Source organism: Nannobrachium achirus, assembly GCF_963921795.1.
Source record: "Nannobrachium achirus genome assembly, chromosome: 6".
Taxonomy (NCBI): Eukaryota; Metazoa; Chordata; class Actinopteri; order Myctophiformes; family Myctophidae; genus Nannobrachium; species Nannobrachium achirus.
Genome location: NC_137815.1, coordinates 23,223,380 through 23,367,558, shown reverse-complemented (window position 1 = coordinate 23,367,558; position 144,179 = coordinate 23,223,380). Strand labels below are relative to the sequence as shown.

General features: G+C 43.2%; 7 protein-coding genes and 1 long non-coding RNA gene across 9 annotated transcripts in view; 3 read left to right on the top strand and 5 right to left on the bottom strand.

Annotated features, from left to right (window-relative positions):
• edem1 (ER degradation enhancer, mannosidase alpha-like 1) overlaps positions 1–19,769 on the bottom strand; it is a 22,716-nt gene extending 2,947 nt beyond the window's left edge. For both annotated transcript variants that reach the window (XM_080728961.1, XM_080728962.1), the window contains exons 1-11: positions 19,337–19,769; positions 18,472–18,737; positions 14,007–14,079; positions 12,867–12,970; positions 10,114–10,285; positions 8,663–8,846; positions 7,384–7,558; positions 5,969–6,089; positions 3,594–3,764; positions 1,921–1,994; positions 1,110–1,206 (exon numbers count right to left, since the gene is read on the bottom strand). In XM_080728961.1, the coding sequence (XP_080585087.1) occupies positions 1,110–1,206; positions 1,921–1,994; positions 3,594–3,764; positions 5,969–6,089; positions 7,384–7,558; positions 8,663–8,846; positions 10,114–10,285; positions 12,867–12,970; positions 14,007–14,079; positions 18,472–18,737; positions 19,337–19,582 (1,683 nt within the window). In that variant the 5' untranslated portion in view covers positions 19,583–19,769. The remainder of the gene's footprint in view (positions 1–1,109; positions 1,207–1,920; positions 1,995–3,593; positions 3,765–5,968; positions 6,090–7,383; positions 7,559–8,662; positions 8,847–10,113; positions 10,286–12,866; positions 12,971–14,006; positions 14,080–18,471; positions 18,738–19,336) is intronic.
• A 3,657-nt stretch (positions 19,770–23,426) lies between these two features.
• arl8ba (ADP-ribosylation factor-like 8Ba) lies at positions 23,427–32,353 on the bottom strand. The gene is made up of 7 exons (XM_080728974.1): positions 32,164–32,353; positions 29,513–29,593; positions 28,681–28,754; positions 28,440–28,533; positions 28,231–28,298; positions 27,525–27,595; positions 23,427–24,364 (listed from the first exon to the last, which is right to left on the bottom strand). Exons 1-7 carry the CDS (start codon positions 32,284–32,286, stop codon positions 24,315–24,317), a joined length of 561 nt encoding a protein of 186 aa, XP_080585100.1. The 5' UTR covers positions 32,287–32,353; the 3' UTR covers positions 23,427–24,314.
• Positions 26,359–27,837, top strand: LOC308287731. Its single transcript, XR_013962155.1, has 3 exons — positions 26,359–26,665; positions 27,548–27,603; positions 27,724–27,837. It is a non-coding gene; the product is annotated as an uncharacterized lncRNA (long non-coding RNA).
• A 28,358-nt stretch (positions 32,354–60,711) lies between the features above and the next one.
• ddi2 (DNA-damage inducible protein 2) lies at positions 60,712–89,418 on the top strand. The gene is made up of 10 exons (XM_080728967.1): positions 60,712–61,111; positions 62,467–62,596; positions 74,908–75,246; positions 78,115–78,241; positions 82,881–83,008; positions 84,268–84,396; positions 84,575–84,678; positions 85,907–86,099; positions 88,924–88,975; positions 89,324–89,418. Exons 1-9 carry the CDS (start codon positions 60,974–60,976, stop codon positions 88,932–88,934), a joined length of 1,299 nt encoding a protein of 432 aa, XP_080585093.1. The 5' UTR covers positions 60,712–60,973; the 3' UTR covers positions 88,935–88,975; positions 89,324–89,418.
• Positions 89,419–95,604: 6,186 nt separating this feature from the next.
• Positions 95,605–100,647, bottom strand: LOC308287726 (complement C1q-like protein 2). Its single transcript, XM_080728973.1, has 5 exons — positions 100,507–100,647; positions 98,824–99,037; positions 98,310–98,360; positions 97,429–97,566; positions 95,605–96,815 (listed from the first exon to the last, which is right to left on the bottom strand). Exons 2-5 carry the CDS (start codon positions 99,020–99,022, stop codon positions 96,529–96,531), a joined length of 675 nt encoding a protein of 224 aa, XP_080585099.1. The 5' UTR covers positions 99,023–99,037; positions 100,507–100,647; the 3' UTR covers positions 95,605–96,528.
• A 2,797-nt stretch (positions 100,648–103,444) lies between these two features.
• Positions 103,445–104,635, top strand: LOC308286918 (adiponectin receptor protein 1-like; the record flags this gene model as incomplete). Its single annotated transcript, XM_080728040.1, has 1 exon — positions 103,445–104,635. One exon carries the CDS (start codon positions 103,445–103,447, stop codon positions 104,633–104,635), a length of 1,191 nt encoding a protein of 396 aa, XP_080584166.1.
• Positions 104,636–108,340: 3,705 nt separating this feature from the next.
• On the bottom strand, positions 108,341–113,596 carry LOC308286917 (nucleoporin NUP188-like; the record flags this gene model as incomplete). The annotated part of the gene is made up of 1 exon (XM_080728039.1): positions 108,341–113,596. The coding sequence occupies one exon, from the start codon at positions 113,594–113,596 to the stop codon at positions 108,341–108,343; it is 5,256 nt and encodes a 1,751-aa protein (XP_080584165.1).
• Positions 113,597–117,724: 4,128 nt separating this feature from the next.
• blcap (bladder cancer associated protein) lies at positions 117,725–121,810 on the bottom strand. The gene is made up of 4 exons (XM_080728975.1): positions 121,728–121,810; positions 118,865–119,335; positions 118,129–118,260; positions 117,725–117,981 (listed from the first exon to the last, which is right to left on the bottom strand). Exons 2-3 carry the CDS (start codon positions 119,006–119,008, stop codon positions 118,141–118,143), a joined length of 264 nt encoding a protein of 87 aa, XP_080585101.1. The 5' UTR covers positions 119,009–119,335; positions 121,728–121,810; the 3' UTR covers positions 117,725–117,981; positions 118,129–118,140.
• Between the last annotated feature and the right edge of the window lie 22,369 nt (positions 121,811–144,179).

Below are 144,179 nucleotides of genomic sequence, written 5' to 3'. Positions count from 1 at the left end.
AGTGTAATAAAACAGTGGTTAATTAGGCTAATTGATTGGAACTTTTTCTTGTCGATTTGCTGATATAATAAATAAACAAAAATTTAGAAGGCAATGGTAGCCAATCAGGAGGGAATATGGGAAATGGGACAGATATGTACAGTATAATTGTATATGAGAAACTTGCTTTTTGATTATTCTATTAACTTACATGAGCTACTGTATATTAAAGTCAGTTATTTGTTCTAAATGTTGGTTCTGATATTTGGGTAAATTGCCCAGCGCTACAGTGTGGTTTCATCAGCGTCACAGGCAGCATTAGTAATCCCGCTAAGTGGCATGTGGTGGTTGGTTAGTTCATCTTAACCCTGCTGCAAGGCAGCCTTAACAGAATGGCACGTTCTCTCGTCTGTGTGACATCGTCATAATTGCACAGCAAGAAACTGGTAGTCATTTACATCACACTGCAATGTGTGCATACATTGTACAGTACACTAAGTCAAGATACCACCAAGAAAACCTGGGGTGACGGGGCCTTCTCTGTAGCCGGCCCCACCCTCTGGAATGAACTCCCCAAACCCATCAGAGACACCCCCTCCCTCCCTGCCTTCAAAAATGCCTTGAAAACCCACCTGTTCCAAATTGCCTTTCCCAGTTGACATTTTTACCTCTTGTTTTATTGTTCTATGTTTTATCTCTTTTGTACTCTTTTCTTAATTATTTTTCCTAATAAAAATGTTGCTGTTAGCTTTCCCTCCCCCTAGCCCCCGTAGGCCCAAATGTAAAGCATCTTTGAGTACTCAGAAAAGCACTATACAAGTCCCAGATATTATTATTATTATTATTATCTGTCCTACAAAGCCGAAACAAGTTACTTCAAATTGCATGAGTTAGGGACACCACCTGCAACCCCTGCAGACGTGCTGCTATACTGTATTAATACTCTACAGCAGAGAATGGTTAAAATAACATTTTGCTCATTCAAATAAGTCCTGGATTGTAGCTTTCTAACAGTATATTTTTTGTGAAATTTTAATTGTTCTTTTGATTTGATTATTTATCGTTTTATAGGACATGTGTGCGTGATCTTTTTTTTTTCTCGCTCTGGACAAAGCAGGATCTAAACGTACCAGGTAAAGGTATTTGCAGGTCTCGCTGAGGAAGAAGCTCTCCATGCGATCCTCTTTGGACTTGTCCACCACGTGGTGGAGGGTTGCATATCCACATCTGAAAAATGACACCGCTTAGTTCCAAGTAAGCCTGTCACAATTATTACATAAACGTCTAATCGCAATTATTTGACATAATCGTGATTATTTTGTCATAATCGTTTCCATGTTGAAAATGTTTCACACAAAAATAGTGAAAATAACAGATCCACAAGCTCACTTGTAGATCGGTTATTTCCACTATCAATGTTCTTTTATGTGTCATATCTGCCATGTGCAACTTCAAACCAAACAGAAATGTAATTGTCAACGACAAAAACACAATTAAATCGCAGTAGAACTGTTAATCGTAATTATTTGAGTGACAATTAATTGTCATGTGAAATGTCATTATCGTGACAGCCCTTCTTCCAAGTAGAGATGTACCGATACCAATCTTTCCTTCCCGATACCGATTCCACCACCAATTACTTGCGTACGGGTCGATACCAGTACTGATCAGACACCAGTATGTAATTTAAACTAATCTAGGACGGTAGTTCTTTTTAGTGGGGTCCAATAACCCTTAGGGTCTGTAACACTGAGAGTGTACAAATGGAATCAAATGAACCGGTTTTGGACGTTCCATTTGTACACTCTCAGAGTTATGGGGGGTCATTGAAATTAAAAGGCTTGAGAACCATTGATCCAGGAATAAATCAAAAATCCACTAACAACGCTAGTTCTAACAAAAAGATGTCTCCCCCCCCACCCCCTTTCCCCATAGCCATACCTGACTTTGGCATTTTTCTCCAGGCTGATAAGAATATCCATTCCAACATGGAGATAGAAAGGATTCTTGGTGGCCTTGGAGGAAAGAGACAACAACTCACTCACACATAGTCACTGACATTATAAGACAATATTTTCCGATGAGAAAAAAAAAGGCTAAATGAAGACAATAATCATTAACCACTTAAGCCCTATTCAACTATTTTTACATCTTTCCCCCCTTATGACGTGAAAGTGGTTAACACATTTACTGCCACCTTTAAAAATCGACTTACCCATTTCGTTGCCACCATTCTTTTTTTTTTTCTTTCCTAATTCTGTGTTGGTGTGAGAATGTCAAACCTGGCATGCACCATATGAAAGGTGAGAGTCTCTAGTTACACACTTCATCGGCCGCCAGCAACAACGGGTTAATGTTTTCCTCAGTGCCAGTGAGATTGCGCAATCACCGCTGCTGCTTGACTGTGATTGGCTGGGGGAGGCTGGATCTTTCCTGCAGCGAGGGGCCTTGTGTAACCGATCTAGACACACGATTGGTCCAGCGTGGGTCACATGACAGTTCAACATAGCCGCAAGCAGACAGAGAGGGGATTTGTGTTGTAAACATGCATGTTTTGGATTGAAAAGTCTCTTTTTGAGAAAATGAAGGATTCTTTTTGGGCATATAATGGATTCTCTATGGCCGGGCTTCACTTCACATGCACGCCCAACTTGCATTGTAATCGAATCGCAGACTTTTACTGATTCACACGGGACCGGAACGACGTACTGTAAGTAATTAATGTAAAATCATTAATTATGATAAAATTACAACTCGAGCAACTCGGGCAGTGGCAAGAGAAGACACTGGCTCTAGCTCGGGTAACTCGAGGGGTGGCAATAAATGTGTTAATATTCCTACAAAATTTTACAATTACCAGAAATATATTTAGTTTTGTGCTGCAAATCCTGTTAAAAAAGGTATGTCATTTTTGTCTGGGTGTCTCATATTGGCATGTTGCATTTTTTTCTTTTTAGACAAATTAAAATATTCTTAAATTTCCAGTGCAAGCCACAGAGCCGCACCACTTCTTCCTGTGTTGATGCTGGTAGATGTGGTAGGAAGGGTGGGATGACAGAAAAATAATTCAGATCAAAGTTTGATATTAGACTCAAGACCACTTGTCTGAATCGCCCGTTACGTGCACACTGTTCCACATGTGCGTGCGGCATGTTTCGGGTCTCACAGCATATCTCCATACATGGATCTCCACATCGTCGTTGTTGAGTGGAAACCTTGTATGGACATACAAGACCGTTTTGTATTTATCATTTTAAAAATGAACTAAACTATTGAAAATAGCAGATCTACAAGCACACAACGCCTCGCGCTGCGAGGCGTTGTGTGCTTGTAGATCGGCTGTTTTCTCTACTTTTGTGCGAAGGCCTTGTATGATAAAGCAGTGCTTTACTTGGTGAAAAAACGTACAAACTTGAAACTTGGAGATACAAGGTTTCTGCCCGACAGTGAAAATATATGGGTACTAGGAGTCTCCATATATGGGTAACTGGTCCGATATACATCACTGGCCAGACGGCCAAGACATGGCGCAACCTCACCCTTTAGGGCGAGGTCGCTTGTCGCCCTGAGGCGTCTTACTAGTACTTTTACTTAAGTGAGGTGTGGATGGATACCTGATACAGCAGGTAGGTGGACTCCACCAGCTCAGGGCGCAGCGGGTAGAAGAGCACGTCAGGAGCCTGCAGCTGCCAGTTGTACCTCTCCGGCAGAGCCCCGAAACGCTTCCAGATGGCATAATAGAAGGCATGCAGGCAGATGGCATTCTCCACGTCACCATTCAGCACCTAGAGCACAGTGCCATTAGCTTAACAACAATGCACACACAAATGTCCCCAGTTATCATGGCTGAATGTGCTGGAACCAATTTAGAACGGGTACACATTATTGTGTATCATTATTTTATGCTTTAACTATTAAAAAATAGCAGATATACAAGCTCACAGCGCGGAACCGAGTGCCGCGCTGCAAGCTTGTAGATCTGCTATTTTTGAAGAATTTTGACCCGATTCTATAAGTGTCTTTGGAATCCTTCTACGTTTTTTTTTTAACTGTTTCTATGTCTCAATGTTCTCAAACCTTTTCATGTCAAGGACCCCCAAAATGATATTTATTTGGCCACGGACCCCCATCTCAAAACATTTAGTTCCAGGGACCCCCAGAAGCAAAATTTGAGTTACAAACGTTTGCTTTGAAAATGCATATATTCAAAGATTTGCACACATTTTCACAACTTTTTCAAAAATAGCAGATCTACAAGAGTGCAGCGCTGTGATCTTGTAGATCTACTATTTTTCAATTGCTAAAGCATTCAATAATTCTAGGCCTAAATGGGTTAAAGCAAAAATAAAATCTCACGTGTATGGCCATTGGCCAACTAATGTGCGATTTGTGAAACATTGTGAAAGGTGAGCCCAACACTAGCACTGTTTCACAAACAATTACACAATATCTATTGTCATTAATTCCTGCTGTTCTACATACTGCCAACCAGGTGAAGAAATCATAGATTGATGCTTTTATGAAATATCGGAGTCCGTTTTTATGGAAGATGTTTCTGAACAACATATTGCAATTATATTTGACCATTTCAAATTCTCTAATCTTCCAATAATGGCTGAAGCTAAATTTGTCGCGAACTTTAAGCATTTAGCAGTCACTCTTAATCCAGCAGTAAATAGGCTATTTATAGAGCACAACCTCTGAGCGCAACCAAACATAAAATGAATTGTCTCTCCCAAAGGGTTTTGCTTCTTTTTTTCTTTTGTCTGTCAATATTTAGTCATCATAGCTAAGTTTGTGGTGAACCTGTGGTTCTCATACCAGTGGTCCTTGAGGGACTTCCCGGTGGTCCCCAGGTAAGTTATGACCAAATGGACCCTTATTCACCTGTTTCCGCGAGAATTTACTGTAGCATTATTTGCGGGATACTTCCGGTTAACAGCAGACATGCAAGCTCACGTCGCGTCGCAGATGCAACCGTTGTGAGCTTGTAGGTCACTCTCGGCTGCGGCGCTGGAAGCTGCCTGCACATTCTGCGCAATGTGGTTTCATGTTACGCTCTCAAGAGTTAAATTGTTGTTAAACATCTGCATTACTTAATTTACAAGAAGTCTACACAATTAGCCAGTAGCTATGCCCCTCCCTTTAAAAACTTTTGTCCAATGCTAGCTTAGCAACCGGCAGCTTGCCAAGGCTGTTGCCAAGGCAATCCTTGGCAAGCAGGAAGTTATTTTAAGCTAGCATTGGACAAAAGCTTTTTGGGAGGGGCATAGCTACTGGCTAATTAGACATTTTTTATTTTATTTTATATCAACGTTTGCCTGTTATGGACAAAATCTTATCCGACGATAACAAAATATTCTTACGTTTTGGGTCTGAGAGGCTACATCTCATCAAATTGTGGCCCGTGGTTCAAACGCCAGACAAATAATGGACCTTGATATGAAAGAGGTTCAGGGTTCCCCCACACATCTTACCAATTCATTTCCAAAACTTTTCCAGAATATTTAACCCGATTTCCAGGACTATCTAACAATAATTCAGCTCAATAACGAGACGCTTACTCCTATGCGCAATGCCCAAAGACAGGTAGCGTATGCCAGTGGTTCTCAACCTTTTCAGGCCGTGACCCCTGAAATAATCATATTTGAAGAGAGTTGAGGAATTTCGTATAACACGGTTTTATTGTGAAAATAGCCGATCTACATGCTCACAACGCCTCGCAACGCGAGGCGTTGTGAGCATGTAGATCTGCTATTTTCACAATTTCTGCCTCTAATATTTGACAATTTGGCCAATGTTTAATTTGTCATTTCAGTATTAACAAAATCAATTACGAAAGACAATGCATAGCTATTTTTTCCAGGACCTTCCAGGACCCTTGATCAATTCCAAAACTTTTCCAGTACTGGAAAAATATATTTCTAATTTCAAAATATTTCCAGGAATTTCATGACCGTGGGAACCCTGTGAATGCCCACACTCTTACCTGCAGGCCGGGGAAGAAGGCCTGGAGAGAGTCGATCCACGTGTTCATGATCTGACCGTTGAACATGTTGACGTTGACGTAGAGAGGCGGGTCGCCCTCTCCCTCGTTACACGACTCCCTTCTGGAAACGCCCGCAAAAACACAAAACACAAACAGAGGCTTTACAACAACAACATCTGACATGCATACAATCCCTTTTATGCTCATACATGGAGATCCTTGTCTGTAGAACCAGCCAGGGCTGTTTTGGCCATAATAATGGATTTTGTAAGTGTGGTATGTGGCCGATGTGGCCTCCATATTTGGGCATTCCCATACAAAGTCCTGTTAGATATGGGCTTAATATTGATGACATCAGGGATCTCCATATATGGGTATAAAAGGGATTCTGTTAGTGTGGTTCCCCTGACATCACAGCGATGTCAGAGCTTGATGGCAGAGAATCGGGTCAATGTCTACAAGCTCGCAGCGCGGCACTCAGTGCTGCACTGTGAGCTTGTATATCTGCAATTTTTTATAGTTAAAGCATAAAATAAACGGTTAATGACTCAAATCTAGAGTATGTTTCAGGTGTTCATTTCTTAAAATATATTTTAAATAACAATAAAAAAAGGAGAGGTTTTGGACGTACACAGTCTCTACCCAACAGCGGCAATATTCGCTGAGCACGGATACACTCTTTCAGCCAACGCCCTGCCTCACACCCATAGTTTACACCTGGGAGTTGCTCAGTACAATCAAAGTGGGTGGACTCGTTTTAAATTCCCCGGAGCGCCGTTTTGTCATCAGTGCAGAGGGCACTGAAAAGACATATAAAAGCACCTCCCCAAGGGCGGTGCGTCACACACTCCATGACGCACAAACACGTTTCTTTGAGCGTTGATACCACACGAAGATGGGTCAAAGGATTTTGAAAACGCAACTAAAACGCACCAATGTGCAAAAACCTTTCACTTCCCTGTCCCAAACAACAACGCCCTAACACATGTAGCCCTTAGGGATGGGACGATAATTGTCATTATCTTTTATCGTGATTGAAAACACACAATTATCATATCGTGGAGATTTTTAATTTATCGTGAAATTATCCACCGTCATGCACTGGGATCAATTCACCTTTTATCTGCCGAGCTGCATATCTGGTAGCATTTAAACCCTCTAAAACAGACCTGGAAATAACTACTTGATACAGTTATTTTTTTTCCACTCTCTACCAAATGTCTTTGCCAAAAAATGCGTTGCGACGCATTGTGAGCTTGTAGATCTGCTATTATTTATTTGTTAAATGTTCCAACCCCAGGATAATGGAGGGGACATTTTGATTTTCGCGATAATATCATAAATCGCAATATCTTTGGTCACAATAATTGTGACATGAAATATCGTCCCATCCCTAATTGTGTTGAAGGACTGACCCTCTTCTCAGGTGATTCTGGATGCTCTCGTAGGAGGCTTTGAACATGCGGTAGTCCTCCTTCTCCCCGAACAGGATGTAAGACTTCAGCAGGTACTCGTAGAAGGAGTCCATGCCGGCCCCGAGACCACTCTGCTTGCCCACCCACTGGCCTGTCTGGATGTTCACCACGTTGCCTGGAGGGTTTTATGACAGGAAGACCAGAGAGAGAGAGAGAGAGAGAGAGAGAGAGAGAGAGAGAGAGAGAGAGTGAGAGAGAGAGAGAGAGAGAGAGAGAGGTGAAGTGACAGGAATAGAAAGGGGTTGTTTGCAATGATGGAGAGTAACTATTAACAGTTCTACTGCCAGATGTTATTATTTATTTATTGGGGCTGGTGCCAGCAAAAAGCAGCTTACCTTTGCGATGTTATAGAAAATTATCTATTGATAATTTTCAAACTAATTCTTTCTACAATGGACGCTCATATGTGTACTTGAGCCAAGCTGGCGGCAGAGGGCAGCCTTATGCAAAGATTAATGTGAATTGGGCCGCTCCGCTTGCCATCCATTCAGAGCATAGAAATGCATTTTCTAGATCAGATCCAAAGAAAACAGCCAGGAAGTGATTTGGGACTCCATTATTGTTTACGGGCGGTGGATTTTTGAGAGCAGCGTTACGGGAGATGTTTTTACTGTACACGGCGGCGCGACCCATCATCAGCTTACAGTCATCAGACAAGGTAAAAAGAACAAGCCGTATTGGCAACGAGCTGGGTTGAAAATTGGGGCGAACGGGAACGTCCGAAGCAGTAAAAGAGTACATGTGCTTGAGTACAGTACGATTTTCAGGTATTTCTACTTTACTTGCGTATTCCCAATTTCCAACACTTTTACTTCTGCTCTACCACATCTCGGAAACCAAATATTGTACTTTTAACCCGCTACATTTATTTGACAACGTTAGTTACTAGTTACATTGAAGATTTTGATTATTATTACTAAACGTACACAAACCACTTCAGCCCTATATACAGTACATTCCAGCCCAAATTGGTGATCAACAAGCTCACAATGCGTCGTGACGCACTTTGAGCTTGTAGATCTGCTATTTTCAAAAGATTTCTTCACATTTGAAAACTTGAAATGGGACATTCTTCATACTTTTGTACTCAAGTCAATTTTGAATTCCAGACTTTTACTTGTAACAGTATTTCTACATTGCAGTATTGATACAGTTGAGTACTCTTTCCACCACTGAATGGAACAGTGCGTTGGTGACAGAAGTGAGAAGGCGTGCTCACCCAGCAGACCGGTTTGGTTGCTCCTCAGGCTCCACAGGGCCCTCACAGCCCGCCTGGCCACCCACTCGAAGGTGGAATCACCTATCAGACGGCTCAAAATCCCAAACTCCACCAATAGGGAGCCGGCTCCCGCTGTGCACGTCTCATTGATGCTATCGGGTGGGACTCCAGTCTTTAAGTTCACCTGGCAATCAAATGAATGAATGGTTTATTTTGGTCGTACATTATGAAGGACAGCAATTGACAACATTGTGTGAATGTCACATCATTCATTCCCCAAGCCATTTCACACAAAGGATTTGTATAATCAATGAGCAAAAAGGCCGAAGCCCAGGGGTTATTATTGACTATCCTTTAAGTTTTAAAGAATTACATTTTAATCCTTAATTATTTCATATTCTATTGTGTTTTTTTTTTCTTTCTTCTCAACAAAGAGCTACTACACAATGTATCTAGTCACTAAAACCATTCCATAATTTTCACTCCCAAAGCTTAAACGCATGTATATTTTTTTTACATTGGTTTCTCACAAGTTTCAAATATACAATTCAAGGAACAAGGAAGTCTACTGAGTCATAACACTACATGTGATATGACTACTATTAATAATTGGGTGCTCACAATGCGAACTATTTCCGCCAAATGTTTGTTCGTCTATTATGACATGGCCAGAGTAGGGGCAGTAGGGTTCAGGTGGTTATGGCAAAAACATGTACGTTTCCTATTTGCAGCATGTGTCAACTAAATAAAAGTGAAAGGACATTTCCATGAGTTCTGTTTTCCTGATTGATTGCGCAATGAGCTTGTCTAGACCATGCACGCCGTAGGATGCATGGCCTGCCACTACATGTGTCAACTAAATCAACTGTAGATTTTAGGGGTCGACCGATATGGGATTTTCATGTTCGATTCCGATATCGATAAGTCGTGATCAAAGAGGCCAATAACCGATATTATGAACCGATATGCATTTTAAGTAAAAAAAGAAAAAAAGAAAAAAAATTATCCCCCAATTTGAAATAGTGGTTAATTAATTTATATATTTTTCCCATCCTGAATGTGAGGCTCACATCAAGTCGCCACATACTAGAATAGTGTTAAAAACGTATTCCGCAGCAGGAAATCTGTGAAAATCAGTAACCAAGATGCAAAAAAAAATATATATATATATATATATAAAAAAATATATCGACATTTATTTAAACTTTTTTTTCGATATCGATATTTTGCGATATTAATAAATGTTATTAATATCGACTTCGATTATCGCCCGTTTCGATAATCAGTCGATCCCTAGTAGATTTAATCAACTAAAATCTCATGATATTTAGTTGACAAAATATCAAACCATTTCAGATGAAAATGTGACCAAAACCAAATTACATTTTTATTCAAAAGACAGGGGTAAAACTAAAATCTAAATTTGCTGTCAAAATCCAACACCGGCTCACCCTGGGGTAGGGAATGCCCGTGCTGGTGTTCTCGAAGGCTGGCAGCAGACGGACAGCCAGGTCGTGGGCCAAGTGGAGGAGCTCATTGTCGTAGCCCTCCAGGCCTACCTTACCAAAGGGATGTTTAGGGTCAGTCAGCAGAATGTGAGCGGAGATCAGGCTTCCCAAGATCCTAAGAAAATAAAAATAAAAAACAGACAAAGATGCAAACATTGGACTCTAAGCAGAGTAAATGTCAATAAACCATCATCTATAATATTCATAGTGTCACTGGCAGAAGCCTTGTATCTTCAAGTTTCAAATGTGTGCGTTTTTTGTTAAGTAAAGCCCTGCTTCACCATGCAAGACTGTCGCAAAAGACTAGTGAAAATAACAGATCTACAAGCACACAACGCCTCGCGGTTCTATGACAATGCCCTGGAAATATCAGATCTACAACCTAACCCATCACAATGCAACACGTGATCCAGTAGATCTGCCGTTTTCGGCGCACAAGATCATTGTCGTTGACTAGAACTCATCCTTACACTGCATATTCAGATTTACAATTTATACAATTTAGGCATTTAGCAGTCGCTCTTATCCAGACCAGAGCGACTGCAAAATGCCTGAATTGTATATTGTAAAGCGTCATTCCCACTGGGCACGATAACTATAGAGATAACTATAACTATCTTTCACCCTTTTGGGTCCTTATGAACAAATGCTGTCTTGTGACAGAGAAGAGGACAGTGACAGTCGATGTGCAGCAGGGTCAAAGAACAATGCACTTGAAACCTACAGTAGTCATATCATGAAACATTGTCCCACTGTGAGGTAATTACAATGACAGAGAACCTCTTTGCCAACATACTGTAGCACGTCATAGCACAATCAGTGCTTTTATCTCTTCCTGTAAGCACCTGTGGTTTCTAGCCGTGGGCATGGGATGGGATGAACTGACCTGAATATTGTTGTTATAGCAATAGCATATCGTCGTTGTCGGGTGGTAACCGACAACCCGACAACGGCGCTTCGCACCGCGAGGTGTTGTGTGCTTGTAGATCGGCTGTTTTCACTAATTTAGTACATTTTTACGATGATAAATATAAAAAAGAAAGGTTTTGGATATACAAGGTTTCCATCCGACAATGACGATATGTGTTATTGTCTTCTTTTTTTTCTTTTCTTTTTTTCAGTGGATTCATGGATTCAAGGGGTTTATGCAAGATCTAGTGCATGCAAGCAAGAACTCTGCAAGATTTAGTCAATGTACATCATAGATTAGATTTGGCTTTATTGACCATTGATTCCTGGGGGGTTTATTTAACATTGAAACACTTCCATTCTGAAGTACTCATTTTATACATTACCGGTAATAATAGTACAATGTAGTATAATTATAGGACAAACGTGGGAGTTATTACTACTCTGTCACTTTTGAATGGTACATAGAGAACCTTTTCTGGCTCAGGGACCGCATGAAAATCTCAAGTGTTCGCAGCCCACAATGCATGTGACTCATCCATCTGTCCACGTGTTAAGTGGTCAGATGGGTGAGTCGCATGCATTTTCAGAACATGTTTATTTTAATGATTGTTCAAGGTATTAACCCATTCAGGCCTAGACTTATTGAATGCTTTAACCAGTGAAAAATAGCAGATATACAAGCTCACAGCGCGGCACCGAGTGCCACGCGTAAGTCATGAAAATGTCTGCAAATCTTTGAATATATGTATTTTTAAAGCGAACTCAAATTTTGCTTCTGGGTGGTCCCTGGAACTAAATATTTTGAGATGGGGGTCCGTGGCCAAATAAATATCATTTTGGGGGTCCTTCTCATGAAAAGGTTTGAGAACCACTGACATAGTAGTTTCTCAAGAACAGACTAACTGAGCTCCAGTTAAGTGAAAAGGACCTTTTCTTTGACGATGGCTAGCCAGATTGCTGACATAGAAACATGTTTTTTTTTTAAAACCTTAGAAGGATTCAAAAGACACTTATAGAATCGGGTCAAAATTCTAATTTTCACGATTTTTCAAAAATAGCAGATCTACAAGCTCGCAGCGCGGCACTCGGGGGCCGCTCTGCGAGCTTGTACATCTGCTATTTTTCAATAGTTAACTCATTTAATGCCAGCCTATCACCACTAGAGGGCGCCCAGTGACCAGAGAATAATAGAGATATGCTGGTAATGCATGCCCAAGCCCTGGAGCCATGACTTGCCAGAACACTTTCCTTTGTGCATGTACAGGAAGAGGATGAAGTTAGCTTGAAGTTAGCTATTGGCTACCAAGCATTTTAGATTTAGATTTTCGTCAACTTAGCCATGATTAAACCTTGCACACCTCATGCATGGGAGAAAAAACAGAGAAAATGAGCTCTAAAGATCCTGGATTGCATTGGAGTGGATGGTAAATATCAGCAAATATCGTCCTCTGTAAACAGAGGACAAAAAAAAAATTGAAAAAAAAAAAATGTTTTTCAAAAAAAAAATTTTTTTTTAAAAAGCCGAACTAGTTCGGGATTGGCACTCTGGGATGCGATAATAAAGCCGAACTAGTTCGGGATAGGCACTCAATGAGTTAAAGCATAAAATAATGATACACAAAATGTGTACCCGTTCTAAATGGATTAATGTTTAATAATAATGTTATATTATCATTACAATCTATAATTTTGCCAATTATTTCGGGGCCCACTTTTAATATCCTCACTGCCCACATGTTAACATGAACACAAAATACATATTGTAACAGAATTGACAGTTCTACCTGATGTTGGCCTCAAACACCTGCACAGTTGAGTCCTTGTCAAAAGATACAGTATCTATGACCAACTGCACAGCTTTGTGGAATTCTGTCACGTTGCCAAGGACCTGTGAAGAGAAGTCACATTGTAGGCTACCGATATTTCACAAAATAACTATCAATTTATACTGTCTCTACTGTACTCCTTTATCTTTCCAGAATGTTTTTCAAGGATCAAGTCCATCTAATTTTATCATCATCATATAATATGTGCCCCGGCCCCCAAAGGTGAACATGACAATTTAGTGATAAAAGTCACATGCTATAATACTATAGGGAGTCATTACTGACAAAACTAGACTTCTAAAAAAAAAAAAAAGGGGGGGGGGGGGGGGGGGGAATACTTGACAAACACAAAAATCGAATCTCTCTTAGTAAGACTACACTGTCTCCCGGTGTCATCCAGAATCAATTTTAAAGTCCTATTTGTTTATAAAGCTATGAACGTGTTAGTGCTGACCTATATCACACACTCCCTGTTAGAAAAACAAACACCCAGTCCAAAAAAAGGAAATAAATGGTTAACCTAAGCCACTATTTCCACTCATCTGGTGTTTATTTCCACTTTGTATTTCTTGTACGCTTCCTTTTAATCTAGCACTTAGAGCTGCATGTTTTGCACAATTGATATCATTGATTGATATTGATTGATGACTATTGATCACTATTCTATCACATCAATGATGGTTTGACCCGTTTCTATGCTGGGTTCTTTTTTTCCTTTTCTCTTCTGCTCTCGTCTGCCCTCTCTCTTCCCATGAAAACTACATAACGAAGAAGCGTGCATGAGGAAAAAAGGGAATTTCACCATCTTCTTCACACTTGTAAACCTGTAATGTGTCAATAAATATGATTTGGTATCATATTTATTTGATCATATTCAGCATTTCATACTGTACTCATGGTTAAAGCAAAAATTAATAATCTCACAACTGACATTTTTTGCATGAAACCTTATGAACTAGCACAGATTCTTAAACAATTAACACAATATGTAAAATGATGCCGTTCTTCATATTGCCAACCAGGTGGAGAAATCGCAGATTAAGGTGTTAACCTTTGCTGTTATTCTTTCCTAGATAAATGCAGTGTGAGCCAGCTTACCAGTAAGGTGTCTAGGGTATCAATTAGTGTCAAGGAGTAGTTCCCCAAAACGTCATTTATGTTGATGTTTGACCTGAAATGAGAAAGGCAAAACAACAAATTGAACGCAAGTGTTGAGGGTAGAATAGGCACATGAATACAATGAGTACATCTTAAGGGGCTGTGTCTACGGAAAGCTATTTATGAGCTGAGGAGCGCTATGGATATCGTGTCCAGAACGTTCGCACAGATCGTTTATTGACGATCACAACGCGATCCAGTAGGCCAAGACAAGTCGTTTATAAGCTGGGTAGCACAATAGCCCGTGTTGTGAGCTTGTAGATCGTCTACTTTTGGTAGCCGATCTAAAAATCTGGCATTACGACTCAATTAACTCATTGACTGCCAAGGCACGAGTTTCACGAGTTATTACAGTACTCCCAGGCTGCCACAGCCCGAGTTTCCCGAGTTGGAAGCCATTTTGAAAAAAAAAAAAAAAAAAAAAAAAAAAAAAAAATTTTCAAAATTTTTTTTTATAAAAAAATTTCTAAAAATGCCTCAAATGTATTAGGCATGATCGCAATTGCGAAATTGCATGTTTAGCCCCATAACAAACACATCTTTCAAAATGTCAAAAATGGCTGTTTTGTCTGACTTTGAAGGCTTGTATCTCATGAATGCCTGAACGGATTTCCAAGCGGATTTTTTTGTTTGAAAGCTGTTAAAAAGTACTACACATATGGTGCATGATCTAGGCATGGGCGTGCACGATCCGTGCACTAAAAATTGATCCGTGCACTAGAAATTTGGAAGGTGGCAGTGTTTGTTTTGTCTGACTTTGAAGGCTTCTATCTCATGAATGCCTGAACGGATTTCCAAGCGGATTTTTTTGTTTGAAAGCTGTTAAAAAGTACTACACATATGATGCATATATGGTGCATGGGCGTGCACGATCCGTGCACTAAAAATTGATCCGTGCACTAGAAATCTAGGATAGTGGCAGTCTGGTACTTGGGGGCCATCTTGAAATGGCATTCAATGAGTTAAGGCCAAACAAAAAAAAGAGAATAAGCGACAAATTCAATATTTCAGGCAGATTTAGTTGACTGAAATCTTATTTAAAACATTTCAGGTGACTCAAATATGACTAACAAAACAGAAACTTGCTGTCAACATGAACAGTGTCATCTGTGTCACTTACAGTTATAGCAGAAATAGCCTAGTATAGCTGAAACAACGGTAAACATGGACATCTCATGGTTGTGGTAATGATTCAGTGTCAGGGAGTAAATGACAGGCTTGTCAGACACAGCCAGAAGGATCAAACTGATGAGCGGCACTCCTCTCCAAACTACTATTATTTTCAGCAAGTGCCCTGAGCTCTCCGCCTAAAAAAGAAGGCTGGATGCCGAAAACGCGATGCTCGGTGCTGTGAGGAGGAACTTCACCATAGAAATGAATGGCTGAAAGTCACTGGCAGCTAAAAAAAATCACACCCAATGACCCAATGTGAAGTGAGCGGTGGTCAGACTAGGATTTAAGTCTAGGATGTACAGGCTATGCTACACACACACGTTTTGCTATGGCAAAACGCTGAGGAAAAAGGCTACAGACATACGACAGATGACATCACTAGACAAACATGATGCTACATACAAACATTTTACTATGGCAAAACGCTGAGGTAAAAGGCTACAGACACACGCACAGCCACTTATAGGAGCGGTTTGCACCGCTCAAAAAGAAATAAAATCTGGGACACGGGCCCTCAAGGCAGTGGTAACTTGTGGGCCCCCACATGATTTGGGGGTTCCCCAGATGACAGTGAAATGACACTTTAAGGACTTTTAAGACCTTAAAAAAAGTAATCAACAAACTAACTGGTCAAATATTGGCCAAATATGGCCAAAGAGACAACATTGTTGGTGTCGAGAGCAGGGCAGGAATTTCATGGAGGCCATGGCCGCCGTTGCCCCTCAGTTTGGCCTTGTGCCCCTCGAACCAATGGCATGCCCTGAGGCCACAGTGGCCTTAATGCCCCAGCTGACTGGTCGCCTAGTGGCCTTGCCCTTAAAATGACGAAATTCCAGGCCTGGTCGTGAGCTTGTAGATCGGTTATAATTTTGTGGAACTGAGTCAAACCAAATTGAATGTCTAACTCCTACATCCCAAGTGCTTGTCAGGGTCCCAGTATATAATTAACTTGGGGGGTTGCGGCCTGAAAGGTTGAGAACCATTGCCTTATGTTATAGTAACAATATGTTTTACACTGTGTGAAGAATGTTGCTGGATTGCATTGCTACCTAGAGATCTTCAACCATGGAGGCACTGTGTACTGTGTGCAGGTGTGTAATGTAAATAAGATAGAGTCGGGGCGAGTCAACAGTAACTTGTGAACACACCTGTGTCCCTAATTTGCTTACAACTACTGACATGCAAATTGCTAAACCTCAGGGGACAGTTAAGAGGCAAACTAGCCAGTGCTGTGTAGTGTGTACAGTAAAATACTCGCATACCAATTTCTAACTTACGGGTCCATTCGGTTACATTTTGTACACACTGACTCAAGAGTTGAATTAAATAAATGGAGGATTTTACTGTGTGCCCATGATCAAACTGGTCAGTGTGGTTACTGCAGTGTTTCTCAACGTGGGATCCAGGAGGGGCTTCCAGGGGGTTCCCAAGCAGTGTTGCATTTGTCCGGTCATTTTCAGTCAGTTCTAACCAAAATGGCTTTTATCTCAACGTTTTCCTCACAACATAATCACTAAAATATCGTCACTGTCGGGAAGAAACCTCGTATCTCCAAGTTTCAAATGTGTACGTCTTTTGGTAAAGCAAAGCCCTGCTTCATCATACAAGACTGTCGCACAAAACTAGTGAAAACAGCCGATCTACAAGCACATTGTGTGCTTGTAGATCTGCTGTTTTCTCTAGTTTAGTACGTTTTATAGATGATATATACAAAACGAACGGTTTTGGACATACAAGGTTTCCACCCGACAACAACGATATGCTATAAATATAAGGTGCTGGGAGTAAAATTTATAATGTAGGGGTGCCTCGAATTAAAACAATATTTATGGGGTGCCCTGAGACAAAAAGTTTGGAACCCCTGCTCTAATGCGTGGCGAATGCGTGGACATGCATCGATGCCAAACAACCCCCAAGTTCACACCTCGACAACATTTAGTGTCACAGCAAGGTGATTTAACGGGATGAGCCTGTAATGTAGGTGTTAAGTTAGGTGCGCGTGACGTCATTCAAATCGAGTCCCCCCTAACATTGAATCACCGATGCAAAACTGGTCCCAAGGTAAAGTATAGGTAGTTAACCATTAATTACCAGTAAGACTCCCTAATCGGGAGATAAGCGACCGTAGGTCTCGCTAGAAGAGGGCCATGTGAGAAATGAGGGGTGGGGTCTCCGCGTTGCCTTGGCGGACGAATAGGTACCGGCCCCGGCTCTCCCGGACGCTCCTAGGCCGAGTTAGGGCATTTTATGTGAGCTGCAGTGGAGGGGGTCCTCCACTGGGGGCGCCACCACTTTTGCATCCGTTCTGGAGTAGCAGGAGTGGGTGGTCCCCGGGAATTCCCCGTGAGCAGCCCCGTGGGGGTGGTCATTTGGTCATTTTTGCACATTTGGTATTTTTTTTACACCTGGGGGTCCCCCAGGGACCTGGGGGTCCCTGGAACTCCGGGGGTCCTTGGAGGTTGTAGTTTGGCAGGTAAGGAGTGTGTGTGCAAAATCTGGCATGGATCGGGGCAACGGTTGCGGAGATATGAGCAGGGCAAAAGTGTGACGTCTGACGTGTGACGGACGGACTGACTGACTGACGCACGGACACCTGGTGGAGCTTTCTGTAGTAAGTGCGACCTACGGTCGCAACAAGTAAATACAACAAGAGAATGTGCAAGAATGCCTATTTTGATCAGAGTTTTGAGCTTGTAGAGCGGCTATTTTAGGACGATGCCACATGTACAGTTTAAAGTCCCCTTTCACAAAGACAGTCCAAAGGGGTTAAAGAGGTGGTGCCATGATTTCCCCCCCCTCTAAAACATGATTATATTGTATTATGATTATACTAGGAGGAAGATTTTTTCCAAAAAAGTATACAGAAAGAGTTACAATTGAGTTTTTATGTGGCCACACCCCCAGTTCATTAAGTATGCATGGATGGCATGGTGGGTGGTGACCCAGCTGATATAGCCACACCCCACAGTGTTGGGTGAATGGCAATTGGGGAGGAGTTGATACTGTGACACACTTAGTATCTGTGTTTTTTAACTGACACTTTTGGCCACAAGGTGGCAGCCTCCAAGAGAAAACAAACAAATACTAAGAGAATACATCATTTCTCAAAAAGAACACATCAGGGGGTCTAATGAAGTACTTTCAATCTCCTAGACACATGAAAAACAGAAAAAGTACAAAACTATGGCACCACCTCTTTAAGTGGTTAAAAAGCATTGTGAAGAAGACTCACGGGTTGAGCACATCTGGTCCCCTGCCCTCGCAGTCGATGGGGTTCAGCTCGTCCTCTGGGAAGGCATATTTCATGTAATTGTCGTATCCAAAAATGAACATGTCTTTGGCCATGTCCTTCATCTTGGCTTTGAGCGCGTCCGGGAAGGAGCTGTACCTCCGCACGTACTCGTCCTGGTTACCATCGAAGAGGCTCAGGTAGGAGTCCGACCTCTGAGGGGACCCGGCAGGGCCCTGGCAAGAGCTGAGCCATCTCTCTTCTTCTCGCTGGGGAAAAGTGACACATGGACGAAATCCAGGTTTAACAGCTGGGGTGATAAGAATATATGGGAGATGATAATATCTATTCTCTTTGGAATTATTTTTAAATGGCCGATTTAAAAAAAATGTAGCTTATAAAAGAAGAACTACGTGATTAAAAACCAGGGTAAAGGCCCATTGCCGCCACTGAGCCAGATAACAGATAAACAAATCTCTCCAGATATTTAAGATAAAAATAGAAGAAAAAAATATCTATCACAGATTTGTGATAGATATATATATATTTTTTATCTATATCTACCATCCACTTGAATGGAAGAAATCTGGAGAAAGATTTTTTTTATCTGTTATCTGGCCCAGTGGGAATGGGCCTAAAGGCATGCATCATATGCCACACGACACTTATCACGATACACGATACAGGGAATCGCAACAATCATTGAATCTTAGAATCACAATGTGATTAAGAATCCAAATATAAATCGAATCGCCACCCTAGGTATCGAGATCGTATAGAATCGGTAAGTGAATCGTCCCACCCCTAATTATCACGACATGTATATCGATAATAATACCAATTATGCTCAGCAGCAGCCCAGCCCTACTTCATTGCCGTGGCCTCCTCCTCCTTGCATGCGCTGGGACCACGAGTTGGTCTTCAGCGGGACCCCCGCCGCGGACCCCCCACTCTCCTCCCTAAAGAGCGTCAGGTCCAGCTTGTGCAGGTTGAAGTTGAGGGGGAAGTTGAAGCCCCAGCTCACGCCGGGTCCCAGCCCGAAGCAGAGCCACAGCACACAGCTGACGCTCAGCCTCAGCACGACCAGCCCCAGCACTATTGACCTCCATTGCATCTTGTTTGCTGCCCCGGGTCGGTCTTCAAACTCATAGTTTACTCACGCGAACTTGTCGAAGAACAGAGGAAGGAACGTTGAGCGGCAACTTAAACCCCTAGCAGTTTACTTTGAACCCGGAGCAGGTTTTAAGTGTCTATCTTTGCTCTGCTGCTGCTGGTACACTTCCTGTCAACAAAGCGGTCCCCTCCCACCCTCAAGTGCGATTGGCTCCCCGGTCCTCGCGACGTACGTGAAACAGGTATGGGGTCTTCGGTGATTGGCCCGAGTGGCCCGTCACTCACGCAGTGACGCGTACTTGGGTTGGGTATCGTGGCATGCCTGCCGTTTGTCCTGCGCTCCAATAGGATGCAGCCACCAGCATGAGATATGCTAGTGTCGGTGTGTGGGCTCGATATACTCCCTATACTAGTTGTCATGACTTGATTTTGCCCCTGTCCGTCCGTCCCGCCTTGTCCTTCTGTTTGTGGACAGCTAATCTCCGGCACCGTTGGCACGCAAGCAGCGAACAGAGTTTTGGACAGTAGGCTACTTCTACAGATTGTGTCAAAAAATCACGCAAATCGGTACACAGTATCTCTAATAGTCATTAAATGAAACAGGTATTTTCAGAATTGTGTAAAACTTTGTATGCACACTTCCCAGAGTCCAAGGAAAAACCTCTGCCGTGCATTTTTCACATCTGCGCCACCAGGAGGCCGACTTATGTAAAACACATTATTTGATTGCGACCGTCAGGTCGCATTTACTACCAAAACCTCCACCGGCTGTCTGTCAGTCAGTCAGTCAGTCAGTCAGTCTGTCAGTCAGTCTGTCAGTCAGTCTGTCCGTCATGTCACACTTTTCCCCAACTCATATCTCCGCCACCGTTACCCCAATCCATGCCAAACTTTGCACACACACTCCTTGCCTGCCAATCCACAACCTCCACCCCACCAGGGACGCCCGGAGCTCCAGGGACCCCCTTCCACCGCCGCCAAAAAGTGCAAAAATGACCAAATGACCACCCAAACGGGGCTGTTCACGGGGAATTCCTGGGGACCACCGACTCCTGGTGCTCCAGAATGGATGCCCCTAGTGGAGGACCCCCGCCACTGCAGCACACATAAAATGCCGTAACTCGGGCTAGGAACGACCGGGAGAGCCGGGGCCAGTACCCAGTACCACGCGTCCGCCTCGGCGGCGCCAAGAGAGACGTCAACATGAATCTGTCCCATATAGCGCCACCATCAGGCCCATTTTTTCAAACACATTTTTGGACACTGTTTCTACAGATTTTGCCCTAAAATCACGCGAATCGGTACACAGTATGTCTACACTCATGTCATCAACATGGATCTGTCCCATATAGCGCCACCATCAGGCCGATATTTTCAAAAACATTTTTGGACACTGCTCCTACACATTTTGCCCTAAAATCACACTGCGACCTGGCGGTCGCTTATCTCCCGATTAGGGAGTCTTACTGGTATTTATCCTTAAGATCTTATCCAAATATCACACAAATCAGTAGGGCTACACACTACACAGTATCTCTATGGTGATGTAATCACGACGAATTTGTCCGATATGTCGATCATATCTCTATACTAATTGGCCAACATTTGATTCCAAAGTTTGCAGGATTGCTCCTTTTTGAACAAAATGCCTAAAATCATGAACACGGCCTGCGATGTGCGTGAAATTTTACAAGCACATTCCCACAAGGTCATGGAACAAATGCCACCCTTTTCACTTTGGCCAATGGCTATAACACCACCAGCGGGTCAACTGTTGCGGGTCAACACATTTTTTGGAACAAAATGCCTCAAATCACGCATGCAGCCTCCGATTACCAGGAAAGGCCCAAGAACACGTGGCACCCTTTTCACATTGGCCTAATATAGCACCACCAGGAGGCCAAAAAAAACCTACCTGACCTGGCGGAGACCTGTGCTTGCAAGAGCACTGCTTCTACTTAACTGGGTGACACACGCGCTTAACTGGGTGACGCGCGCGCACACACACACACACACACACACACACACACACACACACACACACACACACACACACACACACACACACACACACACACACACACACACACACACACACACACACACACACACACACACACACACACACACACGAAAATAGGGCACAGTGTCAGACTAAAGCGTGAACTGAGTCTGAAATCAGGCTTTGTTTTTCCAAGAGATGGAGCCTTCAGGTTTCTAGACCAAATGCCAGATTGGTAAACCGCTCGATTTGAATGTTGCAGCAGTGCAGCCTGTGCGGGAGGAATGGAACACACACACACACAAAATAGGGCACAGTGTCAGACTAAAGCGTGAGCTGAGGCTATATTTTTCCAGGAGATGGAGCTTTCAGGTTTCTAGACCAAATGCCAGATTGGTAAACTGCTCGATTTGAATGTTCAAGGGCTCCCAGAGGGAGCTGGTGCATTTTGAAAATGAAAGCATTACCATCCCATCCCTTCATAGGAGTGAAAAGCAGAAATACCATATTTGTTTGCTTGCTTGCTTTAAACATTTTGCTTTGTTTGTTGCCAGACCCAGGGGGTCGGCCTACATAAGGCTTTGTCGGTCTGTCGGTCGGTCGGTCGGTCGGTCCCTCTTTTCCTCAGTGTCCCTCTTTTCCTCAGTGTGCCTGTGTTTGCCTCTGACTGCTCATCTGCCCCTCCCTTCCCTTGCTCGGCTGATTGCCTTGAGTGCCGTCACCTGTACGGGACCAGCTGAGTTGAGTTGGCTGACGAGCTGCTGAGACTATAAATTCCTGTGTGTTCATGTGTTAGTTCAGTGCTGCAAAACATTTGCCCCACAGCCATACTAGTGAAAACAGCCCATCTACAAGCTCACAAACATTTCCAGCTGCTCAGCCTATAAAATCCTGTGTGTTCATGTGTTAGTTCAGTGCCATACTAGTCAAAACAGCCGATCTACAAGCTCACTACGCTTTGTTGCTGAGACTATAAAATCCTGTGTGTTCATGTGTTAGTTCAGTGCCATACTAGTGAAAACAGCCGATCTACAAGCTCACTACGCTTTGTTGCTGAGACTATAAAATCCTGTGTGTTCATGTGTTAGTTCAGTGCCATACTAGTGAAAACAGCCGATCTACAAGCTCACTACGCTTTGTTGCTGAGACTATAAAATCCTGTGTGTTCATGTGTTAGTTCAGTGCCATACTAGTTTTCATTGCGGGTCTGGCACAACCAGGTGACCTGGTCTAGTTGTATTACTAGTAAGTAAAAGTACTGATCATTGAAATGACATAATCAAGTAAGTACAAATACCTACAAAAATTACTCAAGTACAGTACTTGAGTAAATGTACTTAGTTACGTTACACCACTGATTCAGAATATTTGAAATTGTGACAATACAAAAACTGCTGCACACCGTAGAAGTGAGCATATAAATGTCCACTGTGAAGGTGGGTATAGCCTACTGTATGCACTGTGCAGTTTTTTAGAGTTTCATCTAAAAAAAAAATAGAATATTGTGTGAAAAAGCATTGCAGATGCCCTAGCATCCCAAATCAATTGAAATCATAACTGACTTCAGAAACTTCCCACTGGACTTCAAGCAACTCTGACTTCAGAAGGTTGACATTTCTCTAAATCCTTGTTTGAGTGTTCTTGTGTAATATTTTGAAATATGGACTTTTGATATTCATGAGTTGTATGCCATCAAAATTTAAAAATGTAACAAAAAAAGTTTTGGAATAATTCACTGAATGGGCAATGTATCTAGAATGAATGTTTCAAGAAATATATGAAAGTTTCAATATATTCTATTTTTTTTAGATAGACCACCGATTACAAAGAACAGTACACCGTCTAAATTAAAAAGCATGCCATTTTATTTCTTGAATATATTTGAGTGCTTTGCTCCGGTAGGCACACCTTACATGCTGCTTTGCTTCCGAGGTGAGAGATATTGCACAAGGCACTTTGAGTCGATCCTGCCACGCTCTCAGCTCAGGGGCAGCACAAAACCACAGCATTCCAACATACTGACCCACTACAGCTTCATCCTTCTGTACATTCAAACTTTAAATAGAATCATTATCCTCATACAAGCATATCTCCCATCAGTAAAAAGTTCACCAACTTGATTCTTGTATATACTGTACCCGCGTATTTCGTGACAATTTCATGGCTGTCTTTTCTAAAATAACAGAAATGTCCTCAGGGAGAAACGCTTTGATATGGCAATAGGTTGACAGCCACCATCAAACGGATACAATCTCACAGAAGGACAAGTCCAAAACAGGGAACATCAACATGTCAACTTCAACTTTCCCCTGGCATGTGTGTGAAGAACATTTTGCGTGACTTCAAGAGGGCAGGTTCGACTACGCCATCCATCCTTTGAGTGACGTACGACACTAGTGTTACAATCTGCTGGGGTTGCCTTTATCAATTAGGTAATGCCGGCGTGGTAAAAAAAAAAAAAGTACATTAAATATTCAAGTCTTCGTCCACAGGGCTGGAGCGGAGGCTTTAACGAGTGGTATAATGCCGATTCTGTGGCTCCCTAAAATTGGTTTCGGGTGCGATGCGTTTTAGTAGTGCATCGTTTGGGTTATGGGGTCAAACTATAGAAAGGGGGGGCAACGTGAGCAGAACGGTTGCAGTGTGTGAGCTGGAGTGACGTCACAGAGTGAAGAGCGTGTGACATGAAGGTAACATGGCAGATGCAGCCGAGGAACGCCTCTCGCCTCTTTCAGCTTCTCCGTGATTTTGAGTGCTGGATGAGCCACTGAAGTGTGATATCTGGAATGAGAAGAAGGTGTGCCGAGTTAGGCCAGTGGTTCTCAAAACCTTTTTTTTTGTAATTATTTCCACGACCCCTCTAACTCTCAGGGAGTACAAATTCAGCCAAATGGACCCGGTTAGCACATATGACTTGGTCTGCAATCCAGACAGAGGCGTTTGTTCAGCATTTTTCTTTACTTTTACTTTCACTCATACTATTTTAGCGTAATTCACAAGAAAAGAGAATTTAGAAAGGAAGTGACTAAAATTACATTGGAAAGGACCTAGTCCCGCCCAGCCACCAGACCGAAAAGCGAAGTGATAAAAATCTCTTCATTTTAATTTTCACTTTACACTTCATACAGTACAAACCACACTATGCTTCAGTTCAAACGTGGTTTACCCTTGGCCCTCGTGTACATTTTCTACTTTTCTCAACTTATAAACCGTTTGGAAGCTGTGACATGCCCTGCAGGTAAATCATTTGTTTATTTCTCACATATTGTATATTGTTAAAACTAGTTAACCACTTAAAATCGTTGATTGCAACGTGTTGTGATCTGCAATTCTTTCCCAAATATTCGCAGAATGTTCAGCTATTTTCACAGAATGGCTGACTATTTTCACTGAATGTTCAATATTTTCACAGAAAGTACACATATTTCTGCTGAATGTTCACCTATTGAGGCTAGGGTTCATTGTTCATTCTAACTTTGATGCTTTCCCTGTGAGACAATGATAAAATTATACGTATAAACATGTTTCCATTGACTGTTAATACATTTAAGGTAAAAGGGTAACTTTGAATGGAGGATGTGAAGACTGCCCTGCTGGCCAGTACCACCCTGGAGGCTATGACTCTCAACGATGCAAACGTTGCACTAAGTGCCAAATTGGTAGGTTTTATAGCATCGAACACTGTTTATCTCTATAAGACTATTACTTGACCTTACATTATGAATTACAGTATATACTAACAATTTGTACTTTGTATGTATGAACTACTACTATCTAATTTATAATTTCAGTTTCAAAATATTGAAATTATACAATGATACTGTTTTTCTATTCTATATCTAAGTAGTTCAAATTTAACAATATGTCTTGTTTCTCTACTCAGGGAGTGAAGAGGTGTCAAGTTGCTCGTCAACAGAAAATACAAAATGCCAGTGTCGTCCAGGATACAGTCCCAGGTTCACTGATCCTAACACCTGCAAATGTGACCCTGGCTCTGGACTGAAAACAACAGGTGCCATTGGATCATCACACCCTACATACCATATGATTTGATTAATCTTTCAATGAGATTTATTTTCCATTAATTGATTTCAAGGAAATAAGGTCCTTATTATTTAATTACCTATTTCGGGGATCTCCACTGAGACCAAGAATTCTTTTTTTCAATGGTGCCCTTACAGAATGAACACCGATTCATAACACAGAAAGAATATACTGTGTATAAATTGTTTAAAATACATTCATTAAAATACATTTTTTAAAGACAATTGTGTATGCCAGGCAGGTCTACTAAGTAATAATCTAAGTATCAGTGGGAATAAATTAATCCAAAACTGCTGACATTTGTTCCATACAGTACAGTAGGTGCACACGTGCTGAAGACAATATTTCCCAGCTTTATACTAAAAATTAATTAATGTGTATTCATTTATTTCCTAGGAGGGCTACCTGTATGTCATGAATGCGAAGATGGATATTTCTCCAAAGACATCAACACCTACTGTGTTAAATGGAGAGAGTATGTTGCATATATTGCTGTCTTTGCTCTGATATACCGTATATTCCCTATTATATAGTGAGTGATATACAGCATACATTGGATTTTCAAGGACATTTTATCCTGTTAACAGCTTTTTACTTATTTCCTTTGGCCTAGATGTAGAAGTGGTGTCAAGGTTAAAGGAAACAAGACAGCTGATCCCATATGTAATGATGAGAATGCTGAACCTGTCATTACACCGCCGCCCACCTCAAGAAGATATATCGCTCCCAGCGTACCCCAGACCCGCAGTCCAGATTTACCTAAGCAAAGGACCACTGTTACACCCCTAGAGGAGCCTGCTGCTGAGACCCCCCACACGTGCAACATTGGTACATGTTCTGAGCTTCTTTTCTCCTATTACTGCATGACACAAACATTTCTTCTAGGTCTTATGATGGTTTCTTAAATGACATTAACTCCCTGACATTTCTTTACTGCAGTGTTAATGCTTTGTGGTTTGGGATTTATCGCACTGCTGGTAGTGACTGTGGCGAGCTGTACGATGATTATCATGCCCCGCATCAAAACCTACAAGCAAGGTAGGCTACTGTACGTATGTACTGTATGTAACACTCATTATAATTGAAGTGATACAACACACCGTTCATATTCTTTGAGATAATTCAGTAGTTCTCATATTTCAAGCGACACCCATACTGTAACTCCGAGGGTGATTTGCACACTCTCAGAGGTCCATTCGGAACCCTGAGGGTCCCTGGACCCCACTTGAGAACCACCGAGTTAGGTTGTATTCAGTCTGGCAGCCCAAATCTGATTTTTAGACTAACCAAAATTGGAATCAGATTATTACTTGCGCCTATATAAAATATGAGGCGCAAGTACTGCGTTCAGTTGAAGGTTTTTGTCTGTGGCACATATTGGAACACTGAAGTATATTAATACTTAAATATAATAGATATATATATATTATATATATAATATATATATATTTATAGAAGCCCGATTTATACTTTGCTGTACTCTCGCCAAAAATAGCACATCTACCAAGCAACAAACTCACTGCATTGCGATGTGACGAAAGCTTGTAGATCTGTTATTTTCATACAACAAAATTGTGACAACAACAGTGGAGGAAGACATACAGTAAAATGGCAATGTTGGTTAATGAGTATCTAATCTGACTATTAAATCAATTATAAGAAAAACATGCTGATTTTAGAGGACTTTGACATAAAAAATAAAAACAGATTTACAAGCACATCTTTTAAGATCCATTCACACTTAGTTGTGTGCACGTCTTGCACACCAAGAATAGCCACTGTAACACAGCTTGGAGATCTGCCATTTTGTGTGGGAGTGCGAAACCAGCGCAAATAGTATAAATCAGGCTTTCGTGTTTCTTCCACTCCTTGGCCAATCACACCACCACCAACTCACCTATGTTGTCTTTCTCTTTGCAGGAAATAGAGTAGCAGCAGATCTCCCTGTCTTGAATAGCTGCCAGGTTCCTTTACAGGTAAGCAAAAGGGGTAAATTAACAAATACATGTGATTGTAAATGTCATTATTATATCATTATTAATATGACTTGTTATTATAGACTCAACTAGAAATCTTATTCCCCTGCATACCAACAGGTTGAATAGAGCAGCCGGCAAACCCATCTACTGCCACCAGAGGGAGCTGGTGCATTTTGAAAATGAAAGTATTAACATCCCATCCCTTCATAGGAGTGAAAAGCAGAAATACCATATTTGTTTGCTTGCTTGCTTTAAACATTTAGCTATGATTGTTATTGTTTGTTTTATTACTGTCAAATGAAGACACCCACTACAACAGAAAGGGGGTTACTAGTTAATTAACATTTCCAATACGTGGTCAATATTGTTTCAAATAGTTTTGGGTGCATATTAAATGTATGACATTATAGAAACAGAGGCTTGTAATGTGGTATGACATAAAACATTATATAACAAGGATCTGGAGTGATTTTTGATCTACACCAGGGATGGTACTGTATGAGACTTTGCTGTATACGTTTCTATATCAAAGCCATAAATCTTATGTTAAAATGTTGCCTGTGGGAAAACATTAAAACAATGCACTACTAATTAGTTGTGCATTGTTTTATATTTCATACTCACATTTTTTCAATGAGCTGTTTCTCGTCTAGAGCGCTTGGGAGATCTCTCTTATTACCAAGTACCAAAACCTGAAAGTCCAGAACAATTTTAACCATACTTTAACTAATACAAACGCTACAAGGAAGGGCTAGGACACGGTAACACAATTAAATATTGCTTTCTACATTGAATAGTACAAATTAAGAAGGTTATTTATAGGTGTTACTTACAGGAATTCCTTGCAACTGAGGTTTTTCTAATAAATTATGAAGCTCATTTCTTGACGCCTCCACCTTTTCTCGATCCGCTGCATCAACCATGTATCTACAAAATGAGCGATGTTACAACAATTAAAAGTCTGGCAGAGTCACTGTCAGTGATTTGTTCAGCAATACTATAATTAAGTAGTTAAGTAATAAGTAAGTAAGCAAAATAAGTAGTAAAGTAGTGATAATTTAATTAAATACTCACACAATTGCATTAACTCCTCGACAGTAGCGTTCCCACATGCTCCGGAATCTTGGTTGCCCTCCTATATCCCAAATCTAATGAATTAAAAGCACAATGTCAGAGGACCAACGTTTCAAAATAACATCAGACTAGTATCCTGTACTTAATCAGGTAAAAGTCTCATTGAGAAAAATCTCTTTTCCAAGAGTCGCCTGGCCAAGAGAGCAGTATGTACACGCTTACAACAATGAAACAAACATAAATGATACAGACAAATATAACTATGATACAGCATAGCCGAATGACACAGCATAGCCGAGAAACACAATATCAGTTTTTCCCCCTTTTTTTAAACCTTAAAGTTTTATATCAATTTTGTGTTATCAATTAAGTCATTGATTGCAAAATAGTCACAGCCCACCTGTGGGCTCCGGCCCGCAGGTTGGGAACCACTGCAGTATCACAGAGACGTCCAACCCTCTGCATAGCGGAGTGCACTGTATCTCGATAACACCTGCTGTTTTATGCTGTGTGTGTATACAATATATATGTAGATCACCATTTCCCAGCCCAGTGGCTGGGTCTGATGTAGATAATATCTTTGCTTTTGAAATGTTTTTTATTTCTCCTCGCTCACCCTCTCTGCCCCCCACCCCCCCACCTGTAAACCTGTGATGTGACAATAAAACTGTTTCTGAGTGCTATTGCTAAACGATGCTTACAAAATAGACGATTTATGTTGTAGGGTTAGCTTGTCAACTTCTCTTCCCCCAACTGATACTTTAAAAGTTTTTTTTTTTTTTTTAAGACCCCTGGGGTTCCCTGAAACCTTGAGAAATGTTCACATATCTACCTTGATGGTGACGTTTCCTTTAGTGACCTTCCTCATATTGAACCCGACTGTGGGGATCATGTCTTCACTGAACTGCCCAGACTGTAAGACAAAGAGAGAAATAAATTAGGGAATAGAAATGCACCTTTTCTGTACGTGTTTTGCTTGGAGAACCATCCATCTTTTGTGGCAATAAAATGCATTATACTTTTATTTATTTTCCTGTACGATTCAGATAATATACATGGAGTTCCCACAGGAATAATTGAGAAATATATACGGATTAGTAAAATATACTGGAAAAACAATCAATTTGGGTGAGATATTTTAAATGTCTTTCTTCTTCTAAATAGGGCTTAAGTGATGAATCAATTTAGTTGCTTGCAATACGTGTGTGTGTGTGTGTGTGTGTGTGTGTGTGTGTGTGTGTGTGCGCGCGCGCGACGCGCGCATGTGTGTGTGATATTTTTTCCCCCAGGTATTTGATTAAATCGAAAAAGTAATCGGTAGAATTATCACCAAGAAAACTATTGATAGATGCAGCCTTTAGCATCTTCCTTCTTTGAGCCACGGTGATGAACCCAAACAGGATGAACAGACTAGTATGACTAGCATGTCTGGCATACACTTTTTTTTTTAAGCACATGACCTGCCTGTAGTCAGCTGACAAAGCTAAGTGGAAGTTACTGCACAAGTCTCATGACTGGGTAGGTAGGGGGAAGAACCACCCCCACTCTGACCATTTCACTCTCTAACAAAATGTATAGGCCAGAACCTACGTCAGTAAATGTTCCCTTTCCTTCGCTTCCGCTTGAAATACTGAGGAAATCGCCTACAGTACAGCCTCCATGCATGTTGCAAATACAGTAACAACAGGTTGGGTCATAAGAGACAATCCCTTGATGAACTAAGTTAGCTGCAGCCTTGCAATCAAACAGGCAAGACATAAGTCGGAAATGCCCACCAGCGAAGAAACTGGGTTTTCTCAGATTACTGAGAAATCCCTGTTAATATATAGATTAAAGAAAAGGCATTTGCACAAGAGCACAAGTGGCTGCTAGATTGAATTGTATTCAAAAGCAGGGTGTTTTCCAGCCTCATAATCACAGTGTGTAAGACCATACAATGTCTACTCACTTCCTTGTTTTGACTAAACACACAACAGACAAGGAATGTGCTGCACAGTAAATCATACAACCATAATAGCTTTAATAGTTGACTGTATATGCATTTTACAGTGCTTTGTTTGGATATAGTTGCACCTTCTACTGGTGTGATTTAGGCTAGTTCATGTTACTACGATTACAATAACAACATTGTCTGATTGGACTAGAAATCACCTGTATTATTTGCTGGTAGAGTGGCATGGCCCTCCAGGAATCAAACAACATGTGCAGTGGTAAGGTAAGGTACATTTATTTATATTTAAGTGCTGCTTTTCATGGAATTCCAAGAATCCCATGTTTCAGGACAGAGTCAATCCTTGCTTGGCATTTGCCAATGAAAAATGTGGCACTGATGACAACAGAGGGAGTCATCGTCACTGCTACTGTTACTGTAACCACTGTGACATCCAATTATGTTTCTGTGTCATAGTGTCTGCGAGCTCAAGTGCAACACTGTCTGTTACCACCCAGATTTAGGCTTGAAATGTATTAAAGTGCTCAACCCAGTGACGTATATGCTTCAAGCTATAAGTGATAGGACAGCGTTTGCACACTGATGAGCTGAAATGATGTATGATCACATACAGGGAGGGAGCCGAGAAGATATTAAGACAGCACAGCTATGCTAAATGTTGGCTTCTGGTGAGTGACATTCCGAGCAACATAACCTATTAGACCATGAAACAAGTCTGGTCACTTAAGGGCAATGAAGTCCTCGCTTATTACCAACCATCGACCGAACCCTATAGCGTTCCTATTCTGGGGCAAACATTTGATGAAAATGGCTCATCTACAAGCTTATAGATTGGCTATTTGGGGTAGAGGGTAAAGGGGGTGCCTAGTATAGATCCCTGGGGGATCCCAGTCAAAAAAGTATAGTACATAGTGGGTTGAAGTCAACTGAAGTGTTGGGGGGGTTCCTTGTCAATGAAGGATTTTTAAGATAGCTGAAAGTGACATATCCATAAGTTGTTAAGAGCCCAACTCAGTACCTGTAACAATGTGAGATGGCCCTCCTGTATGAAATGAGCAGTAGTTGCTTTAAAACGAAACCATAGTTAAATAGTGGGGTAGCTCCTTTCAGAACCCTGGATACCTTTTGGGATACTGTCATCCCAAATATACAGGGTTATGAAAGGGGCTAACTGACTAGTGGGGCTGTAACAGGTGGCCAACGCGATAAGCAATGTGCAGGCTGAATAATGTACGCTGAACTGCTGCTGACAGGCTAGCATTAGCATTCAAAGCTAGCCATGCAATAACAATCACATACAACACTAAGTAAGAGGTTTAGCTCTCGAGATGCAAACTTCAAATAAAGTCTTCAATCAATCAAAGATAAGTCAGTCAACTTGAAAATAACCTAATTAATATAATTCACTGGAGCGACAGGCAGAGGCAACACACCAACGTAGCAGAGGGCTGACGTTGATCCCATACAATGATGATGGAAGTAGCATTAGCACAGCTAGTACAGCTAGCCGGGTGCTAGCATGATGAACTTACAGCGATCACGTTAACAAACGTGGTTTTCCCAGAGTACTGGAGCCCGACCAGCGTCAGCTCCATCTCCTCCTTCCAGAAGAGGGACTTGAACCAGTCCAGGAGCCGGTTTATGAGGGCCAGCATGGTGGTGTGATGTTGATGGTCACACACTCAACCCTGTGTGTGTCTGCTGAGCTGTGCTGCTGTGTGTGATGATCAGTGACAGTGTGACTTGTGTTGTGTTGTTGTTGAGGGGAAGTGCTTTGCGGCCAGCTGTCATATGACCGGTCACCCAGCGGGACAGGAATGTGTCCGCCAGCGCCCCCGTCCGGAACATCACAGAAATGCATCCATAAAGGTAAATACATTATAAATGACACAACCATCAGCATTGATTGATTGATTGATCGATTGATTGATTGAAGACTTTATTAGAAGTTTGCATAGGAAAGCTACATAACAGTTTCATGACAGCACAGTTCATTGGTAGCCTAATAGGCCTAAGGTCAGGTTCAACTAAAAGGATCGACACCTCAGAAAAGCTTTTGGGCTTGTAAATTGTCCTTTTTTAACTCATTTTTTAACTCGTATACATTGTGAATTTGTGACAGACACATAAAACACATTAGGCCTACATTAAGAAAAACTGTCAAAAATATAATGGTATTTACAATTTAAAGGTCAGGGGGGAGGGGGGGGGGGGGGTAAGCAAGGTTTCAGACTCTCCTGGAAGGTGATTCGGAGGTTTGTTTTATCACGCATCACTGGCCAAAGACAATTCAATTAAATTCATTTAAATTCAAAGGAGCTTTGCATGAGAAAACATGTTTTCATTGCCAAAGCAAGTGTCAAAATAATAAAAATTGTTGAAAATAGGGAACATAATACAGTTGGAAGGGGTACAGCATTGTTTGAATGGAGCTATGTCACATTCTCTCCTTATATAGGCTATACACTATACAGGGTGTAAAGCTTTTGGAACAAAGATAATGATGTTGTAACTTTTGTAGAAATGTGCAATCATTTATATACTATCTTTGCTTAAAACCCTGCCTCACTCACCCATCTATTGTAAGAATAGCTATAGTGAGCGGACAGATGAACATGTTCACAATCTGACATTACTGGCCTATGTAATGACTTCCAGTCTGCCAGAATGAGGCCTATGTCATTGGGGTGTCATCTGTCACCCCTGCACTCAGGGGCTGTTCACACAACGCTGTTTTCTAGAGAAAACAGCTAAATGAAATGTCAGAAATGCCATCTGTTTAGATGACAACAGCGTTTTCAGGGGTTGAAAACGCAACAAAGTGAAACCTCCTTCCAGGGTGGAAATCTTTGAAGACGCTCCTCCTTGCGTCACTCGTCTATCTGTGCGTCACGCTGTCACCGCCACCTAGCGACATGGCATGCACATTACCTCATTTTCAATGCCGATGCGTTTCCACATAGACGCACAGTAATAAGTGAGAACGCAACGCAATTTTGAAGTTTTCTCTAGAGACCGTTATTGAGTAAGTAAACGTGGCCTCAGACGAGAGCCTCTCATGACAGCAATTCCATCTGCTCTGCCTTGTAACGTCTTGCCAGTTGCCACGCTCTACAATAAATTTGTTTGGACATCTACAGTACTTGACTGCGTCCCTGAATGGCAGAGGAAGCCAAGCCACACAGAGGTGGCCGGTGGCAACAACTTGCTACGGTCAGTTTAACCACTTAGCAAACTGCAATGTGCTTCAGGGACAGAGGAGTAGCACTGTCATCGTCACTGGACTCAGCCTGGTGGATGAACTGTCCTCCGCTCTCTTCCTTTGACAAGGAACATTGATGTAACTCTGGCGACAGCATAATACCGTCTGCAGCGTGGCTGTTCTCTGAGGTGGAAAGAAAACATGATGTTCGATTTTAACGCAATAACTTTTACTCTGATATGCAAGACGTGGGCCCTGTACGCGATAATGCACAGTGGTGTAAAGTACATTTACTCAAGTACTGTACTTAAGTACACTTTTGAGGTATTGGTGCTTTACTTGAGTATTTCTGATTTCCAATACTTTAACTTTTACTCCACTACAACTTTTTGAAAACTTTAGTTACTAGTTACTTTGCAGATCTAAATTAATTAATTAATTTAATTAATTAATTAATTAATTAATAATATTATAAAACATACATAAACCACTTTAGTCCTATTCTATACCTAGGCTATTTGAAAATAGGCAATCTACAAGCTCACAACACGTCGCGAGTGTGAGCTTATAGATCTGCTATTTTCAAACATTTTGTACTTTTGATGCTTTAGGTAAAATCTAATGCCAACACTTTCAGACTTTTATTCAAGTACATTTTACCTACATTTTACTTTTACTTGTAAAATAGTATTTCTATGTTGCAGTATCCACCACTGTATGCAAATATCTTCACGTACATACCATACATTAGTCGATATTCAGGTATGCTTACTGTTTTTGCGCTTCCTACTGTTCTTTATGTAGGCATGGATCAGGAACGACAGGAAGATGAGGAAGGCGAAGGCAATTGTAACGAAGCCTACTGTAAGAATCACTTTGGTGGGATCTCCGTCACCTCCTTTCACTGAAAATAAAAAATGCTGCACTCAAATGTAATTCAAATGAAATGAAAACATTATCTTTACTGTATTGTTAAATATCTTCATACCCAAAATCTGACAAATTGCATTGTGGGTTTTGTTCCCTGGAAATACTGTCATCATACCATTTGCACTGCACCTGTTGATCAGAGGAAGAAATGATTGATTGATTGATTGATTGATTGATTGATTGATTGATCGATCAAGATTGCAAAACGGCATAAAATTGTCTCAGAACATTATTGGAGTGGTGGTTCTTACTGTGTCAATGTCTTACAGTTGCCATCATTTGTGTCAGAATATGTATTATCTGGGCATGGTTCACATTCATATGAATTTTCAATTTTTCCTGCAAGAAAGCAAATGGTTAATGTTAATGTCTGTCTGTCTGTCTGTCTGTCTGTCTGTCTGTCTGTGTTTGTGGGTCCGTCTGGTTGGAGATCATATCGGAATCAAAGCCATTCTGCCAAAAATCCAATGGACCCCAACTTTGAATAACAAAAGCAATTTCACCTATAGACCCATAAGGGGAGCCACAACTGCAACGTTGACTTACTTAATTTGTGTCAAACAGCTTTTTGATATTCCATAATGCATGTACCTGTAATTGGCTCTACGCACAGCAGCCATATTGGACAGAAAATGAAATTGGGACTCTTCCTTGCTTCCTGTTCCATTCTGGTCAAACAGAGTCAGGGTGCTGATATTGGGCATGTTGGCTCACTGGGCGAAATCAAAACTCTTAAGGGTCTGTAACTCTGATGGAACCATTTGGTTCCATTCGTACGCTCTTTATACGGGTTGTGGTGGTCCTCAAAATCAAAACGTTTGAGAAAACGTTTGAGAATCAAAACGTTTGCAACACTGAATGGAACAGAGCCTTCATTAGAATCATTGGTAACACCTGTGAAGGAAGTAAGGAAGGGGCCCAATTTCTTTACAGTATGGCTGTGCATAGAGCCTGTTGTGCAACATACAAAACCAAATTGGAATCGCATGTTGAGGGGCCCTTCAAAAGCACTTTCACTTATGACCACCATAGGGTCTGCCAAACCCCTCAGCTTCCTTAGGTCCTCCTGACGGCTGCTCCTCCATGACTTGGCCCCTGGGTATAGGCCACCCAGCGGTCCCAGCCTGGCAGAGATATGCACAAAGCATATCTTGCTAGTTGAAGGCATCATGTGATGCAAGACACACTTAAACAGATTTTAACAAAACAAACATGACCATTCTTGGGCGCCCGCTGGCCTGCTGGTCCGGGCGCATGCCATTTGGGCATTGCCGCGTGGGCATGGATGCCTGGCAGCGTCGCCGGTTCGGTTCCCGATCCGGACGGCCTTTGCCGCGTGTCGCTCCCCGTCTCTCCCCCCATTTCCTGTCAGTCTACTGTCCTATCAATAAAGGCATTAACAAAAAACAAAAAACATGACCATTCTTACCATGTCTCTCCACTGCTTGTTCTCCCTTACTGCATTGTTTGAGCAGACATTTTGAACAGACTTTGTCGGAACACAGGAAGCCAGGACGGCAAGAGCATGCTGCGTCTGTGGTTGGTGTACAGTTCCTTACATAGTCTGCAGAGAGACACGAAAATAACCACACACGTCCCATTGTACTTCTGTTTTAAACAGTTTCTGTCACCACTGAGAGTTAATGAACTCTGAGAGAGTTCAAATACATACAGGCCTGTAAATAAATAGTTACAAAAGAGTATATGAAAACTTTAGGTCAAGTCACTATTTGTGCAGTTAACCGTAACGTTCGCCCCAAAACACACTCGCCCCATTCTTTTCGCAGAATTCTCGCCCCCAGCGGGAGACCACTCTCACTCCACTTGGCGTGGAATGCTCGTCTAAGTGAGGTGCGAACAGACTGCAGTCCCTATAAGGAAGTACATTAGTTGGGTAAAAAATAGTTAGCCTGCAATGACGGAGGGGCACCGTCTGAAGCAGACTTGAACCACAACCACCAAGCGACAGGCGAGCGAGTCGCCGTGACGTAAAGCTGACGGCCAGTGAAAGCGGCCTGTTTCCACTCTGAGGAGCGCTGTATGACTCGACGTTTACTGCCTGGCGGAAGAGAGAGGGGCAGGCTCGCACACACGTGTTCTGGAATGTCGGGGAACTTGGTAAGCGAGAGCGAACCAATCATCAAAAAGGTCACACCAACACATTTAGCAGAAAAGGCTTATTTATTTATGTTTTTATTTTTTTTGAATGCCAAACCAATTTTTGTCGGCTAAATAAATAGTGAAAGGCCCTTTTTTTCAAAGAAAAGTACACCTCTAAAAAACTGAATTATTGTTAGACTGCAGGGTCACCACCAGTCAAAAAAAGGTTTATATGCTGTTTTCATAATTGTAGTTTTTACATCAAACATTGCTATGCCATGTGAGTCAGAAATTTCAGTCTTACCATGTTGGCATGTAGTGCACTGGACACAAGGGAGAGGGGTATATCCTTTAGAGTAGTAACCCTTCTCACACTGACCACAGGTGGTTTTCTGAGATTCCGAGCATATCTCCTTCATGTATTTACCTTCAAAGGTTATATGCAATTCAATATAAGCACTATAATCAGAAACATTATATAAACACTCAGAAACAATTATTCGGCTATACTGTAGGCCTACAAAGCCAGAGTGCAGTAACTACGTTTTTGGACACACCGACTTATTTGTGTATCCCAAAAGGTCAAAATAGCTTTTGTGATTTTGGGGGATAAACAATGACCTCAAGAACAGATATACAACTAGTGTAATATCACTTGTACAGTATGCCCCAGGGTTCCCACACATCTTTACCAATTCATTTCCAAAACGTTTCCAGAATATTTAAACCGATTTCCAGGACTATATAACAATAATTCAGCTCAATAACGAGTCGCTTATTCGTGCAATGCCCAAAGACAGGTAGTGTATGCCAGTGGTTCTCAACCTTTTCAGGCCGTGATGGGTGACCCATAATCATTTTTTTAACTGGGGACCCCGGCACCCTGACGAGCACTAAGAGTAGAGGAATTTTGTATAACACGGTTTTATTGTGAAAATAGCAGATCTACATGCTCACAACGCCTCGCGTTGCGAGGCGTTGTGAGCATGTAGATCTGCTATTTTCACAATTTCTGCCTCTAATATTTGACAATTTGGCCAATGTTTAATTTGAGGTATTAACAAAATCAATAACCAAAGACAATGCATAGCTATTTTTTCCAGGACCTTCCAGGACTCTTTTCCAGTACTGGAAAAATATTTTTCTAATTTCAAAATATTTCCAGGAATTTCATGACCGTGGGAACCCTGATGCCCATATCTCGTTTGGCTGACCAGCTCAAACTCTTTTAAACCCATTTTTCAGTTACATTTGTGTTCGTAGTTACTGCACTTTGGCTTTGTAGGGCACTTAAGGATTATTCCTTTCATGATTTTAAACTAAACACAAAACAACCTTGGCTGACAAGCAATTATTATGAAATCTTACCCGGAGGACAGAGATCGCAGCATCCCCCAGCATTATTGGCCAGCTGTTTTTCATTGCAGGATGCAGCGAAACCAGTGGCAACGATGCTGATTATCCATACAACTCCAAGGTGAAGAGTCAAACATGCCATCATAACCGGTGTCAGTGCAATGGCCAGAGTCTTGTTCCAGGGACTTTTATGATCCCCCTCTGCTGACGTAGGACATGTCTGTGTCATTGTGGTTTACAAGCAAAGCAGCCAGTGGCGGCTCGTCTACACTGTATGTGTGATTGTGTGATTACACCACAGAACACCTATCGAACGTCACGATCCGATAGCCCCAGGCAGGCAGCTTTAAGAATTGATAGGTCACATTGAAATTGTATCTGTAAAGAACTATAGAGAAATATATATGTTTTAAACAGTATTTTTTTTAGCAAAACAGTACTCATATAATAACAATAACATAAATAATAACAATAGCCTATAATAACGTAAACTCTTTATTAATGATAATGAATTTATTTATACTAGAACTAGTCGGCGACCTGGCCAACTCGGGAACAATGTAAATAGGGAATGAACGTGCGTGCCGAATCTGAAGCCGGTGGGATGAACGGTTCTCGAGATACGCGGATTACATACAAACAGACCTACACGCACGCACGCAGAGACTTCTCGCATTTATAGATAGATAGCACATTTCCAGACATAGTCACAAAGTGCATTACAGAGCATGGTAAAAGAGCACAGGATAAGCCTGACAAAAGATCAGTGAATAAAATAACACAGTAGGCGCAACATTTTAAAATAGGCATAATCAATGAAACAAAAAAAATAATATTAGAAATAATAAAGAGGTAATGACACTATTTTATAATTCATGATCCCTACAGTTGCACTAATATAACCCCCCTCTGAAGCCAGTTGATTTGTCAGTGTCATGAAAAGGTTCCTGAAACTGTCTCTCTCACGTATGAAACTCATGTGGACAAACCCACCATTGTTTACGTCATCCGGCCACAACTGTGAGGCTTACCCCCCACCTACACTCACACCTCTGCACCAGCAAGCCACTATTGTTGTCAGTGTCAGACAGAAACCTCGTATCTCCAAGTTTCACAAAAGTATATATTTTTTTCGTAAATGGAAGCCCTGCTTCATCATTCAAAAGTGTCACTCAAAAGTAGTGAAAATAACAGAGCTACTGTGAGGCGTTGTGTGCTTGTAGATCGGCTATTTTAACTATAGTTTTAAATCGTTTTTAAAATGATAAATACTAAAGTAACGGTTTTGGACATACAAGGTTTCTACCCGACAGCGACAATGTGCATGATCACTGCCATGCAGGGCCATTGGCATTGGCCAATGGCTCCGGTCATAATTAGCCTACAATTTGTAATGAGATAGAATTGAGAAGGAAAAACATGATTTATTTTGGTGGATTATGTGTGTTGTTTTGGCAAAACTTTGGAAAACAAGATGCATGTTTTTAACCAGATACTGACCAATCTTGAAAGGGCAAGATAAAATTGAAAGGGCAAGATAAAATCAGAAGAAAGGAAACACCTGCAGTTTTATCATAGTGAATGAGATAGATAGACGAGAAGAAATGTGAGTATTTAAATGTGATGTTTGAAGAGAAACATTTTTGATGTCTGTCTGGATGTATTTTGTTCTGCAAGAACAAAATTATATGAAAAAAAGGTAAAAAAAAAAATGAAAATACAATGTGTACTCTCTTGTCAATTATACAGTAGCAGTACTGTTGCTGAAAGTAAGTGTGGCTTTTCATATACAGTAGCCACACTGCAGAGCACAGAATTTCCCCACATAATAGTGCACGTATTTCCGTGGGTATTCACATTGTCTGAAAGTCACATGTTGTGGTTTAACCTTCAAGTAAAGCTTGTTGTAATTTCCAATAGCAAGAACACTGTAAGGTTAAAACTGAACACTGAACTGAAATGCCTTCAGCAAAGCGTGACCAAGTTCATTGCTTAAAATAAGGATGCACTTTAGTGTATTATGTGTATAGGTTATGTTTAAAATGCATATTGTTTGTTATATTTGTCACAATTCAATCAGAAGCAAAATACAGTTTTGTGTAGGAGGAAAGGAGCATTTATTCAGAAGGAGATCTCTGATAGTCACATCAAAGAAAGAGACTTGCACACTGTCTGGAACTTGCACAGTTTTTTGCAAGTTCCTGATAGTGTGTGGCCGGGTCCTTATCACTTCTGAATTTTTAATCTTAAAAGAAAACTAACTTTCTCTCACACTTATGCCAGTGTGCCAGCGATCACCCTTCCCTGTGCCAAGGTTGGCACCTGTGCCTAAGGTTGCCTACCCCTGCTGTGTAGCCTGCCATACAGTATGTTAATGGTATCTTCTGTGTCATGGCACCACTGGGAGAATACTGTTCCCATTAAAAAAACAGAATGATTAGTAGAGCAGAAGTAAGCCATTTACCATGAGAGGGAGTGGGTTGTTTCAGGGTTGTTTGGCACTCGGCTTCGCCTCGTGCCACAACCCTGAAACATTGGTAAATCAGCCAACAACCCACAACCCTTGAATGGTAAATTGCTTTTCTACCACTTTTACCATATAAATGAAAGAAAACACAGTTGTAACTTGCAAGGTTATTTAGTTACATCAAATGCAACACAACAGTGGGCGGGGTCCATGTAGCCTGATACTTCAGTCCGCACATCACCACCCCCTGCTGGTGGGTGGTGTGTAGTGTGGACTGAACCCGGAGATATTTTATTTTATTTCAAGCGCGCCCAAAGAGCGGGCGCATTGAATGGGCCAATCAGGGTTGTATGCTTGGGGCACGTGGTTTGGCTGCTCCGGTCCCAGCCCCTCCAAACAGAGCTCTTCTGCCCACGTCAGAGCAGTGTAGGCCCACGTGAGACTCACTCGTGGACTCTGATTGGTGTCCTCTGCCCACGTGAGAGTCTAGTGGACTCTGATTGGTCCGTGAAAACTGTCATGGCGGAGTCAGACTCGACTCGTATTATTTTAATAAACTATACAATAGTGCCGTTTCATCACGTTTTAATACCATTTTGCACTAACGTAAACATGCAGTCATATAATATGTTATGAGAAATAACATATTTTTGTAATGTCACGCCACGTCGCCGTCGCGTGTGTGTGTGTGTGTATGTGTGTGTGACTGTGTGACGTCAATAGGCTTTAGCCCGCCCCCGCTGAAATAGAATGTCTGCTCGAAATCTCAGACTCTCTCCCCCACGCGTAGTGTGGTGTGTTGAGTCTGACGCTAGCAGTCAGGCTAGGGTCCATGAGCCAACTCAAGGTTGTTGACTGATTTACCACAAGCCAATCAGAATCCAGTATCTGAACATGTGACAACAAAAAGTGATAGAAACCTGATTCTATCTAGCATAAGAAAAGAAAACGTCAGCAAAGCGTGACCAAGTTCATTGCTTAAAATAAGGAAACCCAGGATGCACTTTAGTGTATTATGTGTAGGTTATGTTTAAAATGCATATTGTTTGTTATAGTACATGTCAGTAAGTAGGCCTACTACCTGAATACCTGGCTCAAATCTATGATGAGTATGATTTTATGATGTTTTACCAGAAGTTTTTATTTGTCACTATTCATACAGAAGCAAAATACAGTTTTGTGCAGTCCACAACATGACAATAAGAAAAAAAGAAAAAAGAAAGGACAATTAAGATAAGATAATTATGTTATAAAATGATACTGAGATGGCAAATATGTGTGGCCTTCAGACCTTCATGCTTCACAATATAAATGAATAAAACATGCATACATAATGACAATAATACATTTTCTTTCTTCTTTTTTATGAAAATATAAATGTATACAAATATATCCTTCACAATTGTAGCCTATATGTCGTCACATCAGCAAAACACTTGTTCACCATTGTGGCCAAAAAACTGGCCATGTCTATGAAGTATATATGACACCACAGAATACAGTATTTAGTTGAAACCATGCTTTGAGTTCCTGCTACTAACGCATATTCACACAGTAAACAGTGCTGCCACGTACTGCATAGAGACGATAGATTAGATTAGATTAGATAGACATGAAGTGCTGTGTTTTCATCTTCTTGAAAGTCGGTGTGCCAAGTTAACACGTTCCGTTATGACACCACATTAAAAATAATTATTTCCAACTGATTTTGATTGTCCATATACATAACAACTTTTATGTTTTCTTCTTTATAAACATTGTCTTTCACATCATGATGCACTGTAATGATCATTAGACTCAGAGCAATAACCCACCTATCTCCCTCCCCATTCAGAGTTAGGAGTTTGATTGAACGTACAATTATGAGCAGGATGTAATTTGCATTGAGGGGAGGGGACTTACTTTAAGTGACTATAAACTTTTTGAATATTTAATCTTTTTAGAACAAGGCTGATACACACTTTAAAGGTTTGTGACAAGTGTGTGGGAGGAAAAGAGCATTTATTCAGAAGGAGATCTCTGATAATCACATCAAAGAAAAGGACCTGCACACTGTCTGGAACTTGCACAGATTTTTGCAAGTTCCTGAGAGTGTGTGGCCGGGTCTCACTATCACAGATCTCCTTCTGAATATTTAATCTTAAAAGGAAACTAACATTCTCTCACACTTATGCCAGTGTGCCAGCGATCACCATTCCCTGTGCCAAGGTTGGCCCCTGTGCCTAAGGTTGCCTACCCCTGCTGTGTAGCCTGCCATACAGTATGTTATCTTCTGTGTCATGGCACCACAGGGAGAATACTGGTCCCATTAAAGAACAGAATGATTAGCAGAGCAAAAACCTGATACTAGTGTAAGAACGCTGACGTTTTCTTTGCTGAAGTTGGTTGTTAGGTTGTTGTTTTTTTTTATCATACGAAAAAACTAAACAAATGAAAGGAAAACATTGAAGACTTGTTTTCATGGTTTGACAATGACACCTAGGGATGATTCGTACTGGGAGGAAATGTAACACAAGGAGTGAAACAATGACTTCTTTCACATTTGCATTTGCAGCAAGTTTCCAAGGCTTGAAATGAGAGCAATGAGAGTGAGAACTGAGAGTATCTGTGAGGTATAAATGTGGAGGAAAAGGAGCTTGATTTAAGCAAATAAGAGAATTCCACCCTACCTACCCTCGGAAACCATCTGTTGCTATCAACAGCTTCACGATGAGAAAAACAGTGGAACTTGATCAAATAAAACATTAGAAAAACACAGGAATGGAAACATTTTACTGGAAAATAACTCACTTTCAGAAAAGCACTTGAAAAGCCACTCAAATGCTACACGTGTCCCACGCCATATGGTTTGTTGGGGTTATTATAATGACCCATATGACCCATGTGACCCTTGTGCATAGGGCTAAACTATATATAGCAGAAGAAAATAGCAGACCTAAAAGCTCACTGTGCGTTGCGAATCACGATGCAACACGTTGTGAGCTTGTAGATCAGCAATTTCCGCTATGTATGATGAGGTATATAGGGCTTAAAGGAGTAGTTCACCCCCAAAATGACTTTTTTCTATTGATTACTCATGCCATGGAGAGTAGAGTTCAATAATATTTTTTGGTTTTTGTCACATTCCTAAGACAAAAATTTGATTCGAGTAAATTTACCCCCATTGATTTCGGATGGGGACCCGTTCCGGAAAAAAGTCATTTTGGGGGTGAACTACTCCTTTAATAATGTAGAATTCTGAAAGAAATATATACAGTAGTTATTGCTGTCACAGACAAAACAAAGTCAAATAAGCAGACGGACGGACGGACATAATGACAAGACAGGACAAGACAAGACAAGACAAGACAAGACAAGACAAGACAAGACAAGACAAGACAGACTTATCAGTTAGACTTGTTATGCGAGGCACAGGTTTGACAAAGTGACAAACAAAGCCATATACAGTAGGCTATGTCTTAAGTTGCAATGATTGGTAATATTATGATTCTTTCTGATGTTATTGGATCATACAATGTCTCAGGGGTTCGTCTCATGCCCATACATCTTCATTACAAACGTGTGAAACAAAAATATCTACATTATGTACATGTGCATATCGTTGCTGACGGGTGGAAGCCTTGCATGTTTAAAACCTTTACTTTTAAGGAAATGTGTGTTCACTTCCAATAGATCCAACATAGTTATTATTTTGTCAGATACTTGCATCTGTAATGCAATACATTGTGAGCTTGTTAGATCGCTATTGTCACTACTTTTGCGTAACAGACATACGCCAAGTAGGTCTATATAATAGGGCATTATTTTATCATTTAAAAAAGATGAAATAAGGATATACAACGTTTCTGCTCGACAGGACGATATGCACAAATAGGCCTATACTGTATATGAATTAAGATAAATGGTTGACAATGATCTTTGTGAATTTATGTTCTAGGCCTACATTTAAAGGCTGGTTTTAATGGATACCTTTTCCAAAGTACGTAATAATATTTGGATAATATATATTTTAGATGTTTATAAATCGACGCATTATGCATCAAAGAAGATGACAAGAAAATTCACATGACTAAACTTTAAAGTTTAGATTAAATCAGATACCTAAAAAGTAACGTGTAAGATAACGTTCACCGATAACATACCATTCACAAAATATTGAATTACAACACAATCAAATATTGATCATCTGTTTTACCTGTCTCATATGAGCTACCGTTTACAAACACCTTTCAGTGTTTCAATGTATTTTCAGTTTCAACTGATCGATCACAGACCTTATCGGAAATGAAGTAGCATTAGTGGACTGAAGTGCGTCATTTGACACAGCACAGTATACTGTATCACACGTCCTGTTTGATCAGAGTGGAGTCGCTGTTGTTGTCGTCGCTTTCCTTGTCACCACCGCTTTCCTCAACTGGCCTCCGATACACAGAGTCTGGTCTTGCTGAAAAATAGAAAGTTACGAAGTTAAAACTTTCATATCGTCGTTGTCGGGTGGAAACCTTGTTATGTCCAAAACCGTTCGTTTTGTATTTATCATCTATAAAATGTACTAAACTAGTGAAAACAGCAGATCTACAAGCACACAACGCCTCGCGATGCGAGGCGTTGTGTGCTTGTAGATCGGTTGTTTTCACTAGTTTTGTGTGACAGTCTTGTATGATGAAGCAGGGCTTTGCTTTACCAAAAAACGTAAACATTTGAAACTTGGAGATACAAGGTTTCTGCCCGACAGTGACGATATATTATAGCTCAGTGGTTCTCAAAGTGGGGCCAGGGGACCCTTAGGGTTCCTTGGGGGGGAACCCACAGTTATGGGGGTCCCTTGAAATAAAGTGTTTGAGAACCACTGAATTAACTTTGTCATTCAATGTTATATGAGTTAAAAAAAAAAGAACCTCAATTGAAACAAGTCATAGGCTTTTTTGGGTGTATATAATAGTTGACCTTGTACCATGCAGTGAACTGTACTGTCATGAAACCGCACCTTTTCCTATATGCAAACCTCTAATAAAGTCTACAATCAAAATCAATCAATCAATTAATCAATCAATCAACCAATCAATCAAACTGAAAAGAATATGAATGGTGTGTTGTATCACTTCAACTATATATGAAAAATATATATGTGTTACATACGTTTTTCCATTGGCTGCTTGTAGTTTTTGATGCAGGGCATCATAATCATCTTACAGCTCACCGCAGTCACTATCAGCAGTGTGATGAATCCAAAGCCAAGAAGCATTAAAACTGCAGTAAAGAAATAGAAGGGAGTTATTGTAATTCAAAGGTCTATCATAAAAGGCATATAATAGAAGAAATGTTTGTATCACGCACAGGGGTCATCACCATGCTGGCTTGTGGTGGACATTTTTGTCAAAATATATATATATTTTTTGCCACGGACATACAAAATGAGTGGACAATAATATTACCAGAAACACATTAAGAGCTAGCCCTGAATAACCACAACAGGTCTGTAACTCTAAGAGTGTACAAATGGAACCAAATGGACCCGTAAGCGTCCATAATGGTTCCATTTGTACACTCTCACAGTTATTATGGCGATTACAAATAAAACGTTTGAGAACCACTTGTACCAGTGGACTCTTAATATGCCATAGTGTTGTATTAAATCAGTGTCATATATATTCTGAAGAAAACCATGGAGACTTGGCATTCAGTAATCGGGTCTTATGATCAAAATAAGAACATTATAATGGTGTATAAAGGAAAACAAAATGTCAAACATTTGCCACGGACAAGGACAAGTCTTTGCCACGGACGTGTCCGTGTACAGACATATTGATGACCCCTGATCATGCAGTAATAGGAGAAAAGAAGCTCAGAACATGTACCAATGTTGGACGTCTGGGGGGTCTCAGCAGTAGGCTCCCCTAGGGGTCTAACAGTGGTCCTATGCTTAGGTAAATATGGACTGCGGGTCTGGGGTGCGCTGGGATGGATATATCTTCTTGAGGTGGGCGAAGGTGTAATGACAGGTTCAGCACTCTCATCATTACATATGGCATCGGCTGTCTTGTTTCCTTTAACCTTGACACCACTTCTACATCTAGGCCAAAGGAAAATAAGTAAAAAGCGGTTAACAGGATAAAATGTCCTTGAAAATCCAATGTGTGCTGTATATCACTCACTATATAATAGGGAATATACGGTATATCAGAGCAAAGACAGCAATATATGCCACATACTCTTTCCATTTAACACAGTATTTGTTGATTTCTTTGGAGAAATATCCATCTTCACATTCATGGCATTCAGGTAGCCCTCCTAGGGAAAAGAAAAATGAATACAAAACAATGTCATGTAATATGTATCTTACAACTGGGGAATATTATCTTCAGCACGTGTGCACCTTATGTACTGTATGGAACAAACAGACAGACAGTTTGTAAATGGATTAATGTGTTCCCACTGATACTCAGATTATCAGTAGACCTGCCTGGCATGCAAACTTGTCTATGTATTTTATTTTAATGAATGCATTTTAAACAATTTATACGTTATCAGTTATGAATTGTCTTGTCCTGCGAAGCTTGGCCAATTTTGGGACCCTGGGCATAAAACAAACTTTGGGCCGTTTTTGCCAAGATGTAGGCCAGATTTAGGCCACTCTTCAGTTTACTTTAGGATCCGGACATTTTCCTTTGACGTACAACAGACTTTGAGCCGTTTGTGCCATGATGTAGGCCATATCTAGGCCAGATGTAGCCCACGCTCCAGTTTACTTCAGGGCCCAGACATTTTTTGGGAAACGAACAAAGCCAGATGTTGGAGTAGGCCTATAGCTCCTTCCTGGAGCACAGCTCAAATATCTCATTGATAGATTAATCAAATCATATGGTATGTAGGGTGTGATCCATCTCTGTACCTGTTGTTTTCAGTCCAGAGCCAGGGTCACATTTGCAGGTGTTAGGATCAGTGTACTTGGGACTGTATCCTGGACGACACCGGCATTTTGTATTTTCTGTTGACGAGCAACTTGACACTTGTTCACTCCCTGAGTAGAGAAACAAAACATACTGTTATATTTGAACTACTTACATATAGAATAGAAAAACAGTATCATTATATGATTTCAATATTTGTAAAACTCAAATGATAAATTAAATGGTAATAGTTCATACATACAGCTAGAAGTACAATTTATTATTAGTATAGCGTAATTCATAATGTAAGATCAAGTAATAGTCTATATAGAGATAAACAGTGTTTGATGCTATAAAACCTACCGGTACCAATGCGGCACTTGGTGCAAGGTTTGCATTGTTGAGAGTCATAGCCTCCAGGATGGTACTGGTCAGCAGGGCAGTCTTCACATCCTCCATTCAAAGTTACCCTCTTACCTTGAATTTATTAACAGAGTCAATAGAAACAAGTTACTTATCTTTATGTCTCACACAGCAAAAGCATCAATGTAATCATTTTACCCACATGAACCCTAGCCTCAATAGGTGAGCATTCAACAAAAATAAGTGAATATTCGGTGAAAATATTGAACATTTTGGGCGCCCGCTGCATGGCCTACTTGTCCAGGCGCATACCACTTAGGCATTGCCACATAGGCATGGATGCCTAGCGGCTTTGCCAGTTCGATTCCCAATCCGGACGACCTTTGCCGCATGTCACTCCCCATCTCTCTCCCCATTTCCTGTCAGTCTACTGTCCTATCCAATAACGGCATAAAAGCCCAAAAAGATAATCTTAAAAAAAATATATATATTGAACATTCAGCGAGAATAGTCTGGCATTTTGTGTAAATAGCTGAACATTCTGCCAATATTTGGCAAAAATAGCAGATAAACTAGTTCACAACGCGTTGCAAAGTGATACAATGTAAGCTTCTAGATCTGCTATTTTTGCTATTTGATGTTCAACGATTCAACAATATACGATAACTTATGTGAGAAATAAACAAATTCTTTACCTGCGGGGCATCCAGCTTCCAAAACGTCTAGGAGTTGGGAAATGTAGAAAATGCACACGAGGGCCCAGGGTAAACCACGTTTGAACCGAAGCATAGTGTGGTTTGTATGAAGTGTCAGGTGCCAAATCCTGCCGAGAAACCAAAGTGTGAAGAGACGCGTGACGTGTGTGTGACTCTATATATTTGGGTGCATACGCTAACCGTATCTGAGTCATCATTTCTTAAAAGCTTTCTTATACATTTGTTCCCACACACACCGCCGATGACGACTTGACTCCTTCATTTCGCTTTACACAAAACATCGCGCAATGGAAACACAATAATGAAATTATAAAATGACATTACAGCGGTGTAAAGTTCTTTAGGCATTTGTACTTTACTTGAATATTTCCAATTTTCAGTCATTTTACTTCAACTCCACTACATCTCAGAGGAAATGTTGTACTTTTAATCCACTACGATGTTTTGAAAAGTTACTGGTTAAAGTTACTGGTTACTTAGCCCTATGTTATACCTTGGCTATTTGAGAATAGCCGGTCTACAAGCTCACAACGCGTCGCATTGCGACGCTATGTGAGCTTGTAGACAACAAAGGCAACAGAGTATTTCTACATTGCATTATTGATACTTTCACTTCACAAGTAGCTGTGTTTTAAACCAAAGAAGAGCAGCTGAAGACCTGCAGTTTTCTGGTAGTTTGTTCCAGATACGTCGTGCATAAAAAAACTCAATGCTGCTTCCCCATGTTTATTTGTGGTTTTAGAGACAGTCAAGGTCTGGATGGTTCATGATATCTTTAAGCTTAGACCAACAGTAGTATTTTGAAATAAATTCTATTCTTTGACACGCAGGGAGCCAGTGTGAGGACTTTTAGAAGGACGGTGTCTGAGAAACTTTACTGGTCTGTAACCATTTGTCCACTGTTGCGATGGACTTTGGACATGTTTCAGTTGGAATTATTTTAGCTTGATGGGATAACATAGTGGGTCAGTAGAGGATGCTGTGCGAAAACAGAGGATGCTGAGTTTCTGTGCCTACGTCTGGGGACCCTTGCCAGTGCCACGTATGTACTATAAGGGTTGTATTTATTGATTTTAGTTCAGCGTAGACACCATTATGCCCCTTAACCAGGGATCGTCGTCATGTTGGCTTGTGGTGGACATTTCTGTAAAAATTCCATTTTTGCCACGGACACACACAATGGTAATAATCAATAATATTACCAGAAACACATGAAGAGATGGCCCTGAATGACCATAATAACTGGTCTGTAACTCTGAGAGTGTACACATGGAACCAAATGGACCCGCAAAGGGGTCCATGCAAATGAAACATTTGCTCTGGTACGAATGTTGTCATTGTCATAGTAAATACTGTAAGTGTCATACATATTCTGAAGATCGTCCGTGTACGCACAAATTGGTGACCCCTGCCCTTTCATAAGCCTCAGGTGCTGGGAATGACTTTAAGCAAATGGATTTGAGATTTTCTGTTAAATATGAAGCAGGTGGTTAAGATAGGTAATACATTATATTCTCTCGGTCTATGACTCTCAACTCTGTAGCTTGTGTTCTGTCATTTCTATGCTACTCATCATTCATTACAGTAACATATACCAAGGTGTGTATCCCATTCTGAATGTATGCAGATTTTCAAATACATAGATGACACAACAGTGGTAGGTATGATGAGGAAATATGATGAATCAGCCCTTAGGGGCCAGGGGTGAGGTGGGGGCCCTTGTGGTGTGGTGTAGGCCAAACAAGCTGGTAAATACTGCTAGGGCAAAACAACATGTCAAACTACTCTGTCAAGGTGCCATGTATGGCCTACTTGTGCACCAGCAGAGCACGCCATGAGGTGCGCTCACCGCTGGCATCACCAGGAATGCTGGTCCCTCATTGGCTGTTAATGATGATGTTGCCAGAAATGCTGGTCCCTGATTGGGCTACGGTCTTAACACACACAAACACCTACCGGTACATACATACCTACATACGCAGCCGAACGCAGTATTGCTCTGCTGGTGCAAGTAATGATAATTGACTTCAAGAGGGGTGATGTAGCTATCCTCTCATTTCACCCATCGGTGAAAATAGCAGATCTACAAGTTCACTACGTGACGCGTCACGATACACACAACACAACACGACACGAGACCTTGTAGATCAGCTGTTTTCGGCTATCAAAGAGATTTGATAGTGTAGAAGGAAAAAGGGGGCCAAAAACAGACCCTGTCAACAACTCCTGTCAACAAAGAATGGGTTTAGTGGTTGCCTACATTTCTTGGCACAACCTATTATGCCACACTTGGAAGTGGGAGCCCAGCACCAGCTCACATTCACAAGGCCCACCGGACGCTTCATTTCCTGCATCAGCGTAAAATGTTTTGAGTGACTGGGGAGATGATGCTGCACTTTTACAGAGCTACTGAGGAGAGTGTCCTCCTCGCCAGTGGTGGGAAAAGTACTCACATTCTTTAAAGGGGAAGACCACCCATTTTCAATATTGAACTATGTCATTAATATACCTTAGAGGAGTTGTGTGGAAATAGAAAAAAAGTTCCCCCCCTTCTGTGTTGCCTAGAACTGGAAGATTGATTTTGGGGTTTGTATTGTAAAGTACAACGGTGTGATGTCATCAAGTTGTACTTTACAATACAAACCCCCTTTAAGTATCAAGGTCCAGAATTCAAAATGTACTTGAATAAAAGTATGAAAGTATTGGCATCAAAATGTACTCAAAGCACCAAAAGTAAAAAAAAAAAATGAAAATAGCAGAACTAAGACGCGTTGTGACGTGTTGTGAGCTTGTGATCGACTAGTACTTAAGTAAATGTAATCAGCTACTTTACATCTGAGGAGAGTGTCTTCGCCTTCTGTGTGTGGTATGGACACACAACTTAGTCTGGTAACCAGACAAGTTTGCTCAAAAATCATTGTGGTGAGATTAGTCTGGTGATGCCAGGCTAGACACAACTAACCACCGTTGGGGACCGTTGGAAATAGTTGTATTGTTAAGATCATTGGCTGTGACTTTCCCTCTGTCTCCTCTAGGCAAATATGCCACATCAAAAGCAATACACAGAAGGTGATCACTGACTCCTCTCACCCTGCTAGCTCCCTCTTCAAATCCCTTCCCTCTGGAAAGAGATTCAAGAACATCTCAGGCGCCGTCCAAACATTTGCGACAGCTATCGTGTCTGTGTCGTTTGAGAATGAGGGGAGGCGGGTGGGTCCAATTAATTCTCAATGAAGGTCAGGTGGTTTTTTGTCTCTTGCAAATCTCTTGGCCAAAAGACAGCCTTCGGTTGAGCAAGAGACACGGCAACGACATGAAACCACGTGACTTACATAGAAAATGAATTGGACCGCCCCTCCGCCCCTCATTCTCAAACGATACAGAGAAGATGTCTCACGCATACCGGTATGTGTGATTGCGGCCTCACACCTCAAGGCTGATTATATCCGCCAGGCCAGAACGGCCACAGGAAGTTGAGATTATGTTTTTGCCCCATTCCGTCCCTGTCTGTGTACGGGCATACAGTGAGCGTCAAGCAGCAGAACTCCCATCCACTCCCATGCTAAGGGTAAAAACTGAAGGCGTTGCGACGACCGCAGCGTCATTGGGTCGCTGCTGATGCGCATGCACAAGCGTTGAATACAACGCTTGTGGTTCAGCACTGCTCAACTGTCACCCAGCAGTGATAGGTATTAGGCACTAACCGATGGGACAGACCTAAACACTGTAAGACCGGCACTTTGTTGACACTCCCATCTGCTGTTCAAGTGTCAAAGTTCAAAGGAACGGCAGGACATACTACCGGCATTATTCCGAGCCAACCAACGCTATAGATATGTGACCGTACCCTCTGTGTGTTTGTGACCAACTAATCTCCAGACTATACACGCACGCACACACGCACGCACACACGCATTTGAATAATGGAATAATGCGTCACACCCTTTCACAGAACACATTTCACACTCAGTTGAGCTTTGGCTATCATTCATATCATTATTAATTTGACAAATAATTCCATTGTTCCCTTACAAAGCCATTCTTTATAAAGGTTTCATCTGGGAATCCGTGGACTGATATTTTGTCACGCGATCGCTATATTAGTTCTTCTAAGGCACTTTTATTGTAAGCAATAACAACTACATTTCTCAGTGCAAAGTGCACTTGACTTTATTCACAACAGCCAATTGGGGGTTGTTCGGCAGTCCATTATAAAGCGCCATCTTTCAGCTAAAAAGCTCTGTTAGAAATATTTCACCATTAGAATCTGTTTTCGATTTCTTTTTTTTTAATACTTTATTGTGTCAAAACATGCACATCATAACATTCTTCAAAACCTTTAACATGTTATGTCCTTTTTTTGTTTTTAAGGACATTTTGACACATTTTTATGTATTTTCTTTTTTTTTTTTTTTTTTCCCCACCACCACATAGAGCAAAGAAAAAAAACACACAAAAAACTGTATACAGAAACATTACAAAAAAGAAACTGAAAAAGAAAAAAGAAAAAAGAGGAGACTTTGTTATGTAATTGTTGTCATTTCATTAAAACAGAGAAAAAGCTGCTATTGTTTAAATTAATATTTATATCTAGAATACTTTAGGTTTGAATACAAAAGGGAGAAAAAAAAAAACAAGAACCAAAGGAAAAAAAAAAAATACAACCCTAAAAATTAAAAAGACATGTTTCCCCTATTTAAAACATAAGGGGCCCACCTTTTTTCGAAAGCATTTTCTTTGCCATTAATTTTATAGGTCACCACTGTTTTCGGTAATGTTGGGTTCCATATATTTATGGCTATAATTAATGTTTTTGCTTCTCGTCCAGAAAACAAAGGAAAAATATGTGACGTCTGTGAAGGAAATTATGTAAATGTCATTGTTTTGCCAGAGAAAGATCAGATAGTAACCACATGAGGGGTGGAAACGGCACATCGAAATGTGCAAGGTACAACCACGCAACTAGTGCAAGATGGTTTCTTGGAAAGGATGTTGAAAACCACCTTTTTTGTCGTTTCTCACAGCTATCATTCATTGATGAAGATAAAGACGCTAAATGAGAATGAATGCCAGTGCAAAGGAAATAATTGAATTATAATCTGAAAAAGAACTGCCCTAAAACTATTTCTTTGAGTGAAAAGAAAGACTCATAATTAAAGTTTGAAAATCATGGACTGCAGAAAACATATACTGTACAATAATAATAACATCTGCAAGATAAAAAAAAAACGGTCAATTAAAAAGGTAAAGGCCTACAAGTAAAGCTTATAAAATATACACAAGATATAAACAAATCAACTATGGCTGCAACAAATGGTTATTAAAGTGACCATTTTAGGGTGCTCTGAATTCCAGGTGGTCTAGAAACAAAAAAGATGTAAGTACAGAGTATAAGCACCTAATGTACCTACTTATAAAGTAAAGTACAGAATGAAGTACAGAGTAAATGTAGGCTACCTACGTACAGATTAAACGGTAAATTGGTAAATGTACCAAGAGCAATCATCTGAATTACCTACCATGCAATATGCCTATATAAATATCATTATTTATTGTATTGCCGCATTGTTGGAGTTCCTCTCTTTATGCCTCAATTTCCCCCTCTCTACGAAATCTCATCTACAAGCTCACAATGCATCACATTGTGATGTTATTCCTGACGAAGGTTCTCCTATTATGGCATGACCAGAATAGGGACACTAGGGTTCATGTGGTTTAAGGAACCAGAAGTTCCCTCACATTATTGTAAAACTGTTAATATAATATTTAAACAATCAATCAATCAAAGATTGAGTCAATCTCATATCATTATTTCCAGTGAGAAGGAAATGACACTAATATGACAATAATGACAATGAAACCACTGCACCAGAATGTATCATGACTTATGCCTACTAGTGAGTAAGGATGTTGAAATGCCAACCGACTTAAGCACTACAGTTGACCGGAATCCCAAAGGTATTTATACTAGGCCCCCTGTTTTCCCTCTACACTAAATCTCTTCAATGAATGCTATTTCCGGAGGGCACAGTGGCACAGCCAGTCGGTAACGCGGTCGATTCCCGAGTGAGTCTGCAGTTCTAATTGCAATGGGGAGTTTATTCCACAGTTTGGGGGTCAGGAGGGCAAAGAGTCTATAGGACAAGTGAATGGTTGTCCTGGGGTTTTTAGTGAGGGTTCTGGCAGCTTCTCTGTGTTAGCTGATCTGAGTGAACGGGTGGGGTTGTAGGGGTTGATCAGGCTTTGAAGGTATGGAGGTGCCATACCTTTGGCTGCTTTGAACTAAGGCCAGCATCAGTGTTTTGTTCTCTGTGCGGGCAGGAACCGGGAGCCAGTGGAGGCCAGCAAGAGCCGCTGATGGGGCGCGTCCCCGTCAGCGGCTGTCACTCGTGGAGGGAGTGGAGAAGTGTGAAAAAATGGGTTTCAAAAGTCTTGAAATCATTAAACAGATGGGTTCAGTGAATTACGGTGAAGTCCCCAAAGGAGTTTCAGTTCAGCGGGCCCATTCATTTGGTTCACAAATGACAGCAAACTCCTGCAAATGTAATTACCATCAAGTTTTCTGATGACTCGTTCTTGAATATAAGACAATCTAGAGTGGTCTTAGAGCAGCTGTCAATGACAGGAATCTGTTCTGAGATCTCATAAAAAGAACAAGGCCTACACTTCACTGCATGCATGTGCAATCTTACTAATTTTACTTGCTTCATTGTGCACATACTAAGAGTAACAAATAGATCAATTAAAACTGAGGATTTACTGTGTAGGCAGTTGGACGTGGATAGGGTCATAAAGGCTCTCTTTCAGACAGCTTTCCTAGAGAGCATGGTAGGGTAAATAATGACTGTGTATCTTTCTTTCTTTTCTTTTTTTTTTAAACCTCTGGCAACATGGCAACATATAAATTATATTTATATGTTGCCATGTTGCCAGGGGCCAGGGGCCAGGGGCCAGGCCCCCTGCGGGGGCCTGGCCCCTTTCCTATATGAAAGTCCCCTGTACCCAGAGATGGATACAGTCCAGTGGGCAGCTAATACAAATTTAGGATAGCTCAACGTTAAATATGCAGTTTTTTCCAAAATGCAAAATAGTGTAAATAGTGTAAAATGAAAAAAAGTTGTCCAGGTGCCCACCTCGCCACGTGCCCACATGTCCCTAGTGCCCAGTTGTCTAGGTGGCCACCTCTCCAAGAGCCCACATATCCCTATTGGCCAGTTGTCCAGGTACCCACCTCTACAGGTGCCCACATGTCCCTAGTGGCCAGTTGTCCAGGTGGCCACCACTCCAAGTGCCCACATGTCCCTAGTGCCCAGTTGTCCAGGTGCCCACCTCTCCAAGTGCCTGTGTCCCTAGTGCCCAAGTGTCTGTCTGTCTGTCTGTCTGTCTGTCTGTCTGTCTGTCTGTCTGTCTGCAAGGTACATGCGTTATTGATTTTTGTATTATGTTTTTTAGACAATTGAACAACTGCTGAACGTGGAGTTACAGATGGAAACACACACAAACACACTATTTTTGGGGCAATTCTGATTAAGGTTGTGGGATGTGACACATATATTTCATTTATGGGGAAATTACAATATAAATCTCTCCATAGATCTATTAAAATAGTGACTGACTCATAAAGATGTGTCTTCTGTCCTAGGTTGAAGAGAGAGAGAGGAGGAGAGAGAGAGAGAGAGAGAGAGAGAGAGAGAGAGAGAGCGAGAGAGAGAGAGAGAGAGAGAGAGAGAGAGAGAGAGAGAGAGAGGAACCCAAAGGCAGCACAAAAAAATGAAACACGCCTGCTTGTTTTCGCGGCAGCTCCCGCCCGCCTCCCCTGAGGCACTGACCTTGTCACCTAGGTGACTGTGAGAAAAAATGAATACTGTCTGGAGCGAGCACGCTTAAAAAAGAATAATACAAATAAAATGAATCCTAGTGACTACAATAGAAGCAGCGTGGACACCTGCTATTTCAGTCTGTTGTTATATTTCTTAACAGGTGGGGGACAATGCCTAGTACTGCCACACACAATGGCAGGTTGCCCTGTACTGAGGTGCTCAAAGTGGGGTCAGGAGCCCCACAGGGCCCAAATTAAAGATGTATTTGGCCACAGACCCCCATCTGAAAATATTTTGTGTAGCTAGGGACCCCCATACAGGATTTAACACTTATGTTGCTATGATTTCTTCTCTTCAATGTCCCACGTTGCCATGGTTACCATAGACTTCCATGTAATTGCGCAATTGTGTAAAAAGTGCACGCCCATGCCTAGATGATGCACCACGTGTGTGCACACTGTTCACAGCTTTCAAACAAAAAAATCTGCTTGGAAATCCGTTCAGGCATTCATGATCAGCCATTATGTTTTCTTCAGATGTAAACAAACATGGCTGCCATGTTTGAAAGAATGGGTTGGTATGGGGATTAAACATGCAATTTCGCGATCGCGATCATGCCTAATACATTTCTGGAGGTCCAAAAAACATTTTTTTCAAAAACGGCCCAAACTCGGGAAACTCGGGGTTGGCACAGCGGTAGTACCTTTTCAAACTCGGGAAACTCGGGGTTGGCACCAGATGTGTTGTTAAAATATTCCAAGTTTGTCAAAATCAAGTTTTATTGAAAATTGTTCACAATGCATCGATGCGTTGTGAGCTTGATCGGCCAATTTCGAACAGCCAATGTGGTCAAACTTTCAAAGCTATAGGCTATATTAACTAACGCCCCAAAGGACCCCTGATGGTCCCCTGACCCCACTTTGAGAACCACTGCTGTACAGGGCTAACCCTAACCCTCCTCCACAAGGGTGTCCAAATAATTTACCATTCAAATATGGTGCGTGGAGTTTTTAAAGAGTTGACTCACAAACATGTTTCATGTTTTCTGTTGGGGGGAGTTGCACACATTATTTCTTAGATTTATTCAAGTTGTCAAACATATGGGTCCATTTCGTTTCATTTTATGCTCTCTCAAGAGTTCAATTATTGTTAAAAACCTGCATTACTTAATTTACAAGAAGTCTACACAATTAGAGAATGTAGAAGGATTGTTATTGTGATCGTTTGACTGTTATTGGTACCAAATCAATTTGGTGGAATTGTGGACAGAATCTTTTCCAACGATAACAAAATATTCTTGTGTTGTGGGTCTGAGAGGCTAAATCTCATCAAATGGTGGTCCGTGGCTCAAATGCCCAATAAATAATGGACCTTGATATGAAAAAGGTTGAAAACCACTGTCCTACTCCTAGGTGAACATAGTATACGGTATCTAATGATGATTCATGCCAATTCATCATTAATTTCTCCAACAAAGCAGCATCTCTTAAAAACTATAAGAATGTTTCTTGGGGAAAAAAATATGTATTATATACGTACATATATTACTTGACATAATAATATGTGATGTCAACCACCCACACATTAGACTGAAAGCCTTTGATCTAAGGGGTGTGTTTGTCACAAATCAGACCACAATCACTGTCTTCACTGATATGACACTGATCAAATTACTTTTTCCAGAGAATTACTGGCCCGTTGCTTTTACCGAAATATAGGCCTAGTCATCCCTATCATCATCATCATCATCATCATCATCATCATCATCATCATCATCATCATCATCATCATCATCATAATCTTCCTCCAATCAGTAGTGGACGAAGCACTGAACTGGACCCAGTACTTGAGTCAAAGTATGGTCAAATAGGCTATTAAGCTACTTGACTACTACACAAGTGAGTCAAATTTAAGAACACCACTTTCTTTTTAATATCAAAATGCATTGCTTTTTCAGAAGTTTTAAAAGCAGATCAGGTCTACAAGCGCCACAACGTGATGCTTTGTGAGCTACAAGCCCACAATGTGCCATGCAGCGACACATCGTGAGCTTGTAGATCTGTAAAAAAAAATTAACAATGTTAATGGGAATTTGTGCAACATCTTAATAACTTTGGACGACCTCCAAAAAGACAGCCTAGGTAAGTGGTTTTCAACCAGTGGTCCTTGAGGGGGTTCCAGGTGGTCCCCAGCTAAATGATGGAGGGCATAGATACAAAAATAAATACAACCTTGTATTCCACATTGTTTGATAGCACAATCATAGTGTATTATTGGATTCATAATTTGTGTTTTAAGATATTTAACCACTTGAACCGTCAATACTTAATAAACTTGACCTTTCTCTATGTAGGCTACTCTGCTCTTTTCCCCCTCTACACCAAACCTCTTTGCCGAAAATAGCTGACCTACAAGCTCACAACGTGTGTGAGCTTGTAGATCTGCTATTTTTGGCTACAGTTCTTGAAGAGAATAAACTGATCTACGAGTTCCAGTCTGGCTTCAGAGAGTCCCATTCCACAGATACATGCCTCATCTATTTGAATGATTACATCAAACGTGAAATTCACGATGGCAAATATTGCGGCATGGTCATGCTGGACCTCCAGAAGGCATTTGACACCGTCGATCATTCTATTCTGATTGAAAAACTCAAAGCTATTGGTCTTGATAGCACAGCAGTGAGATGGATGCACTCTTACTTGGTGGGGAGGGAACAGATGGTGGAAGTCAACGGAACCCTGTCCCCCCCCCTCCCAGTAAACTGTGGAGTACCTCAAGGGAGTATACTAGGACCACTGTTGTTCTTAATATACGTAAACGACATGTAATCTGCTTGTGACTGCAATCTGTTTCTGTTCGCGGACGACTCGGCTCTCCTAGTCTCAGGCAGAGACATCGCAGGTTGAAAAGGCCCTTAACTGTGAAATTAACAAGATCTGCACCTGGCTCAATGACAACAGACTCTCAATTCACCTAGGCAAAACTGAATGTATCCTCTTTGGATCTAGTCAGAAACTTAGCCTAGTTGATAACTTCACAATTAAAGTAGGTGACACTGTGATAGAAAGAAAAAACTACATCTGCTACCTGGGTTGCATCCTGGAGGCTAACCTATCCAGTGAAAAAATGACCACCAAGGTAATCAATAAAGTCAACCAACGAATTAGCTTCTTGCAAAGGGTTGCCCCGCTGATCAATATTAAATCCCGAAAGACACTAGGAGGTGCTCTTATTGGGCCCCTCATTGATTACGGAGTCCTTGTCTGGTATCGCGACGCCCCAGCTGCCTTAAAGTTAAAGCTCCAAACAGCCCAAAACAAACTAATTAGGGTTGTGCTTGGTCTCCCTCCTCAGACCCACCTTACCGATCATCACCACGAAAGCGTGGGATGGCTCAAAGTAGCTGACAGAGTACAGCATCTTGCAATGGGCCTGGTGTACAAGATACACTACACCTCCAAGATTCCCATGTACCTGACAAACTACTTCTTAAAGGTCAAGGATGTTCACGATCACAACACCAGAGGCAGCTCCACTAATCATCATCAACGTAGATTTAACACTAAACAAGGCTCTAACTCGTTCTCCTGCTATACCATCAACATGTGGAACGCCCTTCCACAAGCCCTAAAGGAGAGCAAATCCCTAGCCTCCTTCAAAATTGGTATGAAAAGTCACCTTCAGACAGCTGCTACCTGTGACTTGTAAATAGACTAAGCCCCCATGCTCCCCCCCCCCCCATTTTCTCTTTTTCTGCCCTTGTATTTGATGTTATGTTTTTGAAACTGATATTATCCTAGATAAAGTACTATGTTCTATCCGTCTGTCTTTCAATGTTATATGAGATACTTAAAGTGTGGTTCCTGTGGAAATAAGCCTCGGCTTTCTAGGATCTCCTTTTAGTTGACCTTGTACCAGTGATTTGTACTGTCATGAAACTGTACTTTTTTCTATTGCAAACTTCTAATAAATTCTTCAATCAATCAATCAAAACAGTTTTCAGAATATGAACACTAGGCTTCAAGTTGTTAATATAACAAATAGATTTGGAGGACCCCCTGTAGTAACTCGTCTCTGAGGACCCCCTGTTGAAGACCCCTACCCGAGGACCGCTAGGTGGCACTAGAGTACCACACGGCACGTCAGCCCAACGTGAAGAAGACGGTGTCCTCTCACGACATCAAATCCTGTAACCCGACACGTCGAAAACACACGAACCCCAGAATACGGCATTAGCAGCGGCTGCCTGGCAGACAAGACAAGACAGTTTGATGCAAGTTGTTGATAATAAGAGAAAGAAACGCCGTTTAAAACAAGCTTTAGCGTGTCCAGGACTCACACACTGCTTTACCTTTTTACGTGTGGGTTTGTTCTCTCCACTGAAAACACACTGTTTGGTTTGGGAAGCCGAAGAAAACCAGCCAGTTAGTGTGTGTTTGTAGAGGGGGGAAAAGGCACAGCGGGTCGGGCGAGAGATTGAGTCCGGGGAGCAGCGATGCTGGTGACCGTGTTCTGCGCGCCGAGGGACCGGCCAGAAAGCACCTTCGCCCTCGATGTGTCTCCAGAGCTGGAGCTCAGAGACTTCGTAGCGCTGTGTGAGCTGGAGTCTGGGATCCCTGCAGGGGAGATCCAGGTACAAACAAAACAACTAAGAAGAAAATAAACCCAGTGGTGTAAAGTAACTAAGTACATTTACTCAAGTACTGTACTTAAGTACAATTTTGAGGTATTTTTTTGTAGTGTTTTCAATTTCCCAGTAGCCTACTTTTACTTAGATCCACTACATTTATTTGAAAACTTTAGTTACTTTGTAGATTTTTATTATTATTATTACAACACATGCATTAAACTCTTCAGTAGCAGATCTACAAGCTTGAGCTTGTAGATCTGCTATTTTCAAAGGATTTTTATACATTTGAAATCTTGAAATGGGACATTCTGCATAATGAGTACTTTCTACTTTTGTTACTGTTAAGTACATTTCGATGGCCACTACTTTTGTACTTTTACTCAAGTAGATTTTGAATCCATGATTTTTAAATTGTTACAGAGTATTTCTACACTGCAGTACTGATACTTTTACTGAAGTAAAACCACTGCAAAAACCTAAAAACCCTCTCCACAAACACCAAGCATGTTTCTCTGCTCTGCTGGCCATATGCTAATTAGCTCCCGTGCTAGCATGAATCTGGGCTTTAAAGGGTTGCGAAATCTAACGCAAAACACGTCTGGTCTTCGCTGATTTATTGTCACTGAGCGTGTGTACACGAATGGTTGGGTGATTGTGCCCGTATATGGTTGATGTCAACGCTAAGAGACTTCAACATTATTTGGATGATGACATGTCAACAGCCACCATTCAACTATACTACTGTCAGTGTAACCTAAGGTTATGTGTGGGCAACCTATATCCCTTGCTATAATTAGAATCAAGAAGGGCTTATTTGTCACCCAGTCAGTCATACAGGTACAAGCAGCGAAATGTTGGTAGTGTGGCATGTCCCTAAGACTGTACAACGGCAACCCCCAGCAATACAGTTATTACAGTATAACAAGATTAGTGTTTCTATAACTTGAAAACAAATGTAAAGGTGTCCCCTTAACTCTGACAGTGTAACAGGTTCATTTGGTTCCATTTGTACACTGTCAGAGTTACAGACTTGTATTGGTCAATTTAGACCCCCCCCCCCCTAAAGGAAGGCTGAAATCCACTTTGAGAACCACTGCACAAGATAATACTTGGGTTTCAAAAAAACAAAAACAGGACAGTATTGAACGAGGCAAGAAAGTAGAGGCAAGACAACGGAGAGACACGCCAAACCTTCTATAATTTGACCAGCAATAATGAAATGTTAGATTGAATTTGACACGGCAAGATCTGTGTCCATTGTCGATAACGTTTTGCATTAAACAAGTCTTGACATGTCTCTCGTAGCATGTATTAACCAAAATACTCATTATTTTAACGTCTGTTTGAATTCACTTTAGATCTTGTATATAGAGCAGGCCCTGAAAGACCCTACTCGTGCCTTGGGGAACTATGGAGTCAAGGACGGAGACGTGGTGGTTCTCAGACAGGCAGACAGAAGGCCACCGCCAACCCAGCCATCCTTCCCAGGTAAACGCACGTTTTTAGGGGCGAGGCCGGCGGGTAGCGCATGACCCTCCGTTATGCAATAATGCCCGTTGTCAGAGTACCTGTTGTACCAGAAGTGAGAGGACCTACTATGACGATTGTCATATTGATGACATCAGGGATCTCCATATATGGGCATAAAAAGGGACAGAAGGATACAGTGACATAGATATTCATATATGGTCATAAAAGGGACACAGACAAGAAGGATAAAGACATTTCTGGATATTTATTATTTATAAATGTTTGCTTTTTACCCACAATTTAGTTGTTATGCCATTTAATTCCTCGCCACACTCGTGGCATTTCTGTGTTATCACTGCTGTTGCGCCGCCCAGCCTGTATGTACGTGTATGTGCAGTCGTGCACATTTAAATACCATATTCTCAACTCTCAGTTCCTATACCAATTGACTAAAGAAAAGCAGTGCTACGACTAGCGCAAAAATGCTCTCTCTCATTGTTTTGCTTTTGGTCCTTGCTGCCTCTGCTTCCGGATGTTATTACTTGTGCTGTTACTATGTACTGTATGTATGTCGGTGTCTCCTCTTGTTGAAGACCGTAGACCAATCATTAACAGCCAATAAGGGACCAGCATTCCTGGTGATGCCACTGGTGATGTCATCAGAGTTTGGTATATAAGAGCATTCCTGGTAATGACTTCCTTAACAGCCAATGAGGCCAGCAGGGCACACCTCATGGCGCGCTCTGCTGGCACACACGTAGGCCATGTATGGCCTACGTGTGCACAAGCCGCAAGTTGTTCACCTCGACAGAGTGCAGTTCTAGTGGTGGGCTCGCCGAAGGCGAGAACACTGTTATCCTCATTATTTATAGAATGAGTTCCGCTGCATATTTCTGCCGCAGACAGTTGGCATTTTCTGCCAACTGTCTGCGTGCCAATGAGGTGGCATGATTGTATTTGAGTTCCGTCGCAGACAGTATAAAGGCAGGGCCCTTAGCCAATGAGGTGTTATTGAGGTGTGGAACATCTGGGAGTGGTGTTAGCTGGGGTATTGGTTGAGCTTCACATGACAATTATCACGTCACCTTTGGGGTATTTTGATTACACATTTTTATTTTATTTCTTTTTAAAACATTTTATTTTACAAGCGAGCCCACACTGTTTTGTAGGAACACTATCTCTAGTTTCATCTGATTTCCTCTGACACATGCGCACAACAAAGTGCCATCGGATATGCGGTGTGACGACCAGAACCTTTGGATCTGCCATCATCCGACGTAGGACTGACGTAGGACAGTCTGTAATAGTCTGTTTGGCGAAGAGCTACCTATAGACAGTAGACACTCTACAATACAGAAATGCACCACAGTGGTTTGGGACTTTCGAACCCCCAGCCTCCGCCGTGGTGGGCATGCACTTTTACCACTGCACCACCCAAGTCACTTTAGATATTTCTAGGCAACCGCTGATCCAACCAACCTCCCAATCAGAACATCACTCCCGTTGGGTCCTCTGCGATACACACACCAAGTGTGAAGTGAAGTCGATCGGTAGGATCGTTCTCGACACACGCAGTGCACACACACGCAGAGATTCTGTTACGTGCATTTGTAGTATGAAGACTTGTAGCCTTTTATTGGTTTATATCTGTCTAAAGTCTGTGTGCCCAGATCATGCCCATATATAGACATGCCTGATGTTATATGTTATGTCAGACTGGCCCTGAACTACTGCGCAGTAACCAGGGCAATGCTGGAGATTATAATATAAATGGACAGACACACAGTGCTGACATCATAGTGGCCTCCTGTGTTATATAAAATGGAACCTATTTCGCCCATGCAATTTCATACAATGGATACTTAGAGATCCATTAAATAAGAAAAGAGTCTGCACACCAAATTTGCTGCTCCCACAGTTCAAGTTTACTTGGAAACGTTTCGACGGCTCTTCCTCAGAACTACGTACAGATCCATCTCAAAGTAAAAGTGCATACATTTTCTTAATTGTGCATGAAATGAAACATTTAAAACCTTTCTTTGTTTTAGTCTTGATGATTATGGCATTCAGCTCATGAAAAGAAAATCATATCTCGTTGCAGTTAGTATGAAAACGTCAGCTCATGTCCATGAGTCATTCTCATGTCTATGACTAATACACTTGTCTGTGACTGAGTCACGCTAGTATCAGCGGCATGATCTCTGCCGCGTTGCTGATTGGCTCTAACATCACATTGGTCTGTGGCGTGTCGCTGATTGACGCTCACACGGGTCTGTGTGTGTGTGCGCGCCGTATTTAGAAGCTCTATTGTTTGCGACCTGGCAGTCGCTTCTCGCCCGTACAGTGTGTTACTTGTATTAAAATATTACATATTATATTATTATTACATTATAAAAAAAGGATTTATAATACAGAGATGTCGACCATCTGAAAAGTATTGACCACGGTATTACTGTGCTGGCCTGACCTGAACGTGAACGTTGTATATTGTGAATACGTGGGACACCAGACCCAACAACACAGATGAGCTAAAAACTGCTATCAAAGCAAACCTGGGCTTCCAAAACACCGCAACAGTGCCACAGCCTGAATCACCTCCATGCCACGCCCCATTGATGAAGTAATGTGTTCAAAAGTGGCCCATACCAACTTACCAAGTTAGTCAGGGAATTTTAATATAACCCTGGGAATAAATTCCTTACCAAACGATTTCTTCACCAATGTGTTCGTAAAGGTGTCTAGTAACATAATAACAAAGATTGACATTCAACATCCCTAGGAGAATCTTTGACAGCCAGGGTAATTCTGGGTCTCATTCACTTACTATACTATACTAGGGAAAAAATCACTCCCAAAAATATGCTTTAAGTGGGATGTGAGACGCAAAAAAACGATGGTTTAGTGATGAGTCATCACTTTTCACAAGGTGTATGGGGTCCATTTTTGGCCCAAGGAATGTTTTTCGTGCAAAACAAATGCTTGCAATGGATTCAGAATAATTAAAAACACCTAGTTAGACCCCTCACATCCCACTTAAAGCATATTTTTGGGAGTGATTTTTTCCCTTACGGTCGCAATTACTATCAAAACCTGCACAAACTGTGAGTCAGTCCGTCAGTCAGTCAGTCCGTCAGTCAGTCAGTCTGTCTGTCTGTCCGTCTGTCTGTCACACCTCACACGTCACACTATTGCCCTGCTCATATCTCCGCAACCGTTGCCCCGATCCATGCCAAATTTTGCACACACGCTCCTTGGCTGCCAAACTACAACCTCCAAGGACCCCCGGAGCTCCAGGGACCCCCAGGTCCCTGGGGGACCCCCAGATGTAAAAAAAGACCAAATGTGCAAAAATGACCAAATGACCACTCCAACATGGCTGCTCACGGGGAATTCCCGGGGACCACCGACTCCTGGTGCTCCAGAACGGATGCCAAAGTGGTGGCGCCCCCAGTGAAGGACCCCCTCCACTGCAGCTCACATAAAATGCCGTAACTCGGGCTAGGAGCGTCCGGGAGAGCCGGGGCCGGTACCTATTCGTCCGCCAAGGCAACGCGGAGACCCCACCCCTCATTTCTCACATGGCCCTCTTCTAGCGCCACCATGAGGCCGATTCTTGCAAAACACATTTTTGGACACTGCTCCTACAGATTTTGCCCTAAAATCACGCACATCGGTACACAGTATGTCTACACATTGCCCACACAACTAGGAACCAATGGCAGTTACAGCCCTCTTTGTGTGTACATGTGACCTACGGTCGCTTATCTCCCGATTAGGGAGTCTTACTGGTAGTATAGTGTATAGCAGGGGTCTTCAACGTTTTCAGGCCGGGGACCCCCAAACTGATGGGGAGATGGAGCAGGGACCCCCTACCACCTCGTAGGGTGGGGGGGTCGGGGCTACGACATATTTTTTATTTTAAACATGTACAAGTTACAGCGAGCAGGGTGGGCCGTACCACTACCATTTCTAAACATAATACTTATTAACTGAGAACCAATGTCAATAATATCAACAATCTGTCAATTGCATAGTAATCATGTATTCAAGCTATTCAAAATGGATAGAATCATGATTTATTTTTTAACATAAATGTGAAAATTGAAAAAATCAATAATTTCCCGGACCCCCTGCAGTACCGCTGGTGTATAGTAAGTGAATGAGACCCAGAATTACCCTAGCTGTCAAACATTTTGCTAGGGATGTTGAATTTCAATCTTTGTTAGATATGTTACTAGACACCTTTACGAACACATTGGTGAAGAAATTGTTTGGCAAGGAATTTATTCGCAGATTTGACAGTTATTCTGCAAATCTTCCCTGACTAAGTAGTGAGTGAGTGCCTAAATTAACATACTTCTGTATTATATACATCTTTTTTTTAGTGGTCTTATATATAATATTCTAATATTTTGAAATATGGATTTTAGATTTTCATGAGCTCTATGCTGTAACAAAGATTAAAAGATTATTAAAAGATTTAAAAATCACACCATTGTAAAGCAAGCTGTTCTCTGATGATGATGATGATGAAGATAATAGACCCACATGACGTCACAGGATATCAATATTTGATACCATGGGGAAAAAACATATGGACACGCAAAGTCACGTATTGGAGCAGTTGGCACCGCTCAAAAAAAAGGTTTTACAAATATTAAAATAGAAGAAACACAATATCATTTATTTTAGATGGATCTGTCTATACACACTGTGCTCATCGATATGCTGATATCATAGTGACTGACGTCATGGACTGGCCTATTAATACTCTGATGACGCCAGGTCACTGACACAATGCAGCCACGCCTAACGCACAGCCCATGGCATACAGTATGACACCGGGTCCTACTAATTGCACCACAATACCCGAAAGTACACAAAAGTACACAAAAGAACACAAAACTACCCAAAAGTATACCCCAAAGTACCCAAAAGTACCCAAAAGTATACCCCAAAGTACACAAAACTACCCAAAACTACCCCAAACTACCCAAAAGTACACAAAAGTATACCCAAAAGTACACAAAACTACCCCAAAGTACACAAAACTACCCCAAACTACCCAAAAGTATACCCCAAAGTACCCAAAAGTACACAAAACTACCCCAAAGTACACAAAACTACCCCAAACTACCCAAAAGTATACCCAACAGTACACAAATGTACACAAAACTACCGCAAACTACACAAAAATACACAAAAGTAGGCAGGGACCAGCACCCAGGGGGTCCCTGGTGGCCGCCCCACCACGGGGGACCCCCAAGGACCCCCACAGACCTCAGCAGCGCTGGAAAAAGCAAATGAAAAAATAAGCGAATCTAGCAGATCTACAAGCTACATGCTGCTCCACTCCACATGCCGTGGCTTGGCCGGGAAGGGGTCCGCGGACCCCCACTCCTCAGGGGGGGTCCCCGGGGGTCCCTCGCCGGCGACCCTCCACCGGGGCCCCACGGAGCCCCTCGTGGACCCCCACTGCGGTCCCCTGGCAACTAGACCGTCCGGAAGGGTCTCTGGACCCAAAAGTACACAAAACTACACAAAACTACCCAAAAGTATACCCCAAAGTACCCAAAAGTACACAGAACTACCCCAAAGTACCCAAAACTACCCCAAACTACCCAAAAGTATACCCCAAAGTACCCAAAAGTACACAAAACTACCCCAAAGTACACAAAACTACCCCAAACTACCCAAAAGTATACCCAACAGTACACAAATGTACACAAAACTACCGCAAACTACACAAAAATACACAAAAGTAGGCAGGGACCAGCACCCAGGGGTTCCCTGGTGGCCGCCCCACCACGGGGGACCCCCAAGGACCCCCAAGGACCCCCACGGACCTCAGCAGCGCTGGAAAAAGCGAATGAAAAAAAAAAAGCGAATCTAGCAGATCTACAAGCTACATGCTGCTCCACTCCACATGCCGTGGCTTGGCCGGGAAGTGGTCCGCGGACCCCCACTCCTCAGGGGGGGGTCCCCAGGGGGTCCCTCGCCACCGACCCTCCACCGGGGCCCCACGGAGCCCCTCGTGGACCCCCACTGCGGTCCCCTGGCAACTAGACCGTCCGGAAGGGTCTCTGGACCCAAAAGTACACAAAACTACACAAAACTACCCAAAGGTATACCCCAAAGTACCCAAAAGTACACAAAACTACCCCAAAGTACACAAAACTACCCCAAACTACCCAAAAGTATACCCCAAAGTACCCAAAAGTACACAAAACTACCCCAAAGTACACAAAACTACCCCAAACTACCCAAAAGTATACCCAACAGTACACAAATGTACACAAAACTACCGCAAACTACACAAAAATACACAAAAGTAGGCAGGGACCAGCACCCAGGGGGTCCCTGGTGGCCGCCCCACCACGGGGGACCCCCAAGGACCCCCACGGACCTCAGCAGCACTGGAAAAAGCAAATGAAAAAATAAGCGAATCTAGCAGATCTACAAGCTACGTGCTGCTCCACTCCACATGCCGTGGCTTGGCCGGGAAGGGGTCCGCGGACCCCCACTCCTCAGGAAGGGATCAAATTCAGGTTTGTGTGTCTTAGACAGTACATGTGTTTATTATAGATATCTGGCATATGGTTGAAGCATTCCATTTCATTGTGATTATGATATGATTGTGCCATGCTTTCAACAGGTCTGAGCTACAAGCTCACAACGCGTTGCATCGCAATGCGCTTTGAGCTTGCCTTGCCCTTGTAGAACTGCTATTTTCAGAAAGACAGTGTATAAAATAGGGCTAACGTGTATGTTTTATAATATTTTAATTTATATCCGTAAAGTAACTATAGTAACTTCAACTAAGTTTTCAATTAAATGTAGTGGAATAAAAGTTGAATATTTGTATCCCGAGTAGAAGTAAAATTATTGGAAATTGGAATTACTCATGTAAAGTACAAATAACTCAAAATTGGACTTATACCCAACTACCCTAAAGTATACCCAAAACTTCCCAAAGTTGATTGATGGGAAAATATGATCAAATTCAGGTGTGTGTGTCTTAGTATGTGTTTATTAGAGATATCTGGCATATGGTTGAAGCATTCCATTTCATTGTGATCATTATGATATGATTAGTCTATGCCATGCTTTCAACAGGTCTGACTCAAACTCTTTTTTTTCCAAAAAAGAAATGGATAATCAAAATGATGGCAAGCAATAGTGAAGCAAAACAGCATACTTTGAAACACACTTAGAAATGCAAAGCAAAAGTTATGTTACACTGGTTGATCATTTGAAATCATATTGCAGTAAGATTAACAATATTCACTACATTGTAAATGAAAATACAAAACAAGAATTGCTTGTTTTACACTCACACATGACATCTCAGATTAGGACATCTCCGGAAACATGTTCAGTCGTAACATTTTTTTTTGCGTTAATCCATGTAGTCTACAAACACTTCAGTCCCTTAGACAACTTGTAATGTAACTGCTGTACAGTCATACTTGAATGTACATGTAACTTCTGTATTAGCCTTTTTTCAGAAATCAGTGTAAGATACATGTTCTGATAAATTGCCTGAAATGTGACAAACTATTCCAAAATAAACATGACTGCATTTAGCAGACACTTTTAATTTACACTAAGCAGGCAATACATCAATATAAGCAAGATCATGTCAGTAAATCAACAATACAACAAAATACTAAATTATATATAAAAAAATACAACAAATGCATATCAATCTAGAAAACAACATAGACAAAAAAAAAGAACTTAACAGTTTGGCAGCAAGAGTATTTTCAGAGTTCTTGGATTATTAAGGGCTGTCCATACATCATTTTAACCTTTGTGTATCCATAACTCCAGTATATTGTACTTAATTTACTGGGGATCCCTCTGCCTGGGTCTTTACTTGGTCCACTCTTTTTACCCATTGTACAGCAAATGTATTTGTCAAAAATAGATAAGGAAATCTGAAGTCTCAGTTGGAACTCTTAACCCCGTGACCCGATTCCGGGTAAGCGGTTCAAGATGGGTGGATGGATGGATAGCTTATCTAAAAACTCACAATACCATCATGAGCTTGCAGATATGCTATTCATGCGGAATGTTTGCTTTATTACAACATGCCTTGAAAAGGGATAGAGCTCAACTGGTTAAAATTGTTAGGATACCCTTTTCCTTCCATTTGATGTAACATTCTCGGGGGGCCAGGCTCATTGGACATCATTTTACCATGGACATGAGTGGACAATAATATTTCTTACCCCATGGCCATTTCCTCATTTATGTTTATCTCATTAAGATGTTGGTCAAGGCACAGGGTGGGGTGACACAAGGTGGTTTCCCCTTTCTTGATAATATCAAGATATGTTGGACAGTTATAGTCTTGGACCGTGTTCATAAAAAAAGTCATAGGCTATAATTAAAAATGAAAATCTCACTCACAGCACATGTGACATCACATGTATTTGTGTTAATTCTGGGCTCTAGACCAGGGGTCTTCAATGTTTTCAGGCCAAGTACCCCTTAGTCAAGAGAGAGTTGAAGCTGGGACCCCCCCACAACAGATAGTTTTGTTTGACATCACAATCAGCATATTTTGGATTAATGTACATTGTTTGATATTTAACCACTTGAACAGTCTATAAACTTGACCTTTCACTCTGTACTTAAAGGGATATTCCACTTTCAAAAAAACTTTTTGTCATTGTATGGTCTAATCAGGCTTGTATGAACACCCTGAACAGTTTTTAATTTTCTTCATTCAGTATTTAGATATGTGATGTAAATGTTACCAGGCCCTCCAGGCTCAGGGCCTCTCCCCACACACACTCATTGTAACTTCAAACTCAATTTTAACCATGATAGATTCGTTAAAACACCCATTATTTTTTCTGGTGACTCATACTACCCTCCTAATACGTGAGCAGGCCGTGTTTTTTCCATAACGTTTTTCATGTATTTTTTATATATTTTATTGTATTTAATGTTTTCCATTTTCCCAAAGAATTATTATTAGTATTAGGAGGGTAGTATGAGTCACCAGAAAAAATAATGGGTGTTTTTAATGAATCTATCATGGTTAAAATGGAGTTTGAAGTTACAATGAGTGTGTGTGGGGAGAGGCCCTGAGCCTGGAGGGCCAGATAACATTTACATCAAATATCTAAATATTGAATCAAGCTAATTAAAAACTGTTCAGGGTGTTCATACAAGCCTGATTAGAGTTTTTTGTGTACTTTGGGGTAGTTTTGGGTACTTTTGGGTACTTTGGGGTATACTTTTGGGTAGTTTGGGGTAGTTTTGTGTACTTTGGGGTAGTTTTGTGTACTTTTGGGTACTTTGGGGTATACTTTTGGGTAGTTTTGTGTACTTTTGGGTCCAGAGACCCTTCCGGACGGTCTAGTTGCCAGGGGGGGTCCACGAGGGGCTCCGTGGGGACCCCCCCCTGAGGAGTGGGGGTCCGCGGACCCCTTCCCGGCCAAGCCACGGCATGTGGAGTGGAGCAGCATGTAGCTTGTAGATCTGCTAGATTCGCTTTTTTTTTCATTCGCTTTTTCCAGCGCTGCTGAGGTCCGTGGGGGTCCGTGGGGGTCCCCCGTGGTGGGGCGGCCACCAGGGACCCCCTGGGTGCTGGTCCCTACCTACTTTTGTGTATTTTTGTGTAGTTTGCGGTAGTTTTGTGTACATTTGTGTACTGTTGGGTATACTTTTGGGTAGTTTGGGGTAGTTTTGTGTACTTTGGGGTATACTTTTGGGTAGTTTGGGGTAGTTTTGTGTACTTTGGGGTAGTTTTGGGTACTTTTGGGTATACTTTTGTGTACTTTTGGGTAGTTTGGGGTAGTTTTGTGTACTTTTGGGTAGTTTTGTGTACTTTGGGGTATACTTTTGGGTAGTTTGGGGTAGTTTTGTGTACTTTGGGGTAGTTTTGTGTATTTTTGGGTACTTTGGGGTATACTTTTGGGTAGTTTTGTGTACTTTTGGGTCCAGAGACCCTTCCGGACGGTCTAGTTGCCAGGGGACCGCAGTGGGGGTCCACGAGGGGCTCCGTGGGGCCCCGGTGGAGGGTCGGTGGCGAGGGACACCCTGGGGACCCCCCCTGAGGAGTGGGGGTCCACGGACCCCTTCCCGGCCAAGCCACGGCATGTGGAGTGGAGCAGCATGTAGCTTGTAGATCTGCTAGATTCGCTTTTTTTTTTCATTTGCTTTTTCCAGCGCTGCTGAGGTCCGTGGGGGTCCTTGGAGGTCCTTGGGGGTCCCCCGTGGTGGGGCGGCCACCAGGGACCCCCTGGGTGCTGGTCCCTACCTACTTTTGTGTATTTTTGTGTAGTTTGCGGTAGTTTTGTGTACATTTGTGTACTGTTGGGTATACTTTTGGGTAGTTTGGGGTAGTTTTGTGTACTTTGGGGTAGTTTTGTGTACTTTTGGGTACTTTGGGGTATACTTTTGGGTAGTTTGGGGTAGTTTTGTGTACTTTGGGGTAGTTTTGTGTACTTTTGGGTACTTTGGGGTATACTTTTGGGTAGTTTTGTGTAGTTTTGTGTACTTTTGGGTCCAGAGACCCTTCCGGACGGTCTAGTTGCCAGGGGACCGCAGTGGGGGTCCACGAGGGGCTCCGTGGGGCCCCGGTGGAGGGTCGCCGGCGAGGGACCCCCGGGGACCCCCCCTGAGGAGTGGGGGTCCGCGGACCCCTTCCCGGCCAAGCCACGGCATGTGGAGTGGAGCAGCATGTAGCTTGTAGATCTGCTAGATTCGCTTATTTTTTCATTTGCTTTTTCCAGCGCTGCTGAGGTCTGTGGGGGTCCTTGGGGGTCCCCTGTGGTGGGGCGGCCACCAGGGACCCCCTGGGTGCTGGTCCCTGCCTACTTTTGTGTATTTTTGTGTAGTTTGCGGTAGTTTTGTGTACATTTGTGTACTGTTGGGTATACTTTTGGGTAGTTTGGGGTAGTTTTGTGTACTTTGGGGTAGTTTTGTGTACTTTTGGGTACTTTGGGGTATACTTTTGGGTAGTTTGGGGTAGTTTTGTGTACTTTGGGGTAGTTTTGTGTACTTTTGGGTATACTTTTGTGTACTTTTGGGTAGTTTGGGGTAGTTTGGGGTAGTTTTGGGTAGTTTTGTGTACTTTGGGGTATACTTTTGGGTACTTTTGGGTACTTTGGGGTATACTTTTGGGTAGTTTTGTGTTCTTTTGTGTACTTTTGTGTACTTTTGGGTATTGTGGTGCAATTAGTAGGACCCTGACCATGCCCTGCGTCTCAATATTGACGCCTGTGTCTTACGAATCGGTGTCGTTAGGCAGGTGATTGGTAGGTGATTTCTGTTGTGTATGTTGTCACTCAGACCAGAGCTCAGCGAGGGGGCAGGGGATGGAGGGCACACATGGAGAGAGAGTCTATTTCACTTGCATTTTCACCTGGAGAGTAGTGGTGGGCAAAACAGCTAATTTCAGTGAACAAATCATTTTGTTCCTGGTAATGATCCGTTCAAATGATTCGTTCACGTTCACCGTTCAATAGACGCTCAGGGGCGGCAGTGGCTCAGCGGTACAGAAACCATCATTAGAACACGGAGGGTTCCGGAAGGGTTCCCAGTTCGATCCCGGGCTCCCCCAGAGTTGGTGTCGAAGAGAGCAAGACTCTAGTTGCTTCCGGTGAGGGGGTTGGTGCCTTGCATGGTTTCCTCTACCATCGGTGTATGAATGTGTGTGTGAATGGGTGAACATAATGCACACTCTCTGTAAAGCGCCTTGGATAAAGACGCTATATAAAAGCACCATTTACCATTCAGTAGCGTGATCGTCCCATGAAATACACGTTTTATTACGTTGCGCGTACAGCCCGCCCTCCCGTCCTGTGTGCAGAGGGCTATTAGGGTGAGGGGACGTAACAAATTTAAGGAAATTAACGAATCGATCATAATTGTGGTTTTTTCATTATATATCAGTCAAGTTCTCCTCAAAACGTTGTGCCGACAGTACAAAGGCAGGGCCCTTAGCCAATGAGGTGCAGCCAAAGGGTAGATCTTTGTGCCCATACATGGTGTTAAATGCGAGCCCACACTGTTTAGTAGGAACAGTATTTCTAGTTCATTCTTGTGAATGTCACAAACGACACATCACTACTGTAGCGGTAAAGAGAGCCTAAATTACTGAAACCCGAACGCGCTGACACATGTAGCTTTGTGGCATTATTGTCAGCGGCGCAATAACTTACCTTGGCAGCGCTGGTCAAGCTAATTACGTAGCACAGAGTGCCACGCTTTCTACTTGTCAGTAATGTTACTTTGCACTACTCTATATTTAGGCTGCGTGTGTGCAACATGCTGACCTGTCCTCCTGTTGTTTCCACTTTGCTCCTCAGGTCTGCCACACATTGACTTTCGTTCCATCACAGTCCCCGGCTCGTCTTCGAGCAATCAGCGTTCTGCCGCTCTGAGGCAGCACGCTGAGGCAGCACAGCAACAGCAGCAGCAGCAGCGCTCTCCGCAGCAACCCACGCCAATGGCCGTTCGTGCCTCCGCTCCCGGGCCCAGCTCTGGTACTGGGCCCAGCGCCGGCGGCTCGGGCTCGGGCTCGTCCCCGCAGGGACTGGACGATCCGGCCTTGCTCCAGCAGATGCTGCTGGCCAATCCACACGAGCTGTCCCTCCTCAAGGAGCGCAACCCACCGTTGGCCGAGGCCTTGCTAAGTGGAGATCTAGGTGAGAACGAGTGTCCTGAATGTGTCCCGTATTAACTTTTTTGGTGCCATGATTTTTTCTCTTCAATGTCCCACGATGCCATGGTCTCCATAGACTTCCATGTAATTTATAGCGCACGGATCGTGCACGCCCATGCCTAGATGATGCACCACGTGTGTGCACACTGTTCACAGCTTTCAAACAAAAAAATCCGCTTGGAAATCCGTTCAGGCATTCATGATTTATCAGCCATTATGTTTTCTTCAGATGTAAACAAACATGGCTGCCATGTTTGAAAGAATGGGTTGGTATGGGGGTTAAACATGCAATTTCGCGATCGCGATCATGCCTACTTTCTGGAGGTCCAAAAAATATTTTTGAAAAAACAAAATTGAAAAAAAAAAGGGGGTAGTACCTTTTCAAACTCGGGAAACTCAGCGTTGGCACCAGATGTGTCAATGTAATAGATCCCGAGGGTGAAGTGACTGTTAGATTAATAGATTAATTAAAACCTTACTATAGTATACAATTGAATTTCCACAAGGTAGAGTGAATATGAATACAATATATTTATTTAACAACAGAATGAGGGCTCTCGAGGCAACACACATGCATTGTTTCCCTCCCGACTGTCAGTCCAGTCCCTTCTTATAAGACACAGTGTGACAAAAATAGCTGTGTCCAGTGGACAGAGGCTAAAGATACAGCTCTGTTCTTATAGAGGTCTTCCATATATGGACTGATGACGTAGGAGTAAGCATGGGACAGCTGTCCGGATGGACAACTGCTGTCGAGTCAGTCTTTTTGTGGAAAGTAACTTTAACTTAAACATTAGTGAAGAGTGGCAGATACACAATAGCACATATATTGACAGTCGTATACATTTCTACTACACTGTGAGGCTTGTGTAGACATGCGAGTTGTGCAAGCGGCGAGACCAGCAACAGACATGAATAGGGTTGGACACGGTAACCGCCGTACCGCCGTACCGCGGTAAACCGAGGTCTACCGCGGTGTCAGTGTGCTTACCGCGGTAAAAAAAGACAAAAAAAAGTCTATTTTTTATTGGAAAACAAGCGAGTTTTAAAACAGGGGAGAAGCGAGGACCGCATGCGCTCCATGCCGCTCTGCTCTGGGCCGTGTACCACAGTTTGGAAGCCACATACGTCACTCTCACTCTCAGAGACACAGACAGTCACTGCTGCTGCCTGCGTAGAGGAGTACAGAGCAGCGTAAACTTTCTTTGTAATCCACACGACACAAGGATGTTAATACATACCTTGTGTTGTGGCATATCTTTTTTTATTCATACGGATTACTGGCGGAGCGCGGGCCGCGTGGACTAAATCGAAAGTGAAACTATTTTACTTTTTCCATCGCGTCGCACGTTGTGCCCGTTCGGCGGCGCGTCGGAGATTTTATAACCTTTTCTGTCAAGTCTTGTAACTAAAACCTGTATATAGCAGCACTCAATCACTGGGATTTGAGAGTTGAGACGTGACGTGAGTTTACAGAATCACTGTACACGATCTGACTACCCGTCCTCTTCTGGTTTGTTCACACAGCTGTTTGTGTCTGAAAAGCCTACTAGCTAGCCTACGTTACTATGGTAACCCGACAGTGCAGATCTAAAAGCTCAGAACGCGTCGCGGATGCAATGTGTTGTGAGCTTGTAGATCTGCTCCTTTCAAAGCCATACCCGCTGTGCTGTACGGAGAAGTATAACTCGGGCGGTCAGGCTGTGTCGCCTCTCCACTGTGGAGAGGCGACTTTAGGGAAGATGATTGCAATATTTTGGCTTATCGCCGAACCTTAATTAATAGATACGGGGGTGCGGTAATTACCGCAGTACCGTCGGTAAATGGGAAGACTGTAATCGCGGTAACAAAATGTCGATACCGCCCCAGGCCTAGACATGAACCACTTTCCCTATATTTGACACATGCCAGGTGAACAGTGGAACGAGTTTCTAAGCTCTTGTCCCCTTCGGGCCCAGAGTTGGTACTGCTGGTTTTGATGTGACCCACCCAGCTTTGATCTGTGGTCAGAGCTTAACCTGAAAGACCTGAAAAATACCTAAAAATGTCTTCTAAATCATAATGGTTTTCTGTCAAGGACCCCTAGAATTACATGTATTTGACTGCGGACCCCCATCTCAAAATATTTTGTTCCAGGGACCCCCAGAAGGCAAGATTTGAGTTAAAAATGTTTGCTTTAAAAGAATATATTTTGAAAGATTTGCACACATTTTCAAAATAGCTGATCTACACAGCTTGTATACCTGCTATTTTTGAATAGCCAAAGTATAAAAGAATATTGGTTAAATTAGGCCTAGAATTATTGAATGCTTTAACCAGTGAAAAATAGCTGATATACAAGCTCACAGCTTGTAGATCTGCTATTTTTTTTTAAAGTTGTGAAAATGTGTGCAAATCTTTGAATATATGTATTTTTAAAGCGAACGTTTGTAACTCAAATTTTGCTTCTGGGTGGTCCGTGGAACTAGATATTTTGAGATGGGGGTTCGTGGGCAAATAAATATCAGTTTGGGGGTGTCGCATGAAAACATTTGAGAACCACTGACATAGTAGTCTCTCAAGAACAGACTAACTGAGCTCCAGTTAAGTGAAAAGGACCTTTTCTTTGACGATAGCTGGACACAGAAACATAGGTTTTTCAAAAAACCTTAGAAGGATTCAAAAGACACTTATAGAATCGGGTCAAAATTCAAATTTTCAAGATTTTTCAAAAATAGCAGATCTACAAGCTCGCAGCGCGGCACTCGGTGCCACGCTGTGAGCTTGTATATCTGCTATTTTTCAATAGTTAAAACATTCAATAATTCTATTAAGTGGTCCTTTCTCTGAGCACGTCCACATGTCCCCACAGAGCGCTTCACCAAAGTTCTGCAGGAGCAGCAACAGGACCGGTCCCGCCGGGAGCAGGAGAGGATCAGGCTACTGACTGCTGATCCCTTTGATCTGGATGCCCAGGCAAAGATTGAAGAGGACATCAGGTACAACCTAGAGTCATTTTGAAGACGGGGCATCAGATCATTTTAACCACTTGAACCCTGGCGTTCCTATTCAGAAAAGTATTCTGGGCGTGTCATTATTAGGCGAACAGGTGGAAAAACAGGAATAACCACGCCCGACCACTTGTTTTCGGTGGAGATGACGGAGGCGAGGCGTCTCAGGCGACCTTGATCCACGTGAGACATTGGCGAGCGAGCACGAGCGAGTGAGTCGCCGTGTCGAGCGTTGCGAAGGTCACATGAGCCGACTCAGTGCCGTTGTAAACCAGGGGGACAGAATTGTAAATCTTTGTCCCCCCCGACTTTCGGCACCTCCGCACGGTCCAAGTGAACACAGCGGAGCACTCCCTACTTCCGGTTCAGCCAATCACAAGCTTCCACGGGCGGGTCTTAATTGTGCCGCGACCAATCAAATGAGTTCGGGGCGTGTTATGCCCTTTTCCTCCTAGGGAAAGAAAACTCGCGAGCGGGTCAGTGAAAATGGCACATCTATGTTTTGATTTGGCATTCTCAAAAACAATAAATAATTGACATAGTTTCCCCCGACACAAGTTGTTTTGTGATGTCAGGAGTGGAAGAAGTGCACCCTGCTAAACCTCCAAGCTCCACATAGACAAATACAAGGATACCTATCATCTTTAAATTACATCGGAGTAACTCATCTACTCCCGGGTCAACAATCACCCAGTGGCGTCAGTTCAGAAAAAGGTAAGGTATGGCAACATGACTAGACACCAGTCATGTTGCCATACCTTAGCAACAGGCATGATGAAAAGTACATTTTTATTATTTCCCCCTGTAGCCAAGGTATGGCAGCTGCATACCCCTGCATACCCCTGCCATACCCAATTGACGCCCCTGCAATCACCCTCTATTTTAAAACCAAACTACTTGGCCAAGACGTACTAAATATCTACTAAATATAGCTTACAAATTCAAACACTCATGCCAATTTTGCAAGATGTAGTTTACAAACCTCTGTATACAGTTGTATTCGTTATTACCGTCATCTTTTGCCTCTGTATAAAATAGCCTCAAGTCGACCGACTCGACCCGGAAAGGAAACAGTTAGCCAAATAGCTAATAGTTAGCTCACAACCTTCTACTACTTCTCTTTCATCTCAATCGCGGTAACGTCCGTATTTCACTATTGGCCGCCCACTCGCGTTAATAGTCCCCTCAAATAGTTGTCATCTACAACGCAAATCAAACAGTATAGGCCTACACCACGTCATCGCCTCACCAATACTTTATTAACGTCTGTTTACATTATATGCAGTGAACGCAACCATTGTCACCAGATTCTATAGGTCAACATTTGCGGTGTAACAGCCCAGTACGTTCTCACACACACACACACACACACACACACACACACACACACACACAAGAGAGAGACAGGGAGAGAGAGAGAGACGGTCGGGATATTTTTTACTTTTTAGCATGGTGCAGTCCTATTCCGCGACAAACTTCACTGCCTCCCGGCTCCCGGTACCAAATGGACCCGGGCCGTACCATACGCGCTGTGTGTGCACGCACGCGTTTTTCCCCTTGACCATGATAATTGAAGGCGTCAAAAAAGGAAAGTCAGCGATATAAAGTATTTTTCTCTCTTATATAATAATGAATAATGAAAGACAGAAATACCGTAATGTGTCAGAATAGAAAAAAAAGTGGTGCGTGTGTGGTGTAAAAAGAAAAAAATGAAAGACAGAAATACCGTAATGTGTCTGAATAGAAAAGAGGAAAAGAAATGCATGTGTGGTGTAAAAGGTACTCAAATGTTTTAAGTAAAAGTATCACTACTCCTTCACAATGATCAATGGACACTAATGGTCGCCACTCGCCAGCAATACTTTTGCGCCCCATCATTTAACTATGAAAGAAATTATGTCAATCGCCAGATCATGGTCGTTGTGCTGACAGACACACAGACAGAAAGTTCACAAATGTTTTGCTTAAGTAAAAGTATCAGTACGGCAATGTAGAAATACTCAGTTACAAGTAAAAGTCTGCAATTCAACATTTACTCAAAAGTACAAAAGTATTGCTACTGCTCCCACAACAAAGTCACTATGAGAGTGGATTGCTTTGGCAATGTAAACGTATGTTTTCTCATGCCTTTGAATTGGATTTCCCAATTCTGCCAATGCATTTCAATGAGCATTTCTACAAAAAAAAAAAAAAAAAAGAAGAAGAATGCTCCATTGTCATTGAAACACATTGGCAGTGGGGAATCCACTCTCAGAGGTACTTTGGCAGAATGTCCCTTTTCAAATATAAAAGTATTTTGAAAATAGCAGATATATAAACTCACAATGCATCTAAAGTTATCACAGCATAAATGTAGTGGAGTAATAACCATACTTTGTACAAGTAAAAGTCTGGAATTCAAAATTAACTTGAAAAAAAGTACTCAGAAGGCATAATGTCCATTTTAAAATATCAAAAAATATTTTGCAAATAGCAGATCTACAAGCTCACGATACTGCATTGTAGAAATACTCTGTTACAAGTAAAAGTCCTTTCATATCACCAGTGGTTTGAGGGATACCAGTAGTGCCCCTGCTATCTTATTTCTCAATATAGGTAGTATATTAGAGTATAGTGTTGCAAACACTGAAAAAAACAGATGTGTTTAGATGTATTTCTTTTTGCTTTTAAATCTCATTTCATTTGTACATTTCCTTGATAAATACAGGGAAATAGGCCTACATATATTTCTAAAACCTTTTGTCCCTTGATATTTCACTTTCAAAACATTTTTGGATCAATTCATCATCTACTCAGCTTCTACCTTTTGAGAGACAGTTTTTAAGTTGCTTGATTCAGATTTAGATATTTGATATTTTATTAGACACACCCCTTTCTATACAAACCCATTGTAACTTCAAACCACTTTAACCATGATAAATTCATCGCAAACTCATACTGCCCTCCTTTTTCAATTAGCCTTTTCAATATTATTATTATTTTATCTTATGCATAGATTAAAAGCTGCCGTTTCATTTGCTGTGATGTTGAAAGGTAACACGTGTGAAATCAAATCAGTGGTGGAAAAAGTACACACATTTTATGCTTAAATCAAAGTATCAATGAGCAGAGTGACATCAGCACAACAGAACAGTTAACTTAAATGGGACTAATAGTAGGTTGTCAGTAGTCCGTGTCCAGACTGTCAGACTGTCCACTCTTGCTGTGTGTTAGTGCTTCCGTTTTTCCGCCTCCGGACAGCAGGATAGGGGAGAGCCTATTCATTCACTTCACCAATAGACTATCCAATCCACAGACACTGCAAACAGGGCAACGTGCTGTAGATTCATCTCTATTCTGGGGTACACACCATGCTGCCGCAACATGGCGGTGAGGGCCGCGCAGCGGCCCGAACTCTAGGATTTTGCGGCCCGAAGGGCCGCAAATTTCTAGTCCATATACAGTTACGTTCAGTTAACAGAACACAGCCCCAGTTTCACTGGCACAAAGTAATGAGATTAGCATGGTATAGTAACGGAGAGATGGATGATGCTGGTATTCCTCAAACAATGTTTTTGGAGCGTGACCGCATTGTTTGGTGTAACAGATGCTGGAAAGGCAGCGTGCCATTGATATGTGTTCTAGGCATTTTAACCGCTTATGTCTAATATACCTTGTTGCACATCAAATGGAGCCAATCTACAAGTGCTCAACACAAATTTCTCCAATTTACCCTTTGTCAAGTCCCGCCCCTCTTCACACCCATTGGTTGCTGTGTCTTGGTGGGACACTCGGTGGGACACTCCATCCACTACCATTGTAATTCAGTTGCTTCGTATTGTTATTCTGTGTATTCAATTCTCATTTAAAACTTGGTTTCAGTAAAATGGAGCTGCTCAGTGGCAGTATAGTGGCTCAGCATGTTTTTATTTCTCCAAAAATTATGTTTTAGCAAATTCAACATAAAAAAGGTGGAACCGGGGTGGGACAAGGCAGATAGAGCCTGCTGGTTGGTGGGTCAGAGACCAACCAGAAGGCTAACAAAGGGTGAATTGGGTGATGTCATGTTGAAAGTGGTAGTTAAAGGGATAGTCCACTTTCAACAGGGAGCAGTGGAAGGGCCTCTCTCCACATACACACCCATTGTAACTTCAAACTCCATTTTATCCATGATAAAAACACCCATTATTTTTTCTGGTGACTCATACTACCCTCCTAATACGTGAGCAGGCCGTGTTTTTCCGGTAACTTTTTTCATTTATTTTTAATAATTATTCGGGGAAAGTGGAAAAAATTAAATACAAAAAAATAATTATTAAAAATAAATGAAAAAAGTTATGGAAAAAACACGGCCTGCTCATATATTAGGAGGGTAGTATGAGTCACCAGAAAAAAAATAATGGGTGTTTTTAATGAATCTATCATGGTTAAAATGAAGTTTGAAGTTACAATGGGTGTGTGTGGGGAGAGGCCCTTGGCCTAGAGGGCCTGGTAACATTTTCATCAAATATCTAAATATACAATCAAGCTCATCAAAAACTGTTCAAGGTGTTCATAAAAGCCTGATTAGATGATCAAATTACCCAAAGTTTTTTTGAAAGTGAAATATCCCTTTAAGTTGATACTTGCGATTGCATTTGTGTTGCAGGCAGCACAATGTGGAAGAGAATATGACTATTGCAATGGAGGAGGCCCCAGAGAGCTTTGGACAGGTGGTGATGCTTTACATCAACTGCAACGTGAATGGACATCCTGTGAAAGCTTTTGTTGACTCAGGTAATGAGCTGAAACGAACGCGCGAAAGCATGACCGTCTGGATTGTGAAAGTGCTTGTGCTAAAATGTGTGTGACTGACTGTGGGTGCTGCTCTGTGGTTTTGTATCTTGACAGATATTTGATTCCGCCAATAATGTCAGTACTCTTTACATACATTGCAATAACAATGTACTTATAAAATATTTTTTTTTTTTTGCACAATCATTAACACATGGGAAGCCAAGGTTTCTAACATTTCTAGCTGTTGCTGCTGCTGTCGTTCACTTACGCTTTAATTTTGAAGAGCCTCGGAAGCTTTGTGCGTGTGCACATGAGTGTCCACTGACGATTGAGGAGGATAATCCATTTGTTTACAAACGCTTGCGAAAACTAAAATCCAAACCGGGGCCGACCATCGCGGTAAAGTGTCGCCGTGAAAACAGGCAGATCTCTGCTTCCCTGGCGTTCTTTGCACCTTATTCATAGATAAAGCCCTTTTTATGTTTCAGCATAGAATAGAAATCAATGCAGCCTAGACCCGCCATTTTGTCTCTCTGCGAGCCACGTTATGACGTATGGACCAGGGTCTTTCTCAGACAACACAGGATGCATGCAGCTGCATGTAACCAAGTTAACCCTTTGTCTCGTTCCTGAACGAGACAACTCCTTTTGGCACAGCGATCTCCAGTGGCCGTATCTCGTTACTGAACGTGTTTGGCCCCTTGGGTGTTAAAGAGGTGGTGCCATAGTTTTGTACTTTTTCTGTTTTCTATGTGTCTATATCTAGTTGACATTACTCTAATAGACCCCCAGGTGTGGTTATAATGTGCAGATTTCTCTTCCCTGTGTATTTTTGGTTACTTCCTGAAAGCTAAAAGACTGGGCCTCAAAAGGCCCAGTTGAAAAACACAGATTAAATGACATCATAAACTCATCCCCTCCCCTTTTACCATTCACCCAACACTGGGTGAGGCTAACCTCAGCTGGGCACCAGACAACCAGGCATACTTAATGAACGGGTGGGTGTGGCCACACAAAAGCCTAATTTTAACACTTTCTGTATACTTTCTTTGAAAATATCTCCCTCCTAGTATATATAATACATATAATACCTGATAGTGATAATCATGTTTTAGGGGGGAAAGCAATTATGGCACTGCATCTTTAATGGGTAGGCCTAATTTAAATATTTCTACTAGACCTTTTGAACAATCTGTGAAAGTGGATCTTTATTGATATATGATGGTCTGCTTCCCCGGGGTCCTTCCTTCCATGTCCAGGAGCCCAGATGACCATTATGAGCCAGGCGTGCGCCGAGCGCTGCAACATCATGCGCCTGGTGGACCGGCGCTGGGCGGGGATCGCCAAGGGCGTGGGCACCCAGAAGATCATCGGCAGAGTTCATCTGGGTGGGTTTTTCAAAGGATCTCTTTAAAGCAGCAGTGTTCCTGCAGGCCGCAAGTTCCAACATGTTTCCAAGAGAGTAAAAGAAAAGCAAAATGACTTGACATTTATTTCATGTTTCTGCATGATGTTTAACCGTAGCTTACCTGTAAATTGAGCCGCGTCATGCTTCCCTCCCTGCAGCTCAGGTTCAGATAGAGGGAGACTATCTGCCTTGTTCCTTCTCCATCCTGGAGGACCAGCCAATGGACATGCTGCTGGGACTGGACATGCTGAAGAGACATCAGGTATGAGCCCTCGTCATCATATATTAGGGATGGCACGATAATGGTTATTATCGTTTATCGTGGAGATTTAAATTTCTCCTGAAATTGTCATTCATTGTACACTGGGATCAGTTCACCTTTTATTTGCTGAGCTGCATATCCGGTACCACTCAAACCCTCTATAATTGGTAAAACTGACCTGTAAAGAACAAAAAAAATAGCCACGCGACGTGTTCTGAGCAATTTTTTTGGGCACATTTTCCACCCCAGGATAATGGATGTTAGGGATATTTTGATTATCGCGATAATCATATTGTCCTATCCCTATCATCATACCAGTCTCTCGAGACAAAACCTGTTGACTCCGGTGTTGATTTCGTCAACTAAAACTATGACAAAAAATGTCAGTCGACTACCCTTTTTCACTGCCAAATACGAAATAAAAAAAGACATGAAGACTTAGTTTTTGCAAAGTTGCACAACACATAGCCGCACCCTTGCATTGCACACAAAAAAGCACACAAACGGCTACAAAGTTACTAACAGGAGAGAGAATGTATTCTAACCTTAAGCTTTTGAAAAAACTAAATAGGTCAACTTTAGTTTAAAAAAAACACCAGACTGATAAGTGGGTACAACATTACCGTAAAGGTCTTTGCACACTGCGTTTTTCGGGCCGAATATCGGAGTGAATTTCGGAGTGCGTGAATAAAAAAAATCACATGCGTCACAAAAACGGAAGTTAGTAGGCCAATCAGAGGCAGGTGGGGGCGGGTCTTTTCGTACGCAGCCTCTAAGAACAGCTGAGCTGCACAACATCAGGAAATGAATGGAGAACTTGCCACTAAAGCTCTGTTGAATTGAATTAATTCCAGGAAAAGACGCACTGTGATTAGCCAGTAGTCCCTTTGACTGGCAGCGGTACCTCAGTTTTTCTGGATGTCCAGTTGTTACGTGTTGCTCCACTAAATTGTGGCGGATTTGGTATCTAGCTTTTTATATCTATGGGACAAGCTGGTGGAGAGGTGGTCCATTGCGGGGTGCGTCTGGGGGGGGGGGGGGGGGGGGGGCGCCTCTCCGTTGCTGAGGTGAGGAGGGCTCCTGGTTGTCTCTCCTTTAGTTCAGCATGTAGCTTCTCGTTGGAGTGAATCATTTCATTAAATCTGTTTAAATCATCCACTCTCCAAAGCGATGGGGGACTGCAGTCACTGCATGCAGGTATAGTAAATCATTCCTCCTTCCCCTAAAGTGTGCCATCGACCTGAAGAAGTCCGTGCTGCTAATTGGCACGACGGGCACCGAAACGCGCTTCCTGCCCGAAGCGGAGCTGCCGGACTGCGCCCGGATGGCGTACGGGACGGAGGGGCGCGAGGACGCCCGTCCAGAGGAGATGGCCGACAGGGAGCTGGCCGAGGCGCTTCAGAGGTCTATACAGGAAAGCGGTAAGGCGGTACACTCCGTGCACGTTCTGCCGTGGTTTTCCTCGGATCTGCACATTAGCCTCTTGTTGTTTTCAGCTGACGTTTTTTTTTTTCTCGGCTGAAGAAATATATTGTCACTGTCGGGCAGAAACCTTGTAACTCCAAGTTTAAAATTTTGTCGGTTTTTCGTTAAGTAAAAAGCTCTGCTTCATCACACCAGACTGTTCGCTCAAAACTAGTGAAAATAGGCGTTGTGTGCTTGTAGATCAGCTATTTTCACTAGTTTAGATAATTTTTAAAATGATTAAATACAAAATGGTTCTGGACATACAAGGTTTCCACCCGACAACGACGATATATATATATATATATATATATCGGCAAGAATTGACATTTTTTGCATGTGCCATTTTATGCTTCTTACTCTCGATCTGTACTCCTGCAGTCATCTTAGATTTTCGGTCACGTCATCACTTTGTGTCATCACCTCAGCAAATCGAATGTGTTTTAGCCATCACATGACAGGCTAACCGCCAAACAAATGTAACCATACGTAGAGCTGTCACGATTACACATTTAAACTGACGATTCATTGTCACACAAATAACTGCAAATAATTGTTTTTGGCATTGAAGACTGGAACATATGAATACAAACATAATTTCTGTTTGTCATTTAGTCTTCATAGTCACAAACTGCACAGGGCAGATTACTGTAACATTTAATAATTTTATAGCCTAGGCTAATTTGCAACCCCAATTTCTCGAATTACAATCTAAAATATGGACGCTTGTTGTAAAAAAAAAAACTAAATTGTCCTTTAATATTAGTTACACCGTCTAGTCGCTTGTATTTGTATGGCCTTTTAATCACCGTTAGAGTTTTAAACCGGCCCAAATTTAACAAAGGAAACAAAATGATACCCCTGCCCTTGCTGTGTTCACACTAACGCTGACAAAAGCTGCAAAACAACCATGCGTGGCCAGCTACATTGCTGCTGCGTTGCTTTTGAAGTGTTGCTCAAGTGGGTAAATGACAGAGGGTAGGGCTAAAATAGCACAGGGGCAAGAATGAGTTTTTGTTATTTTTTTATGGAACAGAGCAGGAATTGTGATGAATGGGAAGGGGAGTGGACACTTAAACAAAAACATCGATTGACGCTTTATTACATCATTGGAACGCTGCGGGAAAAAAAGTAGAATCCAGCTCAACTTTGGATTGCAGCACGTCATGCCTGTGTCTTGTCACCGTGTGACAAGTGCTGGGCATCAGTTTGTAGCAGCGTTGATTTCATCGACTAAAACTATGACAAAATATTTGTTGACTACCTCAGACCACAGACTAAAACTAAATAAAAACTAAGCTACAGTATGATGACTATAAGACTAAATATGTTGACAATGTTGTCAACAAATAGAAATTAAACTGGAATGTTACGGAGGGACTAGTGGAGAAGAGAACCAGTAGAACTAAAAGACATGTCATTTTATGTTTGGTTGTGCTCAGGTGTTGCAGATAGCTCGGATCTACAAGCTCTTGTAGAGCTGCTATTTTCAGCATACAACCAAGTGTAAAATCAGCCCTTTCGACAATACATTTTTGTTTCACTAAATCAACTGCAGATTTAGTAGACTAAAATCTTATATTTAGTCGACTAAAACTAGACTAAAACTAAAACACAGATGACTGAAACAAAATTAAATTTAATTCAAAAGACTAAGACTAAAACGAATCAAAATTTGCTGTCAAAATCAACACTGGTTTGTTGCTGCCTTGCCGTCGCTAGTGTGAACACAGCTTTAGAAGCTCAATCGGGCGAGTAAAATCTCAACAAAAAACCCTTTCCCTTGATGGGATAGGCGAGGGTAGAAACCTTGGGAAGGATCTTAAAAGAGAAGAATTGACCCCCATCCAGGGTGGATGGGGGTCCCCAAGTGGGCATTCTTCAAATGAAAGACAAACTGAAGAACAAAACTATCCTCTATACTAGTAATGCAATAGAGACAATAGAATAGTGCTGGGCAACAGATCTACAAGCTCATACTGAGCTTATCACTACCAGTCAAAGACAGCACCATATTACGATAACCAAAATCCCAGGCGATATCTAGTCTCCTAACACAATTACCTATGTCTACTGCAATATAATATTTATATATTGCCAATGCCCACCGCCCTTCATACTAGTAAAATGATGATTGTAATTGTAACAAATTATACACACCAGCATAAGTATTGATCATAATTGGCACAAGCCTTTCTAAACCAAATCTAGTGAGGATAGATGACAGAATGTGTGATCACAGTGACCGTTCCTTCAGGTAGACCTAGGTCATAGACGTAGCTGACGCCTTTCGCCGCTGGTGAAAGGGTGGACAGTTTAGCGCAGTGGTTCCCAATCCTTTTAGCTTGTGACCCAAAAGAAAAATTAGACATGCCCAAGGACCCAAACTAGTGAAAACAGCAGATCTACAAGCTCCCAACACAGCTTGTAGATCAGCTATTTTCACTACTTCTCAGACATTTGATTTAGAATTTATGGAATTCCTTAGATTCTTTCCTTTGTTTATTAATGAAATTACTTAGAAAAATCATAGATTTTGTTTTTATTCATGAAAATCTTTTTGGGGAATATTGTTTTGGAAAATGTTTTGAAATGGGCCTAAAACAAAATGCAGGAAACCAAAATGAAGGGACCCCACAAACATGTGTCCGCCACCCACAAGTGGGTACTCGACCCCGTGTTTGGGAACCAGTGGTTTTAGCGCATGCTTGTGCCGTGTGTGAGTGCTAACTCTCTGCGTCCCTCTGCATGATGTGTGTGGTGTGCCCTAACTGTGAGCAGGACAGCACTGATGCATTTGGAAGCGAAGGCTGGAGAGGGCCCTGCCAACCAGGTACTGCAAATCTACAGGAAGAATTCTACGTCCATTGCTGTTTATTTAATTCGTTTTGTTACACGTTTTGTTTCCCAGTCTCAATTTTTTTTTTTTTTTTTTTTTAACTTTCATTCAGTTTTTCTTTTGGATTCTAAATTTGTAAAGCAACTAGCAAAAACACAATAATGACTATAGTATATACTAATTATTTGATCAGTGTCTCCATATAATTTGCTATCATTTCATTTCAGAGGCTGGCATGGAAAATCAAATGCATGTTTTGAAAGATTTTGGTCCTGATTATAATTGTTTTAATACATATCTTTGAACTGTTTAATTCTCAAACGCACTTTCTCTCACGTTAAGACACTGCAGATGGACAAACTACCTCACAGACATCCCCACCATTCCCAGTGCCCCCCGAACCCTTAGACCAAATGGCCTCATCCATCCCCTCCTCCTCCTCCCAGTCCCCCTCGCGTCGTGGCCACCCCCAAAGTCTAGCCCTGGACCGCTCGCAGTCTGCCCCGGCCTCGATGCATGCCCCGCCACCAGGGCGGCACCAGAGTCAGCCTGGCTTTCAGGGGCTTCCGGGGCCTTCATACCAAGAAGAAGAGTCCATTTCCGCGAGCGATCAAGTCAACCCTCAACCCCTCCCGGCCACGACCAGCTCGCACTCCAGCCCCTTAACTAATCCCCCGACAGACGACCTGGCTAAATCCACCTCTCCTCAAGACAAGGGGGCGAGCGGCATTCCAGGCTTTGGAGCTCCAGAGAACGAGGTGCCGTCTGCAACCACAGAGATGGACACCGAATGCATTGGTCTGCCGAAGAGCTCCATGCTTCCCGGTCAAGAGGAACTTTCCCCTGTTCAGCCTATGGAGAGAGACATCCCTCCCCTGGACGAGCCTGTGAGCAGTTCAGAGAGCGGCGTGCCGTTCACAGCCACAGAGATGGAGGCTGAATTTGTCGGCGTGGAAAACGGCTCGATGCCCACCAACCTAGAGGAACTCTCCCCCTTTCAGCATGTGGAGAAAGACACCCCTCCTCCCGAAACCCCTGCGAATTGCTCTCTAGCCATTGGCGAGCCTAAGTGCGAGGTACCATCCACTGTCACGGAGATGGATGCTGAATCAGACGAGGCAGAAAATGTCTCTGAATTCACCAATCCAGAGGGGTTTTCTCCAGTTCAAGCCATGGAGGAGGAGGAGGATGCGGAGGGATCGGGCACAGCTGCTGAGGCCACACAACCCTGTCTAAGTGCTACCGGTCAGCAGAACCACGAAGGAGACGGAACGCACGAACACCAACCCGTGCCCATGTCCCTCGACCTGGGCTCTTCTCCGGCCGACTCTCCACCAGAGACTGACGTGACTCCCGATCCGCACTGTGCCGACACTGCCTCTGTGCCATCCGAGAGGGACCAGCCCGAGGGGGAGCGCAGCCCCGGCCCTGAGAACATCCCTTCTCTAGCAGCGGCTCTGATGGAGCTCCACCAGCTGCTGGTGTCCAGCAGCCACGGACAGGAACGCGGCGCCTCGTGCTCCCCCTCGCACCCGTTCAGACAGGACGCAGACGGACTGGACGACGGCAACCCTGAACCCGAGCCCCCCGCCCCGCCCCCCGAAAGCACCCAGCCTTCCCCCTCCACTGCCATTACGGCCGGTGCAGACCCGTGCGATGCCAAAGCCAATCTTGCTGCTGTATCTGACGAGGGACTGCCGGCGCGTGTCGACGGACAGCCGGGCAGAGATGCGGCAGAGACTGCGGAGGGGCACGGGCCGCAGCAGTGTCCGGACGGCCCCTGGGAGAGGAGGCCAGCCAGACGCGGTCGAGACGACGACGACGACGTCGGCGACGCCACCGCGGCCAGCGCTTCCGGGCCCGAGCCGGCGGCTCCCTCCGCTCAGACAGATGACCTGGAGTTCCGGGAACCCCCCGAGGGCCAGCAGGGCCACCAGGGGAGAGGGGTGGCGGACGGCAGCGCCTCTGGCAGCGACAGCCCGGATGAACCCGAGCACGCTCGCCAGAGCCCCCTGTTTATGGCCGGCGGCTCCTCCGCGGAGGCCCCCACCACCACCTCCCCCTCAGCCCCCTCTGCTCCTTCTCTCGCTCAGGCTCCCCACGCCGCATCTCTGGCCCCTCTTCCTCCTCCGTCCTCCGCTCCGCGTCCCTTTACAGAACCCTTTCCAGCGGAGCACATCCAGAGGATCCAGGCGGCGGGGTTTTCCGCCGGGGAGGCGGCGGAGGCGCTGGAGCGAGCCCACGGCATCGTGGAGCTAGCTCTGCTGACACTACTAGCCCGCAGTATCACTGTGCCCACATAGAGACTCTCACACAGCCAATCACCGGGAGTCCTGAGCCGAACGCTCCCTCAGCGTCTCTGTCTTATTTATACTTTAATATTGTTATGAATACCGATATCTCAGTCCCATCTGGGCGACGTGACACAGGGAAGAATCGTTTGTCAGACTCACAGACCAACACGAGAACGAACCGGAGACAACTGGTATTATTTTTCCTGGATTCAGCAGATATGTGAGGTGTGTTTGCATGCAGATGTTGTGGGTGCCCATTTCCAAAAACCCATTTCTCTGGGTTTTTTTTAATTTTTGATTTGTAAATTAATTTAGTTTTAGGTTTTTTTTGGTCCCGCTCTCTACGATATTATTAAACACCCCAAGTATAACTCGTTCTTGATACGTGTATAATATCCTGATATTTGACATGTCAATTCACAAATTGAAGCAAGGAAAAGTGTACTGAAATATTGACTGCGGTTTAGAAGCGGTCACAACCACTTTTAAACTTTTAATGACGGCCTTTTGTCATGAGTGATGATCTACCTGAGCACCCAGATTTGTCTATGCTCTGTCATTGCACAACACCTCTAGAGAGCGAAAGCCTGATTTATACATAGTTGCACACTGTTGTCCCGCACTGAAAATGGCGTATCTACAAGCTCTTGTGAACTTGTAAATAAGCTATTTTATAAGTGTGCAAGGTGGTCACGCAACAAAGTATAAAAAAAAGGCACATGAGTGCATTATGAAATCTGTGATGGCATTTGTTTCCCAACTCGGGGTGTGTGTACCCATTTAGAACGGGTACACATTATTGTGTATCATTATTTTATGCTTTAACTATTGAAAAATAGCAGATATACAAGCTCACAGGTGCCGCGCTGCGAGCTTGTAGATCTGCTATTTTTTTTAAATCGTGAAAATTTGAATTTTGACCCGATTCTATAAGTGTCTTTTGAATCCTAAGACTTTTTGAAAAACCTATGTTTCTATGTCAGCAATCTGGCCAGCCATCGTCAAAGAAAAGGTCCTATTCGCTTAACTGGAGCTCAGTTAGCCTGTTCTTGAGAGACTACTTTGTCAGTGGTTCTCAAACATTTTCATGTGAAGGACCCCCAAAATGATATTTATTTGGCCACGGACCCCCATCTCAAAATATCTAGTTCCAGGGACCACCTAGAAGCAAAATTTGAGTTACAAACGTTCGCTTTGAAAATACATATAGTCAAAGATTTGCACACATTTTCATGACTTTCAAAAATAGCATATCTACAAGCTCGCTGTGAGCTTGTATATCTGCTATTTTTCACTGGTTAAAGCATTCAATAATTTTAGGCCTAAATGGGTTAAAGATGGGTATCTTTTATGTATCGTCCAACTGTAGGTATTGATCTACACAGTTAAAACGAAATCACAAAACCCCTCTTGATTCTTGACATCTCTGGAAAGCTTTGTGATGTATTTGAGAGCTATTATCTAGTATCTCCAGTTGGGATAAAATTTGACTTTTTATGTTATGTTGTGTCAAATCCTCATTGTCAGTACCTTAAGCATCCATGTTCGTTTTGATATTATGTTGGAATATACTCCTTAACTGTCTCAATGTTTTGTCATTAAATACTTTTCTCTTGAATCAAATTATCCGGGTCATATACAACAATATTCAGGCAGGTTGAATTATTTACTTCTATCTTGTACCCAATTTTAAATTGCAAATAAAGTGAAGTCTTTGTATGTGTGCCTGTGATGTATAGTTCCTTTGTAAGACGAATCTGTCACATTTACGTAGGCTATTTCTGTCTTAAAATGTTATTCTCTTTTTTCCCCAGGTCATTTATTCATAAAAGTGAATGAGCTTTTGGGACTGTAGCTCAACAGATCGTGTTGACTGCATACTTGCAACATAGATGTTTTAATTGATTCCATAACGGTGTGAAAAGTCGGTCCATCCCTCTACCTTCAGTTTCAAGTACATACTGTCCTATATAAATAAAGCAAAATTATATGTAAAAAATAATACTTTATTGTAAAGAGCTTTTCAAAGCATTCAACATTGTATAAACATGAAAAAGGCATACGGCTAGACGGAAATAGGAAAACACTAAAATAGTGAAGACTTTTTTATCAATTTATTTTAGACAGTAGTCTAAAATAAATTCAGCTACTTTATATGCAGCAGTCAATAGTAAAGTGGTGAGTAGCCTACTGTGTGTGTATTTGTAATTGATACTTTTGAATATTGAAGTAGGCCTATTCACAAAAGCATTTACTCGATAGCAAAGTAGTTTCAAGTTGACACTTTAATTTGTAGGTTATTTGAGATGGAGTATCTGAGTGTGAGGTAGGCCTACTGCGGGTACAGTCCAGTCCGCCTGTATGTTTTCCATAATAAGTCAGTTGTAAAGGAGAAGTACGCCCTCTGGTGGTATGAAAGTGAACTAGGGTAGTACGCTACTTCTAAACCAGACCCTGAGCCTATTTAGGCTATAGGTTCAAGTGGTTAAAAGTATGGAAGTTGTGTTCTATCTGTCCAATAATAAATAGGTTCAAGTGGTTAAAAGTATTCAAGTTGTTTTCAAAGCATTATTATTATTATTATTAGGCTATTAAAATTTGCCTATTTTTTCCTGTTCAGACTTAATCAGACAATTCTGATTCCGGTCTGGATGGACCAAACACACAGTGAGTCTGTCAAGTGCTGGGACCTGATGTCGGTGTGGCGCTCGATCCATCTCAGTATAGGGGTTGGGGTGCCAGGCATTTGGGTCCATCCAGGGCCATGGATTTGGGTCCCCATCCGGAATCAATGTGGGTAAATTTTTGTGTTAGGAATTCGACAAATACAAAATATGGCATGAGTAATCAATAGAAAAAAGTCATTTTGGGCTAGATGGGGTCGGCGATAGGGCCTTTCTGTGTGGAGTTTGCATGTTCTCCCCGTGTCTCCTGGGGTTGATACCCTCACAAAAACATGCAGTAATCCTGGTCTCAATAATGCCTCCCCCTGGCCAGCTGGGGCGCTTGATGGAGGGGAAAGGAACTGGTTGGAATAACGTGTTCCTTCCACGCGCTACGTCCATCCCGGGGAATTACCCCTGTCAGGTGAAAAGAAACAACTAGGAAGCATGAGGTCAGTCCGTTGTCTCCCCAGGCGCGGAAGAGGGAGAGCAGAGCCCAGGATTAATTGGCACCGGGTGAAAATGGGTTGCAAAATCGTGGGATAAAAATTATAAAAAAAACTACTCCTTTAATACATTTCAGCTAATTAAGCTAATTTTCAACCATTTAAGTTTATTGAATTGGGAAAAGACTAACCAGACACAGGGGGATCAATAACACCATTACTTTCATAGGTTTGAAGTCAATACTTCTTCATATAGGGCTATTGCACATTATTAGGTGTATAAGTGAGGCTTAAAGGGGAATACCACTCTTTTTCAACATTGAATTATGTCACTCACTCCCTGCCCAGTTGTCTTATATAATTTTTCCCTAGGGGGCTCCCTGCCAATCGCCTTATATCTCTTTTACTATAACTACACAATAGCCCTAAGCCTTACCCGACCTCTCACGACACCTTAATGTCTGAAAGTGTTTTTTTTACAACATTAAACAAACGTGAATTGCCTCACATGGAAGTAAAAAATCATTAACATTGCGTACATGCTTTTAAAATACTTAAGTGTCGACAAAATTGACATTTTGGCCTAAAGTTGACACTAGAGGAAAGGTCACAGGGTCATCACAATCACTCCTCTGCAGAACATGAAGGTGCAGCAAATTCCATGACAAGACAGACAGACAGACAGACAGTGGTTTTCAAGATATGTTGTTCAATAGACAGATGGAAAGAAGGGTTAGAAAGCTTGTGTAAAACACAGATAGTCTATCTTATTCACCTTGACTGAGGAGTCAGTTTACTAGGCTATGAGTACCTAACCAAACGTTTCCAAAACCTACCGTGCTGTTCTTTGTGGGAACACATTTTTCTGCTACTGTTGAAGCAGCCATAAACTACACAGGTTCTTCCCAATTTTCTGTACATCTTTGTAAAGTTAGTGTTAGTAAAACGAATGTAAAGGAGTAACGTGCAGTAACTCCTCCAGCAGAGTGACTGTAATGACACTGCAGCAATGGCTGCTGCCAGACAGAGCCCTGCAGGAAAACGGTCTATAGACACAGGATATGACACGAATGTTGACTTGATGCTCAAGATTCAATATATCCCTTGAATAAGTGATGTAACTGTAATACTGTATATAAACCATAAGATGTTCTATGGCACTATTACACATATTGCCCTATTACACTATAACACATAACAAATCATAACCTTAAAAAAGATTACTCAGGCCATAAGTTTAATGAGGTGATGAAATATTGTTTACATGCAACACAATATTTTTAGTAAATAATCTTTGATCAAATATTGTTTATACAGTAAGTATTAGTAACCAGGGAGACAAAACAATCTTCCCCAAAACAATTTCTAGATTAAATGAGAAGAATCAAACAAAATGCATGTATTATGAAACAACAATTACTATTTTGCAGACATTGCTCTGTGGTCGTCTTCGTTAGAATTTGTTCATTCATTTTATTTTTATTTTTACTGATCACAATCTGGAGGTAAAAAATCCCTTCATGAGAAATCATACCAGCAACAACACTACTACAATATGAATTAATGGTACAAATTACACTCTATAAAGTAATGGTACCAGTAACTTTGTTGCATAGAATACACTCTATAACAGGGGTCTTCAACAGGGGTTCCAGGACGGACCCCTAGGGGGTCCTCAGAGTTACTACAGGGGGTCCTTCAAATGTGTGTGTGTGATAAAACTTTTTTCTCCTTTTTTATATTAACCACTTGAACCCTAACGTCCATATTTTGAGAACTTAAGCCAAAAATGACAGATCTACAAGCTCACAACGCCTCGCTGGAACTTGTAGATCGGCTATTTTCGGCAAAGAGGTTTGGTGTAGAGGGGAAAAAAGAGCAAACTAAGTACAGAGTGATAGGTCAAGTTTACTACTAGTTTACTACTAAGTATTGACGGTCCAAATGGTTAAATATGTGAAAACCCAAATTGACATGAATCCAAAATACACTGATTGTGCTGTCAAACGATGAAACTATATGGAATCTACGAAAAGGTTGTGGGGGTCCCTGCTTCATCTGTATCTCAACTAAGGGGTCCTTGGCCTGAAAACGTTGAAGACCCCTGCTCTATTTAAAGTAATGGTAGACTACCAGTAACAGTGTTACATAGAATAGATCAGAACACCACTCCATATGTTGTGGTTGTCTACGTTATCATGGAGCCTGCGGCCAAAAGGTAACATCATGTAAACTGTGTCTCTCTCCTCCAGCTCTACGATCATCCCATTAGAAATGGGTTCCCAGTTTCCATGATTATTCCATCCAACGCTCCACATGAGTTGCTGACCATTTTTATACATCCGGATATCCACAGACGCTGCTGTTTCTCCCCAGAGAGATGCTGTGAACCTGAACTGGTACACTCCTCTAACGGGAGCTGTGAAGATGCCTATGGGGGAGGGGGGTCCCCAGTTCAAATATGATTATTTTGGGAGTGTAACGTTCAAATAATTTAAACATCTTAAAAAAGTCCAAATTTTAAAATATAAATAACCAGGTCACCTCTGGGACAACCAGATCTTATTTTATTGTTGTTTGGGACACGATCAACACAATCCTAAGTACTTTTTTGTGTTCAATCTGTGTTCATGTTTTTAGATATTTTAGTATTTCAGCATGCTACAACTGGTCATATGATGCAAAATGCAATGCATCATATGACCAGTTGTAGCATGCTACAAGCATGCTGAAATCCTAAAATATCTAAAAACACAGATTGAACACAAACAAGTACTTAGGATTGTGTTGATCGTGTCCCAAACAACAATAAAATAAGATCTGGTTGTCCCAGAGGTGACCCGGTCCTTTAAGAACTAGTAGTGACAATAGCAGATCTACAAGTTCACAAAAGCTTGTAGATCTACTATTTTCAGTAGTGTACTACTAAACTAATGAACTACTGTTCATTACTGAGGACGAGTTATATGAAGATAAGATATAATATTATAATGAGCATTAGTGAGAACCAATTATATAAAGATAATGATAAAATCACCACCTACCTGTAGATGGATTGTATGCGTTGCCAATGTTGGTGAAGATTTTCTTATAGACCAGAGTGGTCTCAGAACTAAATGGTCCAATTCTTTTACCAGCTGTTTCAACACCCAAACCAACAGAGAAGGCCACCTGTGGTTTGTCTGTCAACACAGGAACATGAAACAACTAATTAATATACTTAATTATAGTTATTAATAATACAAAAGAATAAATTATGATAAACACTCAAGCCTTATACAGTATATACTTCATCGTACCAAAAGTCACCATTGGACCTTTACGGTTCTGTAAAGATTCTTCTTTGGCAGTAGCCCCATTGACTTGAATGGGAAAATGCAAAAATGGCAGCCACACTCGCTATTTCCCAGAATTTCCCAAGTACAGCTGAGCTGGTATAAAAGGAATTTGTAATTTCTTGTTATTATTATCACACATCATCTCTGACACTTTTCTCCACCCGTTCCAACCTGCACCTCTCTCCATTACTCTGGAATGTTGACCCTATAAGTTCTTCAAATCCTCCACCTTCTTTACCTCCCTGTAACCTCATTATTGTTCCACTTGGGTTCCTCTCATTCACACACATGTATTCTGTCTTCTTTACCTCTACTCCATGCATGTAACCTCACTGTTCCAATTGGCATGGGTTCCTCTCATTCATACACATGTATTCTGTCTTCTTTACCTCTACTCCATGCATGTAACCTCAGTCTGTTCCAGTTGGGTTCCTCTCATTCATTCATACACTTGTATTCTGTCTTGCTGCGGCAGTGGATAGCCTTCACTCCACCTCTCTAGATGTTCCTCTGCCTGCCACTTCTCACTACAGATCACAATGCATAATGTGTCTGTGTTAAGTCAACATAGGTATTATTGTACTTACTCCTCAGTTCCTCTACTTGGGTCTGTACGGTGGACAGCTGAGCATGGAGGGCTGAAATCAATACAACATATGAAATCATTCATAAATACTCACACAGGTGATTAACATTAAATATTAAGTCATTTTTCAACACTCCTGCCTGCATCCATTGTGATAGATAGCAGTAATGGCTTTTGCTGAGACTCTATGACCAGACTTGTCAGCGCCCTCACAGTCCTACAAATATATCTCTGGATGGGGTGAGGCCCCTTCGGTTGGCTATGGACTTCGATGGACAAGACGGGAGTTTATTTACATCACTCCCATAGCGAATCACAGAGTGAAGATTAGATATAAAACTTTAGGGTCTAGTAGTGTAACCCCAGTTTTATGATAATATGAGAGAGGTGACTGAAACAACCTTCTTGTATGCAGCCTGTATGCAACCTTCTTGTGACCAGAAGATAATGTTTACAAGAGGACCACCCTAGATAGATAGATAGATAGATAGATAGATAGATAGATAGATAGATACCTGCTTTCTGTTGCTGCAGTTCCACCACTAGCTTCTCACTCTCACTCAATCTGGTTTGGAGCTCTTCTATTTTGCTTTCACTCGCAGACAGTCTGGAATCCAGGCTGCTATTCATCTGTTTGAACATGGCCGTGACCTCCCAGCGGATGTCATCAGCCTCAACCACACAGAACAGGAAAAGAAGCAAAGCTACCTTCATGTTGACGCCCAGACTCTGTAAGACAACAAGCATAACACCTTGTATTTATTCAATGTTCAAAACCTAGTGTAGCACGGCCTCCACTTGATAACCTCATAAAGACTAGTATCTCCCCCGGTCCATAGGGATGTCTCTTTGGTCTGATGGTTAAGATGTGCGCGGGAGACCCGGGTACGAATCCCTGGCGTTATATTGGTGCCGTGACCCGGATCGGGTTTCCCCACGAGAGGAGGTCAAAAGGTGTGTGAGTGTAGCAGAGTGAGTGTAGTCAGAGACTCACTGGCTCCGCTTGATGGCCTCATAAAGTCTAGCATCTCCCCTCATCCAAATGGATATTCCTTTAAGATGTTAGACTTTCACACGGGACACCCAGGTTCGTATCCCAGGCATTATTGTTCAGAGGGAAACAGAGATTTCTTTATTTGACTTTCTAAGAACCCCAAGAATCAGTGACAATTACGGCCACAACAATTTGACGGTTAGGTTCCCTGAAAAGGAGGTGTGGAGGATTTTGAGGCCATGAGTATTTATTTTATTTGTATAATTTATTTTATTAAGTTTTTCTCAGAACTAATGGTTGGAATGGACTCAGTCCTCTAAAAACCTATAACAAGACATCCCACAAGTTCATTTTGGCCAACGTCCAGGCCCTCCGAATACGCCAAATTTGATTGCCTCCCACAAAGTTTCCAGTATGGTAAGGATCGCCTAGAATAGCCAAGAACTCCATCTAGAGCCGGAAACGTGTTAACACGTCTTTGGCACAGAATTATTGTGTACCCATATACAGTGATGCTTTAATGCAGGCTAATACAAATACGGCAATATAAAAGCTTCTATGGTATTGGATTCCATGGAATTGCTTTCAGGCCCATCAGACTGCCAGAGGCCCTTGCAGGCTGCTAGGGGCCCTCACAGACTGCTCAGGGCCCTTGCAGGCTGCCGACCAAACTAAAAAGTGTTTGCTGTTTGTTGCTCTGAATTGAACTGATCAGGGACAAGCGAGCGCCATTAATTATTACCATGTGCTGTCCTTATTTATTTAAATCTGGACACTCTGGATTAAGAGTGTCTGAATGCCCAAATTGTAAATTGTAAAATTGCATAAACATCATGATTGTTTCGAGAGCCAGGCAGGAAGGTTGTCACTTGGGAACATCATCGTCCTATCCATGATGACGTTCTCAGTAGCTACACAGATGTACAGATGGTGCGACTTGACGTGTTGTGAGCCTGTAGATCTAGGCTATTTATGGTGTGCGACACCATTGCGCGACAAAGTATAAATTAGGCTTTTAAATTGACAGCACATACATCGCCTTGTCTGCAAGAACTTCTGTTTAATCATAGATTGGCCATATTGTGTTTAACATTTGCCGCCAAGTTTGTAACAACTACCAAAAATAGAAAATGAGCAATAGTGGATCGATAGTCTGTGTTGCCTTAAACCTTAATTTACACAAAGAGAAAAACACTATTCTCACCTGGTCCTGTAGAAAGAGAAAAGAAGAGGAGAAACCAAAGGCGCAGTCAAAGTTAGAAAATGTTCCACCGAACGCCCAAACTCCCACAGGCTCTGTGAAGAGAGAGAGAGACAGAGAGACAGAGAGGCACGCACCATATACTATCTGTGTACACACACACACACACACACACACACACACACACACACACACACACACACAAACACAAACACACACAGAGGGTGAGAGAATCCCCTCGTGAACCCATTGCACAAGTGGTCACATCTCTGCCAAAACAGACAGTGGTGTACTTTATACTTTATTAGTTTATTTAGACAGGACAGTGCCAGTTCATGAACACAGAGAAATTGACATGTTGCACAAGAACATATATACACAAGATATCGATGTAAAGCAAAGCTAATTTCCAACTATAGCCTATATAGTCCACAGGACATAAAACAAAAAAATAAACAAGACAGGGGAAAACAATACAGGAAAACAAGAACAAGGTGTAGATCTAGGCTATTTATGGTTTGTGACACCATTGTGCGACAAAGATAAATTAGGCTTTTAAAGTGACAGCACATACAGTACATCACCTTGTCTACAACAACTTCTGTTAAATGATAGATAGGCCATCATATGTTCTAGCCTGGTAAAAACCACTGATGCAAATTCTGATTTGGATCTTCACAGCCTGAAAAACATTCAACATTAAGACTCATCATCATCATCATCATCACTCACTTAAGGTTTTAAAGAGTGTTATTAAAAATGAATACCTTTAAAATAAGTGACACGTTTTAATCAGCATAGAGTATCATTCAGAGTCACTTTTCTTTTTCTTTTTTTTTCAAGAATTCGTGTTTTCCCACTTCTCCAGACATGTCCTTGTGTAACATCCATGCATATTATGTTAGTTAACGTTTTTTGTACGTCATTTGTTTTAATTTTACCTCCGAGCTGCTCTTGTGTTGTGTTGTTCTGTGCAGCATCCTGCTGTGTCCCAGGGCCAAGTTCGCCTGAGGGCACATAGATGGGGTCTTGGTCGATTGGAGTCACATAGACGGGGTCTTGGTCGATTGGAGTCACATAGACGGGGTCTTGGTCGATTGGAGTCACATAGACGGGGTCTTGGTCGATTGGAGTCACATAGACGGGGTCTTGGTCGATTGGAGTCACATAGACAGGGTCTTGGTCGATTGGAGTCACATAGATGGGGTCTTGGTCAATTGGAGTCACATAGATGGGCTCTTGGGGTCGTCTGGAGTGAGATAGATATCATCTATCGGCTCTTCTCTCTCTCCTCTCTCCTCCATCTCCATCTCTCTCTCTCCTCGGCCATTTCTGACCTTCTTGGTCAGGCCTGGCCCAGTGTTGACATACATGCCCCCAGTCATTGTAGTTCATCATCAAACTGCATCTGCTCTACAGCATGTTTGTTAGACTTAAAGTCACAAAAGGGGGAAGATGAAGATTATGAGTATAATTTTTCGATCAGTTGTGCAAACTTCCCATTATGTTAAAGCAATCGGCTGTCCTTTAAATGTGACCATGTTAGCACATAATGAGCTTATCCTTAGGCACTCTGGACAGCAATGTGAAAACTATATTGTAATGTCACTCTTCACAGCTACCTCTTTTTCTTCTTGCATTTTTTGTCTCAGCCTGAATATAATAGTATCTGTTCTTTCATTTAAAGTACATTATTACATGGCTTGGTGGAATGCTTCTTTGGTCAATCGCTGAAATTATTTCTGGAAAATGACTGCTCCGCTCTATAACAGACCGATGCCTAATAGTAATCAAAGGCTCAGAGCATTTCTGCACTGCGTGAGTGTTATGCCGTATCCAACATGAAAGCACAGTGTCATTTTCAACTAAACACATTATTCCAACCAGTTCCTTTCCCCTCTATCAGGCGTCCCAGCTGGCCAAGGTGGAGGCAGTATAGAGACCAGGATTACTGCAGGTTTTTTGTGAGGGCACCTACCCTAGGGGACACAGGGATAACATGCAAACTCCACAAAGAAAGGCCCTTTTGCCAACCCCACCTACCTAGGGTATGGACACTGATGACAGGGAGGAGAGAACACACTCTCAACGCCCACAGCATCCCCAGCGGGAATCGAACCCAAGACCTTCTAGCTGTGAAGCGACAGCGATACCGACTGCGCCACCGTGCCCCAAGCATGGTCAGGGATACTCTTATTCTGAAGAGATCAGCCACCAAGTCTTATTGCTGCTAGAGCAACATAGACCTGAGACACCGGGCAACACAAACACTGTACAGTGTACATAACACTCTTTCAGATGCATGCCCCACGCTGTCTTAAATGTTTCGACAAACCAGACGTGGAACCTTCTTTTGCATCAATTAACCTTCCACATTTATTACACTTTCCCACTTCATTGGGTTCTCTGCTGTAATGAAGCCACTTTAGAGCACGTTCCACTGTCCATGTTTACATCAGTGGCGTCCGGTGCGTTGCCGGAGTTATGTTTCATTAGTACAACGATGCGTGGCCGGACTTTTTGACTATAAAATCAGGAACGGATTGAGAAGGCCACTGTTTTGTGACAGCTAGTAAAAAAAAAGCAGGCTAGACGTTACTTCACCTTCTGAGGTCATATCAATGTCCAAATATGGAATTCATCATGGCTCTATATTTGGGTCAGACTGATGTCACAGTGATGATGTGAGATTCTTTGCCATATAGAGTTCTGCCAATGCAGTGTAACTCGAAATGTCACTTTTCCCTCATAGACTCAATGCATCTTGTAATGCAACTTTCGGTTTGCGTTTTGTCACTATTCGCCAATAGATTTGTATGTAGAAGACCTGGCCCCATGAAGTGAACGGAGGTGGCGCAACTCTCTCTGAATACAAGGCTCTGGGAAATATGAGATATAACAACAATAATATTGAACGAGGAAGTGTTCAGACACCTTTCCCATGTCAGATCGAAATGAGTCCGGGAGCAACGGAGACTGCATTATACCTGATGTCTCACGTGACGTGGAGCTGATGGAGATGGGACCCCTGCTAGAAGATGCAGAAGAGGACCGTCGGATAGCTGCTGAAGACCTCGAGACCACTCATGCTGACCAGATCCATGGTGAGATGGAGGAGGTCCCTCACAGTGGAGGAGGTGATATGGAGGAAGTTCTTCACACAGGAGAAGGTGGTGATGGTGTGGAGAGCGTCCCACACAGAGGAGCAGGTGCCTTTGTACACAGAGTTTGGGAAGGTCGCTGGAGGGTCCTCCCCTTCCACCTCCTCCCAGACTGGCTGAAGGACAACGACTACCTCCTGCACGGACATCGGCCGCCCCTGCCCTCGTTCCGGGCCTGTTTTCGGAGCATCTTCAGGATCCACACGGAGACGGGAAACATCTGGACCCACCTGTTGGGTCTGATCTTCTTCGTGTGCCTGGGCATGCTGACCATGCTGCGTCCCAACAGCTCCTTCACGGCCCCCGTGCAGGAGAAGCTGGTGATGGGGACCTTCTTCCTGGGGGTGGTGCTCTGTCTCAGCTTCTCTTGGATCTTCCACACGGTCAACTGCCACTCTGAGCCAGTGTCGCGCACCTTCGCCAAGCTCGACTACTCGGGCATCGCCCTGCTGACCATGGGCTCTTTTGTTCCCTTGCTATATTACTCGTTTTACTGCTCCCCTGGGCCCCAGGTGATCTACCTGGTCGTTGTTTGTGTCCTGGGCATCGCGGCCATCATCGTGTCTCAGTGCGATCGTTTCGCCACTCCCCGTCACCGGATTACGAGAGCCATCGTGTTCATTGGTCTGGGGCTGAGCGGTATCGTCCCCACGGTGCACTACATCATGAAGGAGGACCTGGTCCAGGTCACGCTGGGCCAGATGAGCTGGTTCTACGTCATGGGCGCCATCTACATCGGCGGTGCCACGCTGTACGCGGCCAGGATCCCTGAGCGCTTCCTCCGCGGTAAATGTGACATCTGGTTCCACTCGCATCAGATCTTCCACCTTCTGGTCATAGCTGCCGCCTGCCTCCATTTCTACGGAGTTCTCAACCTGCAGGAGTTCCACTATCGCCTGCGGGGAGCGTGCACGCTGCCTGCTAACAGCACTACTGACAACTATAGTATGGCTTTTCCAACTATAGTGTAACCACTAGTCGACCTTGTTGGTGCTAGCCAAAAAGTTGATAACAAAGTTGATATTGTCATTATATTTTTTGTAGGCCTACAAGATATTAAGCTGTCACCACCGTAAAGTATTTTTGAAGCGGTGAAAGCCGCTTCCAAGGTGTGGCTTTGTCTGTCCCATGTCTGTCCCATGTCTGTCCCGTGCATGCAGAATTGAGGATTGGTCAAGCTTCACATGACAATTTGGCCCTCTAGACAAAATCATTCATTCATGAAAATATAGAACTAAAGTTCATAGAAAGTATAGATCTAGAACACAGATTTCATAGCTCTAGAACACATAGAATAAGAATTCACCGCTTCACTTCGAACCGAGGTTTGAGCGGTGGTAAACCGCTCCATAGAGTGGCTGTGCGTGTGTCTGTAGCCACTTTTCCTCAGCCTTTTGCCATAGCAATGTGTTTTCCTCAGCGTTTTGCCATAGCAATATGTGTGTGTAGCCATATTACATGACCAATTACATCCTAGACCTATCTGTAGCCACTTTTCCTCAGCGTTTTGCCATAGCAATGTTTGTGTGTAGCCTGTATTACATCACCAATTACCAATTGAAGACGTTATGCAAGTACGACCACCGCTCACTTCACATTGGGTGTGATTTTTAAAATTACAAACACATTAAACAGAACATAATTATCCAGTCCCCTAGTTTACCCAACATTCATCCACTTTCTGGTGGGAATGGGGCAAAAGCAGAGGGGGTGGGGCAGGGCTTCAGAAATTACAGGCAGTTCCGTAAGACCACCTACCAATTTTGAAACATTTATAATACTGGGAACATGGAGTTATGGCTGTTTAAATCCTAGCCAATTGGAACACAGAGGTCAAAAAAGCGCCAGGTCTTATAACATTTCTTCTCAGAGCCGGCAACAGAGAACCACAACATCTCCAGTTTGAGGCCACGTTTACTCAACAGTGGTCTCTAGAAATAGCAGTAATAGTCGGGGACCCACAGGCCCAAAAGCTCAAGGAATAGGGTTGAACCTGTGATGTCATGCCATACTTTTTATTTCTGTTTCAACTATTAGTTTGGTCATTAAAATCCACAGAATGAGAGGCCTTCTCTGCCAGAGACATCGCGAAAAAAGGTTATGGCCATTTGTATATTCATTGTCCCATTGACTTCACCATACAGGAAAAGATAAAAATATAAAACAAGAAAAGATCAGCTTTAAGTAGCATGTGAGGGGTCAAACTAGGGTTTTCTCATGATTCTGTATCCTTTGCAAGCATTTGTTTTGCATGAAAAACATTCCTTGGGCTAAAAACGGCCCCACAAAACTGTGAAACACAATGAGTCATCACAGGCCGCACAATGCACAGGTCTATATAGCCCGAAAGGACAGTCAGCAGAGTTTTGTTGATTGTTGTTGCTGTCAGGGCGATATCACAACCAATCTGTGGACAGAATCAGAATCTGTCTGTCTGTCTGCACAGCAGCAGCAGCAGACTAGTAGACTCGTTGCTTTGGACAAACTAATGTCCATAAACAGTCGGAGAGGTTTTCTTGTACATCTTAAATTAGAGAAGTAATACTTCTGAGGATATATTTTCAACATGACTGTATGTGTATATTGCCTCTGACATTCAAAGTAACAAGCACAGTGAAGCACTCGATCATTGCTGGGATGTTATGCAACAATGGCCCTTTGAACAAACAAGCCTGTGAATTTAACTGAATTGAGCACAAATTAACTGTCTCAGCGGGTAATATTTCTGTTTTAAATGTCTGTTGCTAGTTGCTACAGCCTGTGTTAGAGAGAGAGAGAGAGAGAGCATGTCCCCTTCTCCTGCTAAACTGACTGCCAATGATTGTTTTAGTTTGCACACTGTGGCGGCTCCGGGGAGTTGTGATTGGGAGCTAAGGGGGGCTTTATTGTTAGAGCAGAGGCAAATGAATTTAGGCAACAGACTAATGAATAACACCAATAACTTAGTTTCATAGGTCACATACTGTAACATAAATATGCATTACTAAATGTTTTGTGTTATACAGCAATTCAGCAAAATATCGGTTATGGGTCATAATTTCATAATTGTGCATCACTAAAATGTACTGGGTTCATTTATTGGAACCAAGTACTATGAAATTAACAGTGCAGTTACAGGTAGGTGGTCACTGGTCATTTTAACTTAACAGTCAAGTTCAGCTGCAAACAGCGCGTATGGCCAATGGGACCTTGGGCGTAATTTCTTAACACGTTTTTCCCAAACTGGTGGGACACTAACCCTAACCCGGACAAATACAGATGTTGGAGCTTAGTTTAGCTTAGCTCCTTCCAGGAGCACTGCTCAAAAAGAACATAATGAGATGCAGGCCCTTTTAACTATCTGTAAAAATGTCCTCTCTCTTCAGACCATGAATGCTCTTAACTATCTGTAAAAATGTCCTCTCTCTCTCTCTCCAGACCATGAATGCTTTATCTGTAAAAATGTCAATAGATCAGATTATTTTATTTTAGGTTTTGTGCCCAAAATGCCCTTTTAGAAATGTAAGCCCTGTATTCTCTGCATGTCCCTGTAAATGTAATAAGAACGTAATAAGTTGGTCTAAAAGCGTATTGTGTGCATGTAGATCAGCTCATTATCAGGTCACCAGAACTGATCTATAAATCGGCACCTATAGTCATAATTCTCGTCATTTCATGTACGTGTGCCATTTGTGCTGTGGCCCCATAGCCAATTGGCTATGGGGCCACAGGACAAATGGCGCAAATGGCCATATTTGGTAAATCGTTTCTCCTGTGGTAATATTTGGTCATTTGCGTCACTTTCCGAAGGAAACCTCAAGTGCAACCTGATATATAATGACTTTTGTCATTTCTTTTTTTTTCTTTTTTTGTTTTGTTTTACCAGCTTGCAAAGCTGGTCAATAGATCACAGCCGATTAATCCACAAAATCTCCTTTATAGTCTGGATGGCCGAAATGTCAAGTGAAGCTTGACCAATCCTCAAGCCTAAACCTCATCAAACGTAGAGGATTAGTTCCAGAGAGAGACATTCGATCAATTAAAAGTTTATTATTATTATTGCCAGACCCATGAAATGGGTAGGCCTACATAAGCAAATGTCTGTCCGGGTTTTCTATATAAAGGGTATATATGATGATGACATGATGATGACATGCCTACAAAAGGCATGATGTCATAAATGATGATGACAGACAGGGGGTCTGGCACAACCAGGTTGACCTGGTCTAGTTTATTACTAGTCCTTACCAGTGTGATTTCCTATTTATAGTCTACTCTGGATAACCAAAATGTCATGGGAGGCTTGACCAATCCTCAAGCTTGCACACAGGTTTTCACTTCACACTTGGCAGACAGCCTTACCTGTTTACGCCTTACCCGTATATTTATAGTGTGGATGGCAGAAACATCATAGTTGGAAGTCATGTGAAGTTGACCAATCCTCAAGTTTAAACCTCACCAAACGTAGAGGATTAGTTCCAGACGGACAGACAGACATTTGGTTGATTAATAGTTCAGACCATACCATTTATATTATTGTAATATAAATGGTAAAAAGGAATTCAGTTCCTCAAGGCCACTAAACTAGTCCACAAGGTGCAAGTAAAAGGACATTGTCATTTCTTGCCAAAAATGCCCTTTTAGAAATGTGAGCCTCTGCAAACGTTCTCTGCACGTCACTGTGGAGCAGTGTCCGTCTATCGGTGCACAAGAAGTGTGATGAAGGTCTGGATGAGCTGGACGACGGTCTGAGAGGAAGGGACGGCGCCACCCGCTGGAGACGACGGGCGCGACGCCACCCTACAGAAGTGACGGTTGAAGCCGGAGACGAGAGTCGTCATCTCAGCGCTCAGCTCTTGCTTGAGCCTCTGCTTGTCCCTGGGGAGGAGGGGGCCACCAGGGTCCTTCAGACAGCCGACAGCCTGGGAGATCAGGAGAGAGACACACTGCTCCATGGTGAACATCAGCAGAGACCTCAGCGCTGCTCGCGTCTCCTCTGACGAGGCTTCAAGCTCTGCTTTTTCCTCCATGTCTCCCAGCAGAGCGAGGGCCACGTTGGCCGTGGACACCAGGGTTCCGAAGGACGGACACGCGTCCGGGTTCAGGGGCGACGTGCTGAACGTGGGGACAAACAGCATCCGGAACGGGGCCGGGTCCAGAGGACGGTCCGGCAGGAGCAGGCTGCAGTCCGGACTGAAGTGGTTCAGAGCCCACAGGGTTTTACTGAGGATCTTTAGGAGCCTCTGCTCCACCTCCCGTCTCTCTGCTGCCTCCTTAAGGGGGCTTCTGATGGGGTCCCCAAATAAATGGTTAAGATTTAAAGGGTCCCTCACCGGTCTGTAATTCTCCGAGTCCGTCGTCAAAAGCATACCAAAAGGGTGGTCCTTGATATTAAAAAGTCTGAGACCCTTTGCCTTGGAGGGGGTCTGGGGTGGGCGCAGAGGACCCGGTGGTAACGCCTCACCGTTTCTAACCCGGAGGAAGCGACGGAGAGCCGCCTCGCTCTGAAGGACGTGCGCACACGTCTGACATAGGGAACACAGGCTCACTTGCACGTCTGAGAGGAGCCTGGGGAGATGGAACTGCCACTCCTTACGGAAGCTGCAGAGCTGCAGCAGAAAAGCCAGAGTGTGATCAGCCTCATCCAGACCGTCCAGGCTGTGTAGCGTTCGCACCGTGTTCAGACAGTGCAGCATGCCTTCCTGATGAACGCCCGCAAAGTCCAGAGCTTGATCTAAGAAGCTGTAGCGCAGTGTCCTCAGCAGCTTCTCCATGAGGGACATGCACAGCTGGTACACTCTCGTCCAGCAGGGGGTGGTGGTGGTGCGAGAGAAACCTCCGTCTGAAGAGACTTCGTACACACTGAGAAGTGGAAGGCAGATACTCTGAGAAACTGCGGCCCCGGCTACGGCAGCTGCCCCCTGCTGGGAGCAGGCCAGCGTCACCAGCAGCTGCAATGCGGCCTTGGCGAACTCAACATTCTGCTTGGAAAGCAGACTGAGTTCCAGAGCGCAAAGGAGAGAGGGAAGCAGCTGCTGCTTCCTCATCACTGGCAGCCATTCTCCATCCTCGTCAACGGCACACAGCTCCTTGGCCAGAAGCAGCGCCAGAACACACACCTTCTGAGGGCCATGAGGAGGAGCCTGCGTCCCCACGTTGCTCTTGCTGTTCTGCAGACATCGAGTTCTGTCCGTCAGTGCGAGCGCCTCGTACTTTGCTGTCTCACAGACGCGCAGCAGCAGCCGGGGAAGCTGGGATATCTGTCCGCTGCGGCGCCCCTGTATCTGCAGCACGGACACAAGGGCAGAGAAGACCTTGGCCTTCGTCCAGTCCATCAACGGATGCTCACTCTGAACGAAGCTCTCGGCGACGATGGACAACGGGGATAACAGGGTGTCCGGTGGGGCGGCGGCCACCACGCTCCTCCAGGGCTCCAGGAGGGCGAGCAGCAGAGAGGCCATCGCGGAGCCCAGGCGCAGACGAGGAAGCGACACGGGAGCCGTCAGCGCTGCTCTGGTTCCGTCCAGGACGTCCGTGAGGAGCTTCAGTCTGGTGGGGTGGTCCGTCAGGTGCATGGGGTCTGGCTGGGACGCGGCCACCCTCAGCAGGAAGGCCCAGGCTGAGATGAAGGAGAGGAGGACCTCCTCTTCCGTCTCCACCGCACCCAGCACCAGTGACTTGACGCACTGGGACCAGTGCTCATAGCGCCGCCCGCTGGAGAACCTGTGCAGCACATCATTCAGCGACCGCTCCAAGGACCCGCCGGCGACATAATGAACTTCCAGGCCAATGATTTTCATAACGAGGGCGCAGATCTCCAGAACGCAAGGCTCCGGGGTATCCGTGGAAGCGAGAGTCGCGAAGAGAGGCGTCGACAGATTTTCCCAAAACTTCTCTTTCGCGCGTAGGACAGAGATGGCGCTGTCGCTGCGATCTCGCCAGAGGGCGAGAAGGAAAGCCAGGGCTGCCCTGTGGAGCGGAGCTGGACACAGGGACTTGGAGTCCATGAGGTCCAACACAACGTGCAGACAGCTGTTCTCTCCTAAGAGGAACTCCTTCCGGAGCGTTGAGCCCCGGCTTCCGTCCTTGACCTCCAGATGAAGGAAGAGCTCCATGAGGCCCGGCTGCGTCTCCACGGCGACGGAGAGGAACTCCAGGATCTCCACCTTCAACCTGGCGTCTTCCGTCCGGCTCCGCAATCGCATCAGGAAGGCGTCTCGCACGGCTGCCGCATCGCCACCCAGACAGGCCCAGAGCGACGTGGGCGTGGCCGCAGCCAGCCTCTTCAGCAGCCGGACGGCCAGACGGGGAAGCAACGGCTCGTGTCTGTGGTGGACGTACCCGGCCAGGACGGCAATCAGATTGTCACGGTGGTGCCCCCTGTGCTGGGTCAGCGCCCTCTCCAGCGGAGACATCGTCATCACGTCAGAGTGTGGCGGCTTCAGGCGCATCACGCCATCTGTGACGGAGAACGCCAACTTAACCATTTGGATCAGTGTCCGAGCCGGGCCCTCCGATTGGCCACAGCCGAACTGTGCAGCCAGGCTCATCTGGATGGCGTCTGCTCCCGCCGCCATGATGCGGACGACTGCCAGCCCGGCATCAGTGTTGGCCAGAATGTGGACGCACACAGACTGCAGGGTGGCTGTGCCAACTTGATCCTCCAGAGGAAGCTCCGGAGTCAGGTTGAGAACAGCGTGGATCAGCTCCAAGATCAGACAGCCGATCGTCTCTCTGACACTGTAGTCGCTGTAGCGCCACCTATGGTAGACGGGCAGCATGTTCTTCAATGCCAGCAGTACGCAGGGGATCAGGGTGCGGTGCAGAGTTCTTCCTTGCTCACTCTTCACTACGGTAGTGACGAGGCGCAGGAAGGCGATCGTTACGGGGTACTCTCCCCGGGACTTCTCCAAAACCAGCAGGTTTCCATAGTTACCAGCCTTCATGCCTTCTGCACTCACGCAGCGGTCCATGTCGGTCACGTCGCCGGAGGCAAACGGAAGGAATCCTGTGTGTTCCAAACTGGACCAAATTCTCCCCGACATTCTGGAGGCCAACGCAGCAAGACAGTTCACACAAGATGCGATCACATCCAGTGGAGGGTTGACAAATGACGTCAACCTCTGCAGCAACACAGAGATGCGTGAAGTGAGAGGCAACAGCCTGTTGGCCACAGTCCGGTCTGTATTTATTACCATCTTCTGCACCAGGTCCAGGATGGGCTTCACACGTTCACAGTGAAACATCTCGTCTGCAGATGACGTCGCTCTCAGCAGCGTCTCAAACTCACATGTGAAGAGAGTCCAGGAGCTGTAGGAGAAGTCCCAGCGTACCACAAAGGCATGGTCCCCCTGTCGCACCTCCACCTGGCCAGAGACTCCCTGAGGCATGAGCAGGTTGGTCTGTCCCTGGTCAAACGGGTAGAGGAGCTTGGCTGTCCGTCTCCTCCACAGTGTCTCATCCTCTCTGGAGACCACATCATTGGGCTTGTGTTTGTAAACCTCAGTATAGGAGGACATCTTGTCTAGAAAAGCGTACACCCTTTTTGCAGTCGACTCGTTTGCCAGAAGAGCAGTCAGGAGCTGTAGCAGAGGTCCTAGTGTGTGAGGAAACATCCTGACGGCGCCATCCAGAATGGTTCCCAGTCCCGCACGGGTCCTCGTTTCCCAGAAGAGCTCCGACAGGTCGGGAGCGGACAGGACCTGACAAGTGGCATCGACCAAGTCCTGTCGGTCACCTAGAGCCTCATCTTCAAAAGAGCTGATGACAAATGCAAGGAGGCCGTAGATGCACATCTTTGCTGCGTTCGCTGTACAGATTTCCCCGGAGACACTGAGGCTCTGCAGCATGACACTCAGATACCGGAACACCCCCAGCCGCAGCGAGGCGTCGCCCATCGCCCTGACGAGAGGGCCGGACTCGTCCGGCTGCAGCGTGTGTCTGAGCAGGAGCCAGGCCAGCAGCACAGGACCATGGTGAGGAACATCACCCATGGTGGACAGCAGCCGGTCCATCTCCTCCATGGTGTCAGGGGCGTTGGAGAACTGATGCTTCTCCGTTTTGCCCTCCAGGACACACTTGTGGAGAAAGTCCACGTCGAGTCCCACGACGAGGATCAGGGAGCTGAGGTAACCGATGCGGTCGAGCAGAGAATCCATGCTTTCGTCCATTAGGTGTCTGTTGGTCTGCCGCAGGCCGAAGCCCACTTCCTGGAACAGCTTTGTGAGGCTCAGCAGCTCCGAGGGACTCATCCCAAAGTGTGCGTGATACAAGAAGAGAATCTCCAGGAGCAGAGACTGTTCCCTCAGACACTGGAGGAGCCAGCGAGACGCCTGCCTCTCCGTCATGAAGTCTCCGTGGGTTTCCCACGTCGGAGCCTCCGCTCTGAGCAGCCTCTCCAGCTGAGAGCGGCAGCTGGCGGCCAGGTCCTGCTCCACCAGTCTGTCAACACAGTGTGTGAACTCTGTCCTGTAGGGATGACGCTCGTCCCGGAAATAAGTCAGCAGGAGCAGAACGCACCTGAGCAGGCTGAGACGCTCCCGGCGGTAATAGTCGCACACGTTCAGCAGAAGGACTCGGCTCTGCACCTCGTCCCGAAGGAGCGTCTGCAACGAGCCACGGCTTCCTCTGTAGTCGTCCTGTAAGTAACACTGTAACATGTTGACGCCCTGCTGCTGCTCCAGGCCCAGCGCTGTGCTGACCCTCCGAGCAAAGACATTCAGCGGTTGGTCCGTGCTGGACTGAAGCTCCCCAGCCAATGAGCTGCTGGTCTGAAGCTTCCCATCAGACGAAGTGCTGCCGGCTGCTTCGTAGTAGCTCAATCCCTGGCAGAGTCTCTCCCGGTGTCTCTCCAGTTCTGTCTGGATGTGAGGAGGCTGTCTCAAAGCAGACTGTCCCAGCAAGATGGTCCATAGCTCTGCACTGCTCCTGATACACACCTCGGAGTCCCCCATCGTGCCTTCCTGATGTGAAATATCCACACGTCACCTTCTTATTTGTTATATCCATCACACTCGCAGCCCATAACCATCTTAATGGCGGCTGGGGGGTGACGTCACTTATCTATGACATCAGTCTTTTATGACATAGGCTTATCTATAATGTAATGACTCAGAATTATCAAAGCGATCAGAGTTCTGTTGACTTCCATTATACCATTTGTGTTACATTCTTACAGCTCCTAAGTCTGGCTCTGTGTGTATCTATGAGCATGGAACAGAGCGGCCCATACAAGGAGATATGCACGATGCATTGATACCATTTTTCAAACAAAAACTGTGCTGATTTGTGTTCAGTCAAATGATGTACTACCCCGTCTGTCTGTCTGTCTGTCTGTCTGTCTGTCTGCCTGCTTGCCTGGGAAAAAAAGGAATTGTAGATTGAAGATCTGCTATTTTCACTGATGTACGCTGAATGTTTACCTTAAGGCCAGAATCAGGGATATCAAAAGAAGGAAGGACTTTGTCCGGTTCCAAAACTGGTGGGGTAAAATGTTGGTATTCACCCTTGTTTTGAGTTGCTTAGAATGATTGCAATCCCCACAGTAATAAGGAAAAGAAAAAGCAACACATATTGGCCATTTTTACACTTTATTAGAGTGGTTGCCCCAAGGGCAACACACTATTGTTCTCTGTCCAAGTTTACGGAGTAACCCTGGCCTTAGCCAATGAGGAATCAGCATTCTCGTAGTGCTAAAAGCAGTTTTTGCTGATTCCTCATTGGCTAAATGTTACTCTATATGATGTATGCCCACATGCAAAAATGTCAATGTTTTTTTTTTCTTTTTTTCGCAATTTCCCACAATTGCACTTTTCTAGTTAGTGTGGTTGCCCAACAGGGCAACACACTGTAGTCCTGAGGAAACTTTATTCTAGATTATAAACTTTATTTGTGAACAGGTTTTTACCTTGAATCAGATGCAATTGGACATTCATGGGTTGCATTTGTAGTCCTAAACGGCCATGTTGAGGTCCAACACAGGTTTTTCAATTTGTCTGATTGGCATAGAACTAATGTTCTATGCCAATCAGAACACTTGTTTTGGTCCTCAACATGGCTGGTGTAGGACTACAAATGCAACACATGAATTGGTGGAAAAACATTTGAATGAGAGCAGAAAGATATTGCAGGGGATTCTGACAAAACCTAGGGGGAAGGTGCTACCCAAAACTGCTCGTTCCACGAATGCCCGATGGTTACAAGCTGTAACCACCAAGTGGTTGTGTAGTTATGACCCCATGGGACATTGGAAAACATGTTTTATAGGCAGTATATATTGGATTCATGTCAATTTGTGTTTTCAAATATTTAACCACTTGAACCGTCAATACTTAATAAACTTGACCTTTCACTCTGTACTTAGTCTGCCCTTTTTCCTCTCTACCCCAAACCTCTTTGCCGGAAATAGCCGATCTACAAGCGCTTACAACGGTGTTGTGAGCTTGTAGATCTGCTATTTTTGGCCAAAGTTCTCAGGATATGGTCACTATGGTTCAAGTGCATGCATATAAGAAAGGAGAAAAAAAAAAGTTTCTATCACACAAATATTTGGAGGACCCCCTGTAGTAACTCTGATGACCCCCTGTTGAAGGCCCCTGGTCTATGATCATAACCTACCAGCAGCAGAGTAGATCCAGGCACACTGATCCTGGTCATATTCCCATCCACAACAGCAGTGATTTGTACACTTATAAACTAGAAAAGATTCCACCGGACACACGTCAACACATTTAGAGGAAAAAACTTTATTTAAATTAAAACCAAAAGCAGGCATGTAGCACTACTAGACCAAGATCAACGCGCGCACACACAAACACACACACGCACACACAGACACACACACTCAGACACGCACAGCAGGGCAGTTGTTTGAAACCAATGATTTTGACCTCTGACCTCCAGGATTGCTTAATTATTTACAAATTAAACTCAGCAGATTCTCCGCCACCAGTGTGACCATTCATACTTTTTCAATACTTCCGATATTTTATTTTATTTCAAAACAGAGAGCACTCCAGTACTTAAAGGCATGATCGGTTCACAAAGTGGGGTCCGTGGACACGGAGGGGTTCAATATTCCAAAATGGCAGATGGTCAAAGCGCACTCATGTGCACATCTGCTATTTCTGAATTTTTGTACATAAATCTTCACATCTGGGAGGGGTACCTGGCTGGCACAATACCTTTTCAGATGGGGGTGGGGGAATACATATCGATTTGAGTGGTCCTTGACATGAAAATGTTTGAGAAACACTGGTCTAAGTCAAGCACGACATTTCGAAAGAGCAAACTTCCACTTGCAAGCTGCGGTAATATCTCGAGCCAGGAGTTTATATCTGCTTTACACTGTATGACTCAAAGCACTGGAGTTGGAGTATACTTTGTCCTTCGCCGATGACAAGAAATACTTTTTTTAATGTTCCAAAACCATGATATTAATCAAAAACCACACTCAAACCACAAACACTAACCGTCGCGCACACACAGTTTGTATTACTAATATACTTGTGAGGGCATCAAAAGTCATCAAGGGCTGTCCATACTGTCTCCGACCACCGAACTTTTCGTCGGAAAGTTCAGACTTTCCGACGTGCAGCATTTTGTAGTTGAACCGGACCTTTCCGATTTTACGAATACCGTTTTAAAGATAAAACGTCCATTTTACTTTTGAGGCCCAGGATTATTTTCCTCAACTCGTGGGGACATTAAAGCTGCGTCTCAAGTCCTTAAATCAAATCCTATTCCCTAGTTCCTATTTCCTTGCCTCCCATCCCCTCCCATTGAGGAAATAGAGAAGAGGAGCCGTCCCATTTCTGATGACATCACATCACAGGTGATGGCCAACTCGCTTGTAGGGGCGTTATAGTGTCAGTGGGCAGGACTAACATACAAGGAAATAGGGAAAGAAGTGTAGGAAATAGGATCTAATTTAAGGACTTGAGATGCAGCTTTTGCCCTCACAAGTATTATACCGCACGCACGCACGCACACGCGCACGCACACGCACACGCACACACACACACACTTACTTCTAACCCTTTGGAAACTTTCAGCATTTTTCATGTGAATTAAAATCAACAAAACAAAGAAACAGGAAAAAAAAAAGAAAAACTAAAAAACTAACTTAAACCCCGCCCCCCTCATGCACAGGAAATAAACAAAACAACAACAACAACCACCCATCAGTTTGCATGGTTGATGGTTTCCAAGACAACGAGGAGGAGGAGGGAGAGGAGGAGACGATGAAGAGTAGTCATGGAAACGCCCGTGATGTTGGGATTGCGGCATCGCCGATGGCAACAGGAGAGCCAGGTTCTGTGTGTGTGTGTGGTGATGTGTTGTGTTGTGTCAACAGGCCTCTAGGAGGAGCTCCAACACAAGCTGTGGTCATGAGCCAATAGCAAACACTGAAACATCATCATTATGATTGGTTGCCTGGATTACATTTAAAGAAAAAAAAGAAAAGGAAAAAAAAACTTCAACAGGCTGAGGTGGGGCTCAAATTATGATCTACAAGTTCACGGTGCATTGCAGATAGCAGATCTACACAATTTGCATTTTGCAGACTTTTTTTCTTTTCTTTTTTTGGAGCGTGACACCTGCACTCAAATCAGGCATTGAGGGTGGGACCCCTTGGGGTCTTCAACATTTATCATCCCAAGGACCCCTTGGCAGAGAGTGAAGAAGCAGGGACCCCCCCCCCCCTCCAATATATATTGGATTCATGTTAAATGTGTGTTTTCAGACATTTAACCACTCTTAAACCCTCAACAACTTGCCCTTTGGCTCGGTACTTGGGTCTGCTCTTTTCCCCCCGTACGTACACCAAACCTCTTCGTTGAAATTAGCAGATCTAAAAGCTCACAACGCGTAAGACGCCTGCAACGCGTTGCAAGCTTGCAGAACGCAGATCTGCCATTTCCAACTTCTCCCCAGAATAGGGATGCGAGGGTTCAAGTGGTTTATCTAAAAAAATAAAAATAAAGTCCCTATCACTTTAAGAGTGTCCCCCCTCCGAGGGGTCCCGGACCGGCTGTTGAAGACCCCTGGCCTAATGAATCCCCCCCCCCCCAAAGGACAGTCTGCTAAACCCATCCTCTCTCCTCTCCCCTCCTCTACATCACCCTGGCAGTGTTCTCTCCGGTTCGCATCATGGTTACAAGGATGTCTTCTACAGTTCTCCTCCAGCGCTGGCAGTGTCTCCTCCTCCTCCTCCTCCTCCTCCAAGCTCACTCCCCCCTCTCACAGCACGGTGGCTCTCTCTCCCCTCACGCACACAGTCCATGTCTCTGTCCCCCTCTCTCCCCATCCGCTCTCTCCTCTCCTCCTCCAAGCAGACCTGTTTGTGGAAGATCAGGACATTTCGTCAGGGTTCCAATGAATTTTCAATGGTTTCCACAATAAATATGAGGTGGTATAGTAGTGTACCCGTCTGTGTCTCCAATGCATGCCAACCACAGCTGGGTGAGGTGGTATAGTAGTGTACCTGTCTGTGTCTCTAGGTGCCAACCACAGCTGGGTGAGGTGCGACGGCGGGCAGACTGGCATCTGGACAGTGATACAGGAAGCAGTTTCCCCAGCAGCTGTAGCACAACAGGAAAAGAGCCGCCAGGAAAACCTAGAAAATAGAGGAAGAAGAAGAAGAGGGATAATAAATAATACTAATAATATAATGATAAGAATAATATGCTCTTTATTAATAAAGAGCATCATTTTTGCAGGTTCCACACAGTATGCTGGAGCTTTTTCTTTGATTTGAAATCACAGATTAGATGTTCCCCCCCAAATTCCGCTCAAACATGGGTAAAGATTTAATACTACAACTATGCTGCCTGCCACCAAAATGTGTTTTCACAAATGATTATTTTGGGGGTTCACGGCCCGACCAGTTTAGGATCCTTTGAGTTAGGCCGCCTTCAAGATGCCAAGAATCTCAGTTTCCGCCTCAGACCCCAGTTCATGCCACTCAGCCAACATGCCTTGTCAGTTCTCGGCAACCGTAGGTTCCCCTCAACCAGACACACACCCCAAATTATAACGAGCGTTTGTTCTATCGCCCTATGAGTTATGCCCCGGACAGATTTAGTGACCTATAGATATACCAGTGCACATATTATGGTTCAGCTTTGGACATAATATGATTGAGCTTTCCACCCGACAGAGACGATAATATTATAACAAGAGATTGTATTTTTATTCAGATTAAATGTGTGTGACCTCACCAGAGCACATATAGTGCAGGGTTTCCTCTCCAGCAGGAAGCTCAGCAGGTAGAAGCCCATGAACATGGAGTGATTGAACCACAAGGCCGGGTTCAGAGGCTTGGGGATCAGCAGTACCGGCAGCAACCACTGGAGGCAGTACATCCTCTCTGTTGGTGGGTTTCTAGTCCAGAGATGTGTCGGGGTTTGTAGTCCGGATGTGTGGGGTTTGTAGTTCGGGGCTGGCAAGCGTGTGACTTTTACTTTGAAAGCAGGTGTGTAGTTTGTGTACACATAGTGTGTGGTTGTCTATTTGGCTTCCCAACCAGCAGGAGGCACTGTGGAGCCAGGTCTTGTAGGCGTTGCTTTACTCCACTAGGAGGCGCTAAGGAGTCAGGTCTTGTAGGCGTTGTGTTACTCCACTAGGAGGCGGTAGGGAGTCGGGTCTGTGTTGAATGGAAGCTGTTCAGCGTTACTCTTGTCAGGTCAGACCTGAAGGCAGACAGAAACATCAGACAGACAGACAGACATATCAGAGACAGTCAGATCAGACCTAGTCTCGCGTGGCCAGACTGTTGTCTCCCACAATTTGCATGAGAAGCGCTAAAGCGGATGTGAAGCCCTCCCCCAGGGTTCCCACACATTTTCACCAATTCATTTCCAAAGCTTTTCCAGAATATTTAACCCAATTTCCAGGACTATATAACAGCAATGCCCAAAGACAGGTAGTGTATGCCAGTGGTTCTCAACCTTTTCAGGCAGTAATCATATTTTAACTGGGGACCCCGCACCCTGACGAGCACTAAGAGTTGAGGAATTTTGTATAACACGTTTCTATTGTGAAAATAGCAGATCTACATGCTCACGCCTTGCTTGTACATCTGCTATTTAATAATAATGTTTTCAATGTGTGCCTCTGATGATGGCTCATGAATGCTAGACTCCATGTTCTGGGCAGGTCATTAAAGGGATATTTCACTTTCAAAAAAACTTTTGATCATTTTATCGTCTAATCAGGCTTTTATGAACAACCTGGACAGATTTTAAGTTCAATATTTAGATATTTGATGTAAATCTTACCATGCCCTCCTCATCCAGGGCCCCTCCCCATACACACCCATTGTAAATTCAAACTCCACTTTAACCATGATAAGATTCATTAAAAACACCCATTCTTTTTTTCTGGTGACTCATACTACCCTCCCAATATTAGCCTCGCTTTTTATAACTCTTTGAGAAAATGGAAAACATTAAATACAATAAAAAAAACATTAAAAATAAATGTAAACGTTATTGAAAAAACACGGCCAGCTCACATATTTTTTCAGGCTAGGGGCTCCTTAGCTGAGAGAGATGAAGACCCCACCACTACATATTGTATTGCACATTAAACCTTTTGATAGATTTCATGGATAGCTTCATAGACTTGTTTGACAGCACCATCATGGTAGTGTATTAGCCGCAAATTGCAACACTAGATTTTATTTTAATCGGATGAATCTAGGGTTGCAATACCTCCCATAGGCAGCCAATGCATCAAAACAGTTTTTTGCTTTCTGATTGTATTAAACGACTTCAAACTCACCAATATTGTGGCTGTATGGAAAGCTTGGAATTTACTCTTGCTATCTGCAAAGTGTTTGTTTCTGAAAAATCCACCGTAGAATTGTTATGATTTCTTTTCTGTCAAGAAATACGAGCAGACATGGTTTATTTTCTAAGTGTTGAACTTCAGAAGCGCTCGTCTTCTATTATGCAGCGTCCCGCTGCCTCCTGTATTATGTGACATTTAGAACCAGGTGATCGCAGGACCGCTGAGTGACTTCCCACAAGCGCTTCCAATCTCCAGCACTTTGAAAAAATAATCACCTGAAGCCAATTTCTTGATAGAAAGTAGCTCCTAACATTTCTACGGTGGATTTTTCAGAAACAAACACTTTGCAGATAGCAAGAGTAAATTCCAAGCTTTCCATACAGCCACAATATTGGTGAGTTTGAAGTCGTTTAATACAATCAGATAGCAAAAAAATGTTTTGATGCATTGGCTGCCTATGGGAGGTATTGCAACCCTAGATTCATCCGATTAAAATAAAATCTAGTGTTGCAATTTGCGGCTAGTAGTGTATGATGTGTTTTTAGTATGCTTATTTGTCTAATTAATATTTTGTATGTCAGACATTTAACTACTCAAACCCTCATAATCAAGTATACTTGACCTTTGGCTCTGTACTTGGTCTAGAACTACACACTCGTTCTCACAGTGTGGTCCGGGGACCCCCCAGGGGTACCAGAGAGGGTTTCAGGGTGTCCCCAGCTTAGCTAAAATGAGTTATTATTGCATCACTTATTCACTCCATAACCATGTAGGCGGCCTATATACATGCATGCGGCTGTTTGAAAGTAGCAGATCTACACTCTGGCAACGCGTTGTTAGCTTGTAGATCTGCTACTTTAAAGAAAAGAAAGCCTTGGGGGGAAAAAAGTGGAACATTTTAACAATACATTATCTTGTGTGTGGGGGGTCCCAACCCCATGGCATGGCCTCAACATATGGGGGTCCACAGACTAATTCATGTTAATTTGGGGGGGGGGTCCATGTTTGAGAACCGCTGCATTCGTTAACTCAAATGTGTTTTACTTTGAATTAAATTCGAATTTAGGGAAACAACACATGAATGCTAGCAGCAGGCTAATGCTAGCAGGCTGGCTAACCTGGTTAGCAGCAGCATTTTTTTTAGCTCCTACAATAAATAAACTAGAATTTAAACAGCGACGAGGTTTATGAAAAAAACATTAAAGCCCGTTCGGTAAAAAAAGACGTCACGAGACGCTTGGTTGAAACGATAGTCGCGGGATTAAGGCGGTAATTGAAAGGTAAACAAACCTGACGAACATATTTCCGTCTCATTGTCAGTGGGACTCCATTGCTGTTCTGAAGGAGCACTGCGTACATGGGCAGGGTTGCCACGTTCTGCGAGAAACAAGCAGCGTTGCCAGCTTGTGTGAGACAAATAAGAAAACAGGTCTATGAAAGCATGCACAAAAGTGACTATTATGGCCAGGGCCACATGAGCACTTTTATACATACATTAAAAACCTATATATAGGCTATTTGCTATTTGAAATGAATATTGATTAACTTTTATTTTTTATTTTGTATTTTAATATAGCCTACTTATTAATTTGGGGGGGTTTCCTCGACCTGAAATGGTTGGGAACCACTGGTTTAAACAACATTGATTTGATTTGATTTAAAAAAAAAATGCAACCCGCAACCCTGATTGATTGATTGATTTATTGATTGAAGGCTTTATTAGACGTTTGCATAGGAAAAGGAACAGTTTCATGACAGTACAGTTAACTGGCAGGCTATACGGTCAACTAAAAGGATAAACACCTCAAAAAGGCTTTTGGACTTAAAATATTAATCTGCATGTCATACGTAGCGTTAATGGTAGAACACACCACTGGCAAACGCATATGCATAGGACATAAATATTTCAGGTGAAAGTTACATCCACAAAATCAAGGCATTAGGCCCAGCATTCCATCGGCACACGTGTCCACATACAGCTGCCAATCATAGCAGAGACAGCACAGCACTCTGCCAGCCCTCCAGCCTTATTTCTTGGCATCGCAATTTGTCGAAACAATAAATATTAAAACCTAGATACCTCATTCGCCACTGCAGCTCATTAGAGCGACCTGTAAAAACGTGAGGGCGGAAATACGGAAGGCACTCTGCCACTCATAGTGACTATACTGGCCAATCACAGCACGTCTTTTCTGGGACTTGTCAGAATGTAGGGTGCGTTCGAATAAACAAATGACCAGACTCAGAGGGCCCACCAGTGACCTCAGTTCCTATATCCGAACGCACCCTGGGTTACGAAAAGACACGTGCCACCTGCCTCTGACTGGCCGAGCTAGATCACTCTGGGCCTACCGAACTTCCGTTTCTGTGACGCGCGCGGAAGCCTCTCGTCCGCGATGCAGCACGCCCCAGAGGTGGAGGAGGCGTCTACCTTTCTATGTCTATGGTCGAAACTCCCTCCAACAACCATGCAGTCCACGGTCATGTCCCAGGCTGGACCACTAGCCCCATACAGCAGTACTGTACTGACTCCACTGTGAGGGTCCATGTCTTAGCCCCATACAGCAATACTGACTCCACTGTGAGGGTCCATGTCTTAGCCCCATACAGCAGTACTGACTCCACTGTGAGGGCCCCATACAGCAGTACTGACTCCACTGTGAGGGTCCATGTCTTAGCCCCATACAGCAGTACTGACTCCACTGTGAGGGTCCATGTCTTAGCCCCATACAGCAATACTGACTCCACTGTGAGGGTCCATGTCTTAGCCCCATACAGCAGTACTGACTCCACTGTGAGGGCCCCATACAGCAGTACTGACTCCACTGTGAGGGTCCATGTCTCAGCCCCATACAGCAGTACTGATTCCACTGTGAGGGCCCCATACAGCAGTACTGACTCCACTGTGAGGGTCCATGTCTCAGCCCCATACAGCAGTACTGACTCCACTGTGAGGGTCCATGTCTCAGCCCCATACAGCAGTACTGACTCCACTGTGAGGGTCAGTGTCTCAGCCCCATACAGTAGTACTGACTCCTCTGTGAGGGTCCATGTCTCAGCCCCATACAGCAGTACTGACTCCACTGTGAGGGTCCATGTCTCAGCCCCATACAGCAGTACTGACTCCACTGTGAGGGTCCGTGTCTCAGCCCCATACAGCAGTACTGACTCCTCTGTGAGGGTCCATCTCAGCCCCATACAGCAGTACTGACTCCACTGTGAGGGTCCATATCTCAGCCCCATACAGCAGTACTGACTCCACTGTGAGGGTCCATATCTCAGCCCCATACAGCAGTACTGACTCCACTGTGAGGGTCCATGTCTCAGCCCCATACAGCAGTACTGACTCCACTGTGAGGGTCCATGTCTCAGCCCCATACAGCAGTACTGACTCCACTGTGAGGGTCCATGTCTCAGCCCCATACAGCAGTACTGACTCCACTGTGAGGGTCCATATCTCAGCCCCATACAGCAGTACTGACTCCACTGTGAGGGTCCATGTCTCAGCCCCATACGGCAGTACTGACTCCACTGTGAGGGTCCATGTCTCAGCCCCATACGGCAGTACTGACTCCACTGTGAGGGTCCATGTCTCAGCCCCATACGGCAGTACTGACTCCACTGTGAGGGTCCATGTCTCAGCCCCATACAGCAGTACTGACTCCACTGTGAGGGTCCATGTCTCAGCCTCATACAGCAGTACTGACTCCACTGTGAGGGTCCATGTCTTAGCCCCATACAGCAATACTGACTCCACTGTGAGGGTCCGTGTCTCAGCCCCATACAGCAGTACTGACTCCACTGTGAGGGTCCGTGTCTCAGCCCCATACAGCAGTACTGACTCCACTGTGCGGGTCCATATCTCAGCCCCATACAGCTGTACTGACTCCACTGTGTCTGTGAGGGTCCATGTTTCACCCCCATACAGCAGTACTGACTCCACTGTGAGGGTCCATGTGTAGCAGAGTGACTCACTGCCTCAGTCTGATGGCCTCAAAAGTCTAGTATCTCCCCCCTGGTCCAACAGAAACAGCCTCCCATGTCTGATTTCCACTCTCCTCATCCCATGCAAGGCATTCCAGGAAAGTGCCCTCAATCAAACCAAATCCCTTCCAATAGAGTGTATGACATCATCATCATACCCATATAGTTATGCGGGAACATCTACATCCAAACAGAAAAGTCCTATCTGATGGCAATAAATGACATTAAACAACATTAAACTCACTTTGCCACTCGATTTGCCACTCACTTACATGCGCATAATACAAAGTCTTGTCAACAAGAAAAGTGGTCTCTATCAATGACCCTTCAAGATGTCACAATTCTAGATACACGCACCTGGCCTTCAACACAGTGTCACAAGTGAAACGACTTTGCAGGTGGTTCAATCTATGTGAAGATCAAGCAATTTGTGGAATGATTCGCAGCCTGAAAGTGCTGTATCATCCCTTGCAGCAGAGATCTTTCAGTATTATATGAACCTGTGGTTCCCAAACCTTTTAGCTCAAGACCCAAAATGAAATGAAAAATGAAAATAGCATATCTACAAGCCCACAGAATGCGTTGCTTTGGAACAAATCTTTTTTGATGGATTGAGTACCCTACAAATTTTTTAGCAGATCTTAACTGTACTTTCCTATGCTTTTTTGCATTCCTCCATGTTGAACCGCTGAGATATGATATATGATATAGTACTTTATTGTCAGTTCACACTGAAATTTGTCTTGCGACACAGCAGCCATGTATGCGACACATAACATATATACAAACATTTGACACAGGTAACAAAAACAAGACAGGTTTACATACATAAGGATAATATAGACAAGAGCAGTGTCCACCGCCAAGCCTACCTATGGCCAAACTCCTGATTAAGCCTTAAAGTGGACTGATGGACAAAGGACCTTTTTAGTCTGACCTTAGTGTATGCTGGAACACCGTATCTCCTTACTGAAGGCAGCAATCTATATTCTCTATGCAACACATGGCTACTATTAGAGGTAATATTTCTTGCCAACCTTAGGATGCTGTTAGTCGTATATAGCCTCTGAAGTGGTTGTCCGACTATCTTTGAACAAATGTTCAGTTGTTGCAGCAGTTGTGACTTAAGGGCTGCAGACAAGCAGACATACCAGCTGGTACTACAGTACTGAAGAACACTCATAATGACAGACGTGAAAAACATAAGAAGAATCTGTCTACTAGCACCAAATGATCTTAAACGGCGGAGGAAGTAGATTCTTTGCTTTGTTTGCTTACACACAGATTCAATCTGATCTTTCCATGACAAAAGATGGTCTATTACTATACTCCGAGGTATACATACGAACATACCTGGTTGATCTGTTCACCATGAATAGTAATGGGAGATCTGTGTGTATCTGGTGGTGCACCAAAAACAATCTCTTCTGTCTTTTTAGTGTTAATGATGAGAGCGTTGTTATCACTCCATTCAACCACCTTATTCACTCTGAGTTGGTGCAGTCCAGGATCACTGGAATTATCTAAGAGTGAAATTAAAACTGTATCATCAGAGTACTTTAGAATGTGTGGAGGCTGCAATTACCTCTCAAGTCCACAAGAGGATGCCAAAGGTCAAACGATATTGAAAACCTTCGCAAATGAGAGCATTTCATTTTCAGTTGATATTATATTATATTATTATCTTGTGTTTTAAATCCTCTTAGCAGACTTCAGACTGTATTGCACTGTAGTTTTCCTGTGTTTTTCTTTCTTTCTTCTAAACTGCTAATAAGAATTCAATTAATCAATCAACCTCTTCTTCTACCTCTCTCTTTCTCTTTCTGTCTCTCTCCCTCGCGTCTCTCTCTCTCTCTCTCTCTCTCTCTCTCTCTCTCCCTCTCCCCCTCACATCTCTCTCTCTCTCTCTCCCTCACGTCTGTCTGTCTGTCTGTCTGTCTCTCTCTCTCTCTCTCTCTCTCTCTCTCTCTCTCTCTCTCTCTCTCTCTCTCTCTCATATATCTCTCCCTCGCAACAACATCATCGCATGTCCGTCCGTGTGGAACAAAGCGGACACAACGGCACGTCGACAGCAGGTATGAGAGACACGTTCCCTATATTCTTGACATATTCACACATGCGTTCCTTTCACGGGATGCGCGCGTCCGCACGCACAGCATCTTTTGTGTTCATTTATAAACGGGGGGGAGGGGGGGGGGCTTTCTCGCCCCCCTTTAGAATCGATGCTGTCAACACAAACAGATGCATTCATTTTAAACCGCCTTGAAGCAGATTAGTGTAATAATACCGTAAAAATAATAAAAATAATATATTAATAATAAGCGATGCTGTCAACACTGCATGCATTTTTAAACCATCAAAGGACTGTGCTGTTTCATGCTGCATGGTGTCCTATATAGTTAATAGAGCACGTTTAGGAGCATTTACGATACTACAACCTATTTAAGGCTCATCACGTCATGCATTTAGCCTACATTGCATGGTAATATCATCTATTTATATCGTGTTCGCATTCACATCTTCTATTTGTGGATGACAAGGTTCCTACATTCACGATAACATCATAACCTATTCATGGTTGATAAGGATCAACCATTGTCAGGTTAGTAGCTGACATGAAGCAGCATGAGATAAGCTGCTATAGACTAGTTATGGTGGTTACTGGTACTCAGGTTAATGTATTATGTGCACCCATATGGTAGATAAGGTGGTTAGTCAGGTTAGCAGCAGTAGTATTACAGCTTTCACAATCAGAATCATTGTCACACAATGTGTTTGTGCAGTGCATCATTGTCGACTGTTTCCAGAAAGAGAAAGAAAAAAAGAAAGAATAGGTGGGAAAGGTGAGGCAAAATCTAAGGAATAAAATAAAGGGAGACACCAAGGTATGGCATATCCATCCAAACATGATGTTTATAAATGAGGTGCGTGAGCATAGCAGCTGGTATGATGTTCATGTCATTAGTGCAAGAAGAGTATCAGTGCGTTGTGCATGGGATTAAGGCAAGGTGCAGAGTATCGGCAAGTGTCAAGTTCAACCCCATGGTCCAGAAAAGGTGGCTTTGCACTGGATGCAGTGATTCACATGGTATAGGTCCATGAGGAAAGCAAAGGACCAAGGCCAGCCTGATGACAGGCGGTGGTCATCCTTTGTTCAACAGAGGTTTCCATACCGGGCCGTAACACAGCCTGACAGTACACTTTCAATGGAGTGTTTCCTCACATGTCCCACTGGAGATCCTCCTCGATGTGCACTCCAAGGCAGTGGTTCTCAAACGTTCTCATGTCAAGTACCCCTACATAGACGCTTATTACTTAGCCTGCAGACCCCCATTTGAAAAGATATACTCAGGGGCCCCCATAAGAGAAGACTTTTACGGCTCTAGCGGTAATTCCCAAACATTTTAATTTCAAGGCCCCCAGTTTGACATGCATTAGGCTATACGGACCCCCATTTAAATCGTATTTCTATCTCTGAGACCCCAATTTATATTGTAAAATCAATGTTAATTGAACTGAGAATGTACAAATGGAACCAGTTATACTTTTGGTTTCGTTCCTAACTATCATTTAGCTGGGGAGTGGGGACCCCCTGGAACTCCCTCAAGGAACCCCCGGGGGTCCCCGGACCCAATGCTCCAAGGAACTTGAACTCGCTGACCCTTTGCAGCTCCATCGATGAAGACGGGCGTACAGTATGCTCTCTCCCCAGGCCTCCTGGAGTCCACGGCCAGCTCCTTGGGTCTTGTCAACGTCGAGGGTTGAGGCTGTTCTCTCGTGTCTGTAGACAGACAGACTCACCGTTGTGTCCTCAGTACACTTCAGGATGATTTTGTAGTCGTGTGAGGCTGTGTGCAGTCATGCGTGTACTGTACAGGGAGTGTGGAGGGTCAGAGGGTCGGATGTGATGCTGCCCATTCTCACCACTTGATGTTGGTTTGACTATAGTGTCCAGTCGGCAGTCGCGCATGTTTGGGTATAGCTCTAGGTCTGTAGCTCTAGAGCTGCGTCTCAAGTCCTTAAATTAGATCCTATTTCCTACACTTCTTTCCTATTTCCTTGTATGTTAGTCCCGCCCACTAACAATAGAACGCCCTGCAAGGGAGTTGGCCCCACAGACATAAAAAGGTATAGACGCCTCTTCCGGCTCTCTGGTACCCGTCTCGCATTGATAGGCATTTTTGATTGACAGGCTTGGAATTCTTCAGTGTGCGTAACAGACACGGAAGGTCGGTAGGCAAATCAGAGGCAGGTGGGGGCGGGTCTTTACGTACGCAGCTCTTAAAAACAGCTGCGTCCCGCAACACTAGGAACTGGCTCTGTTGAATTGAATTGTAGTCCTTGGTTAAGTCCCGGAAAACACACGCTGTGATTGGCCAGTAGTTTTTTTGAGTGGCAGTCTGCCATCGACACTTCCGCTTTTCTGCCTATCAAGTTGGACGGGTCACTCCAATCAACTGCAGCGGTTTATATCTGTGGTTGGCCCTATCACCTGTGATGTTGTCATCAGAAATGGGTGCCTCCTCTTCTCTATTTCCTCAATGGGAGGGACTAACATACAAGCAAGGACATGGGAAAATATGATTTGATTTAAGGACCTGGGACGCAGCTTAGGTCTAGGTCAAGTCTTGCTGGGACAATGGTGTTGAAAGCTGAGCTGTTAGTCCAATAACAGCATTTGTCCTTCGGATTTTTGTCATCCATGTGCGACAGGACGGTGCAATTGCATCGTCTGTGTATCTGTGTTGACGGTATATACATATGTATGGAAACGGCCATGGGTCTAGCGAGGCAGGTAGTATGCAGGCGTATTCCCTCAGTTTCTAAAAGCATTTGCTAACTATCTATCAGTAAGTCATTCGGACATGTCACCCTGCATTTCTTGGGGATGGACATAATAGTGGTCATTTTGAAGCCTTCCCCATAGAGGTTTCAGTTAGTTATATACATGATTTTACGCCTGGAACCAAGCCATCCAGGATCCTGGTGAATCATGACCATAAAACATTTGATTCTGTGTCAAAAACTGTTTGAATATTTAATTATATTATTATTATTATAGCACAGTCAGGGTGTGCTTTATAGGTAGGTAATGTGATAATAATAGAATGTTCTTCTCTCCCAGGGACAAACCACCAAGGTTGAAATGCAACACTGGCCTGCAAATTACACCATACTATGTCCTGTTACTTTAAGATAAGATAATATAAGATCAGAGGTGAAAATTAACGAAGTGCATGTACTCAAGTACTGTACTTATTTTGTACTTGAGAAGTATTTTGACTGCACTGAAGTATTCCGATTTTCAATACTTTTACCCAGGTTTACAGAAGTAAAAAAGTGGGTTAAATTCGATTTTGTGCATAGTTCTCATCATATCCTTATTTCCTTAGTAAAAAAGAAAGGGAAGGAGAAAAAGGTAGCAAGGGGGGAAGGAGATCAATCAAAGAAAACAAACAAATGATACATACATACATACATACATACTTATTTACACATACAGTACCTGAGATAAGATATAAAGGTGTGTGAGCATAGCAGCAGATGTATACTGTGCATGAGATACTGGACGTTATAAGGTGTTAAGGTGTTAAAAAAACACACACAAAAACAACAAAAGTCATTGCGTTGTACATGGGACTAAGGTGCAAAAATGTCTGACACTGGTACAATCCGCAAGTAGGTCCATAAGGTAGAGCAAAGAAAAAGTCCATGTCACTTGTCCTTGCATCGTACAGTATATAACACCCGTAGGTCCAAGGAAGAACAAAAGGTCTGAGAGCAGTCTGACAGAAGCCGGCGGGAAGCAGTTAATGAACCTGGCGGTGCTGCTCTTGATAGTTGTAGGAGGTTGAACAGTTTGTGACTTGGCTGGTGCTTGTCCTTGATGATGCGCTGGGCTTTGACAACACACCACTTTTTGTACAGTTCCTGGAGCACAGGGAGCTTGCCTCCCATTATATGCTCGCACTACTCGCTGTTATCTTTTCTCGGGCAGTACAGTTCCCATACCAGTTCCCGTAACACAGCCTGATAGAACGCCTTCAACTGAGCTGTTGTAATACAGCCTGAGGATGCAGTGTCCTACTCCAAACTTCTTCAGGTGGTGGAGCCAGTACAGTCGCTACTGAGCGTGTGTGTCTCCCAGGCGCGGTTCTAGCCCTGAGCAGCAGGGGGTGCTGCAGGGAGCTTAGCGCCCGCGTGCACGAAATTTGCGCGCGCGCGTGACCGCAGTTTTATTAATTTATTTTTTAAGTTTTGCAGTCATTTTGCCCTATTCACCAGCAGTCTCCCAGTCCCCACAAACCCCTTAGGACCTAAGGGGTCCTAAGGGGTTATTTTGCTTAACCTAAGGCTTAGGTTAAGCAAAATAACTGATGATTTAAGTAACATTTGTCTCAGCGGACAACTTTTGACATCAAGAAAAGAGTTAGGCATAGGCAAGCTGCAGCAGCAGTTAAGTGTAGTCTATAACTTAAACTGCGCGCTCGTAGGCTATTCCAAACCAATGCAGCTTAACATAACAAACCGACAACTAGGGCCAACACAGCAACAACTATCGTTTCCTGTCTTACTTTCACAATAAAGTGTCTCCCGCTTACCTCCCATTGCAGCTTATTTCATGCAGGTTATTATTAACAGGAAAAAGCGTAGCTTAACCCGTGTGTTTTTGTGCAACCAAACGTGCATGGGAGAGAGAGTGATGAGGGTGAGAGAGAGAGAGAGAGAGAGAGAGAGAGAGAGAGAGAGAGAGAGAGACATTGAGAAGCAGAGAGAGAACTGCCGTTGTTTAGGAGTAGTACTGCACTTGGGTATTCTCTGTCTGACCGTCTCTCTCTCGATTTTGCTAGCCCCGAAAACTACTGGTGCTAGTCCAGAAAATAGTGGTGCTTAAGCACCAAAAGCCACCGCGTAAATCCGCGCCTGGTGTCTCCCATTTGAGCTCCTCCTCGATGTGATACTCCGAGGAACTTGAACTCGCTGAACCTTTCCATTGCAGCGCCATCGATGAGGATGAACGCATGATCTCTCCGTGGCCTCCTGAAGTCCATAATCAGCTCCTTGGTCTTGTCGACGTTAAGGGGGAGGTTGTTCTCCCGGCAGTGCGAGTTGTTTCTTCTTCAGTGTACTTTATGATGGTGTTGGAGTCGTGTGAGGCTGTGTGCAGTCATGCGTGTACAGGGAGTAGAGGAGAGGGCTCAGCACGCAACCCTGGGGTGCTCCAAGTGTTGATGGTCAGGGGAGTCGGATGTGATGCTGCCCATTCTCACCACCTGATGTCGGTTTGACAGGAAGTCCTGGATCCAGTCGCACATGCCTGGGTGTGGCCCTATGTCTCAGAGCGTTGTGTTTTGCAGGGACAATATGGTGTTGAATGCTGTCCACGAACAGCATACGTACATGATTGTCCTTCAGTAGCTTGTTATCCATTTGCGAGAGGAATGTATGGAGAGCCAAGGCAATTGCCTCATTTTACTTGTAAAATAATATTACGACACTGCAGTATTGATACTTTTACTTAAAGGGATAGTTAGTTACTGTTGTCTGAGAGGTGAAACAAACAATGCAATTACACAACCTTATTTACGTAGGCCTTTTTCAGCAATCAAACTTAAAAAAACGAACTGTGTTTTCGTCCGTGGCCAAATACATGTCATTTTGGGGGTCCTTCACAAAAGTTTGAGAACCACTGACACAGTAGTCTCTCAAGAACAGACTAACAGAGCTCCGGTTAAGTGAAAAGGACCTTTACTTTGACGATGGCTGGCCAGATTGCTGACATAGAAACATAGGGTTTTTCAAAAAATCTTAGAAGGATTCAAAAGACACTTATAGAATCGGGTCAAAATTCAAATTTTCACTTGTATATCTGCTATTTTTCACTGGTTAAAGCATTCAATAATTCTAGGCCTATTGGTCGAGCTTCACATGACAGTTAGCTTACTGTAGAATAAAGTCAGCAACCGTCAGCAACCACACTTGCGATTTCAAATTGCATCTTTCTAGTTGATGTTCATTACAGAGAAAGCCTGCTCACAGAGATACTGCAGGTTGTTCCAAACATGCAAAGAATCTTTGAGGGAAATGTTTTACGTCCCTCGTTTTGATATAATTGCTCCAGAGACATAGATGTGTGTTGTTCAATCCGTCATCACTCTGAATAGTAATTAGCTCCATGTCATGTGCAAATCCAGCTGCCACACATCGAGATGTAGCGACTGTGGTAGACGGGAATCTAAAAAAAGGTGAATTCTGTCTTTAGCTGAGCAAAGTCAGGAAAAAGATTCTGAAACTCACTTGTCAGCTGTGATATTTTGTCCTTGTACATTATTTCCATTAGCAACATATACAGACTGCAAAGTGGGGCGTTCTCTGGGACAGTTTCTTCTCCTGCACGTGAAAGGCACAAATGACATTGTAGTATATTCACCAAAAATGTAATATCAAGAACCCAGACTGGGTCGGGGCGCCCGCTGGCCTACTGGTCCAGGCGCATACCACTTAGGCATTGCGACATAGGCATGGATGCCTGGTGGTGTTGCCGGTTCGATTCCCGATACGGACGACCCTTGCCACGTGTCACTCCCCATAAAAGCAAAAAAAAAAAAAAGAAAAAAGAACCCAGTCTGGGTCAACGGTCCAATTTCTGTACGTAATTAAAAATATATATACATTTTCAGAACAGCTCCTCTGCTCAACCACCGGACTTCAGTTTGGTAGGGACGAAAAAAATAAATACATTCTTAATTCTTTTTTAATAAATTAAAAAGAAAAGTCCACAGACTTTAGAAAGAGAGAGAACCAGGAAGTGTAAAACGTGAACTCATTGCTGAGCTTTGGGACTCCAAACTTGACCAACCTTATTCCTCCATCACGTGAAACAGGACAGCCGACGAGGGGGGCGATGCTATCGCCATGATGAGCACATCCAGCCAGCAGGGGGCGATGTCACCGACATGAGCACAGCCAGTCCGCGCCGATGGAGAGTCACGACGGCGTAGAGCTCCGGGAACTCGGAGATGGGACCGCGTCGGGCCGGCGGCGCGGCGCCGTTCCGTACCGGCCCGCCCACGCCGCGGCCAGCGGGGCCTCGGCCGCGCGCTCAGCCGCGGCGGGGCTCGGCCGGGGCTTCGAGAACGCCTCGTACCTGCAGGATGAGGAGCAGAACGAACTGGAGGGGGCGCCGCAGCCCGGACCTTCAGCCTCGCGCAGCAAGGTTGGTTGGTTGGTCGTTGTCAATCGTTTCATTCATTTCCACACATATCCTCCCACCAGATGTCATCCCACATCAGTTCTAGGCAAGCCCTGCTGTGATTGGCCAGAGGTCGCTGTGATTGACAGTTCTCGTTTTTGCAACTATGCCTAAACCTAACCTTAAAGGTAGGGTAAGTTATTTCATTTAAATTTCAGTTTCAGTTTTCATGGTGGTGACAGGCCTTATAGAGCATCGCAGTGAGGTGTCGGAAGCAAGCTGGCCATTCATATTTACCATAGGGTTTTTCATTAACAGCCACAAAGTCGTAGCAATTCAATGTACACTTACCACTAGGCTGGTGGTTGTAAAATGGTTCTATATGCTCCTGTAGAACCCCCAAGTATGTATGCAATCACTCTAGTTTTAGTAAAAACACGTTTTAATCAAGATCGCACGGAGAAGAACTGCATTTCCCATACTGCTAAACGTGTACATCCCGTGAAATCGACGTCTGTGATTGGTCTAGCTTCTTCTTCTTTCACATATCTTGCGGTTACCGCGGAAGTAGCTACTGCCCCCTGTCTGCCCGGTAGATTATTGCACTTCAGCAGAACTCCGTGAGCGAGTTTCTTTCTTTTACAAATATGATGACGATAAGAGAGTCCACAGAGATGACAATCACTACATGTCAGGCCATATGCTGGCCTGGATAACTAAACTGACGCTTCCGACACCAGAGTGAAGACGGGGTGGGGCTTCAACTGCGATGCTCTATTCCAATCATGATCAAGTGGGGGCGGGCCTTGGTGCGGGTAAGGCCCGCCATCACTCGACCATGATTGGAGGAAGGCCCCTCTCTATCCTGATTGGAGGAAAACCTGTCTCCTTCACCAAAACTGAAACTTATTTTTTCTCCTCACGGGGGAAAAGGTCAAATATGGACCAAACACTATAATATAGTGTTTGGTCCATATTTGACCTTTTCCCCCGTGACTCTATGGTAACTAGTACTGTCAGAACATAGACCCATTTTGTTATTATTTGAATTCAATTAAATCACTTACCCTACCTTTAACCCGAACCTTCTCAAACATTTCAATGTCAAGGACCCCCAGTTTGACACACATTATAGGCTACTGACCCCATTTAATGACATTTCTATCTCTGGGACCCCAATTTATATCGTAAAATCAATGTTAATTTCACTGGAGAGAGTACACTCTCTGAGTTACAGACCCATAGAGGTGCATTTGGTTCCTAACTGTCTATCATATAGCTATAGGGATCCCCTGGAACTCCCTCAAGGACCCCTGGGGGTCCCTGGACCACACTTTGAGAACCACTGGTGATGCTCAGTGATAAAATAAACTTAAACATGGATTTATTTCATAGGGCCTGTAACTGTTAGCAGACAGTGCAGTTTACTGGTGTACTATCGCATGGTCAAGACTTTAATTGTATTATTATTTAAACAGCTGAGAGGAGGAGTGGCACACAACTCAATTTAATCTCTGTGTGGAATTCTCAGGATGGATGGTCAACAACCATCTATTAATGCTCTCTCTCTCTGTCTGTCTGTCTGTATCTCTGTCTCTCTCTCTCCCCCCACCCAGGAAGGAGACCAGCAGCAGTATGACGAGGAGACAGCAGGGGGCAGTATTGCTCACGAGGTGGGGGACTTCATGGATTTCAACAGCGGCGGCGGCAGCAGCGCGGAGGAGCGCTCGGCGGACTACGGCTTCATGGTGGCGCTGGTGTTCCTGGTGAGCGGCATCGTGCTGGTAGTCATTGCCTACACCATCCCCCGGGAGGCCAAGGTGGAGCCCGACTCGGTGTCGGCGCGTCAGATGGAGCGACTGGAGCTCTACTACGCCCAGCTGGGCTCCCACCTGGACAAGTGCATCATCGCCGGGCTGGGCCTGCTGACTCTGGGCGGGATGCTGCTCTCCGTGCTGCTCATGGTGTCCATCTGCCGCGGGGAGCTGAACCGGCGGCGGACCATGTTCGTCCGGCCCAAGAGGACTTACGGCTCCATCAACCTGAGGATGAAGCAGCTGGCCACCGGGGAGGACATTGCGGGAGGGGGAGGGGCAGGGCTGGAGTTTGAGCCAGCGGCTCAAACGGAGCCGGGGACCAGTGGGAACCAGTAGGGGGCAGAAATGGAGAATTCAACCAGCAGGAGCTGCTTACACAGCTGGCGCACATGCAGACAATTAGCTGTGGTCTGATTTTAGTCCATTCCGACCCCCGACCGCACTGCAACCACCAACCCACATGACGCTGTCTCACCCCCAAAAGTCATATTGACCAAACATCAAACTGGGACTTGAAGGAGGGCACGTGTTGACTTTGAAGGACTTCCGCATTCCAGGAATGCAGAAGTCCATTTCTCTGCGTTTTTGATGAGGTTAAAACAACTGAGGCACGCCATCTCAAGCTGACTTGAGCCACGGAAGGCAACGACAAGCGAGCTTAGGCGAGCGAGTTGGCGTGCCCAACGTTGTGAAGTCCGCTTGAGCCGCGTCTGCGCTCTGAGTTATGTCCCGATAGGGACAGAATCTTAAATCAAGATCTTCAAGTGACATGTTGACGTTTGGTCATTTTGAGACAGCGTTGACCCACACACCCCAACCGGGGGCCGCTCTCCATTCCGACATGCTACCATTCAGACATTGACTTCTAATTGTCTGAGTGGCGGCACTTCCATAGAGGTTAGGGTTAGGGATTTCTATGGAGCAAAAAAGTGTTGCCAGTGGTGGAAAAAGTACTCGAATTTCCTACTTAAGTAAAAGTATGGTTTATGTATGTTTTATAATATTATAATATATATCTGCAAAGTAACCACAGTTTTGAGAAATAATTGAGTAAAAATACAATATTTTGATCCTAGATGATGGAGTAGATAGGCCAAAAAGTGCAGTCAGTACTCAAGTAAGTAAATGTATTTTACACACAAGTTGTTGCAAAATAAGTAAATAAATCATATAGGCATATGCTCATGGTGTCTAGAAAAAGCACCTGTTTTTGTTTATATTGTGTTACAATTAGGTAAAAATGAAACCTTAGAAACCTGTTAAAACAACAGGATAAACCGTACAAAACCCGAGAACTTTCGCACGCGCTAGCGCGCGTGCATGAGGAACCCAGAATGTCTTGCACCCCCTGCTAGAAGAGGCTAGAATCGCCTATGGGTATAGGGTTAGTGTCGGGAATGGGGGGATGTCTGAATGGCAGCATGTTGGAATGGGGGGATGCACCCGCTGCAACCAATACACTGCAACCACCAACCCACCACACTACAACCATCAACCCACACACTGCAGCCACCAATCTACCACACACTGCAATAGGTCTACACTGAACTGAAACACACAGCATTCCTACACACTAGGAGCCTGTTTTGCACCCCTTTATAATATCCATTCGGTGGGTGCAAAACAATGCAAGTAAATGTGAAACGTGTGCAATCTGTGCATGAGTGGATGCAAAATGGTGCTTTTGGATACAAAACAGAGCAGGTGGATGTGAAACGGCACAGGTGGATGCAACATGTAGGAGCTGAGAGGAGAAGCACAACCTGAGCACAAGGACTTTCCTTTCACAGTCACAGCTTTATGACCAAGAACTGGAGTTTAAACTGAACCTTTAACAATCATTATGAACTCATTTATAAAGTATGAACTGAAACTTTAAACATAATCTATAAAGGATGAACTGAGCCCCAGCAGAACTGTTGAAAATGAGTTGAATGGAATTGATACCGGGTTGGTTGAAATGTAGTCTCGCAAGCCAGATTGTTGCTTCCCACAGTTTTCGAATGCTTCTGTCATACAGTCTGGAGCAATGGAGCGGAAGCTCTGAAAATGACCCCGTTGTGTCATTACAGATGCGCAAATTTGAACTAATCAGAATAATCCACGCCTATATAGCTTGCTGCTTATCAGAAATGGAAATTCAAAAATACAATGTCAGGTATCAAACAGGTCGTTGTCTTTGATGTTTCATTGATTAGAGAGAATCACTAACGAGCTATTGACACTTGTGTGGCTCAATCGATTACTGCAGTTCACAACCCTTTTGAAGTTCAAAGGGAGCAATTAAGAGCTCTGGTGAGTCACCCCTCCCTCCACTGTTTCTGTTGATTTTCAAAAGTTAGACCCACCCCTCCACCGTCTTGCATTGATTTCATTGGCTGGTAAGCCAAAATATCATAGAAAGAGGCGCGTCATATGCCAATTCCAGACCAAGAGAAGCAGTCCACTCAGAGAGTGGGCGGGTCTATTGGCTGGAACCAGGCAACTATATAGCATTCAGGAGGAGTAGTTTCAGACTATATAGCATTCAGGAGGTTTTGGTTCCAGACTATATACAGTGTAGGCTAGCATTGGGAGATTGTGGAATAGTTGTCTGGCTATGCAAGACAAGTCGAAATGTAACCGATCACCAGAAGAGGTTCAACAATATAACTGAAGCCCTTCACAATGTGAATGTGAGCACACATGGACCAGACATACAGTTTATAAAGAGTTATGACTCATTTACTCTCTGTCACAGGGCACTGCCGTGGACCGATAATAGCTGATCTATAAGCTCACAATGTGTTGAGGATTCGATACCTTGTGAGCATACAGATTGTCTATTCTGGGTCTGCAACACTGTGGCACAGTGAGGTATTAATGGGTGTTTATAATAATAATAATAATCAAGTGTTATTGTAATAACAGACGGAGCTGTAGAGAGAAAAGCACAGTGTTGCTATGCTAACTATGCTAACTGTTCAACGTAATGCTAGCTTCCTTCAGAAGAAAACAATGAGACAACAACTTTATGTTTTTCACTTTCTGCCTTTCTTCCTAAAAGTGATATTTAACTACAATGCATCGTATTTATTCATGCATTGTCACTAACAAGAAAAGAAAAGAAAATACAAAAAAACTACAACATAAAAAACATACCCACCCGAATTTACCACCCGGTTTAAAATTGTTGCCTCATTTTGTTTTTCTTTTCAAATCAGCATTTTGGCTAGCATTGCTTTAGCATTTAGCATCGCTTTAGTCGATATGAAAGAAAAGGAATTTAAACCATGCTGCAAATAGATCCACTTATCAGCATTTATTATCCCAGACTTGAATCTATGTGTGAATGTTATTATAATACAGTGTACAGCAGCATTTTGTTCCGCCATGCTGAAATGATATATGTGTACAACAGCAGAATGTTCCCCCATGCTGAAATGAATCTATATGTGTGAATGTTAGCATCAAATAGTGTACAACAGAATAATGTTCCCCAATGCTGAAATGTGTCTGTGTGTGAGACTGTTATTATCATTATAGTGTACAACAGCAGAATGTTTCCCATGCTGAAATGTGTCTATGTGTGAATATATAGGGCTGTCACATTTTACATAACGATTAATTGTCACTCAAATAATTGCGATTAACGATTTAATTGTGTTTTTGTCGTTGACAATTACATTTCTGTTTGGCTTTTGAAGTTGCACATGGCAGATATGACACATAACCTAAGTATACAAAGAAATGACTGACATAACTTTATATTAAAAAAAAGAACATTGATGCGACATGTTGTGAGCTTGTAGATCAGCTATTTCCACTATTTTCTTTAATGTTTGAAAATATATTAACCTTTTTCAACATGTTAACGACGATTATGACAAAAATAATTGTGATTATGTCAAATAATTGCAATTAGATGATTATGTAATAATTGTGACAGGCCTATGTGTGAATGATTATTATCATATCGTGTACCACAGAATTATGTTCCCCATGCTGAATTGATAGCCTACAGCAGGGGTCTTCAACAGGGGGTCCGGGACCCCAGGGGGTCCTCAGAGTTACTACAGGGGGTTCTCCAAAGTCTTTGTGTTAGAAACCTTTCTCCTTTTTTATATTAACTACCTGAACCCTAGCGTCCTTATTCTGAGAACTTTAGCCAAAAATAGCAAATCTACAAGCTCACAACGCCTTGCGCTTGTAGATCGGCTATTTTCGGCAAAGAGGTTTGGTGTAGAGGGGAAAAAGAGCAGACTAAGTTTATTACTTATTAGCCTCGGAAACCCAGGCTTTTAATTATTTATTGCCGGTTCAAGTGGTTAAATATATGAAAACACAAATTGACATGAATCCAAAATACACTGATTGTGCTGCTGCTCTCAAACGATGAAACTATATGGAATCTATGAACTGGTTGTGGGGGTCCCTGCTTCATCTCTCTCTCAACTAAGGGGTCCTTGGCCTGAAAACGTTGAAGACCCCTGGCCTACAACAGCAGAATGTTCTCTGTGCTGAAATGAAACCATGAGTGAATGTTATTATTATTTCGTCACTGTCGGGCAGAAACCTTGTATCTCCCAAGTTTCAAATTTGTACGTTTTTTTTGTAAAGTAAAGCCCGCCTGCTTCATCACACAAGGCTGTTGCACAAAACTAGTGAAAACAGCAGATCTACACGATGCGAGGCATTGTGTGCTGATGTAGAACAGCTGTTTTCACTATTTTAAATCGGTTTTAAAACGATAAATACAAAATGAAAGGTTTCCACCCGACAACAACGATGTAGTGTACAGCATCAGAATGTTCCCTCCTGCTGAAATGTGTTCATCATCGTTTTTCATTGCTGTTTTGTGAGGAAACCTCATAACTCCAGATATGACACACACACGCACGCACGCACACACACATCAGTAAATCATTTGAAAAACACTTCTAGGGTTTTAAACAAAATGTTGTCATTCCTGTGAACGTTGCCATGATGGAGATATGAGGTTTTTTATTTACTGATAAAAACAAAAGAAATAATGATCTGCAAAAAATGAGTACGGTAATAGTTTTCTTTGGAAAATAACTTTAATGTTTTTGTATTATAATGTTAGCAGATATTAAAGGACTTCACCCATTTTTCAACTCATCTTCATATAATTGGTACCTCACTGCTCATAACAATGATACCATTTTTGTCTACCTGATCTGTGTCTCATGAGGGCTGTGGACAAGTTCAGAAAACCAACTACCTGTACCAGTGACACCATCAATAGGGAATCCAACCTAATAGAAACTGCAGGCTATAAAGTTAGCATGTTTTTACTGGAGCCATTGTTCTGCATTAATAAAATAAAAAATAAAATAACAAAATAGAAATCTTGTTTAAAAAAACAAACAAACACTAACCCAAAATGTATGTCACTAGTAGGCAGGTTTAAGTGTTCACAGCCCTCTTATGAGACACACACGAGTAGATTATTGTTACTTTTTACCATTTTCTCATGAGCATTAGTGTGAGGACCAATTATATGAAGATAAGTTGAAAATGGGTGAAGTAATTTTTTTAAAGACGGTCGTGTGAGATACAATTAGCCTATTAATTATGCCTTAACGAGTCAACACACATTCACTGTAAATGGCGTACCTTATAAAAACTATATCATATTAAACACAAATTCACTGTAAATGGCGTGTACATTATAAAAATGATATGCTAATCACTTACTGTGTGTAGGCTACTCCTGTACAGTATATCAACTATATGTTAGTAATGTACTATATCACACTCTACTTTATCACAGGTTTACAGGGGTGCTGAAGTCACTTAACAAGTGCCATTTAATCCCCATGGCCGTGCAGAGATTCAGGTGTCACAGCAACGGCAGCCAGTCAGAATTAAACACAGGACAGGAGTTATTAGGCCACCGCTAGTTAAGCCCTCTACAGACTAAGAGATTTCGCCTACAATAGGGTACTGCCCTTAAGTCCAACATCTCATTAGTCGGATGTTGGTTAGGGTTAGCATTCACCAGCACCGGCAGGTTAGCATTCACCAGCGTCAGACTGTCCATAGTCTCTCCGAAACCAAACTTTTCTTCTGAGAGTTCTGACTTTCCGACGTGCAGATTTCCAAACTCTAATTCGTGTAATGCTTTTCAGAAGTTGCGAGTGACGTCATTTTGTAGTTGAACCGGACCTTTCCGGCGAAAAGTTCGATTTCTGAGAAAGTTTGTACAGGCCTTAATGGGACGTCTGAACAATGACACGGCACCACTGCTAAAGGCCTGTCCATACTCTGTCCGAAACTGAACTTTTCGTCGGAAAGGTCCGGTTCAACTAACAAAATGACGTCACTCGCAACTTCTGAAAAGCATTACCCCGAATTAGAGTTCGGAAAGCTGCACGTCGGAAAGTCCGAACTCTCCGACGAAATGTTTGGTTTCGGAGAGAGTATGGACTGGTCTTAAGAGCAAGAGCCATTGATCATTCATTTGAAGACGCTGTGTGGACGGAGGGAGCTATTTCAGGGTAAGTAGGCAGACATATGAATCATATGTGATAGCCTACTTTCTGATTTCTGTCACAATGTGTTCCCACATTATTATTGACTGACACAGATCCCTCAAATGAGATTAAACCTTTCGGACCCAAAACCTGTTTTGTTATCGTTGGATAGGATTTTGTCCACAATATTCCATGCTGTATGTTGGTACCATAGGAGAGATAACAGGCATAGGTTGACCAAAATATATACTGTATATTTTTCTGCATTCTCTAAATGTAGACTTCTTGTAAATTGAGTGATGCAGATGTTTAACAATAACTTAACTCTTGAGAGCGTAACATGAAACCAAATGGACGGTGTGGGTCCATCTGGTTTCATTTTACAAAGGATTTGGTTACCAACTCTCCATCATTTAGCTGGGGACCACCTGGAGGGCCCTCAAGGACCACTGGCTGAAAACCACTGCCTCAAATGAAATGAATTAAATGAGTGGGAGTGATGATGGTTGGGGGAGGGGGGGGGACTTTTTTGGCTCAGGGCACCCCTATAAACATTATTTTCATTCGAGGCACCCCTTATATTCATAATTTTCACTCCCAAGACCTTATATTTATGGCACATTTTAGCGATTATGTTGTGAGGAAAACATTGAGATAATAGCCATTTTGTTTAGAAGTTAACTGACTGAAAATAACAAGTTTAAAATGATACTAAATATATTTTGAAGTGTCCAAATAAATTCCGAATATCAAATTATCTCAGGGCACCCCTGGACTGCCGTCATGGCACCCCAGGGTGCCCCGTCACCCACTTTGAAAAACCCCTGGTATAGACCACACCCACACGTTGTGAACCACTGCTGTTCAGGATTTGTAGTATGCATCAGTGGTGGAAAAAGTAGGCCTACTCAAATTGTGTACTTAGGTAAAGGTATCAATTCTGCAATGTAGAAGTACTCCGTTACAAGTAAAATTCCGGAATTCAAAATGTACTTGAGTAAAAGTAAATACGTAGTGGCATCAAAATGTACTTAAAGTAGCCTACCTAAAGTAAAAGTACAAAATGTTTGAAAATAGCAGATCTACAAGCTCACAGCTCTGTGAGCGTCTAGATCTATTCTAGAGCTATTTTCAAACAGCTGAGGTATAAAATAAGACTGAAGTGGTTCATGTATGTTTTATAAAATCATTATTTAAATCTGCAAAGTAACTAGTAACTAAAGTTTTCAAGTAGTACAAGTACAATATTAGGATCTGAAATGTAGTGGAGTAGAAGTAAAAGTAGGCCTACTGGTAATTGGAAATACTCGAGTAAAGTACCTCAACTGTACTTAAGTAAATGTACTTAGGTACTTTACACCAGTGGTTCTCAACCTTTTGTAGCCATGACCCCCACAATATTCACATTTTAACTGGGGACCCCCCACCCTGACGAGCACTAAGAGTTGAGGAATTACATTTTGTATAACATGGTTCTATTGTGAAAATAGCAGATCTACATGCTCACACAGCATGTAGATCTGCTATTTTCACAATTTCTGCGTCAAGGGGTATTAAAAAGTTTGAATTGTCACTAAATTGTCACTTTAGAAATGTGCAGATACCCTCTAAACACTTAAACTTTATGTTGGTTTGTTTACTGTTGAGTGAGAAAACAACGTTTCACATTAAGTTAATCATCTGGGGACCCCCCAAAATCATTTGGGGACCCCCATGGGGGTCCCGACCCACAGGTTGAGAACTACTGCTTTACACCACTGAGTATGCATCATGTGACCAACAGCCAGTGTCTGTCTGTCTGTGTGTGTGTCTGCACATTGACCAAGGACTCAGTGAGAGAAAAATCAATCCCATCGCTGCGTTACCATGGTTACGGTCTATTTATACTAAGGAGGAGAGGGTCTCAGGTGTCATGGAAACAGGAGAGGGGTGGAGCCTCGTGACCCGGACGCTGGCAGACACAAAACTCTTATCTCCAATAGGAAGTTTTTCTAGTATATTAATTTCTAACTTGATCACACTACAGCAGGGGTCTTCCAACATTTTCAGGCCAAGGACCCCTTAGTTGAGAGAGAGATGGACCCCCACAACCTGTTCATAGATTCCATATGGTTTCATTGTTTGACATGACAGGCTTTAGCACAATCATCAGTGTGTTTTGGATTCATGTCAATGTGTGTTTTCAGATATTTAACCTCTTGAACTGTGAACTGTCAATGCTTAACTTGACCTTTAACTCAGGACTTAAGTCTGCTCTTTTTCCCCTCTG

Coding starts and splice junctions, on each gene's coding strand:
- LOC308287726 (XM_080728973.1), bottom strand. CDS start 99,022: ATGAAGGTAGCTTTGCTTCTTTTCCTGTTCTGTGTGGTTGAGGCTGAT. Junction 98,361..98,823: donor ACTGCAGCAACAGAAAGCAG/GTATCTATCTAT, acceptor TATTGATTTCAG/CCCTCCATGCTCAGCTGTCC. Junction 97,567..98,309: donor CCAAGTAGAGGAACTGAGGA/GTAAGTACAATA, acceptor CTGTGTTGACAG/ACAAACCACAGGTGGCCTTC.
- ddi2 (XM_080728967.1), top strand. CDS start 60,974: ATGCTGGTGACCGTGTTCTGCGCGCCGAGGGACCGGCCAGAAAGCACC. Junction 62,597..74,907: donor AACCCAGCCATCCTTCCCAG/GTAAACGCACGT, acceptor TTTGCTCCTCAG/GTCTGCCACACATTGACTTT. Junction 83,009..84,267: donor GAAAGCTTTTGTTGACTCAG/GTAATGAGCTGA, acceptor TTCCATGTCCAG/GAGCCCAGATGACCATTATG.
- blcap (XM_080728975.1), bottom strand. CDS start 119,008: ATGTACTGCCTCCAGTGGTTGCTGCCGGTACTGCTGATCCCCAAGCCT. Junction 118,261..118,864: donor CCTGCACTATATGTGCTCTG/GTGAGGTCACAC, acceptor TCTATTTTCTAG/GTTTTCCTGGCGGCTCTTTT.
- arl8ba (XM_080728974.1), bottom strand. CDS start 32,286: ATGCTGGCCCTCATAAACCGGCTCCTGGACTGGTTCAAGTCCCTCTTC. Junction 27,596..28,230: donor AAACAGCTCATTGAAAAAAT/GTGAGTATGAAA, acceptor TTACCTGTAAAG/GAACCTGGCAGCTATTCAAG. Junction 24,365..27,524: donor CAAAGAGAAAGACAACATAG/GTGAGTTGGTGG, acceptor TTCTCATTCCAG/ATATCACACTTCAGTGGCTC.